This window comes from Dryobates pubescens, chromosome 5, assembly GCF_014839835.1.
Source record: "Dryobates pubescens isolate bDryPub1 chromosome 5, bDryPub1.pri, whole genome shotgun sequence".
NCBI lineage: Eukaryota > Metazoa > Chordata > Aves > Piciformes > Picidae > Dryobates > Dryobates pubescens.
Genome location: NC_071616.1, coordinates 35487706 through 35629547, shown reverse-complemented (window position 1 = coordinate 35629547; position 141842 = coordinate 35487706). Strand labels below are relative to the sequence as shown.

Sequence of the window (141842 nt, the reverse complement as noted above, 5' to 3'; positions counted from 1 at the left end):
TCATATTGAAGTCATAAGCTTTTTCTTAAAATAGTCCAGAAATAATAAATTCAACAGGTAATTAGTATTTCAGGCTTGGCTTCTTCCCTTGTGACCATCTTTAACAGGAATTTGCTTTTACATTTACTGGGGGAATGACTAGCTACTAATACTGAGGCAGATAGATTATCTTGGTTGATATTTCCAAATCTTTATGCCATTAAGTGTGTGTGTATTTTATATATATATATATGTTAATTTGAAAAGGCAGTCATTTTTTTTTCCTTTCACTGTTTTTTTTCTTTCTATTTCCCTTGCACTCTCTCTTCCCTGAGCCATAAAAAGCAGAGGAGTGGATTGAGAGCTGTCGCATAGAGACAGCCTCCTGCAGTACCTGCCCTGAATACTAATCAAGTGCTTCCAGTCTGCAGGCTGGGATGTGGATTCAGTCTTTCAAGTCAGCCCAAGGCTGAAAATAAAAAGCTATAAAACTCACTCAGCAGAATGGAAAGCATAAGGTTGCTGGGATATTGTATTGTGCAAGTTACATTCATGAATACAGTGAAAAGGACTAAGAGAATCTGCTGTGATGAAAAATGCAATGGATCAGGGGAAAAGCTGGCTATGAATCTGAATTCCAGTGACTGATTTGCTTTCACGTCATCTGCAATATTTGCCATCTCATTGTTCCCCCCTCAGCATATTCACCCTGCTCAATATATTACACACAACAGTAGTAGTCAGTACTGTGCCTTGTGGCACCTCACCATTAACCTTTTGTCACATTGAAAATCTCAGAGTTATGCCTTTTAATCAGTAGCTAATTCATAGAAGTATTTTATCTGTGACTTTAATAACTTTCATGGCCTTATCTGAAGCTTTACCTGTGAGATTCAGATTAGTTAAGGTATAACTCCTTTGCTCTGTAGCACCCCATGGACTTGTGCACCCTCAGGTTTCTTACATGGTCTTCGACAGTGGGAGGTTCTTCATTCTCCCTGTCCCTACCTTTCTGAAGTAAAAGACTGAGGTGAAAAAGTTGTTGAGTACTTCAGCCTTCTTCATATCCTGGGTAAAGAGATCTTTTCTTTCCTTCTAGAGATGGCCTATACTTTCCCTAGTCTTCTTTTTACCACTAATGTACCTACAGAAGCTTTTCCTGTTGCCCTTGGTGTCTCTAACCAGATTTAATTTTGTTAGGGCTTTAGTTTTCCTAAGCCGATCCCTGGATGCTTGGACAATATCTCTGTATTCCTCTCAAGCTACCTCACCTTGCTTCCACATTTTTGGTAGGTCTCCTTTTTGGGTTTGAGTTTGTCCAGGAGCTCCTTGTTTATCCATACAGGCCTTCTGGAGCTTTTGCCTGACTTCCTCTTTGTTTGGATGTATTGGGGTGGAGGAGGCAATCCTTAAATATGCTTTCATGTCCCCATAGTCCCTCCAGGGCTTTACTCTACGGCACTCTACCAAGCAGATCTCTGAAGAGGCTCAAGTCTGCTTTCCTGAGGTCCAGGGTAGAGACCCCATGTATAATGTCACTAGTCCCTGCCCTCCTGACTCCTAAGCTCTCTCTGAGGTCCTCATCCATGCCCAGGCAGGGCTCCATGAACTCCAAATGGTTACTGACACAGAGGGTGACACTCTCTTCTCATTTCCCCTGCCTGCCCTTCCTAAAGAGCCTGTATTCTTCCATTCCAACACTGCAGTCATAGTAGCCATCCAACCATGTCTTTGTGATGCCGGTAAGATCAGGGTCCTACAGGCATGTGCACACCTCTGACTGCTCATGTCTGCTCTTGTGTGTGAACCTAGGCAGTGGACTGCTATGGAATCAGAGATGACATCTGGATAAGCTTATTCTGATGATGCAAGCATCCTAAAACTCAGGATCAGATGTCCCAGATTTTTGTCCTTTAAAGGGAAAAACCTTTAGTTGTGAGAATGAGCATATTTCACTGTAAAAATGATGCTGTTAGAAGCTTTAACTGGAGCACAAAGGAGTGTTATAGCCTGGCTGCCAGAGAAGGGAGCTGGTAAAGGTGTACTGATTGCAATGGTAGCATTTTTCTCCAAACACCTAAGAGTTACTCTGGTTTTTGGACTGGATACTCCTTAGAAGTCATAATTTTTGGAGAAGGCTAAAAGAAGGGCATCTCCATCAAAGTATTTTTGTTCAGCATTGGAGCAAGTCTTTCATTGTGTTGATGGAAAATGCACCGAGTTCAAACTTCAAATGCTTGTTTTGTACTTTAAACTCTCTTGTTCTGGTATGGATCATATCCAGTCCAATCTTCAGTACAAAATTAACAAAGTAAAATATCCTGGGTATACTGTTGTGGATATACGTGGATATATTGATCTCCTATATGCATTATATTTTAGAAGCTGTCCAAGTACATGTACACTAGAGCCCTTCTGAGACCCCAGGTGGCCTCTGTCAAGAGAAGAACCTGAAACAAAAGAAAATCTTACTCTGACAGGGATTCTTCATGCAGTAAGTTTCCCAGAAGGCATGAACCACCCTGCAGTAAAAGTGATCTCTAAGGAGTAAGTTCTCTAGATAACTAATGCACCTGTAGATGTTAGCAACAAAGATAAAACCATTGCCAAGCAGTTAATGATAGCCTAAGGACTACTGAAGATCTGAAGGATAGCAGCTTGAAAGGCAATGGTCACAGCCCACCAAGAACATGATGTACTTTCTTGTCTTACTGAGCTATAGATGGAAATGATTCAAAGGCCTAGAAACGCAAATCCATCCTGAACACTGGCAGGATTGATTACTCTCCTCTAGTAAAGCATCCAGAATTTCCTTCTGCTGAGATATTTGTTCAAATTGCAGAGATCTGAATCCAGTAAATATATATTGTGTATGTGTATGTGTTTGGAAAAAGAATACAGAAATATAACTGCTTCTTCTTGGCCCTGGCAATGTCTTCGATGATTCACATTTTCACCATGGCCAAGCAATACTCTTCAAAGGTTTTTTTCATCAGCAAGATACCAGGAGCAGAAGGGGATAAGACCTATGGGCTTTGGTTCTGTTTCTAGTCAGAATCATCATCCTTTTGAGACTTTCAAATCAAATGACCCAGAGAAATGCAAGACAAAGAATCACTGTAAGAAGATAAATTAAAACATCTCTCTGGCTTTAGATCTCTCGGTCATAATCATGAATTATATCTAGATTGAACTTTGGCTTCAACTCTGGATTTCACGGGCAATTTTGATTTCTTTTTTAATGGGGCAGAACAGGGAAAACTGCAAGAGAAGTGTTTTTTTGTGTTCTCCTCTGATTAGGACTGGCAGATTCTTGTGGTCTTTGCAGGTAGCTAGTTCCTAAAAGAGGACTGCTAACTGCTGTCACTTACAGAACTGAAAAGATTTCCTGCAAAAGCAGAGTTTGATTCAAGCCCTGAAAACTGGCTGTGAACTCTGTGGCTTTCAGCATTTCCAAAACCTTGTCTGCCTTGAGCTGAAAAGATCTGAGCAAGTCCAGTTTCTCAGATGAACAGAAAAGGAATGCTCATCTCTCTATTTAAGTTAATATACTAGCCTAGTCTCTGAAATATGAGTCAGTAATGCCTCCTGAGAGAAACCATCATGCTTAAAGACCACCGGCACCACAAAATATCAAAGGAACCTTGACGAAATGGTTGGACATCTCCTTAGCCTTCCCTGAACAATTCCAGATACTTCTGAATGCAAGAGCCAGCCATGAACCACAGTGAGTCTGTGTCTGGCCATAACTATTCAATAATTGGCAGCCACAAGTATGGGGAGAGACAAAGAATAAACCTTTCCTCCAAGCATACTCAATTGTTTGGACACCGTCTCTAGGGGTCGATGACACTTCTCTCTGTTTTAGACTTGCAGTCTTGCAGCCAAAACCACAAGAAGACAGGGTAGGATGCAGGAAATAAATCCGATGCCACCCTTTTCTGGAAATTATTTTACTGTAGCTGTTTGGCAACTTTTTTAGGTTTGTAGACCGGAAGGTTGTCAGACTGAACAACTCAAGAGACAGGGAAAGGAAGAAGTTTCATCATCAGAATTTCTATGCATTCCTGCCCCTCTTCTCCCACCCAGTTTATTGGCTGTTAGCGCTCCTTTAGGGCTTTTTTGTTTTTAACATCCTTGATAAAGCTACACAAATGGTTAGGTGAGGAGCCAGCACTAGACAATGTCTGTACTACTACGTTTAGATGAATCTTTAATGTGCCGAGTATGAACCTCAGATTCCTATTCCTCCTGGCTGCTTGGAGCATCTGAAGCCTGGTAGATATTTTCCTGATAGGCTGTGGTAGCAGGATGTGTAGATAAATAGTTCCATATCCAGCAGGATGACCAGGAGGGCTTGCACATGTCTGTTTTCAGGCTGCTTTAGACTATGTCCGCTACCTAAAAGGGGTCTACAAGAAAGCTGGAGAGGGGCTTTTTACAAGGGCATGTAGTGACAGGACAAAGGTTAATGGCTTTAAACTGAAAGAGGGTAAATGTAGAGTAGATCTAAGGAAGGAATGTGTCACTGTGAGGGTGGTGAGGCAACCTCCGGAGAAGTTGTGGATCCCTTATCCCTGCAAGTGTTCAAGGCCAAGTTGGATGGGGCTTTGAGCAACTTGGTCTAGTAAAAAATGTCCTGCCCATGGAAGAGGGTTTGGAATTAGATGATCTGTAAGGTCCCTACCAACCCAAATCATTCTGTGATTCTGTGATTTTCTTCCCCAAAGTTGTGGTGTGCCCAGCTTTCCCACAGATTCTTTTCTGGTCTTTCCTATCTTCCTTATGTTTGCTTTCCTTCTAATGAAGGTCTGAGGCAGGCGGACACAATAATTATTAATTTGCATAATTCTCTGTGAGTCAGTGGCCAGAAAGTAGTGCCTTAAACAAATCAAAACTAGGAAAAGCCTTTGAGCATCTAAGAATGCTGGACCTGCCACTTCCCAGAAGTTACTCTGTATGCTATGACACAAACAAAAGTTACACTCCGTGCTATTTTGTATTTCCCATGTGTTTCCCTTTTATTAATCTACAAAGTAAACTAATAACCCAACTAACCCAGGACTGGCATCCAGCAGTCCAAGGACATTTACTAATTCTCTCTACTCCCCCATTTTTTTAATAGCAGGGACATTTAATAGCACCTTTTAAGGCTTTTAATAGAACCATCAAATTTAAGTCTACATACGTGGTGGACAAAATAAAGATCTTGCTTAGCTTCATTTTCCCCCCAATATCAAACCCCTTTGCCCTCTCTTTCTGTATCTAAGTCAAAATAAGAAGATTTTAAGTGATTTCTGGCACAGGGAGTATACTTGGCTATCAGTGAACTTGGAAGGTGTGCCACAAGACACTGAAACCATCTGAAGATGTATTCCCCTGAAAGAGGGTGATGCCTGAATTTCTACACACTGACAGATACAGAAACTTTTCTTGATGGAAGAATGGATGGTAGATGAGTAGAACCTTAGCACCAACTGCCCATGCTAAGGAATACCTGGAAGAAAAGTCAGAAGGTGAACTCTAGAGCTACCTAAACTAGCAGCAATGCTTTCAAAGATGTTCTCTTGCTTAAACATGGTTTTTATTAAGTAGAGTTTCAAAAGAATAACATGAAGTATAATAAAAGAACAATGTGACTCTGAGAGGTTTATGTCAACAAGATGGGATCTACAGATTTCAATAATTCAATGACAGAAAGTTGTCTTTGAACATTGACTTCCCTCACACAAAGGACTCCTTTTCCTGGACTCTCATTTAGTTCAGAGAAAATGCTTCCTAAAGATGTTGAGGCATTAGTTACTCTTTGATTATTTGACATTTCCTCCAAAGATGACAACTGATGGCACTTTGGCCAGACAAACTTAAGCAGCACATTGCTATAGATGAATGATGCAGTCAGTCCAGATGCAGGAAACACTGAGATAGGATCCAAGGCTAGTGACTAAACAGATTCATTTACTGCTGGAGTACTTTCTATTGCTTTCTTCGCTCATATTACAAGAGCTGCTCTCCTCCATTTCATCTGACAAATTCTAAACTGGAACTCACTTAACAGTTCTGTGTCAGGGATAACACACATAAAGCCCTTCCTGGTTTGCTCTGCATTTAAATTCTCCCACTGTGTGAAAACAGGAAAGTAGCTCCTACATGCTGCTTGAACTAACAGCTGTGACTTGTTAGACTGCTAGAAAGAAGAGATGAAAACTCTCTTCTTAGTAGGGGAGGCTATAAAATGAAAAAGCAGGGGTAGAGGGGAGAAGGAGGTACATTCTTCCCATGGAAGAGAAGAAGAAACTAAAAAAACCCTGTAGGCCATGGCTTCCCTACAGCTTTTCCTAGTCTTGCTTTATAATTCCTCCTTTAAAAGATCAAATGAAAAGATGCCACGCATGGCCACAACTACATGATCTTCAGGGAGATGGTCTATTTTTTTAGGTTTTAGAGTAAAAACTTGAAAGACTATGTTCTCAGGCTAAGAAGTGTGTCCCTTCTGGACCTCTTAGAGAAAGGTTTTTGACACCATCTCCCATGACAGCATGTTTCTCAATGGCATAAAGGCAATTTCTATGCCCTGGAATAACAAACACCGAGTTTGAATGTATCTGCCATATTGAGCAAGGACCAGAAAGCCTAAAAAAGTCCCAAATTTGATAACCTGCCAAAAAACCAACCTTAAAATACATGTTGCAAATCTACTTTAAAGATTTTTTTAAATAGATTACGATTTTACAAATTTCTTTCTTCCATATGAAAAAGGTTTGCTCTGAATGCTCTCTACTGAAGCGCTGGTTTAATTGTTTTTACTTTGGAAATTCAGTTTCATTCCCAGCAACAAGTACAACATTTACCTCTATGTCAATATTTCAAATATCATGGTAACTTATTTCAGATTTTTGAAAATGCACTGAGCATTTTATTAGCAGCATAGCTGCTTCAGTAACTCTGTGAAAGCTTAAAAATGGATAGAAAATATTTTAATATTTTTTTTTCCCCATTAGAATTTCTTATAAATCTTTTGGTTTCTTTTTTACACCTTCTACTGGCACTGCATTTGTCTTTTCTGCAAGTAAAAATACTCGTCTGTCTTGAGTTACCATGTGGGGAAGGGAAGGGAAGGGAAGGGAAGGGAAGGGAAGGGAAGGGAAGGGAAGGGAAGGGAAGGGAAGGGAAGGGAAGGGAAGGGAAGGGAAGGGAAGGGAAGGGAAGGGAAGGGAAGGGAAGGGAAGGGAAGGGAAGGGAAGGGAAGGGAAGGGAAGGGAAGGGAAGGGAAGGGAAGGGAAGGGAAGGGAAGGGAAGGGAAGGGAAGGGAAGGGAAGGGAAGGGAAGGGAAGGGAAGGGAAGGGAAGGGAAGAAGAGAATTAACCAGGTTGGAAAATACCTTTGCGATCATCGAGTCCAACCTATCATCCAACACTATCTAAGCAACTAAACCATGGCACCAAGCACCCCATCCCTGGTTTGGGGTTTTAGCATTACAATCTCTTTTAAGGCAGGGAATGCTTTCACACTTATATTTAAGAGTAAAGAAGTTTAAATACCAGTCATAATAATTTAATAACAACATAACATGATAAATGTTAATGCCTCAGCACAATGTGTCTTAGAAACTGCTCTCTGTAAGAGAGCATGATGACGATTATAAATTTATCTGCAGCATAATTTAAATGCATCCAGTCTCTCAAACACAGAAAAGCACACAACTGTACTGCACAGAACCTCAGGCAGTGATGAAGAATGTCATGCCCACTCCAGACATTGGAGAGAATGTAGTTAGTCAGCTGGTAACTAACCACAAAGCTGTGGTCAGCACCTCAGTTGTTGAGAAAGAAGCTACCAATCTTTAATAAAATCAAACCACAAAGAACGTGGGTTCATCAATAAAACATACTTTCTGAATTCCAGCATCAATACCATTCATCAGTTCAGTCCTGGAACACAGCACTGAGAAGGGCACCACAAGAACAAGAACATGCACACTTTCCATCTTCCACAAGTCACTCCCAAGGTCCCCTTACAAAGGCATGTGTGATAGCACTACATAAGAATGACAATCAAATGCACAAAGCCTCATTTCATCAGCTTTACTTTCCAGCTTTGTGCCCACCCCTGGTTTACCCTTAATTTATTACACTTCACCTTGTTCAGATTGCTTGCACCCATTAAGCTCTCTGGAAGACAGTTCTGGAAGTTCACTTCTCTGATGGCAAAAGAACTTTTAAATCCTGTCTAAATGTATTATTTATTAATTCATGTACATTTGATCTTATCCTTTATCTTTAATTCTTCTCCCTACTTACTATTTACCCCCAAATGTGTTTCTAGAAAGTAATTATATCCTCTCTGAATCTTCATCTTGGTCAGTCAAACCAAGCCACATTCTTTTAATCTCATCTCAAAAGACTTTTTTAGCATTCCATTAATGGTCCTTGGAGACCTGTTCTGGGTCTGGTCCAGTTTAAATACACCTTTCTTTCCAGTACAGATAGTCAGACTGATACCAGTAATCCTGATGAGATCTTAACATTATTTTGTCCCAATTATATCAATATTTTCCAATACTCAGAGAAAATGTGGTTTTGACATTTACAGTGACCTTCATCACAGCTGAAAAATACTATTAGTGCATTTATACATGGAGTGGGTCCAGAAGAGAGACATGAAGATGATCAGAGGGCAGAAGCACCTCCCCTATGGGACAGGGTGTGAGAGTTGGGGTTGATCAGCCTGCAGAAGAGAAGGCTCCAGGGAGACCGTAGAGTGGCAGCCTTCCAGTACCAGAAGGGGGCCTACAAGAAAGCTTGCAGTGCTAGGATGAGGAATAATGGCTTTAAGCTGGAAGAGGGTAGATTTAGACTGGATATTAGGAAGAAATTGTTTACAGTGAGAGTGGTGAAATTCTGGAACTGGTTGCTCAGGGAAGCTGTGGATACCTCCTCCCTGTAAGTGTTCAAGGCCAGGTTGGAAAAGGCCTTCAGCAATGTGGTCTGGTGGAAGATATCCCTGCCCAGGGCAGATGGGTTGACACTAGATGGTCTTTAAGGTCCCTTCCATCCTGAACCATTCTATGATTCTGTGATCTTAATAAACATGGAGGTCTAACTTCCTGCTTCCCTGCTGACCAGTGAGCTCACAGCAGCAGCTTCCTAAACACATAACTCTCTAGTACTGATTTTCTTCTCATTGTGGTGATTTTTATTGTCAGTCATCTCACTCTTCCTATATTGTACACAGCTGCTCCTTAATATTAGCAATACCTTCCAACCCTCTGTTACCTGCAAATTTCACAAGCACACACTGGCTTTGCACGAAGGTCACTAATGTGTAATGTTAAACAGTCCCGAGATGAATCTTTAAAAATACCATTAAAAACTATCCCTACATTTTTACAACCTCTTTCAAAATGCCCCACTAAAGGCCTTACCCAGCTTTTAATTCCAATTCCTGTCCTTTCCTGTTTAAATGATTTCTATGAACACTGTTTCAAACTTTGTTTAAATCCAGATGTATCAGGTTCACTGTGTCACCCTTTTAAAAGAAATTCCTTATCTTATCAAAGAAAGATGAGGTTTGTCTGACATGATCTACATTCAATAAAACCATCTCACATCTTATCCCATTTTCCATTTACCTCCATTTACATGATCTTGATTACTCCCTCCTTTCAAACTTTTTCTAAGACCTCGCACAACATCAAGGTCAAAACAACAATCCTGTAGTCTTCCCCTTTGTAAAAAAACTCAAGTTTTTGATACTTGCCAATCACATGGTACCATCCCAGAACTGAAACATTAATTGAAAATCCTTGCTGGCAGAGTTGCAATTTCATGTGCCAGTTCTTTCTGGCTCATAAGAGAAGTTTCCTGTTTTCTCAGGATAAGAAGTCTATATTTTCTATATCCTTCCACACTGGTGACAGTAATTTCTATTACCCTACCATTTTTCCCACTGGGTACAGTACCCTTGTCCTTTGAATATCATTATCTTTATTCCCCATCTAAGTCTCAAATCATGAAGACTTGACTCCTTCCACATAATGTCTCTTTTCATATTTAAACACATTAGGTCACCACATTAATGGGAGTACATGTCTTACAATAGCACCATGGTAGTATGATATAAGAAATGGACTACAAAGTACAAACCAGTATGAAGGTCCATGAACACTGGTTGGCTCAGTGATATTTGAAGAATATCACTAAAATAAAAAACCCAACCAACCATTCACAACAACATGTAATTCCCACAATAACATATAATTCACACAAGTATTTTCTGCTACAGGCTCCACAGTTGTTGCAATTTTTCCCTTTAGTGTGAGGAAAAAGCTATTACATTGATTTCATACCTTTCATGAAAGGAGAATGAGAAGAAAGGTGTTGCAAAGGGAAAAGGAGAACCGCTAAGTTTTATGTAGTCAAGTTTTATCAAACAAAAAGGTATGCTTTGTAAAATGTGAGTATATAGTCTGCAAACAGAAGAACATAGAGGTTGCTGGCTTGCTATATTTGCTTCTTATTATTCTGTATTGCTTTCTTTGTACTACTACTATTCCATGAGAGAAGCCCATTTAAATTGTTCCTGAAGTAGCATATGGCAGAAAAAGCCATCCCTATAATATGCAGCTGAGAACAAGAAGCAATCACTAAAATTAAGCCTTATTCTCATTTTGTTTAGAGAGTTATGACATGTCCTCTTTCTGCCTTTTCAGCCCACAGAAACGTGAAATAACATCTAGAATTCTCACAGTTCCTCAACCACAGTTTTCAGTCGTCCCTGAGACTGCAGAACCATGTACAAAATTTACAGAAATTACATCTCTTTCATTCCAGCATCTCCAGGCTCCCATCAAAGATATGGACGTACTGGAATGTGTCCAGAGAAGGGCCACGAGGATGATCAGAGGGCTGGAGCTCCTCTCTTATGAGGACAGACTGAAAGAGTTGGAACTATTCAGTCCAAAGAAGGCTCAGAGGAGACCTTATTGTGGCCTTCCAGTATCGGAAGAGGGCCTAGAAGAAAGCTGTTGAGTGACTTTTTAGTGTGTGATACAACTAGGGGAATGGATCCACACTAGAGGAGGGGATATTTAGATCAGATATTAGGAAGAAGTTCCTCACCATGAGGGTGGTGAGACATTGGAACAGGTTGCCTAGGGAGATGGTGAAAGCCCCCTCCCTGGATGTTTTTAAGGCCAGGCTGGGCATGGCTCTGGGCAACCTGATCTAGGGGAAGGTGTCCCTGCCCATGGCAGGCAGTTTGGAACTAGATGATCCTTGGGGCCCCTTCCAACCCTGACAATTCTGTGATACCAGCACAATATTGTAATATGCAATTCTCCCCTAAAATGTAAAAGCCTTTAGAATATGGGATTTTCTCCACAGTTAAGTATTTGCACATTGAAATCAAATAACTTGTGAAAAATCTCTCCCTCCCACCATCCTCTATCCCTTCACAGCAGACTGGGCTCTTCAGTTTTCACTACAGGGTAATTCTCCAGAATTTTTTTCTGTATCTCTCTATCCATGCAAAGTGCTCACTGTTCTTTTTAAAATGTAAGCCACAGAAACTTATCCAGGATTCCAGTGCCAATTTCATACCCAAAATTTCAATGGCCTCTCAAGAGGTCCATTTCCTACTCAAATGACCTGTTTTTGCCACATCATTACAATGGGAACCCACACTGATTTGTATGTCCACTGTGACCTTGAAATCTTTTCAGAATCACTGTTTTCAGGGAAACACCTCCTCTTCCTATAGACCAGCAGACAGTATGTTTTCTGTCCCTAAAGATATGATCCTGCTTTTGGCAGTGTTAAAATGTAACTTTCTTTGAATGGGCAGAACTTAATGAAACAATAACTTAATAAAACAATCCTGTAGAACTGCCCTGGCTTCATTCAGTGTTTCTTATTTCTCTCATTTTATTATTCACAAATTTTACAACTACATTCAGTACCATTTATTTACTAAACTAACAAGGGAAATATTGAATAGCATTAGACGTCCACTAGCTAACCAACAGTATTAGCACAAATCCCTCTGCAAGGTAAACTCCACTCATGACAACTCCTTATTGACAACTGCTCTGTGGTGTTCCAAGTTCTTCAGCCAGAGCAGCATGTGCTGACACTTTGTAGGCTTCATTCTTGAACTAGAATGTTTTAGGCTCGTTTTTAGTACCAATTCAACCACCTTATATGAATCTGTATATATTGCTTCTACCAATTAGTAAACAATGCATGTGAATCAAATTTCTTTGACTAGGCCTGTTTTCTATAACTATGCTTTGACTGGCATTCATTATATTGCCATTCTCTTTTTTTTTTCTTATTATTTTTTATTTTTTTAGTAAGTCCTTAATAACTTTCCATTATATTGGCATGGATTGATGCCAGGATAGCAGACCTGGATTATGATTTGAATCACTCTGCTTACCTTCTAGAATGTTAGCACAGCCTTATTACTCTTCCAGTTTCATGGAGAAAATGATTAATTAGAGGTGAATGCAAATTTCACCTATGTTGATCTCTATAATAATAGGATTCTAATCTTATAAATTTTGACTAGACACTGCTGTCTGTCACTGTATAAATAGTAAACTGCAGTGCAGGTTAGATGGTAGAGGGAAATAAGATGCACTTTACTAGCAGATTTGAGATATATTTTCCAACAGCAAAAGAACACTGGGACTCAGATTTATTTATATGTTCTGTTAATGAGAGAATTTAATTTCCTCCCTGTTTGTTTACTGATCCTAGCTTGTGCTGTTCTCATATCTTGACAAACATCATACCCCCATAACTATCCTTTCCCACCCATTCCTTTGGATGTTAGGTAGCTTGCTTTCTCTTCTATTCTCCATCTCAGCAAGAAGAGGCAGCTGTAAGATACACAGAGAAAGGTCTTACAGTTTCTTCTCCGTTGCCATGGCACTTTACCAGAAAGATGGCTGATCTTGTGGTCATGCAGTCCGTTCAGAGAGTTTTTCTAAATGGACCATTTGCCTTTAGAAAGCAGATCCGTGATGGGGAAGGAGACAGAGAATGCTCAGTGGATTTTGTTGCTAGGTTTTGACAAGCCATTCTAGAATATTTAAAAGCAGTGATTTTCAGAGATCAACAGTTTAACCAAATTAAGCTGAATCACCACAGAGGCATACTGAGCATGCTGAACAGAACTGACATCTTTCAGACTTTGACTATCTATCCATTCTGATTCTACTCTCAAATTTTACTACTGTGACATAAATTGTGACATAACTTCTTCCCACATATGTCATGTACGAAGCTTGTAAATGTTACAAGGAAGAAAAGTAGGTTTAGGGCCTACCTACTGCATTTCTGCACTTCTTCCTAAATGCAGACCAAAATCTGGCAATTGAATTAATGTGATGCTAGCTAAAAAAATAATATTGAAATCTCTAATTATAAAAAGCACAATATAAATCAAAGAATATATTTGCTCCCTGTGTGGTTGTAGCTGTTAATTACACATGCAATTTTTACATTGTGACTGTGACAGTAGACTTGTATGTCTTCTATCCCTCAAAACCACAACATAATAGGTTTTGTAATGCAGTATCTCTGTAAAGCTAAACCAATAAAGTCCATTGTGATCTGTCCTCAGCACGCTTTGGGCTCAACAGAAATCTGAATGTCTGTCTTATTTCTGATTAAAGTATGAAGATCTTCTCATCTGAATTCCTTTGACAAAAATGTGACAGAATACTGCTTAGATGGTGGAAAATGGACTCAGAGGTGTATTTAGGTTATTTTATGCAATGCAAGCCAACTAGAAACGAAAATTAGGTCAACAACTTCACATGGAGTTCCTCCATGCACTGTTGGGAAGGTGAAATATCAATTCTATTCCTTAAATCAAGCAAACATGAGACTGATGGCTGTAGGACAGCATTTGAACTTCCCTAATGTGCCATATGAGAGTGTCAGATGCTACATTAATTCACAGTTTAATATAATCTACCATACAAATTACTAAAGTGATTTTTAAAACATGTAAATAGCTTCATTCTCTTAATTGCCTTCATTTGAACAAACAAAAAGATCCCTTTTTATGTTTATCTTTTGAACTAGTAGGCAATATCTGTACCAACCTGGACACAATATTCTTTGCTTTTCTTTTCAGACAGAAAATCAATAGCATTAAGTAGGAACTCATTTTTCTCTATGGGTACCTGTATCCATTATTGGATCATTTCTCATGTGCGATGGACCATCTGCTTTAACGTCAAAGTTGATTCTTTTAGTTGTTCCTTTAATTTCTTTCCTCTGTCTCTTCACTTGCAGTATATAATATGAAACTACAAATGTAAATCTGTCTGAATGAGAGTATTCAGGGCAAAGTGCTACAATCACTTTTAAATTGCTCACTTTGTGCTACACTGAAGGTGATGTTCTTAGAAGAAAAGGCGGCTGCAACTTTCTATCAAGTTCAAGCCTTTGCCTTCATTTCTGTCGACTTTTTTTTTTTTAAGGAGCAGTCACCAATTGATCTGTCATATTGAGGTTTTAAAAGATGAACTGAGAATGCTCTGAAAGGAGGTTCCTGTTGAAGAGCTACTGGAAAACCTAGAGTAGGGAATTACATTTTCATTGTAGCTAATGTTCAATAACACTGAAGATGTCTCACTTGGAAGATCATAAACCCCATGTTATCTCTTCCACTTCAACAGACAAAGCTTCATTCAGTTGATGTGGAGACTCTGAAGAAACTAATTTTCTTTCTGAAATAAGTGTGAATTCTTTTTATCTTATGATTTAACAACTCTTGACAATACTTATGTTTCACTTCAGGAAAAAAAAATTAGCAGTTTTCATAATTTTGGCCTTTCCAATCATTTTTTTCCAGTAAGCCTTCTAGTATTTCCTTTCTTAAGCCAGGTGAATATACATAGACGTTTAGTAATAATTGCCTCGAAATTATGTATTTGTTATATTAATAAAAAGCTTTCCATTTACTAACACCTCCATCAAAATAACCACTTCTTGGATACTGCAAAGAATTCTGCAAAGAATACTGTATGATGTGCTAATCATGTTCTCCAATGATTTATCTTCATTTCCAGCAGATCAAATTCATCCTTAATGACATGATACTCTTACTTGTTTTCTCCTTCACAACATGTAGCTCCAACCTTGTTCTCCTGTATGCATTACCTGTAAAGATTCCAGTTCTGTAACTATGTTAATGCTTAGCAGAAAGAATTTTATAATATATATTTGACAAAGATTTCATGTACAGAAAGGGAGACACGAATAAAAGTGAAACAAGACCTAACTGCTGCAAAATTATGCTATTTGATTTTTTTTTCCCCCCTAGAAAAGAATCCTGACTCTTTCAAGTCACTGGAGGTCAGGAACTAGCTTTCTATTAAAGAGATCAACGTACACCATGTTTTGACTTACCACCATGCTACTGGGCTATAAGAATAATGCTCTAATTTCTCATTTTGTAACTAGAACTATGCTAAGCCCTGGTGATCTCCTCTGAAGAAAAAGTATTTCCTTTCTTTCTGGAGTAGCCCAGACTATGTATCTGAAGACATGTTTCACCTCAGATGTGATTTCCTGTAGATGAAACACCACCAGTTCTTCAAACATTCCTCATAAATCTTGATCACTCTCATTGCTCTCCCTTCAGTTAACTCACCTCCTTTGTGAAATGTAATGCTAAATGTTAACTATGGTAATCGACTGATGGTGAGTACCATAATTTCCTGTATCATACAGCCTGTGTTTCTGGTCTTGCACCCAAGGGAGAGCTACTCTGTTTTCTAGATCCTTTCCTAAAGACCTAGCCAATTATTTCCTATTCCAAGCTGTTAAAGCTGCTTAATCCCACCTAAATATGAAAATTCCCATTTCTCCATATTGAACAGCTTCCAGTTTTCCAGATTGCTTCTCCAACTGGCCAACACCATTTTGAATTTGAATTCTGTCCTCCAACTTGTTGTGGCCAGCCTCCTACCATCTGTAAATGGAATAAACATAATCTGTATTCTATCCCCAAGCCACTACTGAAAATACTAAATAGTATGAGACACAGGAGTGATGCCTGCTCAACCCAGTTGATACCTCCTTCCAATTTGGCAGCGATGATTACTTTTGTTATTTTGCTACTACTGCTATTGCTAACTATTGCCTGAATATGCTTCCTGAATAATTCTGCACTAATCTTACCATCATGGTGTTCATATCAAGTTTTTCTGCTTTGCTTATAAAAATGTAGTAAGCCCAAAGCAGAAGAGAAACAGATTGGTTTGAAATGGGCTGCGCTCAACAGATCCATTTTGTCTGACAGACATATCTTTGCTGTCTTCCAGATGTTTACTTGTTTATTTGCTCTAATATTCTTTTAGGAATTGAATTTAAATTGACTGATGGAAAATTCCCTATCTTCTTCCTTTTTACCCTTAAGCATTACATTTACTCTTTTTCAATTTCTCAGAGATTTAGCAAGCATCTCCAGGTTATCAGAGATGGCTCCTGACAGCTAAAAATAGTTTTGGCCAGTGCTCTGATTAAGCAAGAGTCCATTTTATTAGGCTGTAACATCATGCTCCTTTGTTTTTCATAATAATTATATTAGCCACATGATTACAGCAGACTTCTTCAGTGAACACTGAAACAAAGAAGGTATTAAATGTTTTTGACCCAAGACATCTTACATTACTAATTTTCTCTTCCAACTGAGTATTGAATAGTTTCTCAGTCTTTCACTTATTCCTTATGGAATTCAAGCAGAAACTCAGTAGTCATAAACTGTAATGTTCTTTATAAAAACGTATTTTTAAGCTGGTCACTTACAAAAGGTTTCTTGTTCCTCTTAATTATAACTTCTTCTCTGCTTTGTTCTTCTTTGATTTCTGGACCCACATACTTATGCATTCCTTTATACTAATCCTAGTAATCTCACATAATTTTCATTTCCTGTATGACTCTTTCACGTGTTTGAGGTCAATGTATATGATTTAACCAGATGACTTCTTGCTATACACTTGCTATTCATACCTTGCATTGGGCTCATTAAATTCTGAATAGCATGATTTACATCATGAAGTGTTAATTTCCTTTATTCTTTCAAACTTCTCTTCCATGACATTTGATCTTCCAGTATTCTGAGCTTGTTGTAGTCTGCTTTCTTGAAATCCTCATTTTCTGTTTTTCTGCCTCTTTCCTTCAAAAGGATCATGGATACTTCCGTTCATGTTCACACAAGTTCTCTTCCACTCTCATGTTCTTATCCACATCCTGTTTAGCACAAAGCTGATACAGACCTCATCTTCCTGGACCTGAGCAAAGCATTCAACACTGTCCCACATGCAATTCTGGTCTCCAAATTGGAAAGACATGGATTTGATGGAGGACCACTTGAAGGATAAGGAATTGGCTAGATGGCCACTCTCAAAGAGTTGTAATCAATGGCTTGATGCCCAAATAGAGACCTGTGATGAGTGGAGTCCCAAGGGATTGGTACTGGAACCAGTGCTGTTTAACATCTTTGTCAGTGGCAAGGACAGTGGGATTGAGTACACCCTCAGCAAATTTGCTGACAACACCAAGGTATGTCGTGTGCTTAACACACTGGAGGGAAGGGATACCATCCAGAGGGACCTTGACAAGCTGGAACAGTGGGCCCATGCCAACCTCATGAAGTTCAACAAGGCAAAGTGCAAGGTCCTGCACCTTGGTCAGGGCAATACCAAGCACAAACACAGGCTGAGTGATGAGTGGATTAAGAGCAGCCCTGTCGAAAAGGACTTGGGTGTACTGGCTGATGGGGTGCTTGACATGACCTGGCAATATGACCTGGCAGCCCAAAAAGCCAACCATACCCTGGGATACATCAAATATGCATGGCCAGCAGATGGAGAGAGGGGATTCTGTCACTCTGCTCTGGTGAGACCTCATCTAGAGCTCTGCACCCAGCTCTGGAGCCCCCAACACAAGAAGGACATGGGTCTGTTGGAGAGGGCCACAAAAATAATCAGAGGGCTGAGGGAGTTGGAGCTGTTCAGTCTAGAGAAGAGAAGACTCTGAGGAGACCTTACAGAGGCCTTCCAGTACCTGAAGGGTGTCTACAAGAAAATTGGAGCTTTTTACAAGGGCAGATGGTGATGGTTTTAAACTACAGCAGGGTAGTTTTAGACTAGATGTTAGGAAGAAGATTTTTACAATCAGAGGGGCGAGACACTGAAATGGGCTGCCCAGAGAAGCCTCATCTCTGGAAGTGTTTAAGACCAGGCTGGATGAGACTCTAAGCAGCATGGTCTAGTGGGAGGTGTCCCTGCCCATGACAGGGAAGAGGTTGGCACTAGATGATCTTCGAGGTCCCTTCCAAATCAAGGCATTATATGATCCTATGATATGATGATTCTCTCTACTTGCTTCCTCTAATTTCTCTACCAAGGCTGCCAAAAAAAAATATATCCCTTATTTTGCTCTCTCTCTGTAAGTCATTATATTCCTTTCTAGCCAAAGTTTATGTAGAGGTTTTGGCCTGTTTTTATAAAATTCTATGCCTTGGAGGATGTGGCTAGTTTCTCAAAGGAAACTGCCCTAAAAGAGCACCACCCCCACAAAAGAGCCAACAGTGAACTCAAGCTTCATACAACAGACATTTCTGACTCGGAGCTGCAGCAGAAATCTCCCTGATCTCATAACAGGTGTGTGTATCCTCCTTCTTCACAAGCCACCATGTGTGTCATATGAACCATTCTAACAAACCATTACTATGCCAGTTGAGTTGGAGTTTTGTAGTAAAAATTCCAGCTTTCCTGTTCTTATTTTCTATTCCTGATTTCTATGTTTGAAAAGACGTTTCTAGATCTGAAAAGACAGCAGATCATTTGAGCTTAGCTTGTCATCAAGGGACAAAATTAACACCCATTCTCATGGAAGTGTTTATATTCATATTCACCACTAGAAGTTTTTTGTTTTTTCTGGTGATCCTCAGTCTGAGTTTCCTGCTCTATACCATGAGAGGAAGGAATGGTACCTATAGTCCGGGCTTAGTTGCATTTGCTATATATGGAAGCTAAACAGGCGGAATGTTTGGCCTTAAAAATGGAAAATAAGATGGAATTTGTTTTTTCATTGTGATTCTTATCCAGGCATTGTATTTACCAAGAAGAACATGTATTTTTCATGTGCTTTAAATAAAGTACAAGTAAAATCCTAGTGAAGAGAAGAGAGTTATAACATGAATTCACACTAACTGCTGGAAGTAAAGTCTCAGATTAAAACCTTTCTTTCCGGTGATTACACTACCCTGGGGTATGAACTTTGGCAACTCATTTGTCTGATTTATCTGTCCTTCAATTTTTGGTTTCCCAGCTGTAAAATGACTGTAACAATAGTTATCAAATTCATAGGTGGGGTGTTTGTCCTAAAGAATATTTATAAACCCATGAAGATCCCGAAATGATAAGTGCTATAGAAAGCAAAGGATTATTATTAATAATGCCCACTCAGAATGATGCTCATATCTTAGCAATAACTTTATCCCTAAAATCACCAGAAGATTTAAAAGCTTATAGAAAATGCTGAAATGAGGCAAATTTTCTCTCATCTCTGCAAAGCATCTAGCTGCACTAAGAGCTCCAGCACACATCTGTCATCTGGAGGCCAAGCAGGCCTTCCACGATTCCAGGAAATCAATTCCAAAGACAAGATTGTCAGTTGCATGCACACTGGAAGCAATCCAGATAGCAGATTATATTGTATGAGAAAATTGTAGCAAGCTCTAGACTGCACATAACAGAGACCCTCAATGACCTTTCTGAGGACTTGGGAAACATGCATTGAAATGTTGAAATTACCAACAGGCCCTTTTGTAGCACCAAAACTGCATACTGAACTTCTCTTGCAACACAGGGTCATTCACAGATGAACTGTTTCTGAAGAGGAAAAAAACAACCACCAAATATAAAATGTAATCACCATCCTTTCTTCTTGCAGAAAACCTACACGGGTACCAGAGCTGCATTATCCGTATGACAGAGAAGTTGTTACTTGTGAAAGCCACAGTGTTTAGCAGCGTTTAATGGGGCTTCTGTTCCTGAATCATTCACCCGAGAGATTTCAGTAGAAAACCCAAAACATTAGCCAAAACGATTGCTGAAGCAGAAGGCTGATTTAGACCAGTAACAGTTTCAGTTTCGTTGTTCTAGTCAGACTCTGTTGACTACCCCTGGTTTTTGGTTTCATTGTTTCTAGAGTACCCTTGACATGGCCAGAATTCAAATTGCTAATGTGACCCTTTCAGGGCTGCTGACTTGGGGGTTCTGAGTAGTCTGTTGAACTCCTTGCCAGGAACAGGAAAGCTACGTGGGCACAAAGAATCTAATCCCTTTTTAAAAGAAAGTTTTGCTACACTAGCAAAGGATGAGCTACATGAAACCTGTTTATTACTTCTGATCAGCCTATGGTTTCAAAAACATCCCTTTTACTTTCCCATGTATCAGTGGCAAGGTAAGCTGGTCATTTTATCCCACTCCCTAATAGCATTCTACTCTTTTGGGAAACTACCTTGCCTAAAACATAATGTAGGTTGGTGGGGTTTTTTTATTGTTTGTTTGGTTTTTAAATTTGAATCTGCTAGGAAAGATTTACAGTGCATTTAAAGCAGATGCAATGAGTATACTTGTTGAAGAATAGAATAGAATAGAATAGAATAGAATAGAATAGAATAGAATAGAATAGAATAGAATAGAATAGAATAGAATAGAATAGAATAGAATAGACCAGGTTGGAAGAGACCTTCAAGATCATCGCGTCCAACCCATCAACCAATCCAACCCACCTAAACAACTAAACCATGGCACCAAGCACCCCATCAAGTCTCCTCCTGAACACCTTTGGTTTGGAAAGGGGTTGTGGGGTTTTTCAATAGCTGCTTTACGTTTGCTATGACAGATAAACGTGTCTTTTTCCTTTGCTACAAGTTCATATGGAATCATATCCCAGGCTCCCCATAACTTAGAGGTTTGTATTTATCTCTAAAGCAGCTTTTAGGGCATCAGACTATGTGCGGTTTTAGTCTTAACAGCGGGGTTCTACATCCTCTATAAGGCCTATGGTCAGAGGGAAATGGTGAATAGGAACTGCCCTTACCATTCTCAATAGTTTTTTTTCACTCTGCTACAGATTTCCTCTAGGATCAGTTTTTAAATCCCATTTACTAATTCGCCATGTCAGAAGCATCTGAGTGTAATTTTACTGCTAAATATCTTTTACAATGAGACTTCTAAGTCTCATATCCTCTTTGAAAGAAAACTCTTTCTGCTAGAGAAGCAACTGCTCAACTGATTATAAACTATTCTTGTTTTTAACTTTGTTTTAGAGATGTTGGTCTGATTCATCCGTGAGCCGTACCTTATGTGTTCACTTACACACAAGTATTTTTCTGCCACCTGTATTTGATGTTTTTATACATGTTTGGTTCAACTATACAGAACTCACTTTAGTGCTATGAATTGTGGAATTAGACCTCCTATATTCTGGGGAAGAAAGATGGAGAGAAAAGTATGCAGCAGCAATACTTGCACACACAAAATCCGTGGGCTGAATAAATGAAGAATGAAGTGAAAGGCATATGAATATGAAGAGGAGACTTTTAAAACTGTTTTAGCCACAGGCCTTTTCATGCCAAATATCTGGTGCATCTAAACTGTAAAAAGCAATGCAGGCATTTCTAGGATCGCTTTCACCCCTTTGACTCATCCCCTTCCTTTGCCCATTTGCTCTCATAAGACAGGTCCAGAGTGTGCAACAGGAAACCAGGCAAAAACAATACAAGAAAAACGCATTTTAATTTTAGTCACACAGCTGCCTCTGGGTTCTCTAAATACACTCCCCTCTAAGTGCTTCCATACACCAAGCTATCCAAGCACTCTAGACAGGCTCAGTCGCAACTGCAAACTCATTCCACAACTAATCTCTGTCTGGCATTGTTACAGCGATTAAACTAAGTTGGTCAAATGCCCAGTTGGGGCAAACTGGGTCCTCATCCAAATGCCTTCTGTTATGTGGCTTGAAGTAATGAGCTACAGTCTCCAAGTTCTTTGGTCAGCGACAAGTTTTTGGATATGGATTAAAAACAACCTATTTTCTCCTTGTCCTCTCCCTCTGTACATTAATACACAGGATAAAAACCAAAAAATATCCTTTGAAGCTGTGCCTCTGAGTGACACTGCGCCCTAGCATAATGTGACGGGTGACCTATTCTCCTTGTGCTTGGATGCATGTAGCCTTGCTGTCTACAAAACTATCTGGGGAATTTAAGGACTACCAGGAGAAAAATGGGAAATCTAAAAGCTCAGTCACATACTCAGTTCTTCATCTTGGGTTGTTTTTTTCCCTTTGGCTACTGAAGGTGAAACAAAAACCACCTCTGAATTCCAGAGGTTTTTTACTGCCATCATGTGGAGAGTTTCCTAAAACAAACATGAAAAAACCCCTACATCCTCCCTGACTGGCTATGATTTTTTCCTGCCCTTAGCAAAACTGAAAAAATATCTAATTCAGTCTCACATCTACACAGGGCTAGTCCTGGAGCCCCAAATTCCATAAATACCTGCTAAATATTCTGCCATCCTTAGTATACTTTGCCCTACTGAAGCAGTGTACTTGTCGGCACAGCAGAGCTGGTCAGGAGTGTGACAGACTGTCACTTCTGCTATTTCATTACAGATTTCTTTCTCTGGTCTGCAGGAAGATAGAAACATTTAGCACCAATGCTATTTCTTTCCATGCAACAACAATACAAAGGAAAGTAATATTGCAGCAGAGTATCACAAATCCAATTTCATAAATTATCTTCAGATCAGACATTTTTCAGGCATTACTGTTCCCAGTATGCAATCCTCCATTTTATCTGACCATTGTGGGAACTGCAGCTGAGGACTTGGATAAAAATATTAAAACTTGTTCATGAAGGTTGGAAATGTAAAGGGCTATATTAATTTTAACAAAAGAAGAAGAAGAGCTTTTCTACTTTCTAGGAAATGCCAAATTTTTTTCCAAACCCAGTAACTATATTTATTTCAACTCTCATCAAGTAAAATGGAACATCACCAAATTTGATTTCTATTTTATTCTTTTTCTTTAGATTTGCATTGCACTGATTCAAATTGTGTTCCTATTGTAAAAGTCAAAATAAAATAGATCATTTTTCAGTGAACTTTTCAGCAATACTGACACATTTTCCTTAAAGGTCTTACTTTTATCTGGAAGACAATTACTGTCAGAACATTTCTAAGCAGCTGTTTACTTTCCCAAAGACATACAAACAAGTGGCCCCATTTTCAAGGAGTGGTGAGCCCCAAGTTGATCCTTCTGAATTCAGCACAACAGAAATAAGCCCTTACATGTGGATTTGGAATCCAGTTGTTATCTTCTGTCAATTCTGCTATCTCACTTGAAACCATAACTTGTTTTTAGTTTCTCCCTGATCAGAAGCTTGCAAACAGACACTTCAGCAAGGTCCATAAATGGCTCTAGAACAAATGCATGTCTTATTTGATACCCACATCCTCTTGTACAACTAGACCTCTTTAGAACTGCTGCTACACTTGGTAAGTTTAGAAAATGGGTCTGAAGAACTGTGAAGTATTATCAAGGCACTGTCTTCTTCTAGCCTCATAAAAATCTGTTCAGATTTAGCTACACTCTACACAGGTCACTGGAAAAATCAGCCCTCGACAGGTTTTTCTTGATCTGCTCCTATAAGCCCTTGTAATACTCAGACTTGGACAGAAACTGTGTTTGCTGTGAGAGTCTGTGCAGTCGAGATTTCTAGGTAAGGGTAAAATGGATCCTGCTTCTATTCCCTAGCACAGAAGATACGTTGCCCCACAAACCAAGATCCAGTTCTATATTTGTTCTTTCAATGGCTCTGGTAATTCTGAACATTTCACAATCATATTATTAAGCAAAGCCTCAACCACTACTAAGAGAACCCACACACAACAGATGAATTCAGCCATCTAACATAACAAGCCTAGAGGGAAAGCAATTGAGCCACAGTAGCATCTGAGCTTCTCAGAAAGCTTACGTCCAGTCTATACCCTTGGCTGATCTATCTGTTCTGTGAGGCACGGCACAAGGCTGCATGAATGTTGCTGCATCATAAGATCTCTCTAATGACTAGTCAGTAGAAAACTTAATCCTTCTATGTGCAATTAACATGGCCAGTCTTTAATCCACTGGAGCAGAGGTCTGTACCAAAGGTTCGAGGTTCAAATCTTCTTCTGTGTGCAGTTCATGAATCATTCTTGTGCACAAAGTAACAAATTCTTGCTTTTTTCATTTACTTGTAAACATAACAGGAAAGAACAGGCCAAAATCCTTATCAAAATAATACTCTCAAATATAGTTACATCATATGTAGTTCCCATCAATTAGGAAAGTATGGATTTGAGATCACCAGTGCAGACTTAATTCTGCTATGTTATGCATTTATGTTATCAGGCTATCTTTAATTACCTACTGACATCTTAGTTTTTTTCCACCAAACAATGTGTCATTCAGTCATCTGGGTAAATGGTATTGGGAATAAATCATGGAGAGAATTAGGCTGTTGTTCGTAGCAGCCCTATCTCTTATTTGCTGACTTTCCTATATAAAGAGAATTGTTTTAAAATAAGACTTGAGACTACTTATTATCATTTTATCTAAGTTAGATAAAATCATTTTTATGCTAAAAAAAAAAAAAAGTCCACAAGCAGTGCTTGCTTGAAGGAAGTTTGACCTCCCTGGATGCTGTAATGCACAGAGACTCACGACACCCAGTGGTTATTAGAAGTGAGGCAGGGATACAGAAGCCACAGTAATAAGAAGACACTTCTCACCATTCTCAGGAACACAATATTAAACTGCAACTAGAAAAATTAAGGTACCAGACAAGTTACAATCCACAGTAAAGAGTCAGTATGGATGGCCTTAACAGATTCCACACTTAGGACACACAAAAAAGCTCCCAAAATGACAATAACATCTGAAATACAAACTCAATTTTTATTTCCAGGAAAACATGACATCTATCCTGCTCTGGAGTAAACAGTATCACTTTCATGACAGTAGTGTAAATCCTGTAGATTTCTCCATCAGAAAATAACAATACCATGAGAAGATTTCTCTGATGGAATTGTGCTGAATAAGTAAAGTCAACTTTCTACATCCTGTCGCTTTCCACACATCAGAGGCTGTACTGAAGACAGGCAAAGAAAAGGAGTACTGTGCTGGGGCAATGAGGGAGTATGAAAGGTGTTGCCCTCCAAAGTACTCTGGACTGTTGAAATGGAATGATGGTGCCCCAGTTAAAAGCAGTAACCCAAAAAAGTGATCAGCACAGCCCTGATTTTGTGCCCTTACATGTGCTCAGCTTCCAAACATCAACAGTGCACGCAGTCCCAGTGTTCCGTCAAAAGGGGGAGAAACAGAACACACATTCCGCATGGATTTCATATCGTATTCACTTCCAAACCAAGTCTGTTATCAGTAAGAGCAGGACAAGGAAGAGGGGCTGCTCTTTTGCATAGGTTCCCCACATTTTCAGTTGGCCCAAGAGTCTAGGAGTTACAAAAAAGTTCCAACATAATATGGTACAGAACATCAAAGGTGCTTTATTCTTGATACACTGTCTCTGCTAATCATTTGTAATTGTCAAATTATCATCGTTCTGTGCTCCCTTAATTTGGAAACATTTATGGTAAAGGGGAAGTTGTCGACAGATACAAGAATCTGAAAGATCTGCACTTAGAAAAGGAAACATACCTAGATAATGTTGAACTACAAAAGAAAAACAAGCCATTGTTAAAAAACCTTCATTAGAGGAAAATTTTGCTAACTCAACTGCTGGGTGAAGTTCTATGTGCTAGACTTCAGGTCAGAGCAGGAGCTCATAGAGTATCTCTTTCATACTTGGGTATTAGTAAATACGATATTAACAAAACCCATATGTGGAATGTCTTTTCATACAGAATCAGAGCTTTGTCTTAATGCCAATGACACAACTAACACAAACATAAAAGGAAACACATTTGAGATTTAGTGCCCCTCTGCTAAAAGGTGAAGTAAATACTTCAACCACATGAATTCATTCATTGGTTAAGGCCAATGAAAATTTAGAGGCTTCATTTCAACAATATTCTTCCATTCGTGTATTAAATTTAGAGAAATAATTAATAGAAGGAACAATGATAACTGCAACAGAATATCACAAAATCATAGAATGGCCTAGGTTGGAAGAGACCTTAGAGATCATACTACTACATCCCCACCATGGGCAAGGATGCTTCTCAACTAGACTTGGCCATTCAAGGCCTCATCCAGCCTGGCCTTGAACACCCCCAGGGAGGAGGCATCCACAACCTCCCTGGGCATCCTATTCCAGAGTCCCAACATCCTCATACTAAATAACTGCTTCCTAAGCAGCTAGATTTTGGCTCAGTAACATGGGATCAGTAAAGCTATTTATTTGCAGACTAACCTAATGCAATACAGTACCTACTAAATTGTATTTAGACTGTGATCACAAAATAAATCAGTGACTACAAGGAGAAAAAAGACTGAGTACATGGCATTTTCAAGACAAACACCAAAGCTTTCCAGTTCAGATAATGTATTATGAAACCACATTCTTTTAACCTGGCTATGCTTTACTTCCGAAGTCTGCCAAACATTTCCTTCTTCTGCCGTGTTACAACAAAAGACCCTTTGTTCAGTGAGTATTGACAAAGTCCATGCATCAACACCTTTATTAATTGTTCAGTAACCACACAAGCCCTATTATTTAAGTGCCTCTTTGGATAAATACTTGCTTTTGTTTCTCTTAAGCCATGAAAAATTATTTCTACATCTTTTCCTGGAAGAAGATATTCAATACTTTTTTTTATTATTTATTTAATAAAAGTGTTGAAACACCTAAACAGAGTAAACATGCAGCCATACTCACCAATATTCTTTTCAGTCTCCTCCTGTTGTGTGACAGAATAAACAAGGAAGTGAACAAAAAGCTAATGCTTCTTTGTGAAAACACTCATGTTTGGGATAACCAAACAAACCACAGGAAAATGCCTGAAAAAAGAACATCCTGCTGCCACTGACAGTAATCACTGAAAGCACACAGTAAATGAGACCTGTATCAAGGGATGACCAAATGAAAAGGGAGAAAAGGCTCAATGAGAGAAATCCTATCAAAACCACACAAAAAAAGGCGTGTTTTGGAGCAGGAAGAATTCAGGAGATAATGCTCAACATAAACCTCAGGTTTAATTTATTTTAAAGTTATACATTTATTTTACAAATTTATTTAGAATGTATAAACCTAAGGTTAAGTCACTTAAAACAGAGGCTTACATTGACTATCCAAGAATACCTCTCTATTAAACAGTGCCGTAGCTAAGTTCTCCTACCTGTCACCCCTCGAATGAAGGCCTGGTATCACATCTTTCAAAGCTGTTCTGAATCACCTGGATGGCCAGTTGTCTGTCCCAAATTCAGATTGCTCACTCTCTGTTGAGCTCTTTCAGTGAGCATCCACACATACTCTGCATCCTGAGAAATCCAGCCTCTGTGGACATCAGCAAGGGTTTTTTTTTCCGGGGAGAAGACAGCCAGGACCATGCCCGAGCACGATGCTACAGCATTCAAAGAATGCTTCTCCTCAGAACCCCAAACAGAGAGAGATCCAAATCTGAAGTCTAGAGATCACACATCTCACAGTACTGTTTAAATATAACTCAGAGTCAACTCAGGTATTTCAATACTCAAAAATACATCCCAGCATATGTGTCACCAAGCATTCTCTCACAGTACATTGGATTGGCAGGAATGGAATGTGGTCTGTGTCACATTTTCAAAATGACAGTGTCACACTGATTTGTTTAATCAGTGTGTTTCGTGTTCTTAACAAGACCATGGTTAACAGTGAAAGCTTTTCTTCCATCCATTTCTTTTTAGGGAACTGTGTCTTTACTTATGCCTTTCCACACAGCCTTTTCAGTTTTGTTTAATGCAGTGGCTTTCATGCCCAGATGCAAAATATTCTGACAGACTTCTGGGTGCTGGTAGTATTTATGTAATTCTCAGAACAAGAAGTGCATTTCTAGTTGTATTCATTAAACCAGAGGATTCCATTTGGCCTACTTATTCACCCTTGTTTTACATGCAGTTCATGGCAAATCCACATTCTTTCTTTCGCTATCTCCTATCTACCAACCACGCAGAGAGTAAGGGTACCCTCAGCTCACAGCAGCTTCTCTTTTTGTTATGTTTTCCCTCTTTGTGACAAATTTAAAGTTTTGGAACCTCTTTGGTGCTTTCCTTCTTTTGTGAATGGTTGTTGGGAGTTTGCTGTCATCTCTCATTCTTGGACTGAGACTCTACAAAAGTAATCTCCTGCATAGAGATGACTTGTATTCTTTTGCATATTATTTGGTAACTCCAGCAGCATCCTGGCTTCAACCACCCTGACTCCCTCAGAAGTCCAGGTCAGGCAATGAACAGCTTCAGGCCTTTGCACACTTGCCTGGCCATGTGACAAATGCCAAAGAGGTAACCACACACTTCTCTGTGAAGATGCTCCTTTCTGACATGTCCCTAACAATCGTGGTAGGATGGGTCTCTAGAAGCCTTTCAAAACCACCATACTGGCGTCCCTTCTCCTTAATAGGCCTTGTGTGCATCCAAGGCCGCTAGCGCATATAGAGCTGACCCCTCCTCAATCCCTGCCGCACTCCAGGGCCTGTAGTACGGACTCCTGTACCGAGCCTGTCCCTGCTGTCCCTTAGAGGCCTGCGCTCTCCGGCACTCGCTCCTCACAGGAGCTGCTCCGGGCGCCACGACGCCATCTCAACGCCCTGCGCCGCCGCGCCCGGCGCGAGGGCAGGCACCAGAGGCAGAGCGCGCGCGCGCCGCGGCCATTGCCGTCCACACCTTTCCTCTTCCGGGGTCGCGGCGCTGCGGGAAGTCCGTGCGCCAGCGTACGGCGGCGCGCCTGCGCGGCACGCTCAGAGCTGTGGCGGTCCGGCGGCCGGGAGGAGGTGAGGGCTTCGGCGTGGTGTGAGGCGGCTGTGGCAAAGCGGTGTTGAGCTGTGGGGCCTCGGGACCCCCGGCCATTACCGGGGTCTCTTGCCTCACCTCTCCTCTCTTTGTTTGGCTTCGCTTCGCCTCGCCGTGTGCCGGGACGGCGGCTCGGGCCCGAAGTCGGGGGCTCGGCCCCGCCCGAGCGGAGGGCTGCTCCTCACGTCGGACCCGCTGCGAGGGCACCCTGTCCGGGTGGGCAGAGCTCCGGGGGTCCCCATTGTCTGGGCCTGGCGTGTGGGTGAAGCGACGGGAAGGCAAGCGGGTGGGGTCAGCGTTTGTCGCTGCGGCAGGAGGGAGGGCCCTGGGTGTCGAGGTTGGCGCCCGGTGCTTCCCGTCGGTGCAGAGAGGAACACCTGTCTGTGGTCCCTGGGTGGGTAGCAGGGATCCTGTGTCTCGGGAAAGTGATGTTTCTGGCTTGTTTGTTTTCGGTTGTAGTTTGTTGTTGTTGTGGGCTTTGTTTTTTCTGTAAGGAAAGAGGAAGGTAAGCCAAGCCTTCCCAAAACTTACCTTGATGCAAGACTAGCAGGTGGCATGTTGTGATTTTACAAGTTTCTTGTTCTCCTTCTATTTCTAGTTCAGCTTTTTTGAAGATTAGCCTTAATGTGTATCACTTTCTTAAAAACCTTTTTTGGAGGGAGGGGAGAGGACTAAGTAATGGGGACTTAAAACTCAATTTCAAGGGACAGTATCTGGATTGCTCTTAGGTAGGTGTGGAGCAAACATAGCTGTTAGCAGGTCAGCTGATGTGGCTAAAGATGCAAAGGGAAAATAATGGAAATAGCTACTGAGGAAATTCTCTTCTGATGACCATTCCTCTATCTTTCTTGAAACAGGCAGTCAACATACCATCTCAGCACTGTTACTTAACATACAGAATTCATTGCTGGAGGTGCCAAAGCACAAGATCTTGGAACAGAACTCTAACGACTGGTTGTCAGGACCTTGAGAAGAAACTTGCCTTTCACAATAGATTTCTCCAGAACATCTGCTGAAATGTCATATGAGGTAGCTTGCACTGGAGACTGCCATTAATGGACAGCTGGCCTGATTATGATGCAGACTTCAGAGTTCCTGTATTTGTAATTTAAATATACAACTCTAACATGAGACATAACTTCAAAGGAAAATAATTTCTACAAATAACATCAGATGTAATTTCTGCAATTCATCCTGTCATTTTCATGTTGGTGAATCTCTCATGTACCTTCAAGACAAGCTGAAAGTGTAGTCTGCCTACTCTCAGGAAGCACGTGAAGGTTGTGACAAGTATGTAGAATGAGAGACCATAATGTAACTGCATTTTTCTGATTTTCATAGCTTTTACTTCAGCCTTGCAATGTTCTTATTCTGGGTGTGGGAAGAAGAGGGTGTTTCTAAGGCCATCTCTCCCTTAAGATTGCAGGTATAGTATGTGTTGCACTTCTAGCAGTACAGGTTTCTTCAGCACTAGCATGTTACCTGATCACTGACTTGACTTTCTTTTCTCTGATGACTTCCTTAACTCTTGAGAGTGAAACAGACTTTGTTAACAAAATCACAGCTGTTCAGATTCAGCTGTTTTTATTGTTTGGGCTTCACCCAGCTTTTTGTTTTGGAATTCAGTCTGCGGGATAGCTAAGTTTTTATAATATATGGCCTGAGTAATTTTTAATTCATGGAGGAGGGGAGGTTTATTATTAGCCTTTAGCTTTTAGTTTTGTATTTTGGGGTTGGAGGAACCTGTGTAATAACATTAGTTTTATGTTTCCATTTCATTCTTTGAATAATTTGAGATGTTTCTATACTAAAAGTCTCCAGTTAGCTCACTGTCAGTGTAAAAAGAGATATGCAGTTATCCCACTTGACTCAAAGGAGCATTGATTTAATTACAGATAACAACTGTACGTTTGGTATTTGCCATTTTATCATAACTTTCTAGAATTGGGCATTACACTTCTAGCATATCAAGCCATCACATTCCTATTTCCCAAGTTTTGGTGTACAGGAAGGAATTACTACCTTATCTGACAGTTAGAAATTGCTTATGCCTTGTACTTTCCAGATGAACCTGCTGTGTACTTTGCTCATTAAATTTAAGTATGACGTTTTGTACTGCAGCTGATTCAGCAAGAGTGGCTGACCTGTGCTCTGTATTCTGACTTGCTCAGGCCCTGAAGAAAGGAGCTGAATGAGACTAGTGTGTTCACACTCTTCAAATCCATCTGTGCCTTCAATGCTTCTAAAATACAGATTCACAGATTCCATAAGGTTGGAAGGGACCCTCAAAGGTCATCTTGTCCAACCTCCCTGTAGAGAGCAGGTACCCATCCAATTAGATCTGGCCTAGGGTCACATTGAGTCTGATCTTTAATATCTCCAGGGACAGGACCTCAACCGCATCCCTGGGCAACTTGTTCCAGCAGGTCCATGTCTCTGGTGTGTTGAGGGCCCCAGAGCTGGACACTACTCCAGATGAGGTCTCACAGGATTTGATTAATTGATGTCATTCACAGCAGTAGTAAAAACTACCAAAAAAACCCCAAACCAAAATACCCACATCTATACTATATTACTTCTTCAATAAATTCCTTCCTTCCTCTGTTTTAGATTTGTTTGTTTGTTTTTGGCATCTTCTATGTGAAAGGACTCGACAGTCATGCCTAATATGATTCCCCCCCACCTAGTTGATGCAGGGGACTGAAAAATTGGATCATGGAAAGTCCTAAAACTAAATAGTCGGCCTAAGGCAGATGGACAGCTTCAGTCCAGAAGGCTCTACAGAGTAACATGTCAGTTGATGCAAAGAATCAATGCCTGTCTTTTCAGCTCTGTAATGTATTATTAAACAGGCACAGTTCAGAGGCTTTTGCAGGGAATAAAGTGTGGGTTTATTGGCGAGCTAAATAGGCTATAAACAAAGCACATGTGAAGCAGGGAGTTTAACTGAATTCTGCAGATTGCTTGACAGATACAACAACATTTGATAACCTGATTGCCATAAGGACAAATATCTTTGTATTATACTCATGGAACTTTAGATTCAAAGAAAGTATTTTTTTATTCTTAATTGTTTTTGTAGTTCCTCAATGGAGAAGGTGTTAAAAACTGTTTGTGCTACTATGGTCACATGGAGACGAAATAGTTACCTATTGAGACCCTCAAGGAACTGTTGGGCAAAGTGATGGAAGTGAAGAGTTTGAACCAACCTTCAACACCCAACCGCTTCAACATGGCGGCAGCTGAATCTGACAAGGACTCTGGATATTCAGGTGTAGAAAACCACTGCATTACCTTTCTTTGTGTGTGTGTTATCTTGCTTTTATCAGTGATGTTTGACAAATCTGACTGTAGCCCCTTACAGTTTGTGCTTTATTACCTGTGAGGGCCTTTTTGTGCAAGACATGTTGCATCTGCAATCATCCTACCATCCATCTTTTTTTGGAGTAGAGCTTTGTGTAGTAATAAAGTTCATCCTGTGAATTTGAATGGCATGGGAATTTAAAACATGCCTAATAAAGAAATTAATGGTATATGTCAGAACTGTTGAATTTTGTAAATGTGTGATTCTGGAAGGACTTGTGGCTATCTTAAGATGGGCAGATAATTAAATTTTGCAAGGCTTGTGTGGATGGTTGGCAGGGGGGTTGGACTAGATGATCTTTTGAGGTTCCTTCCAACCCCTAACGTTCTGTGATTCTGTGTAATTTCAGACTTTAAAGTCTAGAAGTGGGGATGGCAAGATTATTTTCTTGTTCTTTGCATTGATGAATGTACTGTTGGAATATTCTGTCTTATCTATTTGACTCAAATGTAAGTGGTGCGTGATAAACCAGAGAGTAATTGTTACAACACTGGTAAAATGTAGACATGGTGTGCCATTTTAATACTCAACAACACTGCAAAGATGGCCTTGAAAAGAAAAAATAGAAAGTGCTTTTGTGGGAGCTACCTACTTTATTTGGTTTGTACACAGATGGTTTTGAGAAAGAAAATACCCTGAGTTCAGGCTGTGGCATTGCTGGAGCCTGGAGTTCTTTCGTGCACTTGGTTTTAGAGCTCGATGGTATGCAGTCCCTTGGATACTAAATGCAGAAGAACAGAAAGTGATAGATTTTTGGGGAGACAGTATGTGTACGAAATAGACTTTAATGACAAGTTTGATACTTGACAACTGTTACAGCAGGTCTGACTTTAGTGGTTTTGCAGAATTCTTTGGGACTTGGTTGAAAGAATGCAGAATAGTAGAGCTGAAAAGAGGTAGCAAACTTGCTGCATGCGAAAAAACTAACACCTGAATTCTGTGTCTGGCAGATGGAAGTTCAGAGTGCCCAAGTGCCATGGAGCAGACTGACTCGGAGGACGCGCTGAACGCATTGTGTTGGAATGCAGAGGATGGGTCTTGGCAATGCCCGGTGACCAGAAGCAGCTCCTTTCCTGCGCTTTCTCCTATGGTTGTAATGAAAAATGTGCTAGTTAAGCAGGTAGGGAAGAAATAATACCTGGTGAAAATTATTGCCTATTAAATATGGTTTTATTTTTCCTTTCAAAACTTTTTTGCAAAGCTGTTTCAGTCCAGAAAGTAAGTAGTACCTTAAAGTATTGCCGTATTGTTAGACATCCTGCTCTGTACTCTGAGCAGAGCAATAGTTCTTCAGCGTTTTTCATTAGCATACTTCTGAGGACACAGTGAGAAGGGGGGAAAAAATATAGAATCTGATCCTTTTTCTGCTGGATCTGTTATGACAACAAGGAAAACCTATTAAATTTAAAATACTGTGTGTCTCTTTTGACACAGACATGGGTTTCTGTTAGTATTTGGCAGATGATGCATTTGTGAGGGAGATGGTTCTGATCTCTGAGCACTGTGTTTTATCTTGACAAGAAGCAATTTTATTTTATGGTCATGTTCCTAGACAGGGGTGGACAAAGTACTGTGTAAATGAGTCCTGAAGTTTTCATTTAGTTGAGAGTAGGCAAGCTTCAACAAACATTGATAACCTTTGACCCAGAGCTGAAAAATGGTTGCTACCACTGACTACCACTGATTGCTATGGTAGTCTTGAGGCTGTGTTGCAAACAGGAGAAGTAGCTTTTACATATGTAAAAATACATAAAATCAGGTAATGTAGCAAAAAGGGAATTTGGGGAGGAGGGATTGGAGGCAGAGAAAATTGGCAGACTTGGTTCTCTTGAGCTAGTTATGTGTGGTTAAGGACAATGATGTTAAATTAAAAATGCTTATTGCAAGAAACAAAAGCAGCAGGTGTAGTTCATAATAATAATGAAGTGTCTTTCTCCCTCTTTCTGTTTTGCCTAGTTACCTCATAGTCATACTGGTCATGTTTTTAAAATAACATGTTCAACAGGGTGTTCAGTCAGGCTACCCAGCCCCCCCAGTAAAGCAGCATCCAGTCACTGCTATTTATTTGTCCCACTTTCAATTTCATACAGCATCAACTTTCTGTCTTAGAACCGCTGTGATTCTATGCAGTGATGGCTTCCTGCTATCTTAATTTTAGAATGTAAAGAGCTAGCAATGAGGTTGCTAAAAAAAAAAATTATTAAAATTAAGAAAATCAAGTGGAGATTAATTCTCTGAAACACAGGGCTGCTTGTGGCAAGGTTTCTGTAAGACTTGTAAGAGTCCTTAATAAGTGGGAAAACAAATAACACTGATAAAGGCAGGATGTTAGCTTTCAGTAAAAAAAAACACAAACCCACACAAAGAAACAACAAAACACTTTGCAGAATTAGTAAAATAAACTCTTCTCTGATAAAAATAAGATTTTGGGGTAGGAGAATAAGAGCAGAAGGCAGTGTGTGAGTAGAAAGGACAAGAAAGTAGATAACAGAGATAGGTAAAAAGCTGGAATAAGATAAACAGTAACCACAGCCCTTTCAGTCTCAATGATTTTGAAGCTCTGCTGTGCTAAATATGTACAGTTGTGCAGTAAATCATAGAATGGTCTGGGTTGGAAGGGACCTAGAAAGGTAATCTAGTCCATACCCCTCTGCAATAAGCAGGGACATGAATTCAACTAGATGAGGTTGCCCAGAGCCCTGTTGAGCCTCACCTTGACTATCTCCAGGGATGGAGAAAACTTGTGACCTGGAAACCTTGTTCCTTAAGGTTGTATCTTCTGTCCTGTGTGTGTATAGCCATGGTATTTATATACTTCCTCACTCCTGACATCTCCAGATACTTGTCTTTTGAATATGTTTGTCCTTTCTTCTGTGGTAAGGAAGTACTCTTTGTTTTACAAGTAGTTGTTCTGTAGCCCTATTTCTATAAGCATCTTACTCACTGAACTAAACAAATTCTGTGTCAGAGTAGGTAACTGAATCTCATCTCTGATTCTCAGTGTTCTAATTAGTGGGTAGTACCCATTTTTGACAATTTCAAGTCTTTCAGTAGGGGAAGGGACTTCAGCAAAGCCTGTTAGCATTTTCTCATTTGCCAGTTTAAATCTTAGGAGAGGAAAAGAAATGGATTTGAGATGACACAGTGTAGCACTAAAAATAATAAAATGTATTTGTGCTAGCTAAAACCTGTTCCTTCAACAGGCTTGCCAGTAGCATTCCAGTTGTGAAGAATTGGAAAAGCAACTGACAATATATTACAGTAATATAATTGTAGTGGTGATGACCTCAATATATTAATTAGTGAGATTTTGCTTCACAAAACAATAGTATCTCTTCCTAGACTATTTGATGTGCTTGGAGAAAAGCTGGTGTGCTTTTTGGCCAGGAGACTTCATTAAGATCTGTGTTGTGGGGAGAAATAGGAGAAATAGGTAATGTCTTCTAAAAATGGATGTATTCCCCTATGTTGTAGAATATGACTTGTGGGAGAGAGTGAAAACTTGGGCATTTCTCTTGAAATATAATTCTTTTAAGGTTTATTGGTGTGCAATGTTTTACCAGAGGTATGGCATTAAACTGCTGTGGGCTTACAACAGGCTTCCTTTCCTTGCATTGGTTGATAGCATTTTTTTTTTCCTTCTACTGCATGGTTTTAAGTTAATTGAAGCTGTATTGTACTTAAGATGGTGAGATCGATATTCTTGTCCTTTTTAAATAACCATTTCAAAAGCTTGCTGTAAGAATTGACAGGATTGGAGTTGCTGCCTTTCAACAAAGAAGGAATCTGATTTGTTCCTGTAATTCTGTGTGTTCTTTGACTCTAAAATTATTTCATAACCACAGTGCTTAATTATTTTCCAACTTTTCTGTACACTTGTTATTGGACCCCAAGTCTAGGTTGAGCTTTTACATGAGCATTGTACAATGCAAGCATGGACTGTAATCCTCATTTAGGAAAGCATGTATAAATTCAGACTGAGTTGGTTTTAAATGTATCTACTGTTCCATAGTAAAATTATTATGGATTACAGCTCTCCATTGTTAGGGAGAAGTATAAGCTTGATGGAAAACTGTTCAGAATGTATTCATTGGAGAGTGTATATCAGATATGGAGAAATGGCATGGGCCATCTGATTCATTTAAGGTTTTTTGATCCTCTTCTACAACAGCGTTGTAAGACTTCTGGTTTTTCCCCATTTGTGCTTCTCAGGGGAGTTCATCACAACTCCAGTCTTGGACTGTGCAGCCATCCTTTGAAGTGATTCCAGCTCAGCCACAATTAGTGCTTCTTCGTCCATCAATTCCACCTCCTATGAACCCTCATGCTGTCGGGAAGAAGAGAAATGACTCCGCTGATTACCTGCCCATCCTGAATTCTTACCCCAAAATAGCACCACAGCCCTGCAAAAGAGATCACTCCTTTGATTTGGAAGAACGTCAGGAAACCAATTGCCATAAACGACTTTGCACAGAAGCACCCAAGATGGAGACTTCTCCCATATCAAAGATCACAGGCTTGCCCACTAGTCCTTTTGCCCACCTACCAGTTAGCTTTAAGACTTCCCAGGATTCTACCCAGCAAAATTCTTCAGCTGTGGCGACAAGTGGAAAACGGTCAGCTCTTCCTGGTTTTCATCATGTTTCCAGTGACACTCAGAAACTGCGGGGTTTGACTCCTCTTTTGCCTTTTGGAACTCTGCAGGCAACAAAGTGCACCCCTCGTGAGAGCGAGAGTGCAGCACAGACTGCAGTGCAGTCTACTGCCTGGAGCCCCCCCTTGATACCAGATGAGATTTGTGCTACCCCAGAGTTGCTCTTGCAACAACAAAGCAAATGCAGACGCTTTCAGAATACACTTGTTGTGCTACGCAGGTCAGGGCTGCTGGAGATCACTTTAAAAACCAAGGAGCTCATTCATCAGAACCAGGTGACTCAGGCTGAGCTGGACTTGCTGAAGCACCAAACACAGCTTTTTATAGAGGCAATAAAGAACAATGCTCCACAGTCATGGGCAAAGCTAGAAGCATCTCTAACAGGATCTGATAAAGCTGATAGCAACCTTGAAGATCCATCTTATCCCAATATGTAGTAAAAAGGTACATAGCTCTTCATCAAGCTGTTTCCGTGCCTCCTATTTCCTGTCTCAAGCTTTTCCTTGAGCATTTTTGAGTCCAGGACTTGCAAAGTGGCATGCCATTAACAGCCTGTCTTCAGAACCAGTTACAGAACTGGAATAGCGTGGGAGGGTCTTGACAGAGGTGGTACTTGCTATTACAGTGTGACCTTGAACTCCACGCTAACTCTGTGTACTTCCTTGAACTCAAGCTCTGGTGAGTGTGCTCTGCTGGCATGTTGCCATTCTTGCAGTGAAAGGACAGTCATTTGCAGTATTCTGCAAGCAAGCATCTTCCTGTTCCCATCTTCAGATAGTCAGTTCTGAGAATGGAACAGCAGAGCAGGCCCCAGTATTGGGCTACCATCAGTTGCAAGTAAATGAAGGTAGTTAGGGTGAGGAGAGGAAACTTCATTGGTGAAATCCTTTATTGTAGCACTGTGTCTTGCTTAGGAGTTTTAACACACTTGAATTAGTGGAGATCTGGTTGTTCTGAAGTAATGGTCTGCATTCACTGCAGTCTTTGGGCAAAGTGGTGAGTCTCTTGGGACCGGAGTGGTACGGCACATTTTGATGAGCGCATTTTTGATCTCGAGTTGTACAGCTGAGTGAGTGAAAATCACAGGGCTTGCACTGGAAGTGTGTGTTCCAAAGCCATACTTACTAATGGCTAATAAGCATCCAAGGGTCTTTGAGTTTTCTTGGTAGCTAGCAGATTAAACTTTGTCATTGAAGACTGTAGTGAGTTTTTTAAATTAGAAGTTTAAGAGATCTATTAATTCACCAGGATTAATTTGGCAAGACTAATTGCATATTATTTGATATGTGTAGTTTATAAGCCTAAAGTCCTATTTTTATTTTTTTTTTATTTCCCCCTCCTGTGAAGTCAGATTTTGCTGTGCTGTAAAAAAAGAAACAAAAAGGAGATGTGAAAGGAAAAGCAACATAATGACCTATACTGAAACGAGTCCTTCTCCCATCCCCTTTCACTCCCTTTTATTCAGAGATATCAGATGAATGTACCTGGAGAAGTGGAGGGAAGTGAAGGAGGGGAGGGGAAAGAAAGAGATGTCATCTTTGATAGTTTCCCTAAAAAAGAAGAAATTATCTACTTGACTTAAAACAATAGCAAACCTCAAAACATTTTTCCTTCACTTTTATATATAAATTCCTAGCCTGCTTGCTTTGAGCTATAGCTGACACCACTGTGTGCATAAGATATCAGGCCTTACTAATAGAGATCCACATGTTACAAAAACTGTGCTACAGATATTTATTTCATTTCACTTACCTAAATAGTTACATCACTCCCATCTGGAGGGTTTTTTTTTTCCTGAGGCAGACTGCAGAGAGCTGAGAATGGATTGTTTATGGTGTGTTCTTTTCTTCATGGTGATGGTTTAAAAATATGGTGCAGTCTTGGTGGCTGTGTATTTTGCTGCTTTGATCAGGTATCTGCTTCAGGTTCTTCAAAAAAAAAAACCAACCACCACAAACCAAACTTGAAAGTAGAGTGGACCTTTTTTGTTTTCTGATGCTTCTGGGAATCAATATTGCAGACAACTGCAGAGAATGCTTTTGTAATCTTTCTCAAATAGGTGCATTAGAGAAATTGTAAGGGGTTTCTCCCTTTCTACACTGATGAAAAGAAATGCTGTACATGCCTTACAAAGAGGAAAAATGTGAGTTGTAATTGTACTAACTGTAGGCCTAGAGAGAAGTGTTGCAGGATTCACCTTATTGGAGCTGTAGCAGGCTAGAGGCCATGACTTCCCTGGTATCCTGCCCATTGGCTGAAGACTAGTGCAGTGTGTGGAAATTGATTAAAAGAGAAGTGTTCATAGGCTGTGCTCCGCTGTGTATAATTGTGCATACTAGAATGTTTCATACCTCGCAGTGCAGCAATATCAAAACTCAGCCAGCAGACCCAGCAGGCAGGAAGGCAGCATAGTACAGTGTGATAATGTAGGACATGTCAAATCTAACTCTTTTGGAATCAGTTGTGGTATCTGCACTGAATCACATTTGGCAGGATAGATGTGATGGTACCTTAGGCCATTTGTGAAAGAATCCTAAAGGAGAAGCTTGTTTCTTCTGAGCTTCTGACAGGAAGGAGAAGAGGCAGTAGAAGGCAGTTCCATTGATCAGGCCTAGTGGTGAGATGTGAGAAAATACATGGAGTCTTTTCTACTCTTTATAAAATTCCTCTCTGTTTGACAAGCAGAGTAAGAGAATTAGAAGGTCAGAAAATGTATATGCTTTTAGGAGGTGATTGTCTTGGAACACAAGATTATGGACTTGGGCTACCTGGAGCTGAAAAGAGGTCCTAGCTATGCTCTGGTAGAGTAAAAGGAATGAAGAACTGACCTTGGAGGGTAATGGGGAGACTTTGGTTGACAGAAATCTCTCATAGTCCATGCAGTACCACATGTATTTTTTCCCCAACAGCACTGAGGGTGGGCTACAGTAGTTAAGGCTGATCAGCCTTTCAGCTGGCATAATTTGTATAAATAAATAAATCTGTGAATAAAGTCCAGCAGCTGGTTAGAAATCTCCTACTGGGCAACACTCCAGACTTAAATAGTATTTGCTGAACTAGGAAAATCCACTATGGCACTATGATATGTAAACTGGGACTCCTTAGAAACCACATCATTAGGTAACTGTAAATCTTGACGCAACACCTGTAAAAAGGGTGTGGAAGGCTCCTCGTGATAAATACTCCATCAAGTACCATTCTGTTCCTTTTCTCCTAGTTACCTTTACTCCTGGAAGCCCTGTTACACCTTTAAACAGCAAGGGCTTTCCTTTCTTGGTTGCAATTTAATAGAATAGGTTAGCCTGAAACTGTTGAGAATCTTAGTTGACTACATCAGGACTGGCCTCTCTGATTGGAAACCTGTAAGCACTGAACTTACAGATTTGGGGTTTGCCCTTGAAGCAGCAAGACTTTGTATTAACAAGTTAACTGAAAACAGCTCTCTCCCAGTCTTAAAAAGTCATTCAGATCACCTGCTGGGGCATGAGTTGCTGCTGACAATTAGCAGGCAAGGTACTTTGATGGGTTAGGCAGACTGCTGTTTTTCTATTGAGTTTTAATAAATGTTGGTATTTTTTATTACTTTTACTATGTATTTTTGAAATTCTATTGCTGTAGTTGGAATGTAAACACTTTCTGTCCTTTCAAAGTCCATTACCAGCTCTGACTTACAGTAGCCTAAGAACTGTTACAGAACATGACCTTTTTTGCTAAAACTTTACAGAAACAGACTGTGAAATACAAATTAAATAAAATATATACTTGAAAAGTTTGTGTGCTGCTTTAATGCTGTTTAAATGCATTGTCCTTTATTCCACAGCGTGCTTCAAAACATACAGCCCGTGTGGGAAAGTGCAGATCCAGAAGTGATACTATGAGGTATCTCCCTGAAGAGTCATGTGAGCTTTAACAGTATCTATGAATTAAAGGGTCTCTGAGATGAGCATGAGCAAAAAGTGGGCTGTGTAGAACACTAAAAATACATTGTTGGGGGTGACTATTGCCAGAGATCTGTCATGAGGAGCCTGGGAGGATTTTTCCATCTCTGAACTGTTACCTCTATGTGATGACTACATTCTGCTCACCGTCTGTGCAGGGTGAGCTCCTACGCTGCAGTTTTAAGCCTGTCAGCTGCAGTTCTAAATTGCAAGGTAAGGGTCTTTGCTACTAAAAGAATGGCTTGAGTGCAAAATTGTACTCTCTAAGAACATTTTCCAACTAAATAGGCATACCAGCTTTTCACTAAACCATCTTCTTCAAAATGTGGTCATCTTTACATGGTCTCTTCTTTAGTCGAAGATGATTCTTACGGTGAGAACATAGGCTGTCTTGCACAGAACACCCAGCAGCATTAGAATCATTAAGGTTGGAAAAGACCTTTTACATCATCAAGTCCAACAGTAGGGCAACTGCCTTGACCACTAAACTATAGCCTGAAGCTCCACATCTACAGCTTCTTGAACACCTCCAGGGACTGTGACTCCACTGCCTCCCGGGGCACCACTCCTCCCTCCTCACCACTGTCTCAGTAAAGAATTTTTTCCTGATGTCCACTCTAAACTTCTCCTGGCACCATGTAAACCCATTTCCTTTTGTCCTGTCACTAGTTACTTAGGAGACCAATATCAGGCTCACTACAGCCTCCTTTCAGGTAGTTGTGGAGAGCAATAGGATGTCCCCTTAGTCTTCTCCACAGCCCCTTCATCTGCTCCATATCTGCCTGCCTTCCAAATCCTTCAATAGCCTCATTGTTCTTCTCTGGACATGCTCCAGGACCTCAAACGTCTTTCCTGTCCTGTGGCACCCAGAACTGAACACAGTACCCCAGCTTCTGGCATGAGATCCTGTCATCCTAATGGGTGGCCAGTATTCTCTATTGGAATTTTTAGAATTTAGAATTAACTAGGTTGGAAAAGACCATTGAGATCATTGAGTCCAACCTATCATCCAACACTATCTAATCAATTAAATCATGGCACCAAGCACCCCATCCAGTCTCTTCCTAAACACCTCCAGTGATGGTGACTCCACCACCTCCCTGGGCAGCCCATTCCAATGCCCAATCACTCTATGAAGAACTTCTTCCTAACATCCAGCCTAAACCTCCCCTGGCACAGCTTGAGACTGTGTCCTCTTGTCGTGGTGCTGGTTGCTGGGAGAAGAGACCAACCCCCACCTGGCTACAACCTCCCTTCAGGTAGTTGTACAAGAGATTCTGGTTAAAGTTCTTAGCATCAGGCGAGGCAGTAACTTGAATCTCATTACATGCAAGCCTTTTTGGATGTACCATCATCTGAAGTAATTTTATCACCTGAGACTGGAAACTCAAGTGTTTGCAAATGTTGAATTTGTAGAAGATAAGGGTACAATTCAAGCAGGCAATTTTCAGATTTCTGTCTCTTCTGGCCAGCTTCTTTTTACATGGTGAAGTGTATATGCAGGATGTCAGGCCCATCCACCTTTTATTTCACTGGAGCTAAAGAGGTGTGCAGCATCTGTCTTGTTTTAGTTTCTCATGACACACAAACAGGTTGGAAGGAGTAGTGCCCCCACAGACTTGGGCTGAGGAATCTCCAGGCATGCAAAATTCCTGGTCAAGAAATGTGAGTTCTCTACCTACACAGTTTTACACTTGTCCTTTATCTAGGTGATGCTTTCTTGCAGGCCACTGTGTAATGCAGCCATACAGCCTCAACCATACTGCATGGTCCAGAGCATCCAAAATGCATGAGACTTACCTTCCCTTCATAAATCTGTACCACCTTGGAGGTATGTCCACAAGACAAACCTACACTGCTCTGCTGTAACTTGAGTCAGAAGACAAAAGGAAGCACCATGCGTTCACCCTGCTCTCTTGTAGAGTATGGCTTCCCATACTTCCTCAAATTCTTGTTTGAATTGAAGGATGGTTTTAGAGGAAGCATCCTGCTTTGATTTGAAAGCTCCTAGCAGTGAAGAATCCACCTGAATTGTTCAAAATGTAATTGCTTACGATTAAAAATGTGCCTCAGCTATTGAGGCTGAATTTGTCATCTTTCAGTATCCAGCTGTCAGATCTTTTGCCTTTTGTCTGCTAAACTGAAGCACATGCTGTGACATTGCTGTTTTCACTGCAGTCTTTTACAAAATGAGCAAGTCATTTTGTAACTTTCCTTTTTAAAGTAACTGATGAAACTCTCAAATATTTTGAATCCTTTATTCATCTGTGACATTATTCCATGGATCCTTTAAAATTACTTAAATGCATTTTTAATTGGATCACTAAGATTAAGAGCAAAACAGGATTGCTAAGAGTTGTACAACATCAACATTCTCTACTGCTACCCTGCCTCATTTGTATAGCAGCCTTGGCCATGGCAACAGCTTGGAAGTCAATCATCCATGGAACTGTTGCTTCTGTGGTTGGTGAACCTGTGTCTCTTAAGTATGTTTCCACTCTTGAAGGCAGTTTGTAGCTAGAAAGCAAAACAGTCTGGTTTAAATAAGTACCAGTTGCATTCATTAGTCACTTCTGCTTCTCTGCCTCGAAACTTTCTCCCTTGCAGATTGTAAAAGTAGTTTTATGTTGGATTCCAATTATTAAAAATAAAGTTACAGTCAAGAATTAATTTTTATACCCCTTTCAAAATAAGAGTAGAAGATAGTGTTTAATAGATCTGCATTCAATTCAGAAACCTTAGTTGTAAGGCATTCCACAGCATCCAGTTAATTCTGTATCATTCTGGCTTCGGTTTGTGTCATGCAGCACACTTCAGTGCCCATCAGAAATAGGTTATATCTGTGTTGACTTTGTCCTGAACCAGTTTTGAATTCTAGTTCATCAAAAGAAGCAGTCAGTTTTATTTGACCAACTCCCTTTCTTATAAGCTTCATGAATTCCTCGGGGATCTGTTCTGGATCCAGTGCTGTTTAACGTTTTCTTTGGTGACATGGACAGTGGCATCATGTGCGCTCTCACCAAGTCTGCTGATGACACCGAGCTTTGTGGTGTGGTGGACTCACTTGAGTTACTCACTTGGGTTACCATTCAGAAGGATCTTAATGGGCTTGAGAAGTGGGTTAGTGCCAACTGCATGAGGTTCAACAAGTGCAAGGTGCTACATCTGGGTCAGGCCAATCCCAGGCACACATACAGGCTGGCTGCAGAGTGGGTTAAGAGTATCTCTAAAGAAAGACTTGGGTGTGTTGATTGATGAGAAGCTCACCATGAGCTGGCAATGTGCTCATGCAGCCCAGAAGGCAAATAGTGTCCTGGGCTGTTTCAAGAGGAGTGTGGAGGGCAGGTCAAGAGAGGTGATTCCTCTCCTTTACACTGCTCTTGTGAGACCTCAACTCAAAACCTGGTGTCCTGTGGAGGGATCCAAGGGTTGGAGCACTTCTGCTATGAGGATAGACTGAGGGAGCTGGGTTTGCTCAGCCCAGAGAACAGAAGACTCTGGGGGAACTTTATAGCTACCTTCCAATACCCAAAGGGATCCTACAGGAAGGCTGAAGAGGAACATTTCATATAAGTGTCTAGGAGTAGGATAAGGGGGAATGGTTTTAAGTGAGGGAAAGTAGGTTTAGGCTGGATCTTAGGAAGAAGTTCTTCAGTATGAATATGGTGAGACTGTAGAATATGTTGCCCAGGGAGGTTGTGGACATCTCCCTGTAGGTGTTCAAGGCCAGACTGGGTAAGACCTTGAGCAGCTGAATCTAGTTGAGAGGTATCCCTGCCTGTGATGGGGAGGTTGGAAGTAGATGATCTCTGAGGTCCCTTCCAACCAAAGCCATTCTATGAATTTCAGTTAGGTTTTTTTACTGTGTCCTTTATTAAATAAAAAAATTATGGATTATTCCATTATATTCTCTCAGTTCATTCAGGTCAGTCTACCTACCCACCAAAAAGCTGTGTTAGTGCTTCTGTCCCCACAGTCCTCTGAAATCTTTCCTAGTGGTCTGAAATTCCTTGAACTAATGTTGATAGTTCAAAGAGCTCCTTGGTTAGACCCTGTTAAATTTTCAATCACAACCTATTGAGACTTGCTGACTTCAACATCTTTAATAACCATTGTTTAAAATGTCCTGAATTACTTTTTGAAGTGGAAATCAAGCTGCTGTGATGGTATGAGAGGAATACATCTGGCTTTTCTCTAATTGCTCAACAGAAATTTTTGTGAGATGCTTTTGCTGTTCTGCACTGCAGCAATGTAATTTCCCTCTTGAAATGGAGCACTGCCAGCATAAAAATTTCTCCTGCATCTCATGCATTTTAAGAAATGGAAGAAGTGGGCTTTCCAAGGCCAAAAGGGGAATTTCATCCACTTCTTCATTGTTTTCTTCTCTTTCCTGTTGTGATTACTCTAATTGTGTTAGTTTAATTGAACTGGAATGCCTCTTACCATGCCCATTTTGGCAATCTTACTATTTTTCCATAGTAGTAGTAAGGGGGTTTTATAGACCACTTGTATTTTCCAAGACTAACAAATTCAATAACGGAGAGAAACCAAATCCTTATTGTTTTTAGGACTGCTTGAGAATTTTCTGTGTTTTAAATGGAATCCTCCCATGTTTTGTATTGGAAATGAAGATGTGTTTTGGCTGGAAGCTTAGTGTTTCATGGCATTAGGCACAGCATTCATTTTTCAGTGAATCTCAAGCACTATAGAAATAGTCTGGACTGTGGGGATGGGGGAAGATGTTGTTTCCCTTTGCCCTTTTATCCCCTTCTCCTGGATTGTTTGGGTTGTCTGTACCGGAGGGAGAAATATGACTTAGATTAGTAGTTCCATCACCTCACACTAAAGAAGCAGAGGCCCACTCAGACAGCCAAAATTGCTCAATCAGCTGTGATAGAGGAGACTAATAGCTCCTGAGGAGTGAGAATGGAAGAGCACCTCATGAGACAATTGCTAGCTCAATGAGTACAAAAACATTTGGGTTTACCATATCTGTAGGAATTCTAATAAAAAAATATCATGAAGGGTTTTGTTTGGTGCAAAACATCACTATGCCAGGCAGGCCTTGTCCTGCATCTGCCAGAGGCAGAGCTCAATGCAGTGACTATTTTGTGAAATGAGCAGTGTTTAGTGTGAAAAGTGTGAAATATGAGTAGATAATAAGGGAGCGGTTTAACCCAGAGTGAACACTAACAATGCCTATTGTTTGGTATTCTTGCTAAGTATTGTCTCCTATGCAAATGATAATGTAATACAATATTTCCAAACATATTTGGAAGTCAGAACAGGATAGTCTTGATCAAAGTGAAACTGGCTCTCACTGTTCAGCATCCTACTGCTGACCCTGCTTACAGCACGCTTACGGAAGAATTCTTCCTGAGAAGACTCTGAAAGCAGATTGCTGACATCAATTGTGTGAAAAGTGGCCAAAAAAAATTCCAAAACATTTGTTTCCACACTAATTATGCAAGGAAGGCAAGTCTGAGCTTAAAGATAATGATGTGAACACTGAAATGCCTCCAGATGTGTAATGGGAGCTTCAGCCAGCCCAAACTAGAACAGAGCAGTGCAGCGGTCCGCACTTGGGGTCTGTTGCTGCAGCACTCGCAGGGTTTGTGTAGAGACTGTTGTAGTTAGAGAGGTGATGCCATTCAGAGCAAGATGTTAGTGCACAGATGCACCAATGGCCCTGGCTAGTTTCTGTCAGTTCAGAATCAAGCTGGGCAGTCTGAACACGCCCCTCATGGCTGAAGCCAAAAGGTCTATTTCTTTGAAAGGCTGGGATGGAAAGATAAAACTTGCCTGCACATCAGAATTTTTACCCTGTTTCCACAGCCAAAGTTAAAACAGTGATGTTAGGCAAAGCAGAATGATGCACTGCTTCTGTGTGATGCTGGAGCCTGAAAAGTTATGGGAAGCATTACTGCAGGTTCTAAAGCTTGGGGTTTTTTTTCAAGTCCTACTGCTTCCCCATGCATAAACCCAGCCTGAGACACTACAACCATCTGATCTAAAAGGGGTTAGTTTGTCAGTGAGATCAGTTGAGTGAATGGAAGCAGGTACATGCCAATAAAATAAAAATCCTGCATTCCTGGGGGTGCAATTGTTCTGTGATACAACTTTTCCTCTTCCATGCCATTATAATATCTTGTTTATCCATGGGTGAACACCTCAGAGGAGTACCCACATGCCTGCTGCTTCTCACTGTTCTGGCATTTGGTTCAGTAACAAGCAAGTGGTTGGTAGCCCCACAAAGATTCACCTCTTAGAAAACAATGACAATAACAGTAAAATCCCACCAGCTGCTGCTCACATTGATATGGAGAAAGGAGGAAAACACCTCATTGTCCTCCACAGCTTAATTTAACTTTGGGCATGGTTTTGTAATTTCTTTATCACACCCTGTTCTGATGCAAGATGAGTCCTTAGCACATAATGTTTTAGGAAATCAGCTACTGCATCCATTTTAGGTCCCTTCATCACATAAATGCGACTGAAAATAACTCTCTGATTGCCTGAAATTGGTTCCTTTTGGAATGAGAGCAAATAGAGCTGCTCTCAGTTCTTCTTAGACCTTTCTCATACAGTGCCATGACACTAAAGCTCCAGGTCAGAACTCCTCTAACCTGACGCGTTGGGTTTGTGTCTGGCAGGCTTAAACTATGACACCCGTGCTCACAAAATGGCATAATTGGCAACGGTGATAATGCTTAATAGCCAACAGGTGTCATTAGTAGAATAGAATAGAATAGAATAGAATAGAATAGAATAGACCACGTTGGAAGAGACCTTCAAGATCATCACATCCAACCCATCATCCAACCTACCTAATCCACTAAACCATGCAACCAAGCACCCTATCAAGTCTCCTCCTGAACACCTCCAGTGATGGTGACTCCACCACCTCCCCGGGCAGCCCATTCCAATGGGCAATCACTCTCTCTGTGTAGAACTTCTTCCTAACCTCCAGCCTAAACCTCCCCTGGTGCAGCCTGAGACTGTGTCCTCTTGTACTGGTGCTGGTTGCCTGGGAGAATAGACCAACCTCCACCTGTCTACAACTTCCCTTAAGGTAGTTGTAGAGTGCTTTTGGTTTTTTTTCCTTTTTTTGAGATTTGCCCTAGTCTCTTCCTTCTTAACTCAGAAAGATTTTGATGTAGATGTAGTATTTATGGTGTAATATCAGCTCTCGATCTTCTTCTGGTGCTTGGTATTGACGTTTAGTATTTCTCTGGCACGACAAAGCGTTTGTTTAAAATCACGCCCTGTTCTCACTGCCCTGTAATTTTCCATTCCTACGCAGTCACATCAGGTAGAAGATAGAGTAAGAGAACTTTGAGTGAGGAGCTGGTTGCCATATGGCTGCCGCCTAAAGTCTCAACAATTTGAGATGAAGAAAGTGGAAAAAAGATGAGGTAAATTCCACAAAAATAATGCTGTAAGTAGGTGGCAGCTGTTAGTAAAGGAGAAGGAGAACAAAAGCAAGGAATACTGAACAGCGGTGTTGCCAAGGTTTTTGCTCACAGATGCACGACAATGGATTCTAAAGGCAACCATCTACACCCAGTTGTCCTAAAACTGTTTCCCAGGTTTCTTTTTAAAAATCTGAACACTGTATTTTTAACCACCATTTGATCTAGATGCATAAGCTGAAATGTGTCTTGATGATAGCGATGAATTCACTTACTGCTTTCATTGACTGCTCGTTCTTCTCCCCTCCTCTTTCCTCCAGACAAAAAGTATGCTGTAGGCTGAAGTTTGTAGGCTTGGATCTTGCAAATCACACCCAGCTCAAAAGCATTTGGCGCTGGCATTACTACCGCTGCATCAAATGATTCAAATAATAACATAAGGTAGAAATCAAGGTGGCCTCAACCTCTGTTTCTTGTCTCACTTTTGAGAAGGCACTGTGATCCTATCAGCTGTAAAATGGGAACAGCAATACTTGGGTAGAGAATGGAGAACAGCCATAAAGAGAGGGACTTGAGGATGTAGGTTAACGAGATGCTCAACATGAGCAATGTGCATTTGCAGCCCAGAAGGCCAAACTGCATCCTGGGCTGCATCAAAACTACAACTACCTGAAGGGAGGTTGTAGACAGAAGGATGTTGGTCTCTTCTCCCAGGCGGCCAGTACCAGAACAAGAGGACACAGTCTCAGGCTGCGCCAGGGGAGGTTCAGGCTAGATGTTAGGAAAAAGTTCTATACAGAAAGAGTGATTGCACATTGGAATGGGCTGCCTGGGGAGGTGGTGGAGTCGCCATCACTGGAGGTTTTCAGGAGAAGACTTGATGGGGTGCTTGGTGCCGTGGGTTAGTTGTTTGGGTGGTGTTGGATTGGTTGATGGGTTGGACGCGATGATCTTGAAGGTCTCTTCCAACCTGGTTTATTCTATGTATATTCTATGTAAAAGAAGTGTGATCAAAGGGTCAGGGAACATGATTCTCCCCTTCTATTCTACTACATTGAGACCCCACCTGGAGTAGTGTCCAGCTCTGGGGCCCCCAACACAAGAAGGATATGGATCCTAGCATGAGAAGGACTTGGAGGAGGTCCAGAGGAGGGCTGCAAAGATGATCAGAAGGCTGGAGCACCTCTGCTGTGAAGACAGGCTGAGAGAGTTGGGATTGTTCATCCTGGAGAAGAGAAAGCTCCAGGGAAACCTTGTAGCAGCCTTCCAGCAAACAAAAAGGGCCTACAAGAAACCTGGAGAGGGACTTTTTACAAGGGCTTGTAGTCATAGGACAAGGAGTAATGGTTTTAAACTGAAGAGGGTAGATTTAGAATTGATAGAAGGAAGAAATTCTTCACTTTGAGGGTGGTGAGGCACTGGAACAGACAGGTTGTGGATGTCCTCACAGGTCGGAAGAGGCTTTGGACAGCATGGTCTAGTGGAAGGTGTCCCTGCCCATGGTAGGGGGTTTGGAACTAGATAACCTTTAAAGCCCTTGCCAATCCAACTCATTCTGTGATTCCATGATTGTTGCCTATTATACAGTGCTTTAAGCTTCTTATATAAGAATTGCAATATTGATATTTATTACAAGCCATGATGGTTCTGGTGCTGGATTTTCTCAAAACTGAGCATCTGTGTGGTTATACTATCCTGCATTTCTTTTAATTTTAATAAACTAAGTGCTACTCACTCAGTTTATTTCCCCTAATGTAATTTCATAAGTGAGCATAGAGACTGGCTCCTTATGGTTTAGAAAACTGACAGGAAGGAATACAAGGGACTAAAATCTCTACTTGTTTTATTTCTCCAATAAAACTTTAATAAATATCTCCAAGTTGATCAGACTAAAGGAACATAGACTGTGTTAGCTGGCTGTGTTGCCAGCCTAAAAAAAAATCTTTCATGGTGTAAGCAGACATCTGTCTTGCCCCACTCATGTATTAATTTACTCCCACGAATGTCATTTTCCTCTCCAGCATGTAAACCTGTTCATGTACTTAGTAATGCAACATGTGAGACTGGGGTCAAAAGCCTGGATGTTTATCAGATGCTACATTTTTGTATTGAAAAAAACACAATAATTTAAATATTTGAAAGCAGAAAAAAAAACCTTAAAGCAGCCCTGGAAGCCAGTGAGCAGTGCAGCATTGCCAACAGAACTGAGAAACATATCGGTAAAATGAAGGCTATGAGTAGTGCAGCTGCAGTTATGGGACTGTCTCTATGCTTGAAGCTAAAAATATGCTCAAGTCTCTTCTCCCAGACTGAGCTACAGTGCTCTGTAACTAATAGAACTGAATGTTTTCATTAGTCTCTCCATCCATGGAGCTTCTGCCCTGCTTGTCTATGTGTGTTTACATAGTTTGCGCAATTTGGTTGGAGAAACACTAGGAATTCTCAGAGGCTGAAGTGAAAAAGATCAGGGCATGGGATTTATGAGGAGAGGCTTTCAAGAAAGAGTGAAGATTTGAGGTGGTGGAGTCACCGTCCCTGGAGGTGTTCAAGAGGGGATTGGACGTGGCACTTGGTGCCATGGTTTAGTAGTCATGAGGTCTGTGGTGCCAGGTTGGACTTGATGATCTTTGAGGTCTTTTCCAACCTTATTGATTCTATGATTCTATGATTTATAATTCTCTTAGATAGCAGCGCAGTAATGAGTGGAATTTTTGTATGCCTTGAAGAAACTTCAGAGGCACAGTCTTTCCCTTTGTGCACCTATATAAGCCAAGTGTTTCAGCATTTCTCCCCAAATTCACATTTGTTAAAAGATTTGACATTTGGCTAGTTAATTGCAAAGGGATTAGACCCTCTCTGATGTAGTGCTGGAAATTTCTGACCATCAGAGTAATGCTTCTGACACCTCAGGGACTTCCTATGGGGAGTGAGAATCTGTAGATCTTCTTAACACTTCAATTTATATTTAAACTTTAATTTTTGGTTTTTTTTCTGGAAATGTAAATTATGTATTGGTTACATTTCCACTAGGGCTTCAGTAAGTAAATGTTATCAAATAAGCATAAAAGGTCATTCTAGCTGATTCATAAATAATAATAGCTGAGCTAATGAAATGTCTGTTTTCTCCTCTTTGGTATTTCCCAGATGCTGTGAAGATCTCCCAGTTCTTCCATGTAAATCTTTTCTGTACAACTTACTATGTTTATAAAAAAATGTTTCTCTGTATTCAATTTGGAAGGAGAGGGAGATGGAGCAAGAGTAAAGAAGAAAAATAAAGAGTATCTTAAAATTATGTCAGAATTCAGGAGGGATCTTAAAACTATTGTGACATCTCAGTTTGAATGTATTTATGTAGCTGCTCTATTGAGAGGTCCATGGTATTCCCAGCAGTTTCTCCAAACCATCTGAAAGTTATGTTATGAGAAGTTAAGATACCTAACTGTTCATTTCAAGGTTAAAAAACCCACCCCCAAAAAAACCCAAAAACCATACACTGGAATGGGCTGCCCAGAGAGGTTATGAAGCCTCTTCCTCTGGAGGTGTTCAAAACCCATCTGGATGCATTTCTGTGTGACTTACTCTAGGTGATTCTGCTCTGGCAAGGGAGTTGGACTAGGTGAACTTTTGAGGTCCCTTACAACCCCTAATAATCTGTGGTCCTAATAAATTCTTCAGTTTACATACATAGAGTGGTCATTCTGGCAGTACTTGAAAGTACAAGTGAGGGTAAATGCATGAGCGGATTATCACAGTATCACAGTATATCAGAGGCTGGAAGGGACTTCAAGAGATCACCAGGTCCAACCCCCCTGCTATCTCTTAGTCCTATTGAAATGCTGAGAAATAACATCATAACTCCTCATTGAACAGAAAACCAGGGGTATAAAATTGTGAAGTTCTCTGCTGCCAGTCTTTGCTGTAGCATCTGCAAACAGGAGCCATGTAGGAATCACATGTTCTAATCCAATGCTTATAAAGAGAAAACCAAAACACTCTCTTGTGCTTCATTCAACACATTTCACCTACATATAATTACTTTATCTGCATAACTATTTGTATCTCATGTTATTGCTACTAAATAAAGCACTGGTACTAATAAATATTTTGAAATGAGCTGAGATGGCAAGAAGTGAAATGCAGAATAGAGAAGGTTCATAATAATACAAATGAGTGAATAAGATCAGTATCTGTCTCCTCTTGGCTTGTGCTTGAGCAACCACCTAGGTAAAAAGTAGAAGCTTTCCCCCACTATTTTCCAGCAACCACTGGCAGTTCCTTATTCACTCTGCTTTAGCCCATTCAGTTCTGAAGCTCCCTAAGTGTGAAGATTTCAGCTTCTCCAACCTACATATATTCTAAGGGTTGACAGCAGAAAAAACTGCTGCTTGGAAGTATTTCCTGAAGTGCTAACATGTCATTTCCTTTTCTTAAATTGAACTCCATTTCTAATAGATGCTTGTTTATCCAACAAGAATTATTTCTACCACCCTCCAAAATACATGGATAGTTGCCACATTCTCTTCACATGCAGTTTGGATGCAGTTACCCAAGCTAGGAAATGGAATTATTTTTACCTCTCACAAATCCATTTCTCTGTTTCTTAATCATTTGTGGCTTTTCTGTGAACACCATCTGGTTTGACTAATGAAGATAAAGCTGAGTGTAATATTCCATGCATCAGAGCACCATGTAAAAGGTTTATTGTTTTGGGGTTTTTTTAGCTTCAAGCTTGTTTTCATATGCAGTCTGAAATGCTGTCATCTTATTTTGCAGTCTCATATCAAGTTTGTCCATCATGCTATAATTTGTAGGCTGGGTTGGCATACTCCTTCACATATTTCACACTTTCCTACTCTTTTTCCATCAGCATAATACCTGTCTTAATGAGGCTCTGCTGAAATTCATCCTTTCCCAGAAGACAAGCTGATTGGATGACTCTGTACAAGCTTTGGCCAAATTAGTTCATAAAGAGTAGTCAATACACAAAGCCAAATACAGATTGTCAGGGGGAGAGATGTGGTGATTGCCTCCAGCCTGACAACAAAATTTCTCCTACTTCAGCCTGGCTCTGATAGAAATATTCTGTGTACATGAAAGATCCTTGCCTGAGCTAAAGGTCTTTTATTGTGCTGTCAACAGCCTGGATAGTAACATTTCTTTCTGAGCTGATGGCATCCCTTGCTGCAGGACCTTGGTTCTGCCCAAGCTGATTGTGGCAGCCAGCTGCATTGATTATATAGACAAGTTTCTGAAACACCTGACTAGCCTGAAGCAGTGGAGTGATCTGAGGTGGCTGTGGGATGAATTCAAACACCTGGAAAATCTCTCCAGCTTTGGGCCCCAGAGACTGGGTCTTGCAGTTTAATTTGAAATTTCAGCTTTCCTCCTGGCATGAAAAACTGTATGGTTTTTTTCTTCTGAGTTTTGTTTCCAGAGGCTTTAAAAGAGATTTTATATCTCCATCAACTATATTGCTGCAATTAGTAGAACATTCTCCCATCTCTTGCTTTCTGCAGTCAGTCCCCTTATTTCCAAAGCACTGGATGCTTTGGGACAGTATCTAGGGACAGACTTGAATACCAAGCTCAGTGAAGATTAATAAAGAACTGATTCTTGGAAGTTGTCAGCAGGGGTCAAGTTCTCCAGCTCTTGAAGGAACTTCCATTTCTCAAAACACTGAGTGCTTGAAAATTCTTATCTAGTGAAATGCTTTCTCCTTTAGGTAATGCTATTTTGATAGTTTTCTCAAAGCAGCTTTCATAGCACGTGGAGTTTGTGGACCTGCTTGACTTTAGCAGTTCCTGTTTAGACCCACAAAGACTGATATTTTACCAATCAACAATTTCCTCCTAGCAATCATAAATCATTAAGAGTCCTGGCTGGTGATGCTGGACCTGTCTCTTGTTTATCTGTCACTGACTGTAGAGCTCATCTGTGGTCTCAAGCAGTTCTGGAGGATAACATCATTACTTGATAACAGCTTCTGTGACAAAGCTTCATTCAGCAGCTGCTTGTTAACTCCTTAGAGCACTCTCATGCGGGTGCATCATCTTAACCCCATTGCTCAGTGAATACAAGAGTCTTAAGAGTCTAGTGATGGCAAACCAATCTATCATATTTTCAGCAGTCTGAGACATAGGTTCATGTCTTCATCTTTTCTTATCCAGCACAGCTAAAAGACTGACCTGCTATCTAATGGAAATTTTCCTGGCAGGCATGGTAATATTGTGAATCTGGTAAGGACTGATGGTAAAGATAGACTAAACAAAGCGGCTGGAATACATGCCAGAGGCTGTGCCTCCCTCTAAGCTTGGTGGATATACAGTAATCAAAGGAAAGCCAAGTTGATAACTCATCATGGTCAAGGTGGATTACCAGCAGTATTTAGAAAATCAGCAGCAGAGAAATGAAACTTTCCCATCCTTGCTGATTACAAGGAGAGCCTTCTCTTTCATATGCAGAGCTTGCTATTACCATCCACCACTTCTCTTTTGAAGTACACTGAGCAACATGCTCCATTTATTTTTAATTGATAGCAATTCTGGAAGTACTATAAGGGTGTCTGCCAACATGCCATGCTGCACAAACACTGTATCACATTGGTACTTGAGAACTTGCACATTTTTTTGTTTATAAACATCCGAGGAGACTACAAGTTTCCTGCTTCAAAAACCTGCCCTGGGGCTGCCCTGCCTGAGCTCTGACATTACTCACAAGGTAGATTCCGCAGCACAACCAATGCTAATACCTCTTTGGTGTAATGAAGACAAGGCTGCTGGCTGGGTGGTGCTGTAAGAGGACTGAAGCACTAATTTGTCCATATGCACTGACTTTTGGTGTAATCTCCAAGGACTCCTTATTCCTCTGGCTTTCTGGAAAAGAGATGGGAAAGCGGAGGACCCACATGTGGACATGTAGTTACTAGAGGACATTTTACTGTTCATTAATGAGTTGTCTAACATTGTGTTTCCATTGATTTAAATATCTAGCAGAGCACAGAGACTCTGCATATGCTTCAAATTTTCCTCTCTCTTTATTTATTTATATTTAGCAAGTAGGTCATTGCTTTACTCCAACGATTTAAACACTCTGGATAGTGTTTAAATAACTCGAAGAGAATTATATAGACTCTGCTTTTGCTATTTATGACTTCTACCATTGCACCTCCTGCGTGTAACAACATTTGCTGTTCAGAAGGGAAAACCCCTTTTGACTGTGCTGGAGCTTTGAGGTTTTGTGTGTAGAAAGTGATTAGCAATGAGGTTTCTCAGCCTGGGCTTTCTTTGGGTACATTCAGTCAACAAACAATGGTGACTGAATTCTGTTATCATACCTCCTACTGCCTGATGCTCTCTCAGTGCATTATCCCTACCAAAGTCAAATCACTTCTGCTCTCACTAGGGCCACTTTCTCTGATTGCTCTTTTCTGACTGTTTTAAAGATAGATCCCTTAAGCTCTGACCTCAGTTTTTCTCTCAGTCCAGGACTGCCCATCCTCCTCCAGCTATCTCCTTACAGTTAATGAGTTTCCTCATTCATTTATTCTGTCTACTTGTGAGTATTTTTAGACTGTGATCATCTCCCTTGAGTTGGCTATTTCTTAAACAAGATTAATGCTATTTCACATCATCTTTTCTCACGTGTTCCCTGTGCCTTATTACTTGAGACTTCATGTTTTAACTCTGTATCCTCTGGGGATATCCAATAAAGACCTTTTGCATGAAGTGCTTGAGGGCTGCCTTGCAGGGTAGAATGAAGAGGGAACTCATCTACTTCTTTTTTAGCATGAGACTTTTCCTATACCTAAGAACAGACTTCTTCTGGTGTACTTAACGGTTCCATCACCAAATTTGGTCTAGATTGATATCGTGTCCTGGTTTCAGCCAGGATAGAGTTCATTTTCTTCCTAGTAGCTTCTACAGTGCTGTGTTTTCAATTTAGTGCAAGAATAATGTTGATAACACACTGATGTTTCAATTGTTGCTAAAAAGGGCTTGTCCTAAGAATTTCTCAGTTTCCTGCACTCTGCCAGTGAGCAGGAGAACAAGAATATGGGAGGGAGCATAGCCAGGACAGCTGACCCAAGCAAACCAAAGGAATATTCCAAGTCATAGGATGTCATGTGCAGTATATAAACTGGGAGGAGTGGGCAGCAGGGTCTGACTGCTCAGAGACTGACTGGGCCTTTGCCAGGAGATGGTGAGTGATTGCATTGTGTATCACTTGTCTTTGCTTGCCTTTTATTAATCTTTTTGTTACCTTCCTTTAAATTACTGTTATTAATTACCATTACAATTATTTTTGTTAATAATTTCTTTTATTTCAGTTATTTCAATGTTCCTATCTCAACCCACATGTCTCGCTTTTGTTCCGATTCTCCTCCCCATGCATGGGAGCAGGGAAAGAGCAAGCAAGCGGCTGAGCGGTGTTTAGCTGCCAGCTGAGGTTAAACTGCAACATGTTGTAAAGACTTCTGAGACCTTGGAGATGCCACCATTTTTTCAGGTAGCCACACTTAAAATAGACAAGTCGCTAAGCAAAGTTTGTGGTTTCTGTGCAAGGTCTTAAGCAACAAGGAACTTCTTCTTCAGCCACTAGCATTGTCAGAGAAGAAAGGATGTTCATCTGGTTTTCCAAAGCCAGAGCAGCCCTGTGTGTTGTATTTGTAAAACCTTTATTTAGGCATTGCCACAATAAATCATGTTCGAAAATACATGTACTGTTGCAGCTTCTATTTAGTACAATTCACATAATAAGTGATGAGTCTGTAGGCACAGAAAATGAGAAGGGTTTATTATTTATCCTTAAAACACTCCAAAGCCATTGAAGAGAGAGAATTTGTGACATTGCTGTTGAGTTCAGCCTTCATTTACTAAATCACAGCTAAGAGCAAAGGTTCTGTTCATAGTTGTTGAGCCCTGTTACATTTTCTTGCCAAGGACTTCTATCAGTGGATGCACAGATATGACGAGGAAGGGATGTTGGAGCAGCTGGATAATTAAAGAGCCACTCTCAACTGTTCCTGCAGAACCACTACTCTACCCCAAACAGGGCAGTCTACACACTTGGGAATGAACAGTGAAATAAGCCAATATACAGGGTGAGACTAATGTTATGTTTTTATAGCTCTTTTCATCCTGGAGGATCATGACTGTAAAGGCTGTATCCACCTAGAAGTCCCACTGCTGCTGCTGAAACACAGTAGTTTGCTGCAAAGGAACCATTTAGAGGCATAAAATGGGGATACAGCAATTTACAGCTGGGAACAGAGGTATCTGACAGAAAGAATAATTGTGTGGAACTCTGCTGCAGTTACTCAGATTGGAGCTCTCTGTGCTTCAGCAAGGACTGAGGCTTTGCAGTGGGGACAGACAGTGGTGACCTTGTGACACAGGGGCCAGACTTGATCCAGCCCTGGTGTGAAGAGGCAACAGGCTTCACAGACAGCTAATTCTGTTGTGCTGTATGGGGGCTGTTCTTGCAGAATGTCTCGCTGAAACTGAGTTGCTTGTGCCCTTCTCAGCATGTGGCCTTGAAGAGCTTACAGCCTGAGACAGCATGGCAGCAGGCATCAAGTGCCACGAGCTGCCCGAGACTGCAGTGTCAATCAAATGCCAAAAGCAGAGGGCAAAGGTGTCAAATGATAATTTCTGCTGATGTGAGGAAGCTGCTGGATGAAATGCTGGGAGCCTGTTGACTTCAGAAATAAATGAAAAAGAGGTTGGAGCAACCAGTTTGTGAAATAAAAATAATCCTGGGAAACCTTCCAAGGAGAGGTGTATGGCACAAGGCATTGGCTCCTGTTCCAGCAACAAGGTGACTGTCTGCTCACCTTGATGCCAGCAAGGAACAGTCTAAGTGCGGATGCCGTTTGTGGGTGATGATAACAGCTTCATTTTCCTGTAGCGTTCAGTTGAGAGTGACAGTGTAATTTATAAATAGAAATTGGAATGGGTCTGCAAGTTGGATATTAGATGCATTTTTAGATTGGTCATTACATTTAAGCAGGAAAGGTGAAAGGACTTGGCCAAAATCATGTAGTGAATTGCTGGCAATTCCAAGAAACGAATCCTAACTTTTTCCTTCAACGTGTCCATGTGTATGCTGTGAAAAAAAAATGTACAGAGACAGGTAATGAACTGTCAAAAAAGCACAGTGCAGCCCATCTGAAAAAAACAGACCACTTTTTATTGTTCACTGTTAGTGAAAATACAGCATCACACGTGGGAACGGCAGTGCGTTCATGTGAACACACGCACTGTGTAAGGACATCTATCCTACAAGTTTTAATTATCCAGCCAAGAATTTTTCCAGTATATTTTCATGGTTAATCTGCTCATCACAATAGACTCTGTTTGTTATTGACCCAAACATACACAAGTGTGAAGTGGTGTGAGATGGTTTCAAAGCCCGTAGGAACGAGTGCCTCTGTTCTGGCTCACAGGAAACACAAAGATGAAAGCAGGTGCATTGCCCTACCTGGGATGAACTGAAAGCATTTCTGAGGAAGAAATAACATTTTTCACGGCTTGTCAGCATACTCCCCGGCCTATTAAAAAGAAGCAGTGGATTCCTATGCAGCTTGCATAAGCTGATGCACTTTCCCCAAATGGAGGCTTCTTGTTGCAGCTGCTCAGGAATCCAGCACTATGATCCTGGCAGAGATGTCATGGTATCCTTTCTTAAGGCACCTATTAGCATAGGATCTCACCACTGATCTCATGGGTTGTTGCCACAGCTAGAAAACAACTGACACATTAGGTTGATTAATCCCTGTAGTAATTCCATTAACCTCCTTAATGGAGTTATAACATGGATGAATTTACCCCTCTGCGGCAATGCGAGAGGGGATTGCCCTGGAGAGCCTGTAACTATGTTGTGGCAGGGATGCCCAAGGTGGACAACATTTTTGTTATTTTAGTGCAGAGTGAAGCATCTTGACATGCTGGGAAATCTCCCTGTCTTCTGGGATTTTGAACTCCTCACAGCACTAATGGTGCAGGTGCCCCTGCAGCAGGGCTTAGACACATCAGCAGGGCTCTTGGCACACTCCTGACAGCGTGTCTGCACTTCCTCTCCCTCTCTCACAGGCACACATAGCCTACCGCTTCACACAGCTTCTCAAACACAGCCTTTTCATTCACCTTTGTGGTTTCTTCTCCTTGTGCTTCTTTCTTATCATGATTTATCTGTTTGCTGTTCCCTGTCAGAAGGGCAGCATTGCCTAGACTGTACCATTCAGCAAAGGACTGCTGAAAATAAGTAGCAGCACTGCAGTCCTGATATATCATTGCATAGGGTGCAGATCAAGAACAGAAATGAGGAATTCTGACTTTCTCTTTGTTTTCTTCCTGATTTCTGAGCCTGTGGAGAAAAGGTTTACCTGCTACACTAGCCATGTGCATAGCCTGCTCCTAAAGCAGCTTGGTTGTATTTCAGCTCTGTCATTGAAGGGCTCTCAGTAGAAGTTACCTCAAGGACCCGCAAATCGCACCCTGCAACCCCCTGCCAAACCCTGCCAAGGAACAGGCACCCTTTTTTTGCAGTCTACAACAGCAGCCCAGGCTCTCTGAAAGATCCTGCTGCAGTTTGTTAGGGACTATATAGGGTGGCTAATGGGGCTGGGGGCTGGAAGAGTCAGGCAGGAAGCCACAGGAGGATCTGACTAATTTTTCTGCTAGTTCAAAGGCTGTTGCCCCATACACAGCTGCAGTGATGTGACTACTAAGCTGCAGTATCTCTTCATCTACGTGGTTTTTGATCTCCTTGTTAATATGCTAAATTTACTCTGTTTGATAGCCAGTCCTTTCCTCCCACAGAGGCTGCAGTTCTGAGAGATGGAGTAGCCCAGCTCTTTAGTGATCCAGGAGACAGTGGGAGAGAAGAGGGAAGGCGTTGTGCACATGGGATGCACACACACGCCTGGGAATTTTATTTCTCTTTCTGCCTACGGTAGTCACTTCCCACGTTCAGCACAGGGATGAGAAGTCCTAGCAGCCACCTCTTGCCAAAGACCTCTTGCAGGTTCTCCCTCCAGGGCCGGGCTCTTACCACCATCCCTTTCCGCACTTGGTACCGTGTCTGCCCACGCAGGATCAGCAGCAGCTGGTGGCAGCAGAAGCCAGCACAGGCCAGTCCAATCCCAAGCCAGAGGTAGAGCATGAGAATGACAAACATCTCAGAGCTAAGGAGAGCTCCTGCAGACAGAGTCAGGGGAGGGAGAACCATAAAAGAAAGAGTTTAGACAGACCTCACATGCCAGTGTAACAGCCCCAAGAGCCAACGATCTGCCTGTGTTCTCAGGATGCAGGTGGGGAATTAGGAGCAAGAGAGGCTGGTTGAGGCAGGTAGAACAGTTTGCTTTGTAGTGTCTGATGCAATGGACCCCACTGGGGAAATACTAAAATGATAATGCTCTCCATACAGTTCTCTCTTTGCTGTTAACGTAAGGCTTTAGATTACAGGGGGAAATTCAGCCAGGAATGACACACATCTGTAAGACTTCAGCACTACTTTGAAGAATGGTTAATTTATTTCAGGACCTACCCACTCCTTACAGTGAACCTAAAATTTCCAGGTTCCTCATGAAAAGAGATGTGGATCCTAGAGCATGAAGATGCTTCCAGAAGCCTAGTGTGTGCATTAATACTAGGCAGAAAGATTTGGGACAGCTCTCTCTCAGCACTGCATGTATATGTTAAAAATGTGTTTAGAAAGCAAAGTAAATCAGTAATGACTTCCCTACCATTGGGCAAAGACTAGTTTCATATGAATGCAAGAAACAGAAAACTTTCTAAAATACAATAGCAATTCCTTTTTAAAAGGCATTGCTGGAATACTCAGAACACTTCTTAGGTCTGAAGCTCCTAGTTCAACAGTGTTTGTAGTATATATTTATGCTCAATATTATTATTATGTGGGCCTTTTCTTCTACAATGATTTCAGAACTCCTTCTGGAAAATATTAGTATAAAATCAGGTATCACTGGGTGACCTTTCCATGTGGAGGCAGATCTAAGCCCATTAAAACACTCCTTTGTGTCTGCATATGAATGTGTACACATGTGTTTTGTTTATATCAGTGTGTTATGAAGCATCCATATTTACACACAGGCACACAAAGAAATAGCTGATACCTTCTCACTGGTTCCTTCAAAATTTAGAAATGAGAAAGCTCTCCCATGCTCATGTCCCTCTAGAAGACCATTTAGCAGACAGACTCTGGCAGGTGGAAGCTCTGGTCACTTTTAGGCCCCACAAGAGCAATTGTGCTGGAGCCCTTGCTCCAGCACACTAGAGGTGTGCTGCCATAAACAGGTACATACCTGCTTCAACTTTTAAATTCAATATAAGGCTGCTTCTGCTATACAGAAGGAATGATTTGGTGGTGTCACCTGGTTTTGCAGTCTCTGAAACCTGGCTTCTTCACCTGGCAACATCGTAAGTGAGAGATTGGGGCTGATTCATGGCAATCACATCAAGCTTTGGACTCAGCCAGCAAACCCCTCTGAGGATGATTTGTAAGGACAGTGACTGCAGCCTCAAGCTTTCAGAGATTGTCCTCACTTGAAAAAGGCACAGAAGTCCTTCGGTTTTCTTCCTAAATGCAATGTCATCTCTCCCTTCTTATTAGATCCCATTCAGCTCAGTGGGCTTCATATGCAATACAGCAAGGGAAGAAGCCCCTTAGGATGATGACACATCCTCATACTAATTCTGTCAGAATAACTTAATCTATCAGGCAAGAAGCCAGAACCAAATATGGGTTTCTCTGCCCCTCTTTTACTGGACCAGAGTGTGACAGACATTTGTCCTTTCCTACAGCTGATATTCATATGCAACATGGAGAAAGACAGCTATTTTCAAGGTGGCTGTAAGCTTTATTTCTATGAGCTGCTGAAATTTGACATCAAGAAATTAATTGCCCTTGCTTCTCTTTGCAAATGTTGAGCATCTCTGAGCCATGCTTTCCAGATGCATGATTTTTTAACCTTTTATTTAGATTACCTACATAAAGTGATTTTTAGTGTTTGTTTTGTGGATCCAATATGACTTTGTGTCTACAGAAGTGCTTTCCTTTTGTCTTTCATCACCACAGTCCATTTTAGTCTCAGATTCACTTTTGCCCTAACTGACCTGGTGTGATCTCAAGCTTATTGCTATACATTATCGTGCCAGAAAAGCTGAATCACAGGCTGAAATTATAGACTCTGGATCAGATTCTAAACTCCATGCTTGAGCACAGTCTGGGCAGAACAAACCAAGTTAAAATTTTCCTAGCATGAAAGCAGGGAACACTCAGTTGACATAAGACCAGCAGATTTCCTTCATTCTCCTTTACCTCTCCTCCAGCACAGAGGGCATGATAGAGAAGAAATAACTTATGACAGCCCTCTGATAGTTATGTTAGCTTAAAAATATTGGGTGGACAACCCTTCCAGGTAACTATTTCAGTCTGTATTTGTCTGTCCTGATCTGAATGTTAAATGTGCTGGGTAGAAGCCCAGCAGACCATTCCTCTAAAGCAACCAAGATACCACACGCCCATATATTGAGGCAGCAGTTCTCACCCCAGCCAAGCTGGAGGTTCAGTAGGAGGTGCTGAGAGCTGCTGCCTCTCGAAGGCATCCTGGTTCCCAGCTCCCAGCCCCATTGTGTCCCATTCAAACACTGCCTACATGCTGTCTTTGGCACTACAGTTGCTGACACCAGAGCTGAGGCACTTCAATAGCTCTTCATATGTATCCCAGGGCCCAGTTCAGTGCAGATGAGCCCTCAGAGTCAGAAAGACAGAACATATTCCTTGATAATCTCCTCTCAGGTCCCTGCTTCATCTCCCGGGCTGGTGTGTTGAGCAGAGCTTAGGCACAGAGGAAAATCAGTCCCAGTTTTTTTCAATGCTAGTGAAGCTTGAGCAATTATTTACAAAAATTCTTCTACTTGGAAAAATGACTCCATAAAAATGTCATGGCAGGATTTCATGCTTATTGTCTCTCAGTGATGACCATGACAAATCTGCCAATTCACCAAGTAGAGAGATATGTGTTTTCAGATGGCAACCCTGCAAACTCAACCTGGAATCCAAAAAGAAGGCTGAGGCCTCTCTGGCTCCTGTATCACCAGCAGTAGAGTCTTCACATTCAGATCATAATCAACACTTCTTGTGACAGTGCACAAGCCAAAACAGAATCTGGGCCCTTCTTACTGAGATCTGCTGAATCTGCAAAGCTACAATATATGGGATACCTATTTTAGTCTAACAAAAGCTGATCAAAGTGTGCGAGGCATGAGCTGCAGAGTGGGGAAAGGCATTTTTCTACAGTTGCTTTCAGAACAAAGTAGCAGTCTAGGCTGCCTGCACAGTCCCTTCTCTGGGACTAGGTTTCATGTAGCTCTTGGGTTTGGACAGAGTTGAGAGTATAAAGGTGTGTTGAAAGGTGAAGAGGCAAGGTTGGAAGAGGAGAGGAAGAGCTATGGGAGCAGAATCAGGAAGGGGAAAGGTTATTGATGTTTATGGAAAGGCGTGAAGAAAGGAGAAAGGGGGATAAGCAGAAGGAAGGGTAAAGGATGAGGACAAGGAGAAAGAGCTGCTTTTGGTGTGGAGAGCTCGCAAAGAGCAGGCACAGAGTTCTGGTTCTCTGTGAACCTCTGACGCAGCCTGTCTTCATGAGAGAGGTGGCTAATCATGTCCCATTAACTCCTCTCCTGGTTTCTGTTCCCCAAACACCAATCCTTCTGTGCTGGGAGAATGGCAATAAATTTGTGCTGCCAGGAGGCAGGAGGTGGGTAGCAGTGGAGGAGGGAGTGGACCTGGATGAAGATAATGAGAATATCTCCACTGGAATCTGAGGAACCTACAGACTTGTAGGATAGAAAAACCTACAGGACCTGAAGCTCTGCCTGTATTGGCAGCCAGCAGATCTTCACTGGCAATACAACACCTAGCTCAGTTCTATCACTGGCAAGTTGACTGTGTGTTGTTATCCAGAGCCTAATGCACAGGGTTCTGGCTGTAGCCTAGAGTGGGTCCAGCCTTTATTTCAGGTGAAGCAAAGTTCTTGCAAAGGCTGCCTCTAGCCTCTAAAAAGAACTTGGCAAAACACAAACAATTCTCCCTCTTGCCCATTTCCCCACCACTGCTCCCCACACATAGCTATCTGAGAGGGATCATGTCCCTCCAACCCCAGGAGCCCTGGAGGAAGAAGATGCTTCTCATCTACAAGGAAGGAGTTCTTACCTGAGAAGAACTGACTGATGGAGTGAGGCAGAAGAGTAAGGAAAGCCAGTGGGTTTGCAAAAGACATGGAGAGTGCAGCAGAAATGTAAGCCATGCCTGCCACCAGGGAGTCGAGGCAAGCCAGGGAGGTGTAGAGGCAGAACATGATGAAGTTTCGCATGTTTCTGCTCCCAATGCAGTTCCCTGTGAAGAAACAGTGGTGGTCATGCCTCTGGGTGACCCTGGCACACAGTCTACAGAAGTGAGTGCTGGGCAAGGCTGAGCCAGGGGACCTGCTTCCATCCAGCCAGTCTGTCACCACTTCAGCTCCTTTGCCCAAGTTTAAGCCCTTCCCCAAGTCCTCTGGGGAGTTCTGGATCACAAGGATGTAGTTGCCCAGGGCATTAGCTGAGAGGAAGAGGAAGAAGGCCCCATGCAGCAGAGCAGGAGAGAAAAGTGGGGTGATGGAAGGGTCTCTGAACATGCTGGGGATGAAGAGAAAGATCTGGAGGACGAAGGTCACTAGGGAGATGCACAAGAAGTAGGCTGGAGCGATAACATTGAGCAACCTGAGAACTAGCATTGCGGATTACGTTCCTGCAGGGGAAAGCAAGGAGAGAAGGAACATCACCGCTCCGGCTGCACACTTCATCCTTCCATTTCCTGCCGGGTCCCGGCCCCGCTGCCTCCGGGAAATGCCCTCCGGGGACCGATCTCCCTCGCTGCCGCCCTACGACCGCAGATGGGCCGGGATAAAGGGAGAACCCGTGGGCAACGACCGCTTCTCGGCGCCCAGAGGAGACTCCCCGGCCCCGGCGTCTCCCTCCGGGGAACTTGCAGCAGCGATGCCCCAGAGGGGCTGCGGAGGCTGAAGGGGAGAGCCGGCTCCCACGGTGTGCCGGCGACGTGGGCACTGCTCTGCTCGCTAGCACAGTCCCTCTACCAGGCAGGGTCAGTTTTGGTATTGCATGAGAGGAAAAAAGGTGGTGCTGGAGGAGGGGGGAGTGAATTGAAGGGGGGGAGGAGGGGGGTGGAGGAGAAGAGGAGGGGGGAGAGGTTGCTCTAATCCACTGCAATACGGATCAAATCCAATGCTCTCATTTATCCTTTAAAGCCGCGGATCTACAGATTACCTCTATAACCGCTGCCCTGCTCTGCACGAAATTAGAAAATGCACAAAACAGCTGCTCAAGTGCTGTCCGGATGCAACCTGCGGCGCTGGGCTACCAAGCCGGGGCGGCCCCGCGACCACAGCCGAGGCTCCGCCCGGGGACGGCGGGTCCTCACCGGCGCGGGGGACACCCCTGGTCCCGATACCCCTTGACTCCGGGGTTCAGCCTGCATCGCCAGGGCACAGGACAGCCCGGGGAGCCAAACGCTAGCTGGGTGGGGGTTGAGTGCCCCAGCACCCCGAGCACCCCTTCGCCGGCAGCCATAGGGGCTTCCCGGGGCCGCAGTACCTGCAGAGCTCCGGCGGCGCGGGGGATCGGCTGCACGCCGCCACCTTTCAGTCCCCTGGTCCCCGGGCGCACCATGGGGCCGCTCGGTACTGGCGTGCCTGGCGCCGGCAGAGCCACTGCTGCCGCCCGGCGCGGCGGCCGCCTCCGGCCACGCCGAGACCCCCCACGGCAGCTGAGCAGAAGCGCGTAGGTCAACGCCTGCCCTCCCTCTACCTCTCCCCTATCCTCCTCTTCCTTTCCCTCTTCTGCCCTTTGCCCTGTCACTCCTCTCCCTGACCCTGCCTCGTGTCCGTTTGTGTCGGTCTCCTGCCCGGTCTCTCTCCCTAGCCCTGTGATTTCCAGCCCTTGTCCCCACTCCTCCCCCTCTTTCTCTCCTCCCAGTCCTGTTTTTGTCCCGTCCTCTCCCTCCCCCGACTTTGTTCGTCTTCGGTCGCTCTCCGTGTCCCTGTCTGTGCTCCTGCCCCTGTCTCTGCCCCCACCTCTGCCCCTGTCCCCATCCCTGTCCTTGTGCCTGCCTCGGCCCGGCGCTGTCCCTTCAGCACCAGCCTCACATCCTGCGGGTCCATCTGCCTCCCCCACGACCCTGGACCCTGGGAAGGAGATGGGTGTGCATGGGGTATGAGGTCCTGACAACTCCCATGGGAAGAGGAGGGGGTAGGAGGAGAGGTTTCCCTTCTCCACCTTCAGCGTGGGTGAGGGAGGCAAGGTGAGGTCTCACAGTGTCTCCCTGCCACACCAAATCTGCCCCTGTTGGAACTGACATCTGAGGCAAGGAGAAATTTGAAGGAAAATCTCTGCAGGTTCAAAGCGTCCCTGGGGTTGCAGAGCAACAGCAGGTAGTTAGAAAATGCTTTGAACTGGGCAGGTGGCGGCTGGGCAGTATGACATGCTGGCAGAAGCTTTGCAGATGTGTTTACCCTCTGACAGCTGCACACTCTCACCCCTCTCTGCCCACCCACACAATCCTTGTATTGTCTACATAGGCGCTGTGCACAGCCTCTCACTCTCCTACACACCTACACGCTGTACCTCCCTGGCTCTGAAGGAAAGCATTCCTCTCTCCCTCCACAGATGAGCCACCCATGACAGGAGAAAGGGAGAGAAGAGTGTTGCTGAGCTGCATCTTTGCCCCTGGAGACAGTCAAACTCTGCGCTCATCAAAAGTCAAAGAAAGATGGTTTTAACTAAATCTCAGCCTTACTGACCAGCCCCAAAGCACAGACTCTGTTTCTGCAAAAGAGGCTTTCCCTTTGCCTGAAGGTTCAGAGCAAAATTAAAGTATGTTTCTTGTCTCAGTTTCTAGGGAGAGAAGCCTGGAGAAAAGACTAGCCATGTTTGTCTCCTGCTTGTGCACTAGCAAGGAGGATGACAAAAGCAAACAAGCATTCAGGGGTTCTTTATCAGAAATAACTTTCCCCCCACCCCCTCTTCTTTCCCCCCCCACAGATAACTTTCATGATTCAACATTTCTGAGACAAACAGGGGCAATAATAAAAGAAAATGCAAACCCTATCTGCAGGCACTGGATCAGCAGTGATGAACAACTAAGAGACACCTTCAGCAGAGCTGGGGGGAAAGCTGCTCAGAAACGATTGAGCTTTCACTCCCACCTCCCTCATTCTCCTGTCACGACTACTGAGAATAAAAATCCTCCAATATTCCCTCAACTCATCAACTTAAAGTAGTCTGAGCCTTGCAATAAAGATACGTGACCCAGCCTGGATTTTATCTTTAAATAATCAGACAGTGTTTTCTCCATATTTTAACAGCTTACATCAAAATAATAATAAAAAGAATTACAGAGAAACCTTTTCATGTCATGAAAGATTTTTGACTGAAGGGACTGTATCTCATGAAAGACATTAATCCTGCCTGTGTAGGGGGTATTACCAGCTGTAGCTAAAGGGAAGGGAAAGGAAAGGAAGGGAACTGCTTTCCACAGGCATGGAAGAATGGTGAAGCAAGATTATCTGCACAGTCTCATTAAAATGCCCCTGCAAATTGGTGTTTATGATTTCTCACTGTCAAAATACTGCTTTCATATTTTAGAATATAGTAATACATATATATAAATTCCTCTTTCAGTGCTGTTTGTGGTGTTACAATGAGCTGTTGGCAGGATGGGGGAGAAGTTGCCTGGGGATGAATTTGTCTATGCATATCATAGAATCATAGAATCAATAAGGTTGGAAAAGACCTCAGATATCATCAAGTCCAACCTGTTACCCAACACCTCATGACTAACTAAACCATGGCTTCAAGTGCCACGTCCAATCCCCTCTTTAACACCTCCAGAGACAGTGACTCCACCACTTCCCTGGGCAGCACATTCCAATGGCAAACAACTCTTTCTGTGATGAACTTTCTCCTCACCTTGAGGCTAAACTTCCCCTGGCACAGCTTGAGACTGTGTCCTCTTGTTCTGGTGCTGATTGCCTGGGAAAAGAGACCAACCCCCACCTGTCTACAGCTTCCTTTCAGGTAGTTGTAGACAGCAATAATGTCTCCCTTGAGCCTCCTCTTCTCCAGGCTAAACAACCCCAGCTCCCTCAGCCTCTCCTCGTAGGGCTTGTGCTCGAGGCCTCTTCCCAGCCTCTTTGCCTTTCTCTGGACACATTCAAGAGTCTCAATGTCCTTCTTAAACTGAGGAGCCCAGAACTGGACACAGGACTCAAGGTGTGGCCTAACCAGTGCTGAGTACAGGGGCACAATGACTTCCCTGCTCTTGCTGCCCACACTGTTTCTGATGCAGGCCAGGATGCCATTGGCCTTCTTGGCCACCTGGGCACACTGATGGCTCATGTTCAGCTGGCTGTCAACCACTATCCCCAGGTCCCTTTCTGCCTGGCTGTTCTTCAGCCACTCCAACCCCAGCCTGTAGTGCTGCATGGGCTTGTTGTGGCCAAAGTGCAGCACCCCACACTTGGACTTATTAAATGCCATCTTGTTGGACTCTGCCCATCTGTCCAGCCTGTCAAGGTCCCTCTGGAGAGCCCTTCTACCCTCTAACAGATCAACACCCACTCCTAAATTGGTGTCATCTGCAAATTTACTGATGATGGACTCAATTCCAGATCATCAATAAATATATTGAATAGGATTGGGCCCAGCACTGATCCCTGGGGCACACCACTAGTGACTGGCTACCAGCTGGATGTGGCACCATTCACCACCACTCTCTGGGCTCAGCCCTCCAGCCAGTTCCTAACCCAGCACAGAGTGCTGCTGTCCAAGCCACAGGCTGACAGCTTGGCCAGGAGTTTGCTGTGGGGGATGGTGTCAAAGGCCTTGCTGAAGTCCAGGTAGACTACATCCACAGCCTTCCCCACATCCACCAGGCAGGTCACCTGATCATAGAAGGAGATCAGGTTGGTGAAGCAGGACTTGCCCTTCCTAAATCCATGTTGGCTAGGCCTTGGCCCTTAGCCACCCTGCATATGCATGGGTATGTAAGAAAGAGATGGGTAAATAAGGAGATTAGCACAGAGAGTAAGTGAATAATGAGAACGGAAGTTAATTTGGAGCAATTTAATTTTCTGCTGCTGTAAAATCGACATCATGAGAGAATCTGGATGTGTGGCACTCAGAAATACTATCTTCCTCTTTGACCCCTGGGGAGACAGAGCTTCCCTAGACAGAATTTGGTTGTGACCCAGGGGATGGAGTACTATAACCATCCTGCTTTTCAACAACAGGTACACACAACCCGTATGTCAAGATTTTCCTTTCTTTCCTTTCTAGGGTAGGGATTATGCCAGATGCCTTTCTCAGGAAGACCTTGGTAACTGGCCACAAGTAACACCTGAAAGAGCAATTTATTGTTGCTATTATCTACAATGCAGATGTTCTCCAGAAATTCATGCAGCATACTGCAGCCAGCCCCTTTCTCTCAGCCTATCCTTGATGTCGCTGAGTGTTACCAGTCCACACTCACCTCCTGGGCAGCTGTGCAGAGGGGCTTTGCACATAGCTGTATGAACCCATTCACAATATGTCCCTTTAACAAGCAAGGTAGGAGGGCAGTGGTATAAACCATGCAGTTGTCAGACAGCCGGTGTTTTCAAGATCTAGTTCAAATACCTGGGCTACGTTTGATGACTGGCAGATGACAGTGTCGGTATCTTGATCCCTGAATCTTCCTTGCGTTTAGACACTTTAAGCAGAATAAAATACAGTTACAGTTGATGCCATGCTCTGTTATGCCTACCCAACATCTTTGAAAGCCTTGATTTAAATTACATCCCAAATGATGTACCATTTCCTCCAATTCAAAAGGTGCATTGCCTCAGACAGCCCCATTAGTTCAGCATTCAAGATTACAGCCCAGTGGTGATTTTTAACTCTGAAACGAGTGAGTTAATCTCTGCTATTTTCTATGATAGTTTGGGAGAAATGAATGTGCTCTGTGGTAAACCCAGTGCTACTTGCCTCAAATTATCACTTAAATACAAGCCTTAGGAAGTTTTTGTGGGCTTTTTATTTTCTTTTTTTAAAATTTTTTTTTAGTTAGTTAGCTTTGAAAATTTGAACATCCCTCAATGTCTGGAGAGGCTTCCACTTTGGTTAGGGAAAGTTGATTGGCCATAAAAAGCAGCAGGTCTTCAATTTAGCAACAGAACAAGTATAGCATGGTTGGCAGCATGCAGCTCTGCCTTCTAATCTGCCTACGTGGAGACATGAACAGAGAGGAAAAGGGACCTCAATCCTTTCTTCATTCAGCTCTGGGTTACATTGCTGAGGTTGTCAGGAAGGACCTGATCTTCCTGGCACAGAAAACTAATGCTAAGCTCCAACTCCGAGTGCAAAATGACATTCAGAGGCCAACTCAACCATCTTTCCCAGTTTCTCCATATTCTTGTCCCAGGTACACCTATCCTATCCAATCAGGTCCCTAAGATCTCTAGTGATGGAGATTCTTAACCATTGCTAGGCAATCCATTCAGCTCATTGTCCTTTCAGAGTATGTCCTCATACCTAACTTGACACTCCCTTACAGCAATCTAAGGTCTTAGTCCTTAGCCCAGTGGATACAGAGAACAGATACATCCTTTCCTCTCTGCAGTCTTTTACATACTTGAAAGTGGTTACCATGTCTTCTCTAGATGAAGCACTCCTGTTGTCTCAATCTTTCTTCTTAGGTTGTGTTTTGGAAACCTTTGCAAGAAAGACTGAAGGACACAGGGTATTGTGTCTGTTGTGCAAGTACCTGAGAGCTGAGGGCAGCCAGACAGACTGACAGCATAGTTTTAGGTAGCCAGGTTTTAATCATTTTGACCCAGATTGCCAGTTGTGCTGCATCAGTTGTGCTGGGGTTTTCAGTGAGGAGGACAGTTATTAACAAGGAAGGAGATGATAACTAAACAGTTGACAGATGGTCACAACTTTAGCACACTGTCAAGACCATACTGCATTTGAATTTATGACTTAAGCTACTGAACCTCATTTTCAGCTCCCATCTGGCCAATCTTCACCTGCCCTCCCCTTCTCCTTCCTCCAAGGACAGTGTTGAGGAGGAGAAGGGGTTTATACAGCCATACATCCTGCCTCAGTGTGTAGAGCCTCCCCCAAGCTGGTGAACCTGCGCTTTTTTCATTACTAACTTCACAGCTTATGATTCAGTGTAAAATGAAGCTAGGAGGTAATGTTTGGTGTACAAGGCATTTAGGCAGGGACACATTATGATCCAGATAGTGGTACACGTTGAAAACTAATCCAAACAGTTCTAAACTAAATAAGCAAATAATCTGCCATCTAAAGACATATTCATGGCTGCATCTTTGTACTTGACAGATATTTTCAGGTCAATAAGCTACATGAATGAAGGGGAGAAATGAAACTGAGGGGGAAAAAATGCACCTAGAACTTCACTCTTCAAAGGGGCTTCTTCTCTGCCTTTCCCTGTGGTGATGTTCTTTAGTGAATGGATTTCCAGCACTTCAGAAGGCAAGGTGAAAGGCTTATTGACAAAAGGTCAGTTGCCTCCAAATGAAGAATGAGTTGAGTAGGCTGTAGAGGATGTTTCAAGTCTATTAAAGAAAACCCACATTCTGAACCTCTGAATAGCAACCCACCACAGAGACCAGGTGGCTGTCACTTCTGTCAGAAAGTCCAAAACTCAGGTGACCCCAGTAGTTTGAGCACCAAGGGTATATTTAGAGCAGCAAAAAAAAAAAAAGAAAGATGAGTTTCTAAGTTGTGTCTTACAAGTCTTCTAACTCATAGGATTAAAAAAATTATTATTATCATTTTTAAGCACAGGAGTTGATGCCTAGGGTACAAGGAAGGCCATCCCTCAAAACAAGAGCTGATTTGCTATTCTGTCTGAATTGGTGCTGGCTACCTGGGGCTGCAACCAAGGGGCTGCCATTTCTCTGACACAGGTGATGACTAACAAGGAGAGTCCTGTGACTGAGGGACACCAGCTGTTTACAGATGTTCAACAAGGATTACAGAGCTCTTCCCACAAAAGACCAGAGCAGTCACTAACATGGCCTCATCCTGCGTGAAAGTTCTTGTGTGTCTCCCTGTCCTTGCTGGCCCTATCTCCCTCATTCTTGGAGTCATATAAACATCTCTTTTTGGGAGCAGAGGAGAAAGGCTGAATGGCCAATGTATTTACAAGGAGTTGAGATAGGGCACTGTTGATATTCTGGGCAATTCTAGCTGACCTGTGCAACAAAACCCCAGGCCTGTTTGAAACAAGCACATAAAGTCACAATCTACAAAGCACTGCTGTGTTAGGAAAGCTGTCACAAAAATCAACATTTGACTCATTTGCTGCTTGCTGGTGGTGCTGGGAAATGAACTTTTGCAGTCAAATAAAGTTCAGTGTGTCAGAGCCCAACAGCAGGAATAGAAAATATTGATGGGTGGGAAGGGAGTGTTGAAGGAGAGAAGGCACTTACGGGCCAGAGGTCAGGACAGGGGCACTCATTCCTCTGTCCCCCGGGCCACACAGATGCCCCAAGCCCTGTCCCCATAGTGGTGTGGGGAGTGTCCCTCCAAGGGACCCAAAATCTTTCAGTTCAAGTGCTTAGACTTCTCCTTTCATCAAACCTGGCCCACAGTACTGGTGTGGCACCAGAGCAATGGGTAAATGCCAGTGGCAAGAGCTGCTGTAGAAAAGCTCAGGCAGTGAAAAGAAGGACAAGATGAGGGGGAAGTAACTACAGACAGCTTCTTCCTGCAAAGCTCTAAGCATCCTCTGCAGGTGTCTGGGTGCTCTCAAATTCCCATCATCCCCAGCAGGCTTCAGTGCTGGATATTATACCCAGACAAGAAGATGCCATCCTGGGATTTTATGGCATTCCTCTTCTTGCTTCCAAGGTACTTTATCTAGCAGGAAAAGTGCACAGTAAAATGTCTCTTTTTGTTTCAGCTGACTGATTTGATGCTCCTGAGACAAAAAACTCAAGCCAACTGAGCAGCCCCATCACACCTAGGTGAATAACACAGCAAGGAAAGGTGCTGAACCAAGATTCCTTTCATTCTGCATCACTTCCAGGCAGGACACTGTGGAAGCAGAGATCTTCAGTAGAGAATTAAAATAATAAAAGTAAATGGTGTTTATTGCAGAGGAGGATTAAAACCCAAAATATCAGGCATGAATATGTGAAGGTGGTACTCTGAAGCAATCTGCTGGCAGTAGCAGAAGCAGCTCCAGCTCCAGAAGTTGTGTACTGCCTTTTTGGACACTGGTGGAATCTTCCTCCCCACCCTCAGCTGCTCGCCTAGCCCCCACCTGCTGTGCTCTGTTGCTGCTGAGCATTGTGTCATATTTATATTTGGCACATCAAGGTGCAAGAGCCTGTGAAGGCTTGTGAAGTGTCATGCACACCTAAGGAATCCTATCAATAATAAATAACAATAACACATGCACGTATTCATAACCAAGTCACCATTCACACAGTGCATACTCAACACCCACCAGATAGTTCTTCTTTCTCTGACTCCAAAATGGAAGTGACCGGTTACTAAAGATGAAATAGACCTTCCCTTTTGCTGCTTCCCTTGGGCTCCAACTTGTTCTCTTGCAGAACTGCTGCTCCCTAGAGAAGGAAGCCTTTCAGCCTTGGAAACAGCGAAATCATATGTGAAATATGAAATGTTTCAGCAGGAGCTGCAGATAAACGAACACGGTATTCAATCAATTCCTGAAAACAGACTTGGATTAATCCTCCTGCCTGCTGCAGCAGTGCTCTAGGAAAAGTAATCTCTCTCCCTGCCATCTCACGGCTGCTGCTCTGTCATCAAGGTACTCCTGCAGTGGGTCTGTAAAGAGCAGCTCCTAAATTACTCTGTCTCTGCAAAAACACTGGCTGTGCCTAGTGCAGTAGCAGCTCTGCACACCACCACTGTCCCAGCCGTGCTGCAGCTGGCCAGGATTTAACTGATTACTTGTTCGCTACATGGAGGGCTGGATTCTGCCTGCTTCATTTCCACCTGCCCCAGTCGATGCAGTTTCCATTTATCACTCATTACACAAAATGCACTAACAGCACCATGAGCAGAGACCAGGCCTCTGACCACTATCTTGCTTCTTGCCCTTCTCTGTCCCCGTGTCGTCATACACACAGATGCCTGGCTCTATTAAAGGAACAGAGCCCATTCCATCCATCAGATAGCTTGGTATGAAAGATGCTGGGATCAAAGTCTGACAGATTTAGAGGACTTAGAGCCCAGACACCTCACTTTCTGAGCACAGATTTAAGCCCTGGATTTAGTGCAGAAGAAGGGCCATTATCCCTGCCAGTCAGGTGCTCACATGGGGGAGATTCCCACACTGATTCCCGGGTAGGTTGAGGTGCTTTTTGTGCATCCCGGAGCTAGACATCTGCTCTGCCTCATCACCAGTCAGGGCATTCTCTGGGCAGCTTTCTGTCCCTATTTGTGATCAACAAAATCTTTTCTCAGAGCAGACTAGGCTTGCTTTAGCAGAAGAAATTCAAAGCCGTGTTCAGGATGAGGATAAAAGGCAGAACCAGGACCTCCTCAGGAAGATGGAGGCAGCCCCACATTCACCTGTTCCCAGCCCTTGTGTGGCCTGGATTCTCAGGGGTGGCCACTCTTTTTTGTGCCTGGGTGGGGAGTATCCCTACAGATGCTAGGAGTCCAGTGAAACACCCTCCTTAAATGAGCCATGGAAGAATAATTTTCTTAGCCAGAAGAAAAGAAAGACATTATTTGATCAAGGGTAAATATTTGCCAGGTTCCAGTAGCCACCTGATGTATTTGAATCAGACAAACGAAGCCCTTAGCACTGCTTTGTATAAGCCCACTGTTAAATTAGTGGCACCTGATCAAGGGCAACCAAACATCAGGCTGCCTGAAGACAGCACATGCTCCTGTTAGATGGTAATTTTCCTTATCTACAAGCTTCTGGGCATCTACAAAGGCCAATGGGGGTCCAAGGCCTACAGAGTGTCTGCTGTGGGGATAGCACCTGTGACTGTACTTTCCCTTCTTGCAAGCACAGTGATTGAGTGAGGAAAACTCTAGAGAGGACTACAATGGAGGACCAGTGGACTTCCACAGTGGAGCATTAAAAGCACTGCAGTGGGCTTAAAAAAAGCACTGCTGCTGCAGCCAGCGTTCTGAGGGCAGCTGCTGGACGCATGCAGAGTGCACAATTCCTTAGCTGACCGATTCCTTAGCTTGCTGATTCACAGGGTGAGACTCATGGGTCTGGGGCAGCTTGCTGATTTGCAAGGTGAGACTCATGAGTCTGGATCAGCTCTTGCCCCTGCAGCTTTTGGCTCAGTGGCTGTACAACTTGCCTGCTATAAGAGTTTTTTTCAGCTGTAACCTCGACAGCAGCTCTTGTTGACTTTTCAGATACAGACCAAGGCAGAACAAGGCAAGTTGTTCACCATTTCAGCTTGTACTAATAACATCCATAGACAATTAATGACCAATGGTAGAAAAGACTGAAAGACAGAAACGCGATACCTTAACCTATGGAACCGAGTTTGGCCAAACATGGTCAGACACACAGACAGGCCAATAGGTGTCACAAGGTCAGACCCGTGTGCAACATGTGCAGTTGGTTTTCCTGGGCCCCAGGCTATGTCCAGGCAAGTCTGGGCCACGTTCAGGTCACCAGACTCCTAGCCCCATTGTCTATCTCGAGCCAAAAAATCCCCCAGCAGGAGGGGGAAGTGGGGGCCTGAGGCTTGACCTACTGGGACATGTTCCAGACCCATCCTGGGCCTGTTTGGCCCTACCAGCACACAGGCTTTTAAAAGCACTGCATCAGGGTTTGAAAAGCACTGCATCAGGGTTTGAAAAGCACTGCAGCAGTGCTTTTAAGCAGCAGGGAGGGAGGTGAATTATTCACCTCTGAAGACTGAGTGAGGACTTATGGGAGGAAACAAAAAAATGGGAATAGATGTAAGGGAGAAGTCTGCAGTCTACTTTTAAAAGCACTGCAGCAGTGCTTTTAAGCAGCAGGGAGGGAGGTGAATTATTCACCTCTAAAGACAGAGTGAGGAGTTATGGGAGGAAACAACAACAAAAAAAAGGAAACAAATGTAAGGGAGAAGGCAGTGGGACACGGATTTTTTTTCCAAGATTCACTTGCTTCGCTCAGACTCCTGTCTGGTGGATTTCAGATAAACACAGCCAGTATCCAGGTTTCCAAAATGCCTCCCAGAAGCAGAAGCAAACATCTTCTTCACTCACAGCGGGGGAAAGGAGGCTGCTCCATAGGGCTGGAGAGGACAGCAGGCAGGCTGTACCCAGGGAGCGAGGAGCAGCAGCTGCGCAGAGGGAAGAGGGAGCATGACCACTTTGGGGACTCTGGGGGGACTGGGGCCAGGGGAAGCCCTAGGGAGGGCACAGACACAAGGGGCCCTGGCATGATGTACAGGGCAGACTGAGAAACAGAAGCAGAAGAGAGGAAGATGCTGGATGTGACATGAAAACTGGAAAAACCAAGGGCACTTGGAGTCAGGAAGAGCCAGTGGAGTGGCTGGGGTGATCACCAAGATGAGAGGGACTTTGTGCAGGAGGCACTTCCTTGCCGAGCACTCTCCCAATCCTTCCACTTCTCACCGGATCACCCCAGGACACTCAGGTACCGTCCCGCTCCCAGTATTCTAGGGCTGCCGCGGGCCTTTCTCCAGCCGAAAGAAGAGCTGCCGGGCCGCGTGTGACGGCTGAGCCTGTCATCTACTGAGGAGCGGCCCCCAGGGACGGCCGGGGGTGGGCTGGCACACAAGGACAGGGGAGCATCCCCGCCACCACCCCGCACCGGCGCCGGCCGCGGCGGGGATGCCTGGGAGAGCCGGCAGGTGGCGCTGGGAGCCCGCCGGGAGCGGCGGGAGGGACTAGAGGGGAGCGCAGCCGTGGCTACAGAGTCGCCCCGGCAAGCCTCGCCGAGCGGCTTCTCAAGGGTGTTCCCACCCGGTTAGCCGTGGTGCCCCTCAGAGTCAGGTCTTCCTGTAGGTGGCAGAAAGCCTCTGCGGAGCCAGGCTTTCAGCGTTCATTGCGCAACTCCCATGGGAAGACGCAGACGGAGGCAAACAAAGTCTTCTTCAGAAAAGCATGGCTCCTACCTATGTTCTTCCTTACCAGAGGCAGTGGAGCAATGACCAAAGTAAAGGGGAGCAGCAATCCCACGCTCGGCCGGGCCGGGATAGAGTCACCTCCTCAAAGCCTTTATCATCTTGCCCATGGGGAAGGAGCAGCAAATCCAGAGGCTGCACAGAGAGGATATCAACACAGACCACCAAACTCCAGGAAAACTGACTTTTCCTATGGTGCTTGCTTCCTATGTGTCCAAGACAGACAACATCAAGGCTCAGCTGGCTCCAACCTACCCAATAAATATGCCCCTGGGGAGCTCCACACCCATCTCTTAGCAAAATGCCACCTTCTCAGAGGCTAGTATAAACTGGGCAAAGTGCTGGCACAGAGGGGAATGGATCTGCTGAGCAAGAGGTGTTTAGGTCAGTAGCTGTAAGCCAGGCCTGTACCACATCTGCTACGTGATGGTGTGCAGTATTTTCAGACCCCTAGGTTGTAGAGTTTGGGGAGCTTGCTTGGCTCTCAACCCCCTCAGCAAGGATCTGGAACAGTCAGGAGGCAGTGGCCAGCACTGACTGTGGAGCATATGCCCTGTGGCAATCAGCTCTTCTGAGCACAACTCTACATCCCTCACAACAAAAGGCAATAGGAGGACAGATAGTAGGGGGTGGAGAGAGTTTTCAATAAAGATATGTAAGGGATAAGAGAGTGGGAGCCCTGCAGTAAGATGGGGGCAGTGTAGGGTGCAGCAGTGCTGCAGGAGGTAGACTGGGGGCCACAAGCTTACACATCCATTCCCTAGGTCACCCACAGCATGGGCTGCCACCATCATGGGTCAGGAGTTAAGCATCTCAAGGACATAGGAGCCAACCACCATAACCCAAGACAGACTTCTACCATGCCTCCCTCTTCAACTCTGTTGGGCAGCACCCAGCTGTGATCTTCCCTGGGAGGGCAGCACTTTCCCCCAAGAAGGATCCACCTGCGGAGCAGCATCCCCCACCCAGAACTCCTCACATTACTACTGATGAGGATTGCAGGCCTCACTGCAGGAGGATAAAATCTGCATCAGATGTGACTCTTGCCCACTGCAGTGATTCGTGCTCCATTGCAACATAGCTAAACATGCTCCAGTTCTTCAAGCTGTTGCTTGGGAGCTCCAGTGCTTTCTACATATTTGTTACACCACATAGTACACTGATCACCAACAGACAGAGCAAGAGGGCTGCTGCTTCTGCCCTGTCTCAGCGTGCTAGAGCCCTGGGGCTCTCAGCGATCTGCTGAAGCTGTGGCAGAGCTGCTAGTTGCTGAGCCACCCAGAAAGGCAGATAAGGACCATCCAGAAGCAGGGCTGTGATCATCAGTGACCACCAGTACTTTAGCATTTTGCTTTTATAATGAGATAACATTAATAGCATGCCATCCACTCACATTTCCCTTACAGTTTCAGTTCAGCTGAGTGTTCCCAACTGGTCTCTGGTGTAATTCCAGCCTGATAAACCCCATATTGTCTCTGCCTGAGTGATGGTTTCGTTTCAGTACATGTGAAAGGAGGGGATGGAGAAAGCAGGTGCAAAGATTGTGATGAAATTGAAGATGATATATTACACATGCAGTAAATCCATAGGTAAAGCCAGCAGCATGAGCAAGGAAATCATGAAAAGGCTCAAACATTGACTGCATGCTGCAGGCTGAGAAGTGGGTGAAAATAGCTGGTGAGTGGGTCAGAACTGTAAGGAGACTGTGCTTTTCACACAACACATGGCTTACCCGAGGAATACCTTGCTGCAAGGTGCTGTGGATGCTCACATTTTATGTGGCTTCTGAATCTCTTTCAAGATGCATTTGCTCTTCTCAAGGTGTTTTCTGCCAGCTGCTTCCAGAAATCAAATGCTACTGCACACAAATCCCGTTTTTTTCGGCTCAGGGTAGCCTTTGGTTTTATTTTATCTTGGTCTTTTCTTTTTTCATTTTAACACTATGCTATACATGGAGGACAGGCCAAAGAGCTAGTTAGCAGAGATGCTTTTGTGGAATATTTTGTATATGAGACAGCTTGTTTGGAGTTAATGCCTTTCATAAAGGACCGTGCCACTGTGCATTAGCTAGCTGCTCTGCTGGAAACTGTTTTAGCTGGGGAGAACATCAGTGCAAACTGAGTGTTTGCCCCCAGGAAAGTCGAGCATGTGGGCAGAGACACAGCCTGCACAGAGCCCTGTGTTTGGCCAGCATGGTAATATTGTTCATTACATGATGTGCATATTCCTTGCTGGCTCTCCCAGCTCAGCCTGTCATCTTACATCCTTCCCCCATAGTCCACTGACATTCTCATTAAAGCTACCATCACTTTTCCCTGGTATCTCTGCAATCAACCTTTCATTGCTTGAAGCATCATTGCAAATGCCATTTCCTGCTTCAGAAGGTCAAGTGCTCAGCCTGGATCATCTTCTTGTCTGTCAGGAATTACTGGTTGCACCTCCTGCTGCAAAGGGGTCATTGCCTTGAGATGTACAGTAAAAATTTGACTCTGATCCATGACCTCCCCTTCAAGCTCCATATAACCATGTATTAATTTTGTTTTCCTTTCACACATACATGCAAAAGAAAAGAAGATGTATTTTCCACAGAATGAATGCATTTGTATTCCTCTGTGTGTACCTCTCTAGAGCCACAAGCAAGCAACACATCACACTCTGGGCTTTCAGAGCAGACACAGGGTCAGGTCAGAGCATCAGTCACTGAAAGGGCAGGTGGGCAGTAGGTCTGAACTCTGTGGAAGTGCAAACTAGCTATTTGCACAGGAACAGAGGATATTGATTACACAAATGCTGGTTTGGCATTTGGCAGTGCAAGCCTGCAGGTCTAGAAGACCTGCAATGGGTCCTTCTTCAAGGGGTTGAGTGAAGCACTTTGTGGTGCAAAAGGCAGGACTCTGGGGTGGAGAGAGGAAAGCCTCAAGCAAGAAGCTACACCAGTTGCTTTCAGTGATACAGGAGCAGGTGGGAGCACCCGTAGAAGCACCACTGGAGGCAGGGGTGATTGACAGTCAGGGAGACCAAGGATAGTATTCATTGAGATGAGTAGTTGGATTTAAACTGCATCAGTGGCTTGGACAAGCTGTGAGTCCTGTGTTGAAGGCCCAGCCATGATGTCTTTAGAGGCAGTGCTGGCAGTGGTGGGGTAGCACTGTGGGAACAACTTGCTACCCCAGGCCAGCTATAAAACTGCAATCTAGAGCCATGGAGAAATGTAGTGCCTGCAAGCACTGAGCCACACTGTCCTGCCTGACTGGCAATTGTGAAGAGCCAATTAGCATATTTTAATGTAACCGATTAGTGCCTGGTCACACAGCCTGGGTGGTGGGTAATGTTTGAAGCAAATTTGAAATTACAAGCATGCAGACACCAAACCTTGAGGGAGTTGGCATAGGAGAGAGACAATTTCCCAGCTTAGCAGCTGCGGCCCCAGTTTCCAATGGCAAGCTGCCTTCAAAGAGCACTGCAAAGGTCTGAGGTGAGCACTCAAAAATTAAGAAATTAACTTTTTTAATTAATGGAATTGAGGTGGCTGGTGTGATGGCAGCTCAGTCTTTGCTGCAGCTCTTCCAGCCTCTGTTTTTGAAAAGCTCAAGCCTCCTGTGGGAAGGGAGAAGCATCTCGCTTGGGGCCAAGGGCCCCTGCCAGGCAGATCTCAGCGAAAGGCAGGGAGCCCTTCCCTGTTTGGAGGGATGTGGATCCATCACAGCCAGCTCTGCCCCAGATTTTGGGGGGTGCATGTGAGAGGTGATGTCTGATATTTGGGATCTGAGAACGGGCTACAGGGCAGCCTGAAGGCCCCTGGCCAGGCTGTGGAGGGGACTGGCACTGCCTCAGGCCAGGATGGTGCCTGCTGGTCCTTTGCACTCTGAGGCCCACTGAAAGAAGCTGCTGCCTACAGGAGCCCTGTTTCCTTAGTTACGGCAGGCAGGAGGTGTTTCAAGAAGGAGGCAAGCAGTGCTGGGAAAGGCAGATCTCAGGAGAAGAGGGGTAACACTGCCTTGGGGAGCAGCCTTTCTCCTGCCACCAATCCCTGGGCTGTGCAAGGCAGGGTGCTTCACTAACACTTCCCTTACACCGAGATTAACCTTCATCTTTCCATGTGTCCACTCGGTGCCACAGAGTCCATCTGGAAGAAATGCCAAGCACACACAGCCAGAGATAAAGTTAGCACAGAAGGGCTGCAGTGTTGATCTGTGCTGGATGCCCAAGAAACCACCCAGCACCACTGGATAATTGCAACTTCAGTCTCTTCAGGTGTGAGTTTCCATCTCTACCTGGGTGATAATCCTACACTTGTCCCAGGGATGAGAAGATATTAATTCCTGCTTTTGAAGAATGAACATAATGTAACAATGAAGGAAAAATCCTCCAAGGAAACCATTCTGTCCTTGAAGCAGTTTGCAGGCAAGAAAGTATGGGATCACATCCAGGGCTGTGCTGCACCAGCACCATTTTATGCCATTGCCCATTCCCAGCCTCCCAGGTGCCATGTCCAGACCCATCTGCACCACATGGCCTCATGAAATCTCATTCTGGCCTCTTCCCCACAGCTAGGGAGGTGAGGGCTCGCACTGATGGTTGCCTACAGGCATGCCCCAGCTGAGGGCTTTGCTCATGGGCAGTTGGCCTATCCTGACACGAAGCAGAAGCACGGGGACATCCCAGCACCACCATGCTGCACCAGGCTGGGCTGCCAGTCAGGGACACAGACACAGACACATTTGCTCTAGGAGCAGGAACTAACAGGTATTTTCATTTTCACACCCTTCTTGTCTGCCCCCAGTCCAGGCAAACTCTGGTTTTCCAGGGACATGCACTGGCTCCACAGGCATATTCCACGGCATATGCCTGGGTAAAGGCCACACCTTTGCCAGCATTTCTTGGAGCTGGCCGAGGAGAAACCACCAGCCCTTTTCAAAAAGCATGGGCAAAATATTCTTTTTTCTGCTGATGTTGTTCTTAGAACAGTTATACCATCTTGCCTGAAATGCCTGTAGACAAACTCAGCCCAAACCCCTGAGCCTGCCTGGAGAAATTCAGTTTAAATATTAAAGCCATAAATGATGGAAAAGAGGAGTTACAACCGAGAGCAGTACACAGATAGCCCGACGCAGTGCTACAGCTCCAACTGTGAAGCAGCTCCCTGTGCCTCATCTTCCTGCTGCCTCAGTCTGCAGCTCCATGTCTCTTGTGCACTGCTGCAGGGTTATAGGCAGCACAGGAAGGAGGTAACAGGCTTCTTCACACACAGAGCTGGAGGCTCAGGCACACACTGCTTGTGCTTGCCAGGAATGTGGAGGGACATAAAAATCACGGGATGTCTGAACCCTTGTAAGACTCTTCTTGGGAAAAATCACAGCCACTGAGGCCTAATACATAAAAGAAAATGAAGGAGTTTTTCTCTATGTTTGTACTCCTCTGTGTTTCCCTCTTGGTTTATTATTCTGTGCTATGCTATGCTATGCTATGCTATGCTATGCTATTCCACTCCATTCCCACTCAATTCCATCCCAGCTAGGCACAATCTGGATCAGTTAGGAAGAAATAAGTATCCCTAACCTTAACCCTAACCTGGCTTATACACAAGGCAGGCTTGGCCAGCTGTGTTTGATCCCTGATGTCTTGCCAGGTCAAGGGATGAGGAGCAAGTGTTCATTTCTTTGGGTCTGGGGCAGTACACCAGCAGTAAGGCTGGCAGCTCTGCTGAGAAGTAAAGATTTCCCAGCAGCATTTGCCAGTTTCAGTGACAGAGTGTTTTGATTTCCAGTTCAGCAAGTCACAGAAGCCTTGGCTCATGAAACACACAGACTGTACCTGCTGAGAATTAGGGTATCAAATATTTGGGACCCAGTGGCAGATCACATTTGCAAGGCATTTTAGAAAATTTGTTTCTCCCACAGGCCCCCATTGCTCAGTGCTTGCAGAGGACATGCACCAAGTCTCCTCTCTGCTCTTTCCTGAGGCAGACAATGTCACCTGATGCAAGGCAGAACTCAAGGTCTCCAAGCCTTGGTGATGCTGTAGGACGCAGACATCTTGCTGGGGCTGAAGGAAACAGCAGTGAAAGAGACTCAGAACTCTTTTTTTGTTCAGCTGTTCCCTAACATTTTATGCATATGTTGTTGTTTAGGCTATGGTAGCTCCTAGAAGTCAGCCTGGGGCAAAAGTCCATTTACAGCAAAGTTTTATCAAAAGGCATCATGTTGTAGCCCACCTGTGCTCTGCACCATGCTCCAGCAGAGCAGAAATCAGCTGAAATCCCCTCAGCCTTGGGAAGCCTAGGGGAAATAAAAGGAAGGATGTTATAGGAGACAGCTATTTTTCACCCCTTGGTCCATTATGGTCCATGAGCTGTGCCAGCCTATTGCAGTATGGAGGGAAGTTCTTGGCTGACAGCTCATTACATGTTGTAGTTCCCTGATGCTTCTCCGGGTGACTTTCACAGCTGTGTTTGTCAGACTTGGAAGGTCCTTCAAATGGCAGTTTAGCCAATGGACTGTGCTTCTTCAGCCTGAAAGAGACAAAATGAGCCCAAACGAGCCTTTGGAGTTTGCTGCAGAGCAACACTGTTTACTCAGCATCTGGAGAAGCCACAGATGTGGGACCCCAGGTGAGGTGGTAGCAATGAAGCACTTGCAATGTTAGTGGAACGTCCATGCCATCACATTCTGGAGGCTGTTTCCCGGTAGCCCAGTTGCAGGTGTGACAGTGGCTGTTTCTCCAGGCCGGGGTGCACTGCTTGCGTTCTCACGGTTTGGAGAGATGGGGAACAGGGCGGGATGCTTAAGGAAAACCGGCTTCTCAAAGCCCTTTTTCACCTTCGTGACTCAGGTCTCTGTCCCACCTGCTGGTCACTTCTGATGGCAGGAAGGTACAGCTGCTCCGCAGAAATAAGACCCCTAGGAATTATCTTAGGTATCACCCCAAGGAAGCAACTGAGCGATGCTCCATCAACGGGAGAGGGTTTGCAAACGCCATTGAGGTCGTCTGCGCACCAATCCACCTGCCCTTGCCGCTATGTTGAGGGCTGACCCCCGTGTGCCCCTGCTGCCTAAGCTGACAGCCCGGCAGGCCCCTTCGCCTTCCGCAGTGGCACACGCCCGGCAGCCATCCCGAGGAGCCCGAGCGCCGCGGAAGCTGCTCGGAGAGGCTGGTGCGGCGGGCACAGAAATAGCCTGAGACGCGCAGCCCCGCACCCAGGCGCTCTGCCGGCAGCTCCCTGCACTCAGGAGCCGGAACCACCGCCTCGCCCTCCGCTCGGATGCTGCGGGGCGCACGGTAGGCAGCGCAGTGGGGGCTGCCCACCCCCATTTCGGGCTGGGAAGTGGCTCCCCCAGCGGGAACCGCAGCTCCGGCGGCCGGCAGCGCAGGCCTCGGCGCCCGAGCATCGGTGAGGAGGGGGGGAGAAGTCCGGGGACCGCGGCCTCCCCGCCGCAGCGGGGCGGGCGGTGGGGCGGAGCGGCGGCGGCCCCGGCCCTTTCCCATGCTAGAGAGGCCGGGCCGGGCAGCCCACGGCCGGGCGGCGCGGGGGAGACGCGGGGAAGAGAGGAGGAGGGAGGCACGGCAGGCGCAGGGCCCGGAGCGGAGCCAGGACCACCCCTCTCAGCAGGTCAGTCCGGGGCGGGAGCCGCGGTTTGGGCTGTGGGGGTCAGCTGGTACCTGCCGCGGCAGCGGACAGGAGTCCCGGCAGGCAGTGGAGCTCAAGCGAAGGGTGACCGGGGGCGCTGAAAGAGTCGGGGGCGCTCTTGCCGGTGGGGTGATCGGGGTGAGAAGAAAGCCTCGGCGTGCGTGGGGCTTATGCCCCGCCGTGCTTTGCTGCGCGTCCTAGGTGGGCCCGGCTTTGGGACTGCTGGAGGGATGCTCACGGCAACTTGCGCGATCCCCTGGGCGGGTGTGCCAGCCCCGCCTTGGCAGCGCCCGGGCAGAGGTCGCCAGGGCGACTCTGCGGGTCTGGACTTCAGAAATGGTTTTGGTTTGTTGTTGTGGGAGATTTCTGGGCGCTTAGCTCTATTCAGATACTGTTTTCCTGCCCTTATTATCACCTGCCCAAGTGGTTTTAACTAATGCTCATCTCCGGCCGCCTCATGGGTGTCGGAGGCCCAGTGAGGAGCAGGGGCTTCCCTGGCCTGCTGGAGTAAGTCAGCGGTAGGGAGGGAGCCCCAGTCCCTCTGTGTCCTCTCCAATTGCACGCGTGCTGGCCTGCCCTACTGTCCTTTGATGCGAGATAAAATGTCATCCCACAGCTATGTCATGCCATGGTTTTTGCTCAGTTCCCACGTCATCCTGGCCACAGAATCCTCCCTACTGGAGCCACACCTGATGGTGTTAGAAATGCTTAGTGCTATTAGGGAGGAGGAGCGGGAACATCTCCCCACTTCTCACACAGCTTGGAGAGACTGATGACTCTGAAAGGGCTGTCAGGACAGGATGATCTAATGCTGTGGCTAAGCTGCTCTTCCCCAATTTACAACTTCATCCCGATTTGTCCATGAATCAAGGCCCTGCTTTCTCCTTCGCTTGCTTCCCCATCCTCTCTGGCAACAGTGATGCTGCACAGGGGGTTTGCAATTCAGGAACCACCTGAACAGAATGGGTGTTATCCAGGAAGAACAGAGACCTTTGTCTGACTGTCTGATGTTATTTCTTTCTCCTTTTAACTGCTTAGACACATCTCCAGTACTGACACACATGCCTGCCTTCTCCCCTTTCATAGAGTACGGGGGGGAGCTGGAGGTGGGGGTAAAGCTGAATGGGCAAATGAGATATCAGAAATCACCTTGCCCCATGTTGGGGTTTTACAGTGCTGTGTTTTGGGTCAGGCTGTCTGTCTGAGCAGCAGAGACACAGAAAAATGTGCTGCTTGGGATAAAAGGTGCTGCTGAAGTGGGTGGTGGTATTTGTTCAGGGGAGGAAGTGTGCTGCAGAAGGCAGTAAGACAGAGACCAGATCTGAACCTTCGCTTTGCTGTTTTCCCTGCAATTACACACAGTGGTGGTCAGGGCTGGGTACCAGATGGAGAGGGAAGCAGAAGCAGCTCTTTCAAGAAGGATTTGTCTTAAGTAGCCTGGCAAACAGCCATTGGCAAACAAGTAAGTAATAAACAAAAGCAAGGAGGCTGGTGGCACCCCTACAGCCTCTGACTTCATAGCACATGCTTTTCCAGCTTTCCTGTTAAACTGAAACCTCTGTCTTCTTCCCATTGCAGCATTCTGGCTCCTGCAATGCTATCTGAATGCTTTCAGGTCTTTTCTTTTTTTTTCCTAATGATAACATTTGAATTGCTCTGTAGCTGCTCTCCTCTTCAGAGCTCTCCCTAAGGTTAACTGATTCATCCCTGGTTTGGTGGCTGCTGACAGTGGTAAGCATAGGGCGGTCCTGCAAACAAGGATAGCAGTGCTTATTGGGAATGCTGGTCAGGTGTGTGTGTAGGCCTTGCAGGTAAAGACTCTCCTTCCATGCAGAGACTTCTGGTGCAAGGGAAAGTAAGGCAGATTTCAACACAGGTTCAGAGCCTACATCTGCAGAGTTGTAAAAGGAGGGAGTGTCACTGGCTTAAAATATTCCTTGCAGGAAACATTCCCGTCTTAACAGACTGTAAGAGCTTTTCCAAAGCAGCAAGGAGAAGGAGAAATGTTTCTAACACCCACAAGTGAATTCAATTGATGTTAAACTAATCAGTCATCTGAACTCTTAGGCAAACACCAGTGTGCTGTGCAAATGCGACTCCTCCACGAGTCCTATAAACACCAAAGCTTTTTAGCATTTTCACTTCTGCATTTGCTGTTCTTACCTACTTTAATTGCTGTAAATATGTTTCATGTACTTAGCCCTAAGGTTGAAGAAAACGTTGCATTGCTGATGCACTGTGCTCAGGTTTGCTGTGAGATTGTTTCGGGAGGAACAGCTCCAGTCCCGATTTCCTTCAGCTATGTTTTGATTACATTTAATCCTTAACCACCCATTAGATCCCTCAACAATGAGAGGTCTTAGAGCTTTTGAAGATCCCACTTGGCATCAACCCACACTTTTAAGATGCATAAACATCTTGTAAAAGCTGCCTTGAAGTTATTGTTTTAAATATAGCTGGGACTGGTAATTAGGCAGTGATCACACCTAGTTACTACGTGGGGACAATGGCAGCAATTTGCTCTCACTCTTACAGCAACAATGGGACAGCCCTGGCCAGGTAGCTGTGTGCAGTCCTTCCCATCCCCCAGGCCACTGTTGTTGCTGACTAATGGGGAAGACCGGGCATGGCAGGTCCCACAGGACGTCTCTGCAGAGACATGGGGAGGAGAAGTGGAGTAGACGGGCATGGAGTACGAACTCTCCCATCCTGCTGTCCCAGTCCCTTTCTCGCCTTCTCCTCTCTATCAGTTCAGTCATTGCTTGGTCTCACACCCTCTGATTACGTTCACTTTTTATGATTCATCTTGGTGGCTACCTAAGCCCCAGCTGTGTCCTGCCTTGCCTGTCCTGGTACAACTCTCTTAGTGGATGGCTGTGTTGGCATAAGAGCCGCAGCCATGCGAAGGGCTGCAGAGAAAATCTCTTTGGCTGAAAAAATGTCTCCCTAATTGAAATTATTGTAATGTTGCCCAACCTCTGGGGAGCATGAATACCACAGTATAGAAGAATTTCAACACTGGGATCAGTTGTGCAGTCCCCAGCAGAGTCCCCATGAAATGCTGTGGGTACCCTTTTGACCAAGAAGGAGCTTCTGTGCTGTCATTGTTTGATCTCAAGTAAAAATGCCTTTAAAGTGGAGTACCAGAGCAAAGAGGCTCTGTGCTTCTGTTCAGTGGGAGCATGTGAAAGCTTTGAGTGACCTGATCCTCCTAGCCCTAGCCCCAGCCCCAGCATCTTCTGTCTTGTCATCTGCAGACCGTGGGTGAGCTAAGAGAAAGGCAGGATCTGAATGATCTGAGATGCACTGCACCTCGAGTGCTAAAAGGCAGATTATGAGAGGTGGAAAAATATGTTGCCATGTAATTTTGAGTTTCTCCTCAAAGGGAAGGGACTCTATCTCTGGTTCACTGGACAGCACTTTGTTGTTACTTGGGATTTGGTGGTAGGAGATAGCTGGGGCAGGAGGTGATAGAGATTGAGACAAGATGCTTGATGTGTTGGTTTGGATGGGCTAGGTGAGACTGAAATTCAGAGAAGGTAAAACTAGGGGGTTTAGGGCAAATTCCACATTTGGAATTTGGGGAGTAGCTCTCAGCTGTGGTCCAAAGTGAGTCTGTAGAACTCTAAGACAAGGCCTGGGGACCCTGCATTGGTCAAATGAAGATGGCCCTGCTGGAGGAGTCCCTTTGCTGCACTACCAAGCCTGGTGGTGCATGGTAGGATGACACACCAGGGAGTGGCATAGGCTGAGGTGCTGAGGTTTAGTGTGAGGACTGGCAGGCTGAGGGGTGCTCATGAGGCTTGGAATTGGCCAGTCATGGGCCTCAGGGTACCAGTGCAGCTAGGAACCCAGCTGGTGCTGGGACAGCCCCCATTAGCCCAGGGGTTGGAACCTAGCTGGATAGAAAACCTGGTTGCAACAGTGGGTGGCTTTGGTTTTGGAGATACTCAAAATCTGTTTGGAAATGGCCCTGAGCAACCTCTTCTGGTTGACCATGCTTTGAGAAGGGAGGCTGAACTAGACAATCACCTTTCAGCCTCAACCCTTCTGTGATTAGTTGTCCCATCTTCTGTCAAATTTGGTCACTGTGGGATAATCCCTAAGGCAGCATTAGAGAAGTGACCAGAAGTTTGGAAGTTTGCCTATCTTGCCTGAGCCTGCAAGCAGTGATCCCGAGGTCTCTGCACCAGTAAAAGACCCCCAGGAGTTGCAGGTTCCAGGCTGGGAACGTGCACCTTTCCTTGTGTTTCCAGGCTGCTTTTCTCAGGAAGAAGTTGCAAATGGCAGAACTGTGTGGAAGGGAAGTGGCAAAAATGGCAGAAAACCAAACCAAAATTAACAGGCTTCAGAGTAAGTTTGATCTGCACCTTGTTTGGCTCTTGACCTGTAGCTGGGTAGGATGGATGGATTAAAGTGATGATTTAAATCAGAAAGCCACAATTGAAGTACATAGTTTTAATCTTGTTATATTTGTACATTTCTGCTCTTTCCTTAAGGACAAGTTGCTTCTCATTGATGAGTATATTGTGGTGTTCAGGGCTGAACAGGAGGCTGCACCATGCTTAAGTGAAGGGGCTTACAGTGTAACACAGTTATTTAGATTCTTGATGTCTGTATTTCTTGCAGTAGAAGATGGTGAGCCTCACATTCGTTTATTAGCTACCACTTTGTTATTTGGTCCAGCAAATAGGTGTAAAATGAAAATCAATTCAAAAGGCAGAAAGCTGGCATTTAAAAGAAAATGGTTTCCAGTTGGTTAAATAAAACTGCTTAAAATGTATGTGCCCACAAAAGAAAAGAAGAATAAGCTTATGAAAGCGTTGTTTGTATATGTAATGGAGGTAACAATATTGTGTTGCCATACTATATTGTGTTGCTTTAATGCTACATTAAAGGAACAGACTTTTATTACAGAATCATAGAATCAACCAGATTGGAAGAGGCCTCCAAGATCATCAAGTCCAACCGGTCACCCAACCCTAACTAATCAACTAGACCAAGGCACCGAGTGCCTCGTCCAGTCTCTTCTTAAACACCTCCAGGGACATTGACCCCACCACCTCCCTGGGCAGCCCATTCCAACGGGCAATCTCTCTTTCTGTGAAGAACTTCTTTCTGAGACCAAGCCTAAACAGAAGATGTAAGATATAACCTGATGATTTCTGGCTTTTAGGATTTCAGAACGAGTAGAGATTATCCTCTTGCATTTCATCTTCATCGGGCTTGGAAAGGGAACCCGTCTCTCCCACGTTAACCTGCAGTAATGGTCTAGTCATGAGGTCTCTGGTGACAGGTTGGACTCGATGCTCTTTGAGGTCTCTTCCAACCTTAGTGATACTGTAAAGTAATCAGTGTACTAAATTAACTGAAACATTTCTCCCCTCCCCCACCCCCTTTCAAAAGGTTGCTGCTGTCAGGTGCTTTAGCAGTTCATCAGGCTTTAGCTTCAGGGGCTCAGCCAGTGAGCGGCTCTGGCGGCAAGGACGGACTGCACGAGTTTCTCCTGGCATTTTTTCCACCGATGAGAATGATCCATGGGCTTAGCATGTGGCTTGCTAGAACTCCCAGTTTTAAACTGACTGTCTTTTCATTTAATAAGTTTTTAGGTCAGGCAAAATCTGATTACTTTTGACTTGAGTATGTGTTTCCAAAAGTCATAATTCTTTTATTTGTTCTGGTTCCAAGCTATCTTTATTGCTTTTTCTTTTCATATTGCCTTGCTGCTAATCTTCTCATCAGGTAGTTTCATTGGATTTTTCTGTTCTGGGGTTTTTTTTCCATCAAGCTTAATTTTCTTTCATTCAAGTTTTTAATTTCTTGTGTTTTCTTCCATGAAATTGCATCACATTCTTCCATGTTCAGAAACAACAACAACAACAAAAACACCTCAACAAAGCCAATCCTGCTAATAACAGCTACAGTGGCTGGGCCACCTCCTGAGAACAGTTAGATTGAACTAACTCAGGCTAGTTCAATCATTGCAGGGAAGCCAGGGAATGGGTATTTCTGTAGATGCAGTCCTCTAATGTCCTGCACACTGGGCTGGATAAACCTAGCTACGCAAAACTTCAGTAACTGGACTTAGAGAAACTATGACCGTGCCCTAAGCCTTGTCTTGGGTGTGTATATACACTCTCCTAACTGCAGCTTCATGTGTGTCCCAGGGTAATCAGTAGCTTTCAGGATTCTTTCATCCTAAGTCTGAGGGGCCAGTTGGTTAGCTGGACAGCCCTGGCACAGAGTCAGACTTTGGGAGGGGGGGCTTTTCCTCCATAACAAGGAGGTGAATTTCTGGCCCTTGTGCAAGGCATGTTGCAGTTGGTTTCAGCAGAGCAGAGATTGCACTCTTCTTTGGGCTTGGGATTTTTTTTTTGGTGGGAAATATCCTGGTGTCAGAATTAAGTTTCTGCACAATCTGTAGCCTTTAACTCCTGTCTGGGAGTGATAATCACAGGTGTCCCTCCACCTCCTTGACTGCCCAGGGGAGTCTGCTGTGCCGGTGCTGTGTCTTTCACATCCAGTGGGGCAGGAGAAGGCATATGCAGGCATGTCATGGGACCTGTTGAGCTTCAGGTCTAATACTGCTCTCAGTGCTACAGGGCAGGGTTCTTTATTTGGTCCTTTCCCTCCAACATGACATCCATGTGCCCTGCAACCATACTGTGCTGCCAGGAGGAGCATGGAAAGCAGCTGGGCAGGATTTGGAGGGCAATGTGTCCTGCAGATGGTCCTGTTCCCAGGGTTTTAAATGTTGGTTCCTGCCACTCTGGCGGAAGGCTTGGCCACCTGTGCAGACCTCTGCTTGCCCTCCCAGGGCTGTGGTCAGCTTAGGGATATCAAGGTGAGCCAGAGGCTCCACAGCAGTTTCACAGCTTTTTGTCTCTAGAAAGTGCAGGTGTGGTGCTGGTACTGGTGAAAGGGTGCTTCAGGGTGTGACGTGTCCATGTGTTACTGGAAGCACTGGTTATCCCAGGAAACCAGGCTGGGAGGGGGTGTGTGGCTGTGTGCTGAGGTCCTGTGCACCTTTGGTTTTCTCAGATTGGCTGGAGGCTCTTTGTTTTTCCAGTTGGGGGGATGTTTCCCACAGCAGGGACGGCAGCTACGCAGTACAGCATGTACCAGACGGCCTCTGATATCAGCTGTGTAGTGAATGAGGAGGTGGAGCCCCTTCCTTGTTTAATTATTGTCTTGCTGGTACTGCAGAGGCCAAATACAGGATCTCCAGGTGCTCACTGCAGGGTCAGCCCAGCCAGGCAAGAGCAGTGTTCACAGTGGCAGGTTTGGAATGTGCTAGGTGGGGATGCAGGCAAGGAGAACAGCATATTCAAAACCAGCCAAGAAGCAAAAGGTTGGCCTGAGCCAGAACACCCAGCCACTGTGAAAACCCCTCCTTATCAGTGCTGCATCCCTGAGCATCCCTTCCAGAACAGACACAGAGCCTGCCTGGTTCCTGTTAATTGTGTCAAGAGCTGCTGTGCTGTGGAGAAGTTGCAGTGGCTGTTACTGGAAGACTGCTTCTTGCCTGGGCCCCCTCGTTGGCCAGCTGTATTCCCAGTGCTGACACTGCTGTGCCAAAAGTGCGCTGGAAGGACAAGGGGGCACAGGCTTGGGGAGGCTCCTTTTGCAGCCATCTGCTACAGCACCTCATGTTTAATTTCCTTTCCTTTCCTCTTCCATATGAGTGGTGATGTGGAGCACAGAGGGTGGCTGCCTGGGGACCCTGTGCTTTTAGGAGGATGGGCAGAGTGCTGCAAGGGCTCCACAGCCCTGTGTGCATGGAAGGCAGGCTTGTGCAGAAGATCCAGGGCCAATCTTTCTGGCTCCCTGCCTCTAAAACTTGCCATCCTGATATTTTTTCCCATTTTCCACTTGATCCCAGATAGTCTTTTTCCAAGGCTGACTTGCACATGGAACACCTCTAATGCTTGTAGTTCAGTGTGGCATGTTTGAATGGATGCAATCCCCTCTAATTCTGCCAGGCTGGGCTGACAGCCCCTACAGTGTTGTGTTGCCTGCTCTTGCAGCAGGAAGATCTTGCAGGTCACTCCATGACCACCTCGCTGCCAAATCTGCCATCTGTTTTACTGCATCCTCTGTGCATCCCAGCCCACAGCTCCTCTCCTTCCTGTTCCTTATCCCTTTCCCAGCCTGACTGCTGTACATGTCTGGATGTGACACTCCCTTCTCTGCATGAACAGAAAGAAACCATTTCTTGTGTTTCTCTCTGTCACATCAGATGCTCTCAACAGCCCTTGTGGGCAGCTGGTGGGCATGGCCAGGGCAGAGCAGGAAGGCAGTGTGGTGGGTGTAGGCTCTGTATCAGAGGCTGCAGGGAGTGTCTGTGTCCCACCTAGCCCTGTGTGCTGGGCCATTCACCCTGCAGTAGGTGTGTGTTGGGTTGAATCCTAAACCTTGGTTCTTGCCATGCATCTCATCCCTGCTCCTGCTGGCATGAGATGCACTGATGTGCCCATCCCAACAGCCCCGTGATTTCCTTCTTAATTCTGATGCTTCAGGGCCATTCATAAGACCATGGACAAGAGCAGGCTGGTGGGCATGGTGATCTGTCTGCTTTACCCAGCTCCACTCTGCTCTGCCCTGTGGTAGGTAGGTGGCTGGGGCTATGCATGGGTGTCCAGAGCAAGCAGAAATCTCCAGGAGGATGGGAGTGATGGGGACAAGTTGCCTTGCTTGCAAGCAGCTATTGTGCTGGGAGAAGGCTGGAGCCATCAGTGCTGTGCAGCGCCACACGTCACATCTGCTCATCTGCCCAGTCACAGCAGCAGCTTTCCTCTGACCTCTCCTAAAGACTGTGTGGGCTGCAGCGGCATCTGGATGCATGCTCCAGTGACCCGGGAAGACAGACTGTGTGCTCCCTCTGCTGCCCCAGCAAAAAGCAGCTCTGGACTGTCCCTGCACATGGTCAGGATTTGGTGGGAGGGTAGGTGGCTGGCCCACAGCCCAGACGAAGGCAGTGCCGTCTGGTGCTGTGACTGTAATGGCTTCAGCTTTTTCCCTCCTCCTTTTCAAGGACCAAATTTGTTTGCACACTGGAGGATAGATAGCAATTTGATGGATCCCTTATGGATGCATCCCTAAGGGATGGATGTGGCCAAGCCAGGCCTTGAGGAGCATCTAAGCATTTTCTCTCATCCTCCCCTTGCAAGACTCTGTGTTCACCATCAAAGGCTTCCATTTCTCTCTGATGCACTATTGACTCAAACTGGTATGCTGAGAGCTAATCCCTCTGGCATGTCTGGATGTGGCTTGTGCAGCAGCTGCCAGGGCCATCCCTGCTTGTGCAACCTACCAGTGCCAGGGCTTTCACTGAGCTGCCATCTCACATGCTCCCAGCTTGGTGTGATTCACCCTGGTCATCTGGTGTTACCCAAGTCTGCTCAGAAGCTGGGCAGAGGTGAGAGGAAAGCCTTGGTGGGGCCAGCATTGGTGAGCAGTGTGCCTGTGGGCTCCTGCTGCAGCCCAAATCTCACTGTGCTGCTGGCATCAGGCACAGGTGATAGAAATGTTCTAGCTCTGAAATGATATTTAATGTATGCATGTGTGTGTGTATGGTGGTGTAATCCACTGCTCTCAGGAAGAAGCTTTTGTGCTTGCAAATAGGGAAGCTGGCCAGGGCAGGAGTGTTTCTATGCTCCTGCAGCAGTATCAGCTGCAGGGAAAGTTGTGGCTGCTTGACACTGGGGAGGAGCAAAGAGGAGGCAAATGACAGCAGCTCAGTCTCCCAGAATGGTGTGGAGGGAAGTGTGTGGGGAGCCTGAAAAGAAGGGCATCAATGGGACAGATATGATGCTGTCCACCTGGTATTGGCCCCTAGGAGGCTGTGGAATGAGGGTGCTAGGTGGCAGGATGTTCCCAGGTTCCTGTCAGGCATCAGCAGGCTGGAGTAGAGCAGAGTTGAGCCTAGCAGTATGAGTGCCAAACACCTTCCCCTGCGAGCTTTAGCCATGAGGAGGGCTGGCTGGAGCCCAGCAGCTGAGAGCAACTATGCAGGGGATTTGAAATGCACCCTCAGCAGTGAGGTCCCTGCCTTACCCAAACATGCCATGCCATCTTGGCTAGGCAGGACACTGGGGTGCAGTGCCACCAGCATTGCCTGGTCCAAGCAGTGCAATATTTGGCTTCCTGGTTTCTGTCCTTCTTATGCACAGCCTAGGTCCTCTCCTTGCCAGTGTTCTTCCTCTCTCTTCTCTAGGATGAGGCTTCCTCTACTCACTGGTGATGGCTGTAGCCGTGCTGCATGCCGCTGTGGCTGGCAGGCTCTCTGCAGCAGGTGGCTTTATAAAAGACAGTAGATAAACCTCCCACTCTGCTCTCCACCTGCTACAGCTCCCTGCTCCCCAAACAGCAGAAGGAAACGGCTGCCTCTTCTGCTATCTCCATCCTGCCTTTTCCTCCTTGTCCAGGGACCTCAGTACTCCTGACACCTTGTGGCACTGTGAAACATGACCATGGCCTGTAGTGACAGCTTCAGGCTGGCTCCCAGATGCTCCTGGTTTCTGTATGGGCTTCCATAAGGGAGTATTTTTCTTAGTGGAAATGACACTTTCCTTCTTTAAAATCTTCTGTTTGAGTACAGTTACCTGGTGAAGGAGGAGTCATCTGTGCATAAATGCCTACCATCCCACTGCTGTTGCAGCTTTACTGAGAGGAGTCTTCTTTCGCCTTTGATGCCAAATGGGAGCTGATGGTTCCTGGCTGGCTGTGCATGGGCACAGCATGCTGTGGTCTTGGAGCTGGCAGGTGATAAGCAACCTGAGGTTACCCTTTGCCCTGAAGCTCAAGCCCTTCCCTAGGACTGGCTGTGGCAGTGGTCTTGCAGAGAGCAGGGTCTGGGAGTTGTCCTCACCCATGTTTATCAGCCTTCATTAATCACAAGCACAGGGGTTGCTCTGGGGACTGCACACAGCATTCAACATCCCAGCTGAGAGTGGGGACCTGGTGGTGCCTGAAGGTCTCTTTAGTGTTTTCCTTTCCATGTATGTGCACATATGTATGTCAGCTGAGAGCCCTGGCACAACTCACTGCCCCTTTCCTTCCTGTGAGCAACCTGAGCCTCTGTTCCCCACAGTCAGCCTTGGCTTTTTCATAGCATCACAGAAAAGTTTGGGTTGAAAGGTTCACCCTCTCTGCAGTGAGCAGGGACATCTTTAACTAGATCAGGTGGTTACTGCCCCATCCAACCTGACCTTCAACATTTCCAGGGATGGAGCAGCTACCATCTCCCTGGCCAATCTGTTCCAGTGTTTCACCTCACCCTCATTGTAAAAAATATCTTCCTTATCTAATCTAAATCACTGTCCTTTTAGTTTAAAACCATTGCCCCTTTTTGTGTCTCTACAGGCCCTGTTATAAAGTCCCTTCCCATCTTTCCTTTCTCTTGTCTCATCCATCACCCACAGGCAGCCCAGTGGCTCTTTGCCCTACGTTTGGGCTGGACCTGGCTGGGGTTATCCTTTGTGCTGAAGAGCCTTGATTTAAATGTTATCAGAGGACAAGGGTGGATGCTGCAGAATGAGTGACAGGCCACTGCCCTGGGGACCTTGCAGCCCAGTTAGCTGATGTTTACTCAGTGCTTTGCACACAGGAAGCGTGGGGTGAGCACACGGTGTGCACAGCAGGGTACCAAAATACAAACCAAACACGGGCTGGAGCCAGCCTGCAGAGCAGCTGAGTCATGTGGTGAGAAGGACTGGGGGGGAAACAAATAAACTCTGCTCTGATTCTTCTTTGCCAGTTGCCGTGTGCTGGCTCCAGCAGCTGCTGGCTTACGCATGCGTGGAGGGGCCCTGGAGAAGAGCTGCTCTGTGCGTGGCATCTCCCACACGCTGGCCCAAACCAACCTCCCAGGCTGTAGCTCTCCCTGTGAGCACCATTTGCTCTCCATGGCCTGGCTTTATTCTTTTGCTGAGGAACTCTGCGGTGTCAGCGCTGCTGTGCTTGGTCTACAGCATCCCTCTGGGAGATGGGGCTTCTGCAGGTGGCTGCTGTACCACAGAGGAAGGCCACGAATGTTGTCCTGCAGAGAGCCCTGCTGGAGGCTGGGGGCTGAGATGACACCTCTTTCAGAAACCTCATCCATTAAGCTTAGTCTGTCACAGTGCCAAAACATAGCACCCAGGGTCTGCATGGTAGTTCTGGGAAAGGAGGAGAGGGCTGGAGGAAGCAGAAGCTGAGGGGCCTGTGGCAGGGGAGGGGTTTGCTTTCAAATGCTGTACTGGTTTCAGGTGAGTCTCTGGGGCAGCATGAACCTGCACAGGGTTTTCTGAAGGTGGTAACAACTTGCCAATCCTGAGAGCAGAAAAAGTTGCATGATTCCCCAAAATGGGTTCACAGTCTTGCCCTTCTGTTAGGTTGAAATATTTGATGGTCAGTGCTGGCAGAGCAGGTTGGGAGTGGTGGGTGAGGATAGGAGAGCAGGGAAGACATCAGTTTTCTGTCCCAGCAACAAATGCATCTACCCTCACCCTGCTACCCCTATGGTCCCTTGCAGTAGGTTCCTGTGCTTCCATGCCATCTCCTTCTGTGGGATGCTCCCTGAGGGCCAGGGACACACATAAGAAATGGGGATGAGAGCAGTGGTGCCAAATGTGGGCTCACCACTGAGTGCAGGTGACTTGCTGTGAGGTCTGCATCACCAGGGCCTGGTGGGTTTGTGGGACACCCTCACCATCCTGCCACAGCTGGCAGTGAGCATGGCAGGCTTTTGCACCCCTCTGTAGAACATCAGTGCTAGAGATCACAGGTGGGGAAGGTGATATTTATTTGCACCATCTTTAAGTGGGTTTATTGTACTGAGCCATATGCTCACACATTTCCTTATTGATCCCACTGGCTCCCATACTCATATCCACCCTGGTACATGTGGTCATTTGTGGGTGACATGGGGACAAGGGACATTGGCTGCAGAGTCCTTCATACTCTGAGTAATCATATCTTTGTTAGCAATGACAATACTAGTCTTTGAGGAGGTGTTTTATACCTATTAGGAGTCATCAAGATGACCTTTAAGGGTCTTTTCCAACCCAATGTGTTCTGTGATCTGCTGCTGCAGAATGGTCCTTGCCTCCAGATGTTATGGACTCCAGCCCCTTAGCCCACCAGCCAGATTGCCATTCATGGTGTGGTTCTCCTTGTTTGGAAGATGTGTCTGGTTTGCAGCAGGCTAGTGGGACAGACTGGTGTATCCCATGTGAGGCAGCTGCCATCCTGCTGGTGATGGGACAGGGTCTTCTACTGGTGGGTTGATTGTGCCATGGCCTTAGCAGAGCACAGCATTCACACCAGTGTGTTTGTGCTACCAGTCTCTCTGCATCCAGTTTCTTGGCCTCCCCAGGGGAATCTGGTTCTAATCCTGTGAGTCTGTGGATCACAGCCTAGGGGAGGTAAGCACCATCATAGGGAGGTTGGTCTCCTCTGCGGGCACCTGCCCTGACAATGCTGAAGGTGGTGCAAAAAGCCCTGCCTACAGATGCTGCTGCTTCATGCCATAGTCCCATTCCATGGACCATCAGCAACCTGACCTTCTTTTTGCAACTTGGACCTGGAAGCCATGACACAAAGAGACAGGACAAAGGGAGAGCTGGGGAGGAATGCATTGGACCCTTGTGGGGTTTTGGTGGGTCATGTCTGTGGTCCCATCCTTCTCAGGGATGGAGGAGGCTTGTAATGTGCTCACTGTCCTGTACACTGAGCTTGAGGGACAAAGAGGTCACCATGCCCTTTTGTGCCCAAGCTACCTCTGCCAAGGTGTGATCTGAGCTCAGTGCAGTGATGAGCCTTTTCCCAGCCTGAGGTTGTCATTAGCTGTGCTGAGTCAGTGGCAGTGGCTCTGGTTTCCTGGTCTCCCCATCACTGCAGTACTTCAAGGTCAGTCACTGCAGTCCTGCACGATGGGAAGCCAGAGGCTCACCTCCCTGCCCAGTCGTGGGCACACCAGTGCCCCTTACAGGGGTTCTTAATTTCCCCTTCTGCAGCCTGGCCACGTCTCCTTGCAAAGGAAGCAGGATGCAGAGGCAGTCATGTAGTGGAGATGCTTGCTTTCTAGGAGATAGGTCTAGCTTCTCAGCCTGGCATTTCTGCTGGCTACACATGGCTAGAGCATCAGCAGCCTTGCACCCCAGGCGCCCCCCTGCCAGCCAGAGTGAGTAATCCCCTCCCTGCCAGAGCAGGACACCAAGGCTGGGTGAGTGCAGGCACTCCAAGAAGTCCAGCTTAGTCATCTGAGCGCTCCCAAGACTTTGTTTTGGTGTTTTGCTGCTCCAGCTGTCCATGAATCCCCTAGCAAATGAATTTGCTGGCAGGGTGCTTGAAGGGAAAGATAAATGTTGAGAAATTGCATTTGCATAAAAGACATGCCTTATTTTTAATTGGAAATCTGATTCTCTGGATGAGTGCCCACCCAGCCGGAGAGGAGAAACATATGCTGGTTTATCAACAGCACAAACAGGGCACTGAATATTCAAGGCAAACCTTACACACTGGAAATGCTTCATAGACATTATCCAGCAAATCTCTTTCAGTGTTAAACCTCATAAATTCACTGTCCATACACAACCATCACAAAGAGGAGGAAGAAGAATTGTCTTTCTCTGTAGCTCTGTGTGTTTTCTGAGCCTATTTTTAGCATCTTTCCTCTAAGTTAGGCCTGGATTTGGTAGACCATGTATTGCAGTTTCTGCCCCTGTGTTGCTGATTTATCACCTGTCTGTGGTTGGCATCTGGAGGCACTACCTCATACACAGCTAACAGGAAGCTCTCCTGACACCCTTTGGAGGGTGTCAGCTCTCTTAGTCACAGCCACATTTCCTCCTCTAGCCCTTAACGATGGCAGTGGTGTGACTGGGAAGGGGAATTGGTCTGGTGATGCTGTGGGGTTTGTTTGTTCCTTTAAGATCCCATTGCAGAGTGCTGTCAGCCAAGTACTGCAAAATGCTGAATTATCTCATAGGTCTGGTGTGAAAATTTAGCTTGGGTGTGTAATGGTGAGATCAAGTCTGATCTACAGTGTCCATCTGATCTCTCACTCTGTATGTCAAGTCAGGTATCTCCTCCAGTTGGAAGGAGGCTGAATATGTCCTCCAGGTCTGAGTTCAAGCTATTCTTGGCATGTGTGAGCAGAAATCTCTCACTGTTTCTGCTGCATGTGCTGTTCCTAGAACATTTAGATGATTTACTTTTAGCTGATTGTTCCCAATGGTTATTTTAATGGTAACACTGCAGCTATATAATTTGCATAAGATCTTCTAGGAGCAGCACCATAAAAGGTGAGATTAGCTGGAAAAAACAGTCTAAAAGTACTGGTTTGGGTATTTGGAAGTGGGTTCCATGGGTATCTAAGGGTGAAGGGACCTGGGAAAAGACAGGAGAATAAGCTTGTGATTAGCTTCAGAGGAGCTGCAAGGACTGCTTTACAGGCCTGAACATGATGCTGTGGCTCCTTTGGGCAATGTAGCTGAAGGTGCCAGAGGGAGAGGGGACAGAGCTGAACTGGTGGCTTCAGGATTTTTCTGCTCCTGAAATTTCTCTGTGCAGTAAGGCTCTGGCATTGAAACAGCCATGCTGTGTAGAGTTTTGCTGGGTGAGTGAATGCTTGCATGTGGGAGACTTGAGGGCTGCAGAACTTGAAGCAGGAAATACAAGCACCATCTCCAGGAGGAACTCACTGCATTTGGCCACCAGGAGCAAAACATCTGCTACTGGAGGAAGGGAACAGCAACAAGGACTTCACAGTGAAAGACAACCTGTACCAATCCATGTGAAAATCCCCCTCACCCTTCCATCCTCCAGCAGGATGTTCCTTCTACAAGTGTGAAGATGGTGCCTGGAAACAAGCTGCTGGACCTTACCACTTGGTAGTGAAGTGGTGGTAGCAGAGAAGGGACTCAGAGGTTGCTAAGAGTCTCCTTGCTTATTTGCTGAAAGTCCAATAGCTCCCTTAGTCAGAGGCACACTTTCCTTGTTAACAAAAAAGGCAATTAATTATTTAGCAGCTGAAAATGCCAGATGGCGATGGCTCTGCTGCTTACAGGAGGAAGGGAGGCAGGGATATGTGCACGTGGGGAGAACAGATTGAGAACGTCTCCATAGCAAAAAGCTGATCCTGGCCAGAGGTCCCCCTGGCCCAGGTGGTTTCACAGCCACCTGATGGCAAGCAGGATGCAGACAGGCCAGGGCAAAGAGCTGCTGCTTGCCAGAGTGACCCACTCATTTCCCACATCTCTCCTTTTTGGAGTTCCCTCTTCAGGGGTTGTTATCCCAGTGGGGCCACACTGAGCCTGTGGGTACAGGACTCCCAGCTGTGTCTGAGAGGTAGGCCACAACTGAGGACACTACAGGGAGCCTTTCCTGGCCCACTCCCCACTTCACATCTGACTGCAGGGATGGTACTTCAATCCCAAGTCTACTGAGATGTCCTTTGGAACAGTGTCAGCATCTCTCAGGTGACTTGGCAGTTCCTGTGGGAGCCATTCTGGTAGTCAGCTGTCCCAGCTCGGGCTGTGATGTCTGCAGACGATAGGGACTGGACAGGTCAGTAGGTATGCGGCCAGGGACCTCTGAGGAGGACTGAAGAGGGCAACATGGGCAGATCTGTTTCAGACACTGAGTGACAGTGGAGATTTTTCTCTGGGCTGGAATTTACGCTACAGAAACAAAGAGGATAGAAAGTCCCTGTCTCTGTGTTTAGTTTGGAAACTGCCGGAACCAAGGCTAGTTCTTACATTCTTCAGCCATCTTGAGAGACTGTGTGGGAACCCCTGGTCCACCTCATTGCCTTTGTCAGGCTGTCAGTCTTTCAGAGCCTTTTTGTGTTTGTTTTTTAGCAGGGGTGGGGGGCATGGTGGGCGTTCAATATGTGTTTGAAAACCTCCCTCAGTCTGTCCCAGGATGAAGAGGTCAAAGAGAGTCAGTGTCTCAGGTGTGTAACATACATCAGTTCCTGCCCCAGCACCCCTGTACTACATGCTCTGCTCAGCCATGGGCTGGAGGATAGCTGGGCTTCTCAGGAGCTTAAGAGTGGGATTTATCTCCTCAAGCAGGAAGCAGCATGGTCTGAGAGAGAGGCTGAGGCTACAGCAGTGCACATAAAACCACGTGCTGCTGTAGTCTCCCATCTGTCACACTGACACGTCAGAAGTAAATGTTTCCCAACAAAACCAAATCTGTGTAGAACTCGGAAAGATCCTCTTTCTAAGCCAAGGCATTTGTGCATGCTCTCTCTGAGCTCCCCAAGGGCCTCTCCATCAGATTTCCTTTGGTGTTGAAGAAGAGTTGATCCTATTTGGTCTTGTTGGGAGAAACATGCCATAAACACTTTGCATCTCCAGGTCCCTGGAGGTGTTGGCTGTCTTTGTTTGCATCCTCCTGCACTGCTTAATCAGACCATGGCTCCTACTCCTCTACCTCCATCCTGTCCATGTGGTCTGTGAGCATCTTGCCAAAGGGATCAGCTGTCGCTAGGTGACTGCAGGGACTACAGCAGGGTCCAGGTTGTGGCTGGAATATAGATTAAAAAGGAGGGAAGGAAATCAGTGACTTGAATACAAAACTCACTGGACAACATACTGGTCACAACAGACTGTGCTCAGCATGTCTGCAGGACAAGGCTCCTTTATAAACTTCAGACAAGACAGAAGATGTTGTTGCCGGGAGCACAAGTTCCCCAGAACAGAGGTAGAATAAGTGCAGTGGGAAGGACCCACTTGGAGATCACATCTGATAAAAGCCTTTGTTCAGAACCAGGCCAACTTCAAAATTATCTTTTGTTGCTCCAGGCCTCCAAAGACAATGCTTCTTTGTCTGTTTTCCCCTACAGTGGTAACCCCAGTCTTCCAGTAAGCAAGGCTTTCAGCCTGCTGGGGTTATCTACCTAAAAAGTGTTACACATCCTAGCTTGGGTCCCTAATGTCTCTTTTGAAAATGCTCCAACCTGGTTGTCACCACCCCCAAACTATTGACAGACCATAGTTAGAACATCTTGAAGATCTCCAAGTGTCCCAAGGTGCCTGTGGTTGTCTCACCACAGCCAGGAGCAGCTGACTAAAGGTGCTGGTGGGGCTCCAAGGCACAATGACTTGACAGAATGCTGGGATAAGAGACTCTGTCCCTGTTGCCCCCACCCTAGGTTTGTTATTGTTTGCTGTGCTGGTTCACTCTCTTCCTGTCCTGGTGAGTGCAGTGGCTGTTCAGCACCGTCTGGTGTGCAGGCTTGTGGCATTCCATAAGTAACAGCCATGATGGCTGCTGTAGAGTGCCTGTTCTCAGGGGTCCCAGGCACTGCGGTTTTGGAGACGTTCCTCTCGTACCTAAAGTATGGCTGTAGGAAATGTTTTGGAAACAAGCCATGTTTCCTACCAGTGAGGATGGTAGCTTGTGGTATTAGTTCTTGGGGAAGTGTGGGGTGGCCTGACATTCAGGATTTTGAGAAGCTGATTCTTCTTGAGTCATCAAGATACCTTGGAAGGAACAGTTCTGCTCTGGTGGAAAGATGAAAGGGAGGTCCCACAACTCCTGAGTCACACAGATCATGATGCCAGAGGAGAAAAGGGGGCTTAAGATGTTCCATACACAGTGGTTATCTGGCTTTGGGAAGCAAAGAAGTGCAGTATTCGCATCCCAGTTGTTAACACCATCATTGCTCTTATTCTCAGAAACTCAAGCAAATGCTTCAGGTCCTCATTCCTGTCTGCTGACCACACCAGGGTGACCATGGCTCAACCCAGCTTCCAAGACTGAGGGGCAGAGGTGGTGAGAGACCTGTCTCAGGTATGGTGGAGATAACCAAGTACCATGTAGTTTAATGGAGTGGGGAAAGCGTATGAGGTAGCTGTGAGATTTCTCCAGCAGCACCCTCTGCCAAGTGTCCTGTAGCATCTCCTTGGAAGTGACAGGGACTGGGGAAGCTCCAGGGTTACCAGCCAGTTCTTTCCCTTCCCTGCCCTTAGCTCGTCAGGGCTCATTGGAGGACCTAAAAGAGCCAAGGCCCCTTTTCAAGCAAAGGCTTCTCCAGCTGCAGTCCTCTTTCTGTGTGTTGCAGGGTGAGGCCCCACAATGGCATCAATGGAGAGTGTGTACTCTGTGGAGCCGATGGGGGACGGTGCCAGCCCCACCTGGCCGGCCGCGCTCAGCCTGCTGGACGCCCTGGGGAACAGCACGGAGGAGCAGTGCTTCAGCGCCCGCTCCCGCAGCACCGTCCTGGAAGGGCTGCCCTTCGGAGGGGTGCCCACGGTGCTTGCCATCAACTTCATCCTCTGGCTGGTGAGCAGCCCAGGACATGGGTCTGTGGGTGCTTGTGGTGGGTTGAAAATTCCCCCCAGCATTAAACTGCCAGACGGCTGGGCTGGAAGCAAAGGAGGCTGTATTTACAAGCACAGCTACAATCTAGGATGAAATGCACTGAATATGTGCAAAATAGACAATATTTACAGCTTATAAACAGCACAAGAATCCCCCTGGACAAACCAGGGGAGCTAATAGCTTCTCCTTCCCTCTCCCCCCCTGTACACAAGGGACAAGAGAAAGAGCAGCAAGTTGTTTGTTAGACTTAGCCATAACCAAGCAATGCAGCCAAGGTCAGCAGACACCAGCAGAAGCATCAGCCAGAGTGGAGGGAGCAAAAAGAGCGAAAGGCACTTTACAGAACTGGCTTATGTTGCCAGTTTGTCCAGTGGGATTATTTAGAGCTCATCATTATTTCTCTTTTTACATCCAGTGGTGATTTATTTGCATTCTACCACTTTCTGTTCAGCATCTGTGGAAAATTTTCTAGGCATAGCCTGAAACTACCACAAGGCTACAGCCCTCAGCTGTGCTGCCAGCAACTGGCTGTGAGCACAGATGGGTGAGTGTGGTATGGGTGTGCTGACAGCCACATGAGTGCAGCCTGTTTCTGGTGCACCTAGCTTATTAAGGGAACAAGGGTGACTGCAGGGAGCCAAAAGCTTTGCCCGTGTCATGGTGGGTAGCAGGTGGCATTTGGGCAGCAGTGATGTAACCATGGAGCAGCAGAAGTTTGCCTTGAGGCAAGAGTTTTGCACAAACTTGGGCTCCTGAGTGAGAAAACAGATGGGAGGGATGGGAGGAGACCCTCTGAGGTGAGACCCTGTGGCAAACACCTTCAACTTTACTCTTCCCTCTTCTTCCAGCTTCTCCTCTTGGTCTTCTCCTGCCTTCGGAAAGCAGCTTGGGACTATGGGCGCCTGGCCTTGCTGATGGACAATGACAGGTGAGAAGAATGCAAAGTCACCATGGGTAGTGGCTCCAGTCTCCAAGAGTGCTGTCAGGAGGGCCAGCACTGCAGGGTGGCTCATGGAGAAGCTCAGCAGTTGTTCTTGTCCCTTCTTCCCACTACAAATGGCCTGGCTGTCCTTGCCTGTGAAGGCACAGGCACCATCTGCTGCAGGTAGAGGGAAAGCTCAGGACAGCTTTGATTCCCTCTTGCAGGCACCATCTGGTGATGGTACTCTCTGTGCCAGGGAGGGAACTGTCCTAGGAAGATCAGAGGCCCAAGAGCTGCTTTCAAGAGGGGACCAAGCTGCTGCCTCTTCTCATGACTCTCTGAGGATGAGCAGGGTGGGCCAGTGGAGGAGGCAGAGGGAGACATGCAGCAATGACACTGTTACTTCTGTCACCAAGGCAGCTTGCCTGGCACATCCTTTGGGCTACATGCAGAATTCCACAAAAAATACTGGTGTCCTGCCAGACCAGATTTCCAGGCAGGCTGTGCTGCCAGCAGCTGCCTGCCTGCCGCAGCACAGCTCACCCCAGGCAGCAGTGCATCTTTCTTTGCGCAAGCAGGTGACACAGGAGGGGTCTCTGCAAGGTTGGGCAGCCTGCAGAAGCAAATTCCATATAGGCTTTCTCTTGTCTTCTCACCTTCTCCAGCTTCTCTTGGCCTTGGGCTCTGGAGTGAGTCTGGCAATAGATAGGAGACTTTTCCTTTCACCAGGGAGATCAAAGGACCAATCAAGGCTTAATATTACCTTCCTTTTTACTGTAATACCACTTGAGAGGACTGAAACAAGTGGAACAGAAAAAATCTGGTTGAGCAGCCCCTTGTCCTGGAGCTAAGATCATTTCTCCACGAGCCATCCTAGCATGGGCCAGGGTCACAGAACCGCTGCAAAGATGGCATGGAGGCAGCCAGATGCAGCCCCCACCCTGAGCCCAGTGGCAGTCCAGCCCTAGTGTAGGATACAGGGAGTGAGGAGGTATCTCCTGGGCTGCTGTCCTAGGAGAAGCCTCTCTGAGAGTGCTCATCCTTTTCTGTCTGCTGCTTTTCTCCTGCCTCACTGCTCCACTCCTTCCCTCACTCCAAAGTTTGACGTCGCTTTTCTACGGAGAGCAGAGCGAGAAGGAGAAGTCCCCATCAGAGAGCAGCCCTCTGGATGTTGACAACAAGGACATGGTGAGTGCCAGTGGACATGACAGTGGGAGCCCAGGCTGGGCTCCTCCTGGCCTAGCCTGACCTGCTCTTCACCAGAAATCCAGGTCAGAAGTTAAATGGTCAAAGTTAAACCCTCTAGCAGGTTTTTCCTCCTTAACACCCTCTAGCAGCAGGGTATTCCTGGGACAGTTGGTAGGCTTATTTGTCTTGATTTGTTTTGAGTCCTCTGCCTTGAATGGCAGCTCAGAAGGGGTGCTCTTGCCAGGGTGAATGTCTCCCAGCTGCATGGCCATCCCTGCCAGCTGCAGGGAGCTAGCTGTGTTCATGGGCAGAGCCTCACTGTGTGCTCTCAGACTTTCTGGTCCCAGCATGACATACCTCCACCTCTGCTGATGTGGTGGGCTGCAGGGGCTTTAAAGACATCTTCTGTTTCTCTTCCACACCAGGCACAAATCAGGCTTTGCTGGAAACAAGCATGGATGGACATCTTTTGCTGTCTCTTTCTCTTTTTTTCCCCTTCTTTTTCTTTGTCAACAGGAGTTCAAAAATCAGTCACCTGTGTGCTGATGAAAACAACAAAAATAATGGCATGACCTATTTAAAAAACCAAACACCTAGGCAGGAAAGCTAGAGAAGCAAAATCCTTGCAGGTGGCAGGAGGTCTGTTTAAAGGCTCTGCACTGGATGCTCTGAGCAAATCTATATTGCTTATTAAACAAATAACTGAGAAAAAGACCACAGGGAAAGCCAGCACTGCTGAAGAGCAGATCAAAGGAGAATACCAGAAGGAAGAAGGCATCTTTTTAAAAGCCAGTCTGTTCCCAAGTGAGGAAAATCTAAACTCCATGAGGTTAGATACCAAATAGTCTAAGAGGGGGAGAAGGTTCCTTTTGAGGAAAAAAAAGGTGGAGAGCCTGGATTTTTCTTCACACATTTGAAACGGGAAACCTGCCAGAGAGTTTGTAGGGCTGTAGATGTTGAAGATGGAAACCAGTTGATGGAGAAGGCAACAATGGAGCAGGAGAGCTAAATAAAGTTTTGGTGCCTGTATTCAGCGAGGAGGAGCTTGACCAAATTCCTTACAGAGAGCCCTTCTCTTTGGGAAAGCACTGGAGTGTCCCTCTAGCAGCGGGGCTAGAAGATGAGGTTGCAGTAAAAGCAGCCTGACCAATTCCCAGGAGCGGGCAGATGACTCCTCTCTCACCCTGAGACAAATAGCCAAGCTACTGACTGCAGTGTGCAACCTCTCTCCTGCCCATGGGGGTCCTGGAGAGCTGGGAATCAGCTAACAAATGATGTTTTATCAGGACAGTTTCTGGAAACCCTACAAATCCAAGAAATTACAGGCCAGAGATCTTAGAGTCTACACAGACAGCCTCCTAGATGTTCTATGGAGCAGAGCCCTGGAGTAAGGTGTAGGAAGGAAATCAGTGTGGATGTGCTATGGAGCTGTCCAACTACTGCACAGCTGATGGGCACAAAGACACTTGCACTTCCCAAGTCTCCTGCTGCTGTCAATCAGATTAAACTCAGCTGTGGGGAAGGAGAGAAGGTCCTGGCATGGCTAAAGCCAGGAGGTGGAGAGGAGGAAGAAACTGCCAGCTCTGATGGGGCAGGTTAAGGCAATCCCACAGGGAGCTACCTGAGGTGCCTCCCATCCAAGGTCAGCATAAACCCTCCAGAAAGTGTGAAAAGAATGACCAGGTAGCTGAGTGTTACTGGGTACAGCCATGACCAGGAAGACTGCAGAGGGCCCTTGAACTTGCATGACCTCTGGTGTCTGTAAAACATGAAATAATGGATGGGAGAGATACTGCCTAGGCAGTGACAGGGAGTGAGCCCTTGCACAACATCCAGCCTGTGCCCGAGGCCCTGTGCAGCAGTGCTGGCGCAGTGCTCGGCAGTGGTCAAAAAAGCACACTGCACATTGAGGACCATGAGGGGTGGGGCAGAGGAGGGAAGCCAGAAGTCTGTGTTCTAGAGATGTCCTGCTGCTCCTGAAGCCTTTGCCATCAGTGAGGATAAGCCAACTGGGCTGAGCATTACTGAGCTGCTTGGGGTTCTGCTTCCATTTGCTCAGTCCTGGGGCCTCAGGCATCGTACCACTGCCACATGTGTCTCCAGTGCATGTTGTTCCTTGTCTCCTCTATGGGGAGTGGTGACCCCACCTCATCCCAATTCTTTTCCCTTCCAGGGATTCTGCTCCTGGCTCATTTCTATCTACCAGATGAAGTAAGTATGCCCTCAGCATCATGGCTGTGCCCCATTGCTGCCCACCCGGGGAGCCAGTGGCCACAGGTGGTGGCCCATGACCCAGGGCTGCTGGGATGAGTGGCAGAGGAGAGCCTTCTTAAAACATACAACCTGGAGAGAGAGCAGAAGGCTCCCCTCTGCATTTCCACTGAGCCCTGGATAGTGTCCCACAGAAAAGGGCTTCAGCCTCCTCTGATAGGAACTGGTCCTGTAATAGTATGGCAACCTGAGGGCTGCTTGTGTCCCTCATTCCCTCTGTGCCCAAATCCCACATGCCGTGGGCAGGATGTCATGAAGTGGGTTGTGTGAGGCCAGAGCAGCCAGTGTCCCTGGGGAGGGAGATGGTGGGGAGGCACCTCTGGTTCTCATTCCTACTCATCTCTCCCCCAGGGATGAGGAGATTCAGAGCAAGTGTGGAGTCGATGCCACCACCTACCTCTCCTTCCAGCGGCACCTCCTGGTTCTGCTGATGCTGGTCTGCATGCTCTCTGTGGCTGTCATCCTGCCTGTCAACTTCTCGGGGGACCTTCTGGGTAGGTTCTTCTCCAGTCACAAGATGGCTTAGGAGTGTGATGCAAGCTTCCCCAGTCTTGAGGCAAGCACCATGCTGCAGGGATGGAGGGCCCTTTTTTGTCAGCAGTCCCCCTGGTGAAGGGACTAGGGGGAAAGTCTTATGAGGAGAGGCTGAGGGAGCTGGGGCTGTTTAGCCTGGAGGAAACTCGGGGGTGACCTTATCGCACTCTACAACTACCTGAACAGAAGTTGTAGTCAGGTGGGAGTCAGGCTCTTCTCCCAGGCAGTTTGTGACAAGATGAAAGGGCATGGCCTGAAGCTGTGCCAGGGGAGGGTTAGGTTGGATGTTAGGAAGCACTTCCTGATGGAAAGGGTAATTAGGCACTGGAATGGACTGCCCAGGGAGGTGGTGGAGTTGCTGTCCGTGGAGGTTTTTAAGGAAAGACTGGATATGGCCTAGTCAATGTGGTCGTGTTAGGTCATAGGCTGGACTTGATGAGCTCAGAGGTCCGTTCCAGCCTCAATAATTTTGTGATTCTGTGCACAGGAATCCACAATCAGCTGTGGGATCAAGGAATGCAAGGGACAGGGAGCTTCAGGGCAGTGGGAACCTGGTGGGGACCTGAGGAGAAGGAGGGAGCAAAGATCACAGACACTAACCCTGCGAGCACGGTCATGCACACCTCCTTGGTTTAATCTTTTAACCTCATGCTTCTCTTTCCCTGCAGGACACAATCCTACCCACTTTGGACGGACAACCATCGCCAACATCCCAACACAGTATGTGGCTCCTGTGTCCGGGGGGGCTATGGGTGCTGTTGCTGTGGTGGGCACTGCTGGGAGCCCCCAGGAGCAGCACTCATCACAGCCCCATGCGCAGCAGGGACAGGTTCATGTTGAGCAGTATGCCAGTCGCAGTAGCCCCGTGTCTGGTGGTGGTTTGCACCATGTGTGAGCACCATCACAGCAGCTGTCACACTGGCACTGCTGGCAGAAGTGCTCTTGGGGACACTGGGCAGCCTCATTTCTCAGACAACATCCTGGATGCTGCACTTCTCATCCCTAGGGTGGGGGCCCTGTGGCCAGCTCAGGAAGGTCCTCCTGGGTAGTGGGGATGGCCATAGGTGAGACACTGAACGCCAGGCTGGCCTGCATGCCACATGCCTGCCACATTGCTCACTGGTCTCCTCTTCCCCTCCTCTAGAGACCGTCTCCTGTGGCTGCACAGCATCTTCGCCCTCATCTATTTCATCCTCACCATCCTCTGCATGGCTCACCACTCTGTCCACCTTGAATACAGAGAGAATGAGAAGGTGAGCAACTGCTCCTCCTCCAGCTCTGCCTTGTTCAATGCCAATGGACAACTCCGTGCTTTGCAGAAAGGATGTTCCCAGTATGTAGGGAGAGCTTTAGAAACAGCCTTGGACTGAGCAGCCAGGGAAGGAAATAGCTGTTTTTCTCCAGCTTCTGGAGAAAGGCCAGCACCCCAGAGGCAAATGTTTTACTGCCTTGTCTCTTGAGATTGAAGCTCTGCTGTGCCCATCTTGCCTGGGGGGTGACAGCATTCCGCTATGCCGCTGGGGCCTGGGAGTGGAAATTGAAGAGGTCTCTGCTGAGCAGCCTCTGGGGTAGTAATCAGTGACCTGGCTCACTTCTGCCTTCTTGGTGGCTGGGTGGCCAGGGGTGGCAGTGACGGGTCCCAAAGACCCCCCAGCCCATCCACCTCCTCTGTACTTTCTCCTTCCTGAGGTTGCCCGGACACTGATGGTTACCCACATCCCCAAGGAGATCACAGACCCTTCCCTTATCATCAAGCATTTCCAGTAAGTAGTGGTGTGCCACAGCCTCACCAGGTGGCTGGCAAGCAGGAGGCAGGGCCTGCTTCTGTCTCACCCAGTTCCCGGTGCCACCGTGTCCTTGTGTCCACAGTGAGGCTTATCCCAGCTGCACCGTCACCAACGTCCAGTTCTGCTTCGACGTGCGCAAGCTGATGAAGCTGGATGGGGAGAGGTGAGTGCAGGCAGCTCCCCGCTGCGAGTGGCTGCGCCCTGCCTCCCTACCGTGTCAAGGGACCCAGGCTGGCTGGCTGGCTGCCACTGCCCAAATGAGCTTCACCCCTGCTTGCTTCCCGGCAGGCGCAAGGCGATGAAGGGACGCCTTTACTTCACCACCAAGGCGCAGAAGGAGGGGAAGATCATGATCAAAACCCACCCCTGCGCCCGCCTCTTCTGCTGCCGCTTCTGTGGCTTTGAGCAGGTATGAGGCTGCTGGCAGCACAGCCCCACCGGGGCGAGGCAGAGCGTGGCAGCTCGCCTGTGCCCCAGCCCGGCGAGCACAGCAGAGCCCTGGCTGCTCCTGCAGGTGGATGCAGAGCAGTACTATGGGGAGCTGGAGGAGAAGCTGACGGATGAGTTTAATGCCGAGCGCAACCGCATCACGCTCAAGCGGCTCGACGTGGCCTTCGTCACCTTCCAGGATGAGCGGATGACAGCTGTGTGAGTACCCCTCGCCAGCGGCCATGGGGACATCCCCTAGCCCGGTGACCACCACTGTTAGGGAACTGGGGCACCTTGCCGGCTTCTCCAGCCAAAGCCAGGCAGCAGGGTCTGTCTCCTTTGTGCCTCTGCCATCTGCAGATATGGCCACTCTGTTGGGGCTGCAGAAAGAGTCTGACCAGAAATGTGTGTGGGGTCCTGAGCCCTTAGTCTGAACCTGACACCTGGCTCTCTCCTGCAGGATTTTGAAGGACTACAGCCACATCCGCTGCCGCAAGCACCCCCAGCAGTCGTCTGTCACCACCGTGGTCAAGTCACACCAGTGGGGCATTTGCTATGCTCCTGCACCCAGCGATATCATCTGGTGAACCCTGTGGTGGGAAGGAGGAAGGGAGGGGAGCAGCCAAGGGGAACCAGCATCCATACCTGTAGGGAGCTCACAGCAGAAAGCCCACACAGCTGTAGGGAAACCGTGCCCATATCTACAGGGCACTTTCCCAGTGTGGCAGGGACTGACAATCCCTCCTGTGTCCATAACAGAAGTCAGCAAGGGAGATAGTGATCGCCTCAGCCACATGAGATTTGGAGTGATTGTCAGGCTCCAATTTCTTCAGCCTGACTTTAAAGTCTCCTGGTGGTACAGACTCTGGTTCTGAGGTCTCTGCAAGTGTCTTTACAGTAGAGAGGGGAGGGGTGAGCTCACAGCAATGGCTGCCAGGATGGCTGGTGCAGGCAGTGGGAGGCAGAGCTTTGGGGAGCCAAGCTAGGAGACCCAGAACACGTGGGTCTTCCTCCACACCATGCCTGAGTTGTGTTTTCCTCTCACAGGGAGAATTTATCCGTCCGTGGCACATCCTGGTGGCTAAGATTCATTCTCCTTAATACCTGCCTCTTCATCCTCCTCTTCTTCCTCACCACACCAGCCATCATTGTCAACACTATGGACATGTTCAACGTCACACACCCTGTGGAGAGCCTGAAGGTAGTCCCTGGGGCTATGTGCCAGCTTTCCCAAAGAGTCTCAGTTTCTAGCTTGGCCCATAACAGGGGGAAAGTACTGGGTCTACTCTGGCTTGAGAAGATGAGGCATCACTGGGATGGGCATTAATGAGAGGCAAGGAGTGGTCATGCCCCTGTTTGCTATCCATCCCCATGTGTTTCCAGTGGCAGAGCCCTAGCACCTGTGCAAACCTGAGCTTTAGTGCTGTTGTCCATGGGCTAGGGCAGGTTAGTGTCCATGCAAGAGGACAGGGATGGAAAGAGCTCAAGATTTCAGGAGCTGCCAGCAGCACATTGCCTTCCTGCTCACTGACCTGTGAGCTGTTGGGTGGGCACTGGGGCTCAGAGCATACCTGTGATGCTTTTGGCTAGCCTCAGGCTCTTATTTCCTGAAACAAACACTGCTGCTCAGGGAGGGGATGCCCCAGCCCACCTGTTGCACATATCATCCTGTGCTGGGAGGCCCAGGAAGCTGCCTCAAACGTGACTGAGTTCTGGTGGGTTCCTGAGGGGGTGTCTGACTTCTCTCCTCCTGTAGAACCCTATCATCACCCAGTTCTTCCCCACACTGTTGCTCTGGGCCTTCTCTGTCTTCCTGCCTTTCCTCGTCTACTACTCAGCATTCTTCGAGTCACACTGGACAAGGTAAAGGGGCTCACCCCCCCACTCCCTAAGGGCTGTGGGACATGGGAGGACTCATGGGACTTGGCCTGCAGTGGGGCAGGCAGTGGATTGGCAGACGCCTGCAGAGCCCACTGGGTGTTGCCCTTCATGAAAGAGCCCCAAGTCGGTGCCCAAAGGAACCATTTCCTTGCAATAACCCCCAGTCCTTCCAGAGTGCTGCCGAAGGCACATGGGTCTGGGTTTAATGTGAATCTGAAGAAGGTTTTGAAAGGGATAGTGTGATGGTGGATTGGCAGCACCAAGTCCCTGACTTGGGTGGCACATCGTAGCTATGCTCCCAGACCTCCACGGTGGAAGTAGAAGTTTGGGGTACTCAAAGTCTTGTAAGCAGTCTGCCCAACTCCTGTGATGTACCTTCTCTGACCCTCCACCATCCCCAGCCCTCAATCCTGATTTTCTGAGTCCTTACAGGAGATTTGTCATCACTTCTTGAGGGAAATGTGGGTTCCTGAACTCATTGTAGACACCTAGCTGACATGTTGGGTGTCTACACCAGCAGGGATGGTGGGCGATGATGGGGATGATGGAGGGGAGAGGCTGGGAGGACAAGAGCTTTTGCTGGAGCAGATTCCTTATGGTGATTTCCACTGGCCTCAGAAAGGTCTTACAAGGCCCCAGTAGATGAACAGATCAAATGCATTTGGCTTCCTGGGGCTGGAAGCAGCACCTTGGTGAAGAGTGAGACCCAGCCCAGATTCTTCCTTGGAATCTCTGCCTTGGAAAGTGCAATGTTCTTCTCTTCCCTCCCCTTTCTGCAGGTCAAGTGAAAATCAACTCACCATGCACAAGTGCTTCTTCTTCCTGGTGTTCATGGTCATCATCCTGCCCTCACTGGGGCTGAGCAGGTATAGACCTCCCTGCCATGCTGTTAGTCCCTACTCCTGGCAGCCAGGAGCACACTTGGGCCCCTCACTTCCCATGTGCTAGCCTCAAAGGGCAGAGGGCCCACTGCTGCTGAAACAGGGCTGGCTCTGGGGAGGAAAACACTTGCTCTCTAGCTGTGCTGAGCACTCAGATGGTTACAGACAAAAAGATTCCCTGCAAGGGAGGAGGAGAGTGACGCAGCTTGCTAGGCTGCCAGGGTGGACCCAGGGTGTGCTGGTGGTGTCCTGCTTGGGGTCAGCCCTTTAGCAGACCCTGAGAGGACCAAGTCAGGTATCTGTGTAGCCCAGCCCCAGCTACAGCAATCCTGGCTAGGAGGTGAGCACCCAGCCACAGTGATCCCATGTGGCAGAAGGGGCTGCTTTGGTAGAGTCTAGAGGGTGTCACCCACCCAGGTCAGAGGAAAGCACATGCCCACTAGAAGCTTCCCACGTTGCTCTGTGACTTTTCTCCTTCATAAGGGCAGCTCGCTCTCCTTCTTCCCTCTTCAGCCTGGACCTTTTTTTCCGCTGGCTCTTCGATACCCGCTTTCTGGATGAGGCCGATATCAAGTTCCAGTGAGTATCAAGGAGCTCCCAAACCTCCACAGCAAGGGAGAGCTCCTGACATCAGCCCTTGGCTGCTGCCCTGGCCAGCTGCCCAAGCATCCTCTCCCCTTCTGCATCTCTTGGCCAGGTGCGTTTTCCTGCCGGACAATGGCGCTTTCTTCGTCAACTACGTGGTCACCTCCAGCCTGATCGGGACGGCCATGGAGCTGCTGCGCATCCCAGGCCTCCTCGTCTACACCGCCCGGCTCTGCTTCGCCAAGTCCGAGCCTGAGCGGCTCCACGTCAAGCGGGTAGGTGGCTCTGGTCGCACCCGGGCGTGCGCGGCACCCAGCGCGGCGGGGCTGTGTTTGCTGGAAACTGTTAGGGATAGAGGGGTGCAGGCAGGAAGCTAACAGAAACACCAACTGCTGTATGAACGTAGAAACCCTGCCACCCGCCTGACTGAGACACACCTTCGGAAAAGTGCTGTTGACAGCTTGGCTGCTCGGTGGCACAGTATCTGCCAGAGCACAGGAACGGGTGCAGATGGGTGAAGATCAGTGCTTGCAAAATGATAGGACCCAAGAGCAGTATATTGCCCCTCCTAACGAGAGAAGGTATTCCCTGGAGACTCAGGCAGGTTCCAAATATACTCACAACGCTGGTTCCAGGTGGGGGTAGTCCTCCTAGTGTCTCTGTTTCTCGAGGAATCCTTCTGGCCTGCAAAGTGTGGTCCACATGTGCAGAGGGGAAAACCCCAGGAAGAGCCTCTAGTGCTCTCTAGCCAACCCATTTTATATCAGCTCCTGGCCCACATGTCACAAATGCCACAGATCCTATTCCACAGGCCAAAAAAGGGCAAGAAACTGATTCTGCGTTGTGCTGGTCCAGGGCTTTGCCCTGACATGCGACTTGGGGGAAGGGGCCCAGGTGTCAGCTGGCACAGCCATGAAAATGGGGAGCTGCCTTCCTCCTTACCTCTCTTCCCACACGTCTTGATCTTCACCCCCTTCCCGACTCCACGGTGGGGAAAGGGGTTTTGGATGCATTGCCACAGAAACTCAGGCTGGCCTGCTGCAGCGGGGAGGCTTGGGACTTCTGCAGACCTCGTAGGGGCTGACAGAGGGAGGCAATTGTGTGGGTCAGGCTGCAAAGGCAGGTCCAGCCTTTGCAGTGGCAGGGACACTAATGATGCTGCTGATTGTGCCTCAGAGCCAAGCCTACCAGTTCCAGTTTGGACTGGAGTACGCCTGGACCTGCTGCATCTTCTCTGTCGTTATGACCTACAGCATCACCTGCCCCATCATCGTCCCCTTCGGTGAGTGCCATCCCACGGCCACAGTCCCGCTGTCCCTGGCCACGCCACCAGCAGCTTGTCCCAGCCACCAGCAGCAGTGTAGGAGCATAAGCATCCTGTGTGGTGCAGGAGGGCACCCGTGGGCATTATACCCTGGGCCTGCCCTGCTGTACCCCACGCTCTGTCCCCCGCAAGTGGCCCTTCTCCTCTCGCCAGGGCTGCTCTACATGCTGCTGAAGCACATGGTGGACCGCTACAACATTTACTACGTGTACATCCCCACCAAGCTCAACCAGCGCCTCCACGTTGCTGCCATCAGCCAGGTTGTGGTGGCCCCCATCCTCTGCATGTTCTGGCTGCTCTTCTTCTCCGTCCTGCGCCTTGGTAGGGAGGGCCTGGGGCTGCCTCCTGACACTGCTGATGGTCACATCTCGTGCTTAGTGGGACGATATGTCTAAGTCAGGCACAGCATGGAGGGTGGGAAGGGGGATGGGAGCGGGGAATGTGTGATGGAGACCTGGCAGAAGAGGTGGGTGTCACCTGGTGTGTTGGGAGGAGGGTTGAGAACTTGTAATACTCAAAGCAGCCTGGAGCTCACTGGATGTGTGGCAGGTCCTTGGATGCTCATGTACTGCCCCAGTGTCTCTGTGCTCTAGGTCCCACTCGCCCTGTCACCCTCTTCACCTTTGTGGTCCTCCTTGCCTGCATCGTCTTCTCTTTCCTTGGCCTCTGTCTGAAGAAGCTGCAGCCACGGAAACCCTCTAGCTACCAGGTGAGTGCAGGCATGTGCCTGTCCTGTTTCCTTGCCTCACTGCATCCCCTCCTTGCCTCTCTGGAGAGTCTGAGGTAGTGCCTGGCTGCCCCAGCATGAGCTGTGGACTCCCAAACTGTGGTTTCATCCCAACCTCCCTCTCCCCAGATGTCTGATCAGTCTGAGGGAGCCTTCAATGACGTGGAGCGGAGCAGTGTCTCCTCTACCCCTAATTCCAACGTGAGTAACCGACCCCAGCCCTACTGTGGCCACCCCAGTCTCAGTCCCCTGGGTTCTGATACTCCACTGCCCCCTCCCGGGGCAGCTCTTTGTGGCCACTGTCCTACAGGAGCCTGAGTTGAGTCTGACGCCAGCAGCCTCCCCAGCACACCAGTCCTATGGCACCATGGGCAACCACCTGGAGCCAGCAGAGGATGGAGAGGATGGAGGGCTGCAGAGCTTTGAGACAGAACTGGAGACAGTGGAGGGCGAGTACAGGAGTGGCCCGGTGATGGAGAGCCAGGCACGCTACCAGTGAGCATCCACCAGGGCAAGGACCAGCTGTGCCAAGTGGAGTATGTGCCAGGGAGTAGGAAGGAGCCTTCCCAGTACTGGTGGGGGCCACCTTGCTGACGGGGCTTGGGGACACCAGGATTGATGTGAAGGAGAGACCTCATTGTGTGTGAAGTGGCAGGAGGCTCTGCTGGTCCCTCCCGCTGCCTGGACTGGCTCAGTCCCCATGTTGCCCCTGTACCCACCTACCTTTTCCAGCTCATCTTGGGGAAGAGAGGGTGCAGTGATGTGGGGAGAGGATCTCTCTGAAAGGCAATGCTTTTGTGGGCAGGAGGGAGGCCCTGGCCCCTCTGTGAGGGGAATAGCAGCCCAGACAGCTCAGATGAATGTGCCCACCCCCGTGCTGTCCTCCAGGTCCTCCGTGGCATGGGGCAGACACTCCTAATCCTCGCTTCCCATCATGCCCTCCCGCTGCTCGTGGCGGCTGTCCCGCTGCCTCCTCAAATGCTGGCCTTGCAGCCTCCTGCCCACCCCTGCTGCCACCCCCAAGGCTTTGCCCAATAAAGCAGGGACTGCTGAGAGGAGTGTGTTTTATTGAGGGGCTGCTCCCATCTTTGCCTAAGCACCAGTGGTCCTACCCTGAGGCAGATGTCAAAACACAAACCAAGCTCTTCCCTGCTCTGCCACTCCGTCCCTCCACTGCTGCAGCATACCTGTGGCCTTGGGTCCTCAGGGAGGAGCAGAGGGAGAAGGCACAGTTGTTTTAATGGCTATAAGGGCAGTTCCTTATCATCCCTCTCTCCTGGGTAGCATCTCCCTTGTGCTCAGGCTCCCTGTGGGGCTGGCTCCATCCCATTGCAGGAGAAATGAGGGGTGGGGAGGTTGGCAGGACCCCAGCCTTCAGGTCCTGGTGTGCCACCTACCTTTACTGACAAGCTGCATCCATGGGATGCTCCACCAGCAGTCACACTGTCTCTTGAGTGTGAGTCCTGCTTGGTTGAGTGTAAATGTGCCAGCTCCTTGCCTGGGCAGCATCCCTGGTGTTTCCTGGCTCTTCCACAGCAGCCATGGAGGCCTCTGGGGATGAGGGTAGATCTTCACCCTGCTTGGCCTCTATCCCATCAGGCTAACCTGTCCCATCCTGCTGGCTCCTTGCTTGGCTCTGCTTTGATCTTAGGGCCCATTTTCCTGCTCCTGACTTACCTGGCTTCAGAGCAATTCTAGCTGTCATCCCAGGGCTGTGCAGGGAGGGAAGAACCAGGGCTGTGTTGTCACAGCTCTGATGGCACCAAGGCTGCTGGTATGGGGAGTGCTGCTTTGCAAAGGCAAATACTTGGCACCACTCAGCATTACTGTTGCCACTGGCAGAGTGAACCTGGTCAGTCCTGTGAAGGGGGCAGCCCAGCAGTGAGCTGTGGGGCTTTGTTGGACTTAGGTGAGCCCTGGGACATCCCTGTGGGCTGGTGGGTCTCAGCTTGGCTAGCTGGCAGCTCTTTAGCCCGTCTCACCCATGCTCCTGCATGCTGGGATGATGGCTGCAGCACACTAGCCACTGAGCAGTTGCCTTGCAGGAGACTTGAGTTCAGCCTCTCCTTCCCAACCCCAACAAGCACTGTGGGGAGCTCACAGCTTCCTGCCCAGGTGTCCGTGGGGCTGCCTGCAGCTCAGCTGCTGCCCTCACTGCCTGCCCCTGGCTGGAGCAGGAAGATGCTGGTGGCCTGTCTCTGGGTGGAAGCAAGTGTCTGTGAGTGGCACCATGTCTTGAGGAGCTCGGGCTGCTGGTCCGATTGCCCCTGGCTGCCCCGCTGTTGGAATGTGCCAGAGGTTTGTACCTTCTTGTGATTTATTGCTATGACTGTGCCTTGAATAAAATGACTTCACCCAGCTGCTGCCTCATGTCACCTCTGCACATCCTGCCCAGGACCTCAAGCCTCTTTTCCCAGCTGCAGGTTGCTTTTGACCCTTCTTGGGGATGTCCTGCAGAGGCTTCAGGGGTGAGGAGACTCATGGGACACTTCTCTACCTCCAGTCACCTTGCTACCTACCATAGGCCCTACAGAAGAAAACCCCAGCAAGTGGGCAGAAGCAGCAAAGGTGCAGGAGTGAGGAAGCACCCCACCCTCTCCTCTCAGAAAGGTTGCCACAGCCCTTAGCACCATCCCAAACACTGGGGGCTGGGTGCGGCACTGGAACAGGCATGTGCCTCCCCTGCCCTTCTGCCAGTCCTTGTCCCACAGCCAGGGCTGGCTCAGGACACCAGCAAAGTGGTACACACTGCCTGGAGGGAACAGAAGGACAGCCTGGAAGTCCTCTAGGACCACAGCAAGGAGTGGAAGTAGCAGGGGGGCCCATCTTATCTGGGGAGGGAGCAGATGTTCCCAAAACTAAACTGCCACCACCAAGTCCCAGGGAAGGGGGTGAACAATGTTTTAGAATCATAGAAGGGTTGGGGTTGGAGAGGACCCTAATGATCATCTAGTTTCCAACCCTGCCCCCACCATAGGGCAGGGACACCTTCCACGGTGAGAGCCTTTCTCTAGGTTTTGAGCAGATAGCACTTGTTATACTCAAATTCCTACTGGAATTATTTGCCTCTTGTTTCAGCTTCCTGCTGGATGCTCCACAGGTCCCAGACAGGGGACTCAGGGAGGGCTTCCTGTTGGGTGAAAAAAATGGAACATTTTAAACCCCACTCTCCTCATCACATGCCCCCACAAAGGCCACCCACCATTGATAACTTTGTCAACAAGGCTAGATGCAGGGCCTGGCTGACACCAGGGAGCTGAGGCAGGAGCTCTTGCTGTGGGCAAGGGTCGTGATTGCCCCCTCACCTCATGGCTCTCCCAGCCCTCACGCCAAGGAAGCTGTTCCCAGCCTAATGAGGTGGTGTGAGCCCCATCAGGCTGTGCCTTGCCACTCCTGCCCTCAGGAAATGCACAGCCTGCCTTATACATAAGCCCCTGGCAGGCAGGGTCCCAGCAGTCACACCGTGCCTCCCACCGCTGGCCAGGGGCAGGCAGTGCCCAGAGCCTCCCTGGGGTGCTTTGTGGCAGCTGTGGCAAACCTCTGTGCTGGCACAGCAAGTCAAAGATGAGGGTGCTGCTAAGGGGATCACTGTCTCTTTCCTGCAGCACTGGGACTGGGCCCCCCTAACTAGCCCTGGGGCTGGCAGCAGTGCTCCAGCCCAGGAAGAGCTGAAATACTTATCATTGAACCACAGGGAAGATTTATTTGCATTCCGATCTCTGCTTCTCTACTTGCCTTTCACAGCCTGTTGCTTGTTGCCCTCTAGACCCAGCCACCTCCCAAGGCAGAGCTGCATGGCTTTCCCAGGATGCTGGCCATGCTCTCTCATGGCAGGGCTGGGATTTCCTGCCCGGGTCATGCTGTTACAGTCGTCACGTTTGCTTACCTGCTCTAGAGGTCATCATACTTCAGTGCCAAGTGTCCGACTGTCCCAGGGCTGCAAACCCACCCTGCTAAAGTCAGAACAGGCCTGAGGAGGAGGAAGACAGGACCTCCTGCATCCTCACCAGCTGTTCCCTGGGGCAGGGCTGCTGGGGTGCTCTGAAGTCCAAGCTGGCAGGGTAGACACTGCAAGGAAGTAGGAAGGACTTCGCTTCAAGGTTGTGCCCTGCTGCTGTGGGCAACCAGCAATGGGTGAGCTGATGCTAGCTCAAAGAACAAAAGCAGCTGAACGATGGGAAGGGGATTTTTAGGCTGATTGCTTAAAATTCTAATTGCATTAGAGATTGTTAAATGGAAAGGTAATGAGCAGCCAGCAGTGGGATGCCTTTGCTAGCTCCTCTGCTGCTCACCCATTCAATTACAGTGCACAAAAGCTCTCAACAGACATTTGGTGCTGGATGCCTTCTCATGTCAGTCAATCTGGACTACACAATCACTCTCAGTGACCAGTATCTCCAAAGTTAGAGCCAGCATGAAACCAGTAAACCCCTCTCTGCCATCCTCTTTTTTTTTTCCTTTTCTTTTTTCTTGCTTAAGCCTTTTATATTAAAATAAACACAAGGCAGCAAAAATGGCCAAGATTCACTGTTGTTCTTTATTAAACAGTACAGCTGGGTATAAGAGGCACACAGACTAGATCAGTTCTCTTAGGAGTTACACAAAACATGGTACAGAAGAGAAGTCAAAGAGCTGGGAAAGCTAGAGGGACCAGGGATGGTTCAGGGCAGTAGCAGGAACACCCACACCCTACCCATCACACAGCTGCCTACTTGTCAGCGTCAGAAGGTCTGCTTTGTGTTGCTGAAGGCTGATGCCCCAGAACAGGGTTGCAAACAGGATGTCCCTATTCCCAAACTCTCCTGCGCCATACCATGCCATCACAATCAGTGCCTCTTCCCAGCCCCAGCTCCTCCATCCCTTACTGCCTGGCACAAGAAGGGAAGGACCCTCACCTGACCCAGCTGATGGAAAGAGCCATGGGCCAGAATGCATACCATGGTGTAGAACTGCAGAAGCAGAGCCTGCTCCCCAGGGGAGGACAGCAAGCATCCTACATGAGGCCGTTCACTGCCTATGCCACACCACCCCTCATCACCCCACCCAAACAGCTGGAAAGCTCCTTGCTCACTGGAAGCTCATGGCCACCACCAGGCCTGGTCTTATGGAACCAAAGCCCCATCTCACAGGGCACCACAACATCCTCTCCATGGCATGGGGCTGGGAGACCTCAGCTGCAGCTGTGATGTGCAGGCAGCTCTATTCTGCCCCAGAGCGGAGGACATCCAAGTGTAGGAGAAATGTGTCTCTAGAACAGAACCAGCTTAGCTCTCAACGACAGGCTTCTCCTGCCTGTAAGGAGCAGTAAAAAAAGGGAGCTACACTACCTGTGACTGAAAACTTGCTCCATGTCCCTGCCCTGGGACTAGTGATGGTTGTAAACATGATTATGCCTGTCCCACAGCAACTTCCCCATAAAGAGGAGCACTTTTAAAGTGCTCAAATTCAGCTACCCTCAGAGCCTTCAGGTGCTGCCTTTCAGCCACATCCTGGGATTTCTTCTCGTAGATGCTGTCTTCTCTCTCCTGTCCTAACCCCACTGCACTGCTGCTCACACCTGACTGGGGGCTTTCTTCTGCTCCAAAGTGGCTGGGTCTCAAGTATGGCTGGTAGGAATTAATAAAGGGTGAGTAGTTCTGCAGATGGGCACTGTGTGCAGCTGGGAAGTGCTCCAGGTCCTGACAGCATCACCAGAGAAATTTCAGCTGTGCTTCCTCTGGCCAAGAGCCAAAATGTTTTCTGGAAGCTGTTGCCATGACATGATTGCAAGCTTCATTTTTACTTTAAGACATCTTGCCTTTGTGTTTACTCTCCTCAAAACAAAGCAGTAGCGAGCCACCACTGCTGCTGCATTTCTGCTGGCTCTGAGCTTAAACCAAACAGCCAAAGCAACACAAAGCCTTTCAGCTGGCAGCCCAGATCTGCTAAAACTAACCTCATCAAGTTAACCAGGGTTAACTTGATGCCACTGCTTGAAGCATCCTCAGGAAACACACTGAGCTGTGGCCAAGCTGACACAAGGAAAAGTCACGGATGCCATCCAGGGAAGAGGCAAGGCAGAAGAAAGTACCAGAATTAACCATCTGGTAGTGACAATGGTGCTGAAGGGACAAGGGGAAAAGCTCTACACAAGGTTTGAGGAGGATGGCTGCATAGCACGGCCAGCTCCCCACCTCTGTTTCCCCTACCTCTGGGAGGGAGCCAAAATCTCTGGGCACAGCAGAACAGGACAAGTAAGCAGTGCCAGACTTGGCAGGTCTTGAACATGGAAAATAGGATCTCAGGCAGAGAAGTCTGAGAGGCCTGTGGTAGCTGTCATCTGACTGGAGTGGGTAGCAAAAGGAGGGAAGACAAACCAGCTAAAAACCAGAGTAGGTACGTAGGTGCTAGCACTCCAGCTAGCTGGAAGGAACTTGGGGCAGAGCAGTGTACCTGTGCTGTGGCACTCCTAGGCTTCACTGCAGATGTACCCTGCCAGCCCTTGGCAAAAGCAGAGATGTGGTCATGTCAAAGCAAGGCAGAATCACTGGGAGAGCCCTGAAGCACAGTGACTGAAAAGACAGCAATGGGCCAGTGCACAGAGAAAGACAGGGATGGAGAAAGGCAGAGAGCATGGCGTGAGCGCTCCCCTTACCCAGGACGGCTGCATGGTTGGGGATGGGGATGGCTGGCAGAATCTAGACCCCTTCTGGGAGAGTGTCCCAGCCACGTCGCATGGCTTTCACCACAGCACCATAGAGTCTGCTCCAAGCCTCCTGCATGTCTGGGCTGAAGGCAGTGCCAAGGCATTTCTCCAGCATGTACAGCAAGGACTCACCAACAGTCTGCAAACCAAACATAAAGGCATCGAGCTCAGTTCGAGGGGGATGACATGCAGCCCCTTATCTCGCTTCACTGCCTTTTGTACTTCTCCCATTGCAGAGCAGATGCTCCTCCTCCACCAGCAAGGCCAGGCCACCTGATCCCTCTCTGCTCAGATAGGGCCCAGAGCCAGTGTGTGACATACCCTTTCCCTGCCCTGTGCTGACCCTTACCCCACCCTAGGTGAGTGGGGAGTGCAGGCAGGGAGCAAGGGCTGATACTGCTCCTGTGACACCAGGAGAGAGGCACATGTCTGTCCTCGTGGCTTCCCAATGGAGATAGCCAGCCCCATTCCCTGTCACAGGAGTGGATCAGCAGAGCTGAGCAATGCTCTGATGTCAGGAGAGTGGCTGAGACCCCAGGCTGAATGCTCAGCATTTGCCTCAACAGGGCACTGCTCCTCATGTTGTTGTGAGCAGCTCAACCCAAAAGAATCATAGAATCAGTCACGGTTGGAAGGGACCACATGGATCATCTAGTTCCAACCCCCCTGCCATGGGCAGGGACACCTCACACTAGGTCAGACTGGCCAGAGCCTCATCCAGCCTGGTCTTAAAACACCTCCAGGGATGGGGCCTCAACCATCTACACATTGTGCACAGGGCTTGTGAAGATCAGCATACCAGGCAAAGGAGACTCTGCTTCCTCTGAAGAGGACCAAATCTAGTGGTCGTCAGGAGGGAGGCATGTGTTAATTAGACACCTTTCCTTTACCCTGCCCTTTCCCACTGCATGATCCAGCATTTCTGCCTGTGCTTGATGGCAGGAAAGGAATAAGCAAGGGTTTAATATGGAGGATGTTGCTGTCTTACTGCCATGGAGGAAGCAAGGGTCAAGGTCAAGGTGCAGGCAGCCCATCATACAGTGCAGACACAAAGAGGTAGATGCTCTCTTTCCCAGGTGCAGTGAGGTTTGCCCAGAGCATTTGATGCAGAGGTCCAGGGTCCAGGACAAAGGCTGAGTCTACATCCCTTTGTCACAGTAACCCAACTGTGGTCTTCAAACAGGGTAAATCCCCTTCTCCCCTCTTCTTTCTCCCTGAGCTTATTGGGAGAGGACAGAAAACAAGAGTTTCCCTTATCGAGCCACCATCACTACACAGGTATCAGCAGCTCAGGGACTGCCCTGAGTGACCAACTTCCTCTCCAGCCAGCAGAACCTATCAGGTGGGCACAGAGGGATGGAGGGCAGCAGGGCTGCAGGCAGGGCTGCATAAACAACTGTAGTGGACAAGAGAGGATGCCTCACCGAGAAAGACTCAACCTTCACACCAACTGCCTGGTGCTTCTTGCCAAGGTTGTAGAGATACTCTTCCAGAGAGGACAAGTTCTCCAGGTGGCTCACAGCAGCATCAATCACCAGCATCACCTGCAGGAACAGAGGGGCAGAATGGCAATAAACAACAAGGGTTTTGCTGCCCTCCCAGAGTAACAGCCTGGCCCCTCTACTTTTCCCTTCTCAGCCCAACCACCTCCCAGCCCAGCAGGTGCCCTCTGATCTTTCCTTTGCTTTAGTGTGATCTGTGTGTCACATCAATGAGGTATGATGGCAGCAGCACACACCAAATCCTTCCATGGGGGACTACCAGAGATGCAAACTGCAAGCAGCACTGCTGACCTCCTGGAGTGGGTAAACAGCCCTAAAGCAGAGCAGCTACAGGTAAAGCTGTAATGCTGATGCAGTCATTACAGCTCTTAGGATCCCAGGACAACTCCAGGGAGCCCTGGAAGCTGCAAGGACTAGAGTTTCCACCCAGAAGTCGCCAAGACAATGCAGTTACAAGTAAGGCAACTCCAATTCTAAGACCAACCAAGTATTTCAAGTGGATGAGGTAGATAATACAGCCAAGAAACCTGGTCTGGTAAGGCATTGTACCACTGCAGCATCCCAGGAGCATGAAAAGTCAAACAGAAATAGGACAGAGAAGGGTTAATGTGGGATGAAGGGAACAGACACAACAAATTAGAGGAGATTAAAGCCAGGGCACAGTTAGCTTGGCAAAGCCAAGAGGTGATAGAATTGTACTCTATAATTTCAACAGGGAAATTATCTCCAACAAGAGCAAAGAGCTATTTCAGCTCAAAGCAATAATAGCAGAAGTAAAAATGGACTTAACTTTGCCAATAAATAGAGGATGGAAAATAACAAAAATCTTTCAGGTATCAGAAGAGCACAATCCTGAAACAGCCTCTTATGAGGAATAAGGACAGGCAAACAAGGCACCAAAATGGTATAAAGATAGCACCAAACTGGTTTAAAGATGGAGACAGAGAGTTTATGAAAGCATCTGCAAGCCAAGGCTGAGCCCTGCCCCAGTATGGCTGCCCTTCAGGGCTCAGCGCAGTATCTGCTGCACCAGGTGTAATTCTGTCCATGCCTGAGCTCTCCCAGTGACATCAGTATTGCTCTTCTCTCTTTCAGCATATGTCAGCACTCCTCCAGAGGTTGTCCAAGAGATTCTGTGGGCCTTCTGGCTCTGCAGCACACTAACAGCCTCTCCAAACAGTGGGTCCACATGTGACCAAGCGGAGGGCTTTAGTCCTCGTTGGGACAGAAGTGAGTTCACCACAGTAGAAGAGGCCTTCCAACATTCACAAGAAGAGCTCCACTCCCAGATAAAGGCATGGAAATCAGTGTGATTCTTCTTCCCCACCACAACCTGCATCCTCATCGTCTCCCCACTGTTGTAGGGCACTTTGACTTGGCAATAACACTTTCTGCCAGCACAAGTAACCCCCAGTGGTTCCCAGTGGTTCCCCAGCCAGACACCCCACCCCACACTGCCAAGCCGCCGCCTAAGGGCTCCCTCCTCTACAGAGGCTGTGCTCAGGTCATGCCACAGCCCCTCTCTCACCTTCTTGATGTGATCCAGAAACTCAGGGGCAGAGAGGCACTCCTGAGGGCTGGCAAACTGCTTGCAGTTGTACTGGAAAAGGGGCAACAGGTCAGGGTCCAAGTCAAATAACCTGCAAGAGCAAGAAAGAAACCTCCATCTTCTCATTTCCTCAGCTTTATTTAGAACTCTGCTCACTCCACAAACAACTTCATCAGCACCACACTCACAGGCCCCCTCTGCCTTTCTTCCCATCTACTGATCCCTCTCTATACGTAAAGGACCCAGAAATTATGAAGCCTTACTTTGGGGCAATCCTAGTTATCAATAGTCTAAAAAGTCACTATTTCCTCAGCTCACATCACCCAGCACTCAGACAGGTGCTTGAGGATCAGAAATTCACCAGCCTGGCCCTTCTTCCTAAAGTCTTGGTTGTTGTCTGACCTCTTCCTGTTCTCACTTCATTAACCCCTAGAGCCCAAAAGCTTCCAAGTCTGGGGAAGGCCTGCAAGCTCCAGCAGTTACCTTTCCTATTTGAGCAAGGAGGGCACTTATAAACTCACCTAATGTCCCACTCTCCCACACCACCAGCAGCTCCTATTTTGTTCTTTCTCATCCACCACACCAGCATATGCCAAGCACGTATTCGGCAGCAGATATTCAAGCAGGTCTAACAGGCTGGTGCTGTCCATGGAGGCCACAGGGAATTCAGGCCAGACAGTCTCTCTTCTCCCCAGTCTGCATGTCAAACTGGTGCATCCCCTCCACTAAAACTGCCAAATTGTTGTCACTGCTCCCAGCTCTGCTCTGCAAGTTTTGGCTCCCACCTGATAGATCCTGCGCCTTAAGTTAGTTATCAGCTCTCCAACTGTCCTTTTAAAATGACTTCTCATAGATTTCCCCTTTTTCTCTTCCCATAATCGAGACATGAATCTGCTTAGGAGAGGCAAGGAGTTGGGGTTCAGCCGTTCCACTGGCACACCGCTTCATCTGCCTGGAGGCTGAGCCTCTCACCAGTGCTTTGGCTGGGCTGCAGGGTGCCGTGCCACCGACCACCTGAGGTGCCTTCCATCCGCTCCCCAGAGCTGGGCGTCCACGCAGCTCTTCAAAGGGTTGAAGCAACGTTGGCAAGGCAGAGGGTCAATGGACAGACATGCACAAATCCTGCCCCTCTCCCTCGCTCTCCATCTCTCTAGAACAAACTTCTCACCGGCGGGCGGCCTTGCCCGCTGCTGCCCTTGGCGGTGGATGAGCCTCATCCCCACGTCGCTCCTCCCGGGACCCCAGCCCCTCCGTGAGAGGGCGGCGTGCGGCAGCCGGCCAGAGCCGTCGCTGGGCGAAGGGAAGGGTTCACTGCGAGAAGCGGAGCCCGTCCGTCGCCCCCGGGTCGGTCCGGGCGGGCGGCCGGGGTGGGGGGGCGGTAGCCGCCTCCCGTCCCCGCCGCCCCACTCACCTGGTGAAGAGAACGAGGCCGTGCTGCACGGGGCTGCCGCTCACTCGCTGCCAGCTCTCCCGGATCAGCGCTCGCTGCACACCGGACAGCGGCATCCCGCTATCCATGGCGGGGAGCGGGGACCTGACCCGCGCCGCCCTCGCCGAGGCGCTGCGTTGGCACCGACCCTGGCAGGGCTGGCTCCGCGGACGGAGGGGCCGCCGAGAGGCAGCCGCCCGCCCCTCGCTCTGCCGTGGTGGGGCCGCCGTCCGCCCCTGCCCTCCCGCACCCGCAGCTCCACGCTCACCTGGGGTCCAGCCCCGCGCCCCCGCCGCGGCGGGCACCCGCGCCCCGCCCTGCCGCCTGCTGCAACTCCCCGGCGACCCTCTCCGCCACTCGGGGCTTCTCCGCCCTCCTCAGTGGTAAGGGAGAACTCATTTTGTGTTTCCCACCCAAGGAAAGGAACAAAAAAGAAATTAACACACACACCCCGACTTGCCCGCACAAGGAGGCTCTGCCGCAGGGCAGAGAACAAAGTTCAGCTCCTTCATGGCTGACATACAGCCGTGGAGCAGCAAGGTCGGGACCACCGTGACCCACGGTGTTTGCTCCCCATTCAGCATAGCTCCTTCCAAGTGCAGCTTCGCTGGGGTGGTCATGGGCATTGCTCCCACACTACAGCATCCTCCTGCTCTTGGCCACTTTCACTGCAATTTAGGATGCCCCACTGCCACCTGCTATCTCCACAGACAGATGCAGTCTAGACACTGAAAGATTCATGTTTAATTTGAGGCTAATTAAAACAGCTGAACCAGGCAAAGTCATTAATAACAGATCAGAAGACATGTCATCTTTGTCAAAGATGATCAGGACACCCCGCTTCTCTATCGCTCAGACAAAGGGAAATGCTGCCTTTAATTTGGCCCTGGGATTCAGACAGAACGGAGGAAACAAAGCGAGAAGGGGCAAGCGAGGTCTCAGGCAGCACAACAGAAGCCAGGAAAGCCAGAGCAGTCATGCAAGCTACAGTTTTCAGAGGATGCAAGCAACATAATGTTATGGAAACCATCACAGTCTGCTCTGAAATAACAGTTGTGCTGATTTTATGGCAGGTTCTGGTTCTACACATCAAACTTACTTCCTGCAATCAGGGAGAAAACAGCAAACTCTGACCCAGCACAGGAACCCACCGAATCAGTGTAGGCAGAAACGAGGCCTTTCTCATCAGAGTACTGAAAATAATCCCTGGGAGGAGACAAGTTCAAAGGCACAACGCTATATCCTCAGCCCCAGCCCCAGCTTGCCTCCCAGGGGCCTTTCTCCTAAAGAGCCAGAGTGACAGCAGTGACTGCAGTGACAGCAGGAAGCCACCCGAGACATCTCTGTAAGTGCCAGAATAAATTACTCAGGCTTTTGAGATGTCACACTCTCAGCACACATCAGACAAGATGCTGTGTAGGAAAAGCTCCATATATATTAAAGGAAGCTGGAGAACCCTATCCTAAAGCTTAGAGTCCAACAAACTTGCAAAGAAATTGAACTGTCAGATGGGACCAGGGAATTCCACAAATATTTTAGACCTCTGGCTGCTGAGCCAGAAAACAAACAACGTTCCAGGCATACTGTGTTTTGAATGCTATTGCTAGAAAAGAATTCGTGTCAAAGGTCCCAGAAAGATGCAAGTAGCTTCTCTCAGGGCTCCTCTTACAAATACAGCATTTTAGCTTTCAACTAAGAAAAGCCAGGAAAGCACATGACCTCTACATGTCTACATTCTTAGCAAACAGGGGATAAATAGAAAGCATCCAATAATAAAGAAATGGCACGAGCTGCAGGGCCATCTCATGGCTGAGGGTCCAGAACATGCAACCTGACAGGCCACAGTGCTCTCTGCTGTTGGCCACCATCTTCTGTTCCATAAGCAGCCCCCACTAAAAGCAAAATCTTAGCTGTGTGGAAAGAAACCATTCACATGGGGGACTGATGACAAAACAGTACAATGATAACTACTGAAGCTGCAAGGAGTCTGCAAGAGCAGCAGGAAATGGTAGGTTAACCTGGGCAGGGGGGCTAACACAAGCTGCATAGTGCCAAGATGAACATTAACCTTTCACTGTCTTGCAGCTGGCTGAGCACACCAACAGAGAGCATGGTCATCCTACATGCATATGCACAAGCTGCTCTCACATGCCAGCCAGTTGTCACAACCACACTGACGTGGAGCTTCACCAGAGCCTGGCTGGACAGTTCAGCCTGACCCTGCTAACGAGAAGGTGGTGCAGAAGAGGCAGGCTGAGTATTTGCCTAGCAACATTCTCAATATATTCATTGCTGGCTAGTAGAGGAGGAAGAGAAGCATCACAAAAGCAAGTGGTTGTAGTTAAGAATGATTGGCTTCTAAAGCTCAGCTGGCATGTGGGACACCTTTCTGAGTCCCTGCAGGCACTATTCCAGCTGCCATATCCCAGGGCAACAACAAAATGCAGATTCAGTCTTCATTCCTGATGGCAAGGGTATCTCAGACAATAGCAGTGAAGCCATGACAGCAAGGCAAAATGGTGGCTCTTGTCCAAAGTCTTCTCCCCCACACCTTCCCTTTGTGCTGCAGATGGTGGCTGCATGCTGAGCACTCACAGAGAAGATACAAATGTCAGCAACAAGACTACTGAGCCTGACGTGTCCTGTACTTGGGTGTACTGGAGCCAACAGTGTGTGCTTGAAGCCCAGAAAGCCCGCTGCATCTTGGGCTGCATCAAAAGAAGCATGGCCAGCAGATCAAGAGAGGTGATTCTGCCACACTACTCTGCTCTGGTGAGAGCTCACTTGGAGTACTGTGTCCAGCTATGCAACCCCCAACACAACTGGGGTCCAGAGGAGGGCCACAAAAATGCTCAGAGGACTGTAGCATCTCTCCTATGATGACAGGCTGAAAGAATCTGAGCTGTTCAGCCTGCAGAAGAGAAGGGCCTGGGGAGACCCAGCTATAAAGCTGCATTTCAGCACCTGAAGGGGGACCTACCAGAAGGCTGGGGCAGTGCTGTTTAGAAGGGCTTGTAGCAATAGGATAAGGGACAACAGTTTTAAACTGGAGCAGGGTAGATTTAAGTTGGACATAAGGAAGCAATTTACAATGAGAGTGGCAAAATAGCAGAACAGGCTGCCCAGGGATGTGGTTGAGGTCCTGGCCCTGGAGATATTGAAGATTAGACTTGATGTGGCCTTAGGCAGCCTGGTCTAGTTGGAGATCCATGCTCACTGCATGTGAGTTGGACAAGACAACCTTTGAGGGTCTCTTCCAACCTGAAGCAATCTGTGAATCTGAACATACAGGTGCCCCAGCTGACCAAAGGGACAATATCCTGACCATACCCCTGCTGCCCACCCAAACTCCACACTATTATGACAGCATAATCCAAGGGTCCAGAGTTAATTCTTTCCCTGATACTAATAACAACTCTTTTTGGACAGGGTAGGGGCACATTCAGGAGAAGTTTTCCACCTTCCTGCCCCTCTAAACAGTGAATCCATTCCTTTACTGCATGCTGCCACTGGTACATCACCAGTGCCAGGTAATAAACTACCCCTTAATAAAAGGGATTGTCTCTTAATAAAACTAGCAGGGTTTTTTCCCCCATGACAGTACAGATCTTCCAGCACAGGAGCAGAGAGCTATAATGAATACATACATAGAATACATATATAGAATAAACCAGGTTGGAAGAGACCTTCAAGATCACCGCGTCCAACCCATCAACCAATCAAACACCACCCAAACAACTAACCCACGGCACCAAGCACCCCGTCAAGTCTCCTCCTGAAAACCTCCAGTGATGGCGACTCCACCACCTCCCCAGGCAGCCCATTCCAATGGGCAATCACTCTTTCTGTATAGAACTTTTTCCTAACATCCAGCCTGAACCTCCCGTGGCGCAGCCTGAGACTGTGTCCTCTTGTTCTGGTACTGGCTGCCTGGGAGAAGAGACCAACATCCATCTCTCTACAACCTCCCTTCAGGTAGTTGTAGAGAGTAATAAGGTCACCCCTGAGTCTCCTCTTCTCCAGGCTAAGCAACCCCAGCTCCCTCAGCCTCTCCTCGTAGGGCTTGTGTTCCAAACCCCTCACCAACTTTGTTGCTCTTCTCTGGACTCGTTCCAGCAAGTCAACATCCTTCCTTCTTGGACTTAAACTGGAAGAGAGGGAGAGCTCAGGGGTCAGAAACATCTGAACCACCACCATATGTGCAAAGCAGCTTCTCCTTCAGAGTTACGTGGCTGTCAAAGGAGTTCCTCCTGCTGCCACAGCAGTGATGTGAAGACAGTTCAAGCTGAGTCCAGAGGGGATATAGAGCACAACAAAAGACAAGCAGGCAAACCTCCCTTCTTGTTGAAGTGTTTTGTGAGCATTCAAGCATGAGGAAGCTCCAAGAATGCATCAAGAGACTGAGCACTGCAGATGGTTCCCTGGTGTGAGGGTTTCCTTCAGCGGTCCCCAGCTCCCTTACTTACCTAGCCCAGCAGCTCTGCTCTTTTTGGAGATATTCTTGGATTTCTACATGACTGTTCTTGGAGCTCTCATGAGTGATGCAACATCAGGTCAGCAACACAGACTGCTCCAAAAGCACATGTAGGCCATTTGGAGAAACCAACTGACTTGCAAAGAGGATATCAAAGCTCTTTTGTGCTTTGGAAGCACACATATTTTTAGTTTGCACTGGATCTTGCTGTTGTAATCTGCAGTCCCTTCAAGTTCTGATACCAACACTCATAACTCCTCTTGCTAAGTGTCAGCTTTAATTGTTCAGTGTCTCAGTTTACCCACAGGGAAAGAAACTTGCCCAAGCTCATAGAACAGTGTGACATAACTAGGAATAAGCTTGCAAACAAGAGCCCCCTAACCCTGCACCTGGGGTTCAGGGTGCTTAGAGATCAGCCCTCACTTGACAGAGACACCACATCAGCCTGGCCCAGGGATGACTGGTTTGCACACACTGCTGTGGCACCGTCAGTTTGCAGCTCAGCTATTGTACCAATAAACCCAAATTCCCCTTTGGACTCCTGCTCATTTCCAATTCCACATCTGTGACTCTTTATGAATAATGTCACTCTGATCTAGCTGCTTCAGGCTCCTTGCTCACCTTAGATATGGACTCCTTGGTCTTAGCTAATCCCCTTTCTTTCCCCTTGCCCCTAGTCTCAAAACAACAGACCACATTGGTTTCTCTCTTTCCCAAACTTCTGTCTCCATCTTCAGGTAGAAGCAGGAGTCATGCAACCTTCCCATCACTCTTCTCAAGCTACCTCCTCAGGACATGTGCCAAAGCAAATCATGAAATACAGTTGCATAACAAGAAGCAGAAGAGATGCAGGAGGGAATAATCTTGCCTATAAAATGATGAAGGCAACAGCTGCAGAGCTTGCTGGCTGCCACTTGTGCCCGCAGGGAGAGCAGGGCAGCAGTGCCGACCTTGAGCATTTGGGCTAAGGAGAGAGGGATAGGCAGAGGGAGGAGGAACAATGTGTAGAAGAGGATCCAACAACAAAATAAAATGAAAATATGCCTTTTGATTCCTATTTGCTACTAGACATCCCCAGGTTCATCTTGGATCTCCCAGAGCCAGCTTGGGAAAGTTTGTACAGGCAGCTGAAAACAATCCAAGGCTGACAGTGCATGAAGCAAGGAAAGGAGCCAAAGGGGACTATACAGAGAGCTGTAGCCTGAGTGTTCTTGACTTAAGAGGCTCCTGGACCAGGTCTGGCAGTCACAGATGCTCAGACCTTAGCTCAGTTTTTATTCACTTTGGGCTCTCTAGCACAGTGATAATCCACCAGTTGCTACACCTACTTTACCTTCCAAGGAGCAACCTCTCCCTTTTGCAAGTCACTCTACCAAGTTCAGAAAGTCAACCTCTGGTGTGAGCCTTGAAATGCAAGCTGACCTTGATCATAAGACAGAACCACAGAGGTGTGTGCACTCCAAGCTGGTGGGATGTAAGCAGAAAGCTGGTGAGAGACTTCTTAGGGTGTCAGGTAATTATAGGACTAGGGGGAATGAAACAAAACTAGAAATGAGTAGATTCATATTGGATGTTAGGAAGAAATTCTTCCCCATGAGGGTGGTGAGACACTGGAACAGGTTGCTCGGGGAGGTGGTGGTGGAAGCCTCATCCCTGGAGGTTTTTAAGGCCAGGCGGGATGTGGCTCTGAGCAACCTGATCTAGTGTGAAGTGTCCCTGCCCATGGCAGGGGGGGTTGGAACTGGATGAGCCTTGAGGTCCCTTCCAACCCTAACAATTCTCTGATTCTATGTGGTCCCAAAGCTCTCCAGCCTTGGTAGCTCAACATGGCTCTGTAGCTAACATGCCTGGCAACACAAAGGAAATAATAAAAAACCCAGCAGGGAGTTTATTATTGAAGCATTTCAGATGTATACACCAATCCATCAGTTCATGCCTTTCTGTCTTTGCCAAGTAGTGGTCTAATTCTTGATCCATCTCTTACTACCTATGTCCTGACAGCTTTCAATTACCTTTTGATACTCCTCATTAAATCTTCATTTTGTGAGCCAGCCTTTTTGCTTTCCCCTTCTCTAGGACTCTTTTATAGCAGTCCTTAGTAATTTGAGTTCTCTCTCTTGATTTCTCTCTCTCTTGCATTTGAAGTCAGCTAATTAACTTGTTACTCATCTTCTCATCTTTGGCTCTTCCTGGTCTTGCTTTGCACTGGGATAATTAGTGCTTGTGCTCTTGTTGACCTTTATTTAAATATTGCTCCTCAGACTTGGTTCCAGTGGGATTTTGCCTGAAAAGTTATCAAGTTGTTTAAATTCATTTTCTACAGCTGCACTGGCTTTATCTGGCTGTTCTCACACAGTTCACATATCTTAAATAAAGATGTACCACCTTCTGCACGTTCACATTCTCATTTCAACCAACCCTCCCTACTTCACAGAGAGTTGCCTCTAAAGCATTCCAAGGGATCAGCAGGTAGGGTGGGACTCAGCTGACCCAACAGAGATGCCTTCTTATGGGTGAATAATCTAAACTCCTTTCTGGTCAGTGAAGAAGCCCAGGGATTCCCAGCTCTGGAGCCCTCAATACAGGAAGGACATGGACCTGACAGAGTGGGTCCAGAGGAGGGCTACAAAAATGATAAGGGGGTTGAAGCGCCTCTGCCACAAAGACAGGCTGAGGGAGCTGGGGCTGTTCAGCCTGGAGAAGGCTCTGGGGAGACCTAATGACCTTCTAGTACCTGAAAGGGACCTACAGGAAGGCTGGAAAAGGACTGTTTACAAAGGTCTGTAGTGACAGGATGAGGGGCAATGGTTTCAAACTTGAGAAGAGTAGATTTAGATTGGATGTTAGGAACAAGTTCTTCACCATCAGGGTAGTGGAACACTGGAACAGGTTGCCCAGGGAGGTATTTGAGGGCCCACCCCTGGAGATATTCAAGGAGAGGTTTGACAGGGCTCTGGGCAACCTGACCTAGTTGAGGATGCCCCTGCTGACTGCAGAGGGGGTTGAACTAGATGACTTTCAGAGGTCCCTTCCAACCCAGACCATTCTATGATTCCATGAAGTACCTCATCCTAAAACACCTGGTGAAAACCAAGATCATATCGAGTGAAACCTGAAAACTGTCTTTTGTCATCTGCAAGGATGGCAGCTGGCAGACAGCAGGATGACTAGCTTTGGATGAAATGTGGAGATAAAACAATGACTGCAAGAATAGTAAATATGGACAAAACAATTTACAGCAACCCTAACACTTGGTAGACTGTGACCATTCAGATAAAGCACAAACCTTCTGTTTCCAGAGCATGCATTATACATGGGCCAGAGCTACAGAGTTAAAGAGGGTGTATCAGAAAACAACTCCACAGTGTGAGACAACCACAACCCTTGGATTAAAACCAGGAAGCAATGAAGATTTATTTCAGCCTATGGAGCTGGGGAGACTTATACTGGATGACACTGTACACTTTGGAAAACCAATGAAAATGAGTGAAGCAGCACAGGAGATTTGTGGCCAGAGAAAGCAACTTGCACTGAAAGTTTCTGTCTGGTTAGCAAAAAAACCACTAAGCAGCAGCTTGAAGCCAGAGCACAAAATCTATATTGAAAAAGTGGGTTATAAAAAAGCCTTATTCTTGTTGAGGAACATATAATGGGCTGATGGCTGGAATTCAGGTGTCTAGAAACCTGTCAGGTTCAAATCGAATACAAAAGGCATCAGTCACCAGTGTCCACCCACCTAAGCACACTTGCCTGCAGAAAGCAGCCATTCTTCCTTTGGAGGGTGGTGAGAAGTTTTACTTCAGATATTATCTGGTATTTTCTGAGAAGTACTTCCTGCCTTTTCTTCACATTTGTCTCCCTACACTCTAGCACAGTTTCTGTATCAGCAGTCCTTCCTTCCAGAATGACAGCCCTGATCAGACAACAGCCAAACATCCGCTTACACTTTCTGAAGAGTTTCTGAGGGAGGATGCTGTGGGAGGCAGTGTCAAAGGCTTTACAGTCAGGCAATATCCACAGCCCTTTCCTCAGCCCCTGGGCAGGTCACCTTATTGTAGAAGGAGATCAGATTAGCCAGGCAGGACCTGCTTTCAAAAAAACCCATGCTGACTGGGCCTGATCACCTGGTTGTCTTGTGGTAGTACTCAGGATGATCTGCCCATGGCCTTTCCTGACACCAAAGTCAGACTGAAAGGCTTGTAGTTCCCTGGGTCGTCCTTCCAGCCCTTCTTGTAGATGGGCATCACATTTGCCAATCTCCAGTCAGGTGGCACCTCCCCAGTTAGCCAGGACTGTGGACAAATAATGGCGAGTGGCTTGGTGAGCTCATCAGGTGGATCCCATCCGGTCCCACAGACTTGTGCACATCCAAGTGACACAATAGGTCATTGATCACTTCCTACTGGATTGTGGGAGCTGCTCTCTGCTCCCCATCCCGGTCTTCCAGTTCCAGGGCTGAATTCTCATGCAGCAGCTAGTGTCACTGACAAATACTGAGGCAAAGTAGCCATTCAGGAGGGGGCCAGCCTCTTCTCCTTGATGACAAGAGACATGACTAGAGGAAATGGTTGCAAGCCCTGCTAGGGCAGGTTTAGCTGGATATTAGGAAATATTTCTTCACTGAAAAGGTTATCAAACACCGGAATGGTCTGCCCAGGGCAGTGGTGGAGTCACCATCCCTGGAGGGGTTCAAGTGCTGTGTGGATCTAACGCTTAGGGGCATGGCTTAGTGTTGACCCTTCAGTGCTGGGTTGAGGGTTGGACTGGATGATCTTTGAGGTCTCCTCCAGCCAGATGTATTCTGTAATACAAGATGTCAGTAGGCTTTTCAGTAACCATCTATTAGACTATTATATCATCTTGTGCAAGCCATAGCCCAGTTTCTAGCTATCCTGGCTTTACTTTAGCATCCCTTGGAACACGTCTAACACACTGGTTGGCCCTCCTCCAGCACAGATCTGGACATTGCTGTGTAGCCCCAAAGAAGGCAGCTGTATTTGTTTCTTCCCCACCTAGTTCCACACCAAGGATGGCAACCCCCTTGTTAACACTGTACTCAAAAGTTTGTGCTGCCCCATCACTACAGCCTGCCACAGAGCCAGATTCTGATGTACCATGTCCCAGCATCACTACAGATTCCACATTCACTTTACAGTCAGGGCCTCATTTGTACAGACCTGTTCATTGCTCTGATATTATGGACACGACACATCCAACATAAGAACGACTTCTGGAGAAACACTGAGCTCCTGAATAAAGTGTTTGATCTGTCAAATGAAGAGTTCACAGGCAACACACCAGAAGCCTGATGAATATACCCATTAAATCTTCACATATTTTACGTATCACAATTTGACATATCGTTAACATGGAGAAATAAATCTGCTTCATCACTATTCCCATCCAGATGGATCAGTTTTGCTTTCTGCTGTGCTTATCAGGACTGCAGTAAAACCTGACCTCCTAAAATTGCAGTCCAGCAACATTTTTGTGCTAAAAGCTAATGTAGATCCCCATTGTCCTAGATCAAGCTCTCCAATGAGTCCGTTTCAAGTTCATGCTGCTACTTCCAGGATGTGTGCGAGGGAGAGAGAAAAGGGGAGGGGGGGGTGGAAATCACACTCCAAGATCTAAATGTAAAGAGAATGTTTGAAAAAGAGGCATTTATTACAAAATTAAATTCCAAACTCTACCTCATGTTCCATGATCTCCTATGCAAAATACATTTACAGATCCAGGGAACGTTCTCACATCCACACTCACTGGTGCAGTAATTACACCTTAGTTAGAAGACATTCAGTTCAGGGACAGAAGCACACACACACACACACACAGAGGATTAGTAAGAAAGGTTCAGAATACATGAGAGAATTACAAAAGAACCCCTCTCACTGCTGCTCCAAACTCTTGCTCAGTCAGGGGCAAGCTCTCCAAAGAGGGAGAATACAATAAACTTACTTGGCAACTGCAAATTCAGCAGGAGTGTTTCTGTGCTAGTATGTCCCTTACCTCAGATATTAAGTGTGATAATCGTAGCCCTTGACATTCAAGTAAACATAAGGGAGTTAAAAAAGTAAAGCAACTCATAACCAAGACATTCCACTAAGGTCTTAGTACTTTAAAGACAACAAAAGACAATTTTCAGTCCTATCTGCTTGCGTTCCACAGCCCCTTGAAAAAAGTAAGTGTGCTATGGAGGTGGTGTTCATATCCTCAGTCTTCCTTTCCCAGCAGGAAAGAACTTTATGATGTTCTAAACTTGGCAATCTTGTGTTCATGACACACACTTGCCAACATGGGTGGTCACTTGCTGCAAAGGGGAGAAAAAGCAATCTTACCTACATTCCCCAGCTGGCAGGGGCACAGGGCACTGCTAAGGAGATTTTCACTTTGTCAGCAGGATCCTGAGAGAAGGAAACAGTTATAATGGAACTGGTGTGCAGAGTGCATGGCCTCTGGAAAGGAAGCTGCTAAGTGTGGCCATGGAGAATTTCAGGTATTCAGAATTTCATGTGTTTCCATGCTGACAGCTGGTTCACTCTCACATCCCTTGAAAACAACTCTCTGAGAGATAGAGAAAGGACAGGATGGAACTGCCAAAGAACACCTTTGTTTACCATCAAATAATGCACTTGGTTACCTTTCCACAAGTTTCTGGTTTTGCTCTCAGTGCATTCACTCAAGATACTATGAGGTGTCATGTCCTGCTCCTTGTTCAGGTACCCATAAGAAATGGATGAACAGCCTAAAAACTGGAGGGGAAGCAGAGACGTGTCCTGTACAATGGGCATCCTTGAAAAAGCAGAAGGAAGGAGGGAGAGATAAAAAGGAAGCTCTTGCCAATGCCCTCTGTGCATCAATAAGGCCTTCCAATCATGATGCAAAAAGAAAACTCTTTGCAGTCAAGAGCTAGTGGTGACACTCCCATCCATAAGCAGTGCATGACACAAAGTTCTCCACCTAGATCACAGGCAATCTTGGCAGAGGAATCTCCACTCAAACCCCACTCATGCAGGACAAGTCCAGTTCCTGGAAACAGGCCAGTCTCTGCTGCTGTGTGCACATGTGTGTCCTGAAGCTGCTGTTAACAGAAACCTTTAAGATGGCTGAATTGTCTAGGATGAAGCTGCATGAGCCTAGCAGCCCTCTAGCTATCTTCCAATGACTGAAGAGATGAAAACAGGGTTTACACATTAAAAAAAACAACTGAAGTAGGCAATGTTGCAGCCTGCAGCTTTTCATGGTTTGAAGCCATGGATAGTTTGATGAAATACTTTGCCAGTGATAAAAGTACTTTGTCAAGCAAAGTTCAAAGAGAGCAGCTGCTCCAGAGAACATCTTTTGGCCTCAGAAAGTTATTTGCCACACAAGGAGGGAAGAGGACTAATAAGAATGAACCTAACTTATTCCACAAGCACAAATGGGAAAATTGAAGCAGCCCAAATTCCATGCAGAACACCTTCTGCCCTGCACCCACTGCCTCACATCTGGACCACTCAGACATTTGGTCAGTCAGTACAGGAATCCCAATGACTTTATTTCACTGATCTCACAAAACACCGGTTACTGTTCTGTTCCAGCTACAGCCCGACAGGTTTTGTTTGGGGAAGCAAATACTGATGGTCAAATTCTAATTAAAACACTCTTTTCAGTGCTTTTCTCCTGATGGAAAGCAAAACAGAGTCACATCAATTTACACTTACTTGAAATCCCAACCCTTGGAGTCCAGAGAGTGCAGAGGAAATGTCACGAAGAGAGTGTTTGAAGACTACAGTCTTCAAACGCAGACCTTCCAATAACTGTAACTCTGAGGTTTTTATTAAATAAATAAAGAGAGATTCTGCTGCAGGTTGCTCCCTCTTGTGGAACAGCTAGGTTAGTCTCAATGCCAGCCAAATGCCCTCAGGATTTCTGAAATGGCAGTCATAAAGAAAAATGAACCTTTGTCTGTACTGCAGCAGAAACTAGGCTTGTGCACAGGAAAGTGGCATAGCAGTATGGCATTTGCCACCTTCAGCTGGCCAACCCTCACCCAAAAGATTGTTAGAATAAAGAACAGAGGGATCCTGACCAAGGAACACACCTCAGACTGTTCCTACAAAGCTGACCCTTTCACAATAACTAATCAAGGTTACTAAGTCGATCTTTGCTTCTCCATAGGTTTAAACTTGATGAATAAAGAGTGTTAGAAACTGCCATTCCAAAACATAAGTTTCTTAGTGTTCTCTGTTATTACTGTTAAGGTCAAGTGTGTTTAAATCATGACTTTTATCAGCTTTCCTGGCAAATCCTCCTCATGGCAATGGGACTGTTTTAAGGAAGGTTCACATTCAGGATTGCAAGGTATTAAGCCAGTAATCTCATAAGAACAGAAGATGCTGAATCACACTGCTACATAGGCAGCACTGCACTGTCTGCTATGTTGCCAACAGTTAACAACTGACAGTTGCTGCCAGATCAAGGAGGATCTGACAAAGTTTGCAGCCTTCCCTCCCTCTTCATGCTGCTTGGCTATGTATCATCTCTGTGAACCACTGGCTCATGCAGGTGGGAGCACATCCTGCAATAGCAAGTGGAAAAGTATCATCAAACTCAGCAGTTAATTAGCACAATGACTTCCCACCATGTGTTACCAGCAGGTGATTAACTAAAAACCTTTAAAACCTAAAGCACAGGTCTCTACCATCTGAGTTAGTGTCTATAGGAGCCAGCTTCTGAACAGAGATGTGACACACCAAGCCAGAGCCTTACAATAGCAAGCAGCTACTGGATCTCTATTAAAGAAGAATGAAAGCAAGTCTGACTGGAGTTTCAATGCCCCCAACCTCACCCCAAACAACTGCAGAACACATCCCTTCTGTGTTGTAAAAAGGGTTGGCAAGAGAAATTAATGCACAATTCATGTTTAAAGATACTCACTTGCTGCTCTCCCTGTACCTGTAATTTTGATGCAAGGCTGTGAAGCACAGCAAGAACTCTGACATTAAAGGCTTGAGGTCCTTGAAACATAGACGTAAGATTTTGCAAATATTACTTCTTGAGAGAGGAGTGCATCTG

General features: G+C 46.5%; 4 protein-coding genes across 6 annotated transcripts; 2 read left to right on the top strand and 2 right to left on the bottom strand.

Annotated features, from left to right (window-relative positions):
* The first annotated feature begins 29918 nt into the window (after window positions 1-29918).
* Window positions 29919-38398, top strand: CIPC (CLOCK interacting pacemaker). Its single transcript, XM_009909357.2, has 4 exons — window positions 29919-30356; window positions 32149-32338; window positions 33381-33550; window positions 36643-38398. Exons 2-4 carry the CDS (start codon window positions 32251-32253, stop codon window positions 37519-37521), a joined length of 1137 nt encoding a protein of 378 aa, XP_009907659.1. The 5' UTR covers window positions 29919-30356; window positions 32149-32250; the 3' UTR covers window positions 37522-38398.
* Window positions 38399-57237: 18839 nt separating this feature from the next.
* ZDHHC22 (zinc finger DHHC-type palmitoyltransferase 22) lies at window positions 57238-65619 on the bottom strand. The gene is made up of 2 exons (XM_009909358.2): window positions 64671-65619; window positions 57238-60631 (listed from the first exon to the last, which is right to left on the bottom strand). Exons 1-2 carry the CDS (start codon window positions 65230-65232, stop codon window positions 60366-60368), a joined length of 828 nt encoding a protein of 275 aa, XP_009907660.1. The 5' UTR covers window positions 65233-65619; the 3' UTR covers window positions 57238-60365.
* Window positions 65620-84838: 19219 nt separating this feature from the next.
* Window positions 84839-118514, top strand: TMEM63C (transmembrane protein 63C). Of its 3 annotated transcripts, none has more exons than XM_054161999.1 (24): window positions 84839-84951; window positions 103972-104086; window positions 104358-104578; window positions 105466-105545; window positions 106640-106727; window positions 108901-108938; window positions 109350-109492; window positions 110201-110252; window positions 110677-110785; window positions 111222-111295; window positions 111402-111482; window positions 111608-111728; window positions 111834-111967; window positions 112209-112331; window positions 112796-112949; window positions 113505-113611; window positions 114409-114495; window positions 115024-115089; window positions 115208-115370; window positions 116272-116377; window positions 116573-116740; window positions 117013-117128; window positions 117276-117347; window positions 117433-118514. In XM_054161999.1, exons 3-24 carry the CDS (start codon window positions 104372-104374, stop codon window positions 117643-117645), a joined length of 2502 nt encoding a protein of 833 aa, XP_054017974.1. In that variant the 5' UTR covers window positions 84839-84951; window positions 103972-104086; window positions 104358-104371; the 3' UTR covers window positions 117646-118514. The 3 variants fall into 3 exon arrangements, with proteins under 3 accessions (XP_054017974.1, XP_054017973.1, XP_054017972.1); XM_054161998.1 differs by lacking the exon at window positions 84839-84951 and adding an exon at window positions 85012-85063; XM_054161997.1 differs by lacking the exon at window positions 84839-84951 and adding an exon at window positions 85150-85282.
* A 3161-nt stretch (window positions 118515-121675) lies between these two features.
* Window positions 121676-128552, bottom strand: NGB (neuroglobin). Its single transcript, XM_054162223.1, has 4 exons — window positions 128294-128552; window positions 126862-126973; window positions 125256-125375; window positions 121676-123970 (listed from the first exon to the last, which is right to left on the bottom strand). The coding sequence occupies exons 1-4, from the start codon at window positions 128398-128400 to the stop codon at window positions 123824-123826; spliced, it is 486 nt and encodes a 161-aa protein (XP_054018198.1). The 5' UTR covers window positions 128401-128552; the 3' UTR covers window positions 121676-123823.
* Between the last annotated feature and the right edge of the window lie 13290 nt (window positions 128553-141842).

What these genes read in the sequence shown, in the direction of transcription:
- NGB (XM_054162223.1), bottom strand. Translation starts at nt 128,400, where the DNA reads ATGGATAGCGGGATGCCGCTGTCCGGTGTGCAGCGAGCGCTGATCCGG. An exon ending in GGCCTCGTTCTCTTCACCAG is followed by an intron (nt 126,974 to 128,293) that starts GTGAGTGGGGCG and finishes TTGCTCTTGCAG; the next exon opens with GTTATTTGACTTGGACCCTG. An exon ending in TGAAGGTTGAGTCTTTCTCG is followed by an intron (nt 123,971 to 125,255) that starts GTGAGGCATCCT and finishes TTTGGTTTGCAG; the next exon opens with ACTGTTGGTGAGTCCTTGCT.
- ZDHHC22 (XM_009909358.2), bottom strand. Translation starts at nt 65,232, where the DNA reads ATGCTAGTTCTCAGGTTGCTCAATGTTATCGCTCCAGCCTACTTCTTG. An exon ending in CATCAGTCAGTTCTTCTCAG is followed by an intron (nt 60,632 to 64,670) that starts GTAAGAACTCCT and finishes CTCTGTCTGCAG; the next exon opens with GAGCTCTCCTTAGCTCTGAG.
- TMEM63C (XM_054161999.1), top strand. Translation starts at nt 104,372, where the DNA reads ATGGCATCAATGGAGAGTGTGTACTCTGTGGAGCCGATGGGGGACGGT. An exon ending in TTGCTGATGGACAATGACAG is followed by an intron (nt 105,546 to 106,639) that starts GTGAGAAGAATG and finishes CTCACTCCAAAG; the next exon opens with TTTGACGTCGCTTTTCTACG. An exon ending in TTCGAGTCACACTGGACAAG is followed by an intron (nt 113,612 to 114,408) that starts GTAAAGGGGCTC and finishes CCCTTTCTGCAG; the next exon opens with GTCAAGTGAAAATCAACTCA.
- CIPC (XM_009909357.2), top strand. Translation starts at nt 32,251, where the DNA reads ATGGAAGTGAAGAGTTTGAACCAACCTTCAACACCCAACCGCTTCAAC. An exon ending in CAAGGACTCTGGATATTCAG is followed by an intron (nt 32,339 to 33,380) that starts GTGTAGAAAACC and finishes TGTGTCTGGCAG; the next exon opens with ATGGAAGTTCAGAGTGCCCA. An exon ending in AAAATGTGCTAGTTAAGCAG is followed by an intron (nt 33,551 to 36,642) that starts GTAGGGAAGAAA and finishes TGTGCTTCTCAG; the next exon opens with GGGAGTTCATCACAACTCCA.